Consider the following 144179-nt stretch of genomic DNA (forward strand, 5'->3'; position numbering starts at 1 on the left):
TTTTTTTCATTTGGTGAGAAAGAACCACAAAGCTCCATTGAGCTACTGCAGAAGGCATAGAGTCCATTGGTGTGATTTTAAAGCTTTTTTTTTTTTTCCAATGCTTCTGTTTTTTTATCTAACAGCTGAAATACATTTTTTTTCTATTTATTTAAGATCAGGTTATAAGGAAGTATTATTTTTTAATCACATCGCAGAGAGCTTTATCCCTTAAACACCAGTCCCTTTGCTGAAATGCAATTTAGGCTACCGGTGGAAGGCTAGTGATAAAAAAAAACAGGATTTAACGCGATGCCCATGTCTTTGTCCAGTCACTAATGGGAACTCCAGGGATGAGGAGTTAAGAAGTTTTTCAGAAAAAACAAATCCATCAATTTTTGACACTTTCAGTAGCAAGTGTTATGTACATTTTTCTAATTTTTAAAGTTCCAAACTGCTGATTCCTCATGTTTACGGTGACCTCGAGTTCTTTGTACAGAGTATTTATCTGGATTTAAATTGCCGAATCACCAAATAACCAAACAATTATTAACATTTCTTTCAGCGCTGTTTTTGCAAACAGTTCAAGGATGCTAACAAAATAAAAAGTGCTGAAAGGAAGGTGAGGTTTATTTTATTTCATTTTTCTATTTGTCATTTTATTCCTATCAGTTACAAGAGGTTGTTATTTTTTCTTTTTTCTCCCTTTTTTCACAGTCATTAAATAGCTTTGGATATTTCTTCAGGCTCATCTCCACAGATTTCCGAAAAAAGAAAGAAAAAGTCTGTGGAAAACACCTGGGAAGACAAGTGATCTTTTTTTTTCCCAGCTGGACTTGTTATTTTAAATCTCGAATGCCTTTCAGGTGTTTCAATAGCGACAGTTCAGTTTGACTCTATGATCAATATTGTGCTTCAAGATCATTAAATTTGGTCCGTCGTTATTTGAAGTTACAGAAGGCGACTTTACGGCACAGAATACCTCAATGTCTTTATTGCTGTTCTTGGGTCAAGGGTACAATGTTTAAAACATTCATCCTGCTGGAAAGTTGCACGACATTGGGATTGTTAGAAGGACTACAAAAAGTGTGTTTTGCATAGGCTTAGCGCTACACAAACAACAAGTGTCTGGTTAAATATAGAAATAAAAAGGACATTAAAAAAAAAAGACATAGAGTAGACAATGCGCTGTATTAAAAAACAAAACTTAACCGTAAGAATGTTTTGGTCAAGCCCCCCTGCTCTTTTCAGGAGCCGTGGAATGTGATTGTCTGAATTTTGAGCAGTAATACACCGATTTAATGCCCCGGCAAACCATTTTAATTACGAAATAGCTTGTGCCCCCGCGAAACCTACTGGACAGAGTGGTAATAATACCGCGTCAGTGGTAAACAAACATGACAATCAGGATTTTCGATATCATAAAGGTGTGCTGTGAGGTGATTATAAACACACCTCAACTGTCCTAAGTGTTTCTTTGCAATCATTAGGCCATTGACATATATATATATGTATATATATGTTTATATAGTGGCAAATGTATTGACGCTAAGAGGCTTTAGCAACCTGATTTTACTTTATATATACCAAAAAAATGACAAAGCTACTGCTGAACGTGTGTGTGTGCACCGAAGCTATACGAAAGGCCACTTTGCCGATTTTTCCTGCACGATAAGAAAAACCCTTAAAGTTCTTGTGCAGCGAAGGCGTCTTTTGCACCTGCTTTTAAGAGGAATGTCGGAAGACTGTCTGAAAAGCGACGACAAACGTCTGGAAACACCTTAACACATAAATAAAATGACCCAAGAGGATAATAAGAGGAGTCATAATGGCCTTCTGAATACTCAACAATCTGATTACCTCCAAAATTAACTGAATGTTGGTGAACGGTTTCCTGGATACGATACAAGCAAAATACCTTTTTTTTTTTTTTATGAGTATAAGGAGGGTATATAAGATACAGTATGATAAATCATACTGGGACCATCACATAACATATATTACTCAGACCATCGCTGCACTATTGGTAAAAAATAATAAAAGTGAAATTCAGCTAAATTCTAGAAGTGCTTATATTTCTATCCTGAAGTGGTGAAGGTTGAATAAAATAGCAATATGTGAAGCATTTCCTTTAAATATAAATAAAGAAGAGATGGAGGACGAGCGGTTTCGAGAGAAAAGTGATTGCGTCATCTCTTCGCAACATGGAAACTTTGAAGTCATCTACTCTTGTCTCTCTCTCTCAGGACACACTCTTCAAACAGATATATATCGAAGTTAAAATCTTGATTTGCTTGTTTTTCGGCAGGAATGTAGAAAGTAATTAGTGATAGCGATGACGAACGTCCAAATTTCACAGCATTCGTTTCTTTTAGAAAGCAAATATCATTGTGCAAAGGCACTACTACGTGTGGCGGCCGTACAAAAAAAAAACATGATGCTGTTTCGGTACAGTGCTCGGACAGAGTCCCTCCTGTCCCCTCGTGTTCTTGGGCTCCCGCGTGGGATTGTGGTCATTATTTGGTGCTTAAAAGAAAAAGTCAAAGGAAGAGTCTTGGATTGTCGTTGGTCCTCAGTTTTAGTGGCTCCCTCAAGACATTAGTGCCCCATACCTGGTGGGAGAGGGAGAAGATGCACATCAGTGTCGCACACGCCGGAGCGACGACGGCGGCGACGACGGGTTTGATGATCCGCCAAAAATGGGAGGAAAAATGGGGAGAAAAAAAAAAAAAAAAAAAGAACAAATATATCTTTCACCGTTGTTTCTGAAACTGAATATTTCCAAAATTGTTAAAAAAAAAAATTGAAATTACAATTTAAATTTAAATTTTACTCCCTGCTGGGCAAAACACTACCCGATTCTGAGGAGTTTATTAGGCAGTTGTTAACGCGTTTAAGTGTTTAGACCATAACTGTCATGGTATACCAAACGGTTGCCATGGTTACACCTTTCTTGCATCATCCGCCGGCGTTGCGTCAGCATATCTGGCCTCTTCCAAATTGGCAATACTGGTTTTTGTTTAAGAATTACAGAGAGAAATGAATCCGGTTGTAAGAAATAATAGAAATACTGGCGAGACGGCAACGGTAAAACGGACTCAGCGCCTCAAACAAGTTGCACATTTTTCCGAGTAAGTTTCTTCGTATCTCCTGCCTCTTTTATCAAACCAAACCTAGCGCCGTTATACGCTCTATGAATTATTTTAATTTGAAGAGCGGTCTTTTTCTCCCCTTGAACATTCTCCAGGAAAATGACTCTGGGAACACACGATGGGACGCGTCGAAAGATAAGGGCGGACACTTAGAGATTAAAGGTTTTTCCCACGGAAACGATTTTATCCCTTTATTCGTATCAAACCCGAGTGGTTTAATGCAGCAGGGCATTTGGGAATGCAAGGCCGCCGCCGCCGCCGCACACACACAGACACACGTATGTGGTTTGATACGGTGTCAAATATCTCAGAGGTCCCGCAGTCACCAAACACAGAATCTATTCAAAGCCTCTGTCATCCTCGGGAGTCAGACCGAGATGGTTTGCTAAGCTCCAAAATTCCTGCTGATAATGTGACAAACCGTCCTGGCCGAAGCCCCCGATGCTGCCGAGGGCCGGCCAAAGTGGACGCCTCCGCGAGGAACGGCGGGGGGTGGCGTCGAAGCGGCTGCCGTTCAAAGTTTATAGAGGTGAAAGCGGTTTAGCGTGTGTAGGCGTGGACTCCGCCAAGGCCGAAGCCTTACGGCCGCCCGCCGGGTGAACAAAAGGACGAGGAGGCTGCGCTCGAAGCCGGAGCCAAAATAGCAAGCAATGCTTTAAGCGGCATCCTTAAAACGCCGCGCGGCAAAAGGGCCGAATGACAAACGGAGAAAGAGCGCCGGGGTCGGTCATGACGGGTTGGGTTATTGGCTTTGTGACACATGGTGTCATATAAATCACGCAGCCACTGACGGGCAAGGTGGCACCCTTGACCGACCCGAGGCTCACGGGTTCAAGACAGGAAATATTCACTCACGGCGAATCGCGGGGATCGTGACCTTGTCAATAAAGCGGCAGCGTTGCCGGCTAACCCGCCGAAAGAAACGTTCGTCCACGTTGTTAGACGTTATTGTCGGCGTTTATCTTTTTTTTTTTTTCCGCCTTCGCTCGGAGCGGCTGCTTTCACAGCATGAAGGTCTTTCGCTTCATTCACGTGGTGACCGTTGGCGGTGACGCCAGCGACTGTATACGGTGATTCCGTAAAAAAATGAAATAGAGAAATCAGAAATAAAGGTCTTTTTTGTCTTGTATATAGCATACCTGTACATGCATCTATGGGGACCTTGAAGGCACCTTATTTTAAGTTTGGAAGAACACATGGGGGGTTGAAATATTCAGAAATAAACATAAAGTAATGTGAAAAAAGAACATTTCCTCTACTAATTATCTGATAATCTGTGCCTCTTGATGTAGTACTATGTCACTATTTCCAATTTCATCTGTTTTTTTGGCCAAACATAAAAATGGTCGTCATACCGTCATTTATTTTCTTAAGCTCACAAAATAACGGTGCCAAGCTGTAGCGAATCTGAATAGGTCACTCATACAACTGTTGCAAAACACACACACACGCACACACACACACACCTCTTATACTTAATATAAATCTTAAATAGTTTAAAATTTCCTCTGTTGTCTATATTACCTGGTTGAACTTTTACATTTTGTAAAACCTGGAATAAAAAGGATGTCAGGTTTAATTACTCTTTTATATTTAAGAAAAAATCAAAAGCTAATTTTGAAGGCAAACGTTGAGCAGATTAGCAGAAAAAAAATGACTGATTGAAAATATACACATCCTCGGAACATTAAGAAATAACAGAATTAACAAAATAATATTATTTCCAACTCCCTCTTGGAATTACCTGCGTATAGCCGTGACAGCGGGGACAGAATCGGGTCTAAATATTGTTTCAGCTTTTGGTTTCAAGCCTGCGACGCGTCGGAGGCAGTGAGATTTATGAGTGAAAATACCTTGCATTTGGCAAAATGTGCACATTATCTGTTGGCAGTGCGCTGTGAAGCTCACCTTTCCTCCAGCTCTCTCTCTCTTTGTCTCTGAGTGTCTGACCCCGCAACCCCGGCAGGCGGCTGATTCCCCTCACCTGTCCGATCGCACAAACCCGCCGTCCATCAGACCCATCAACCCGCGGCCCGAATGTTGTCCGACCCTCCGAGGTTTATTTTCGCTCATTGTTGAACGCCTTTGACTTCAACCTGCCGTCCGCTCGCCGTTCAATTTGCCATTTCCCTCATCATCCTCCCCCTCCCCCTCCCCCCACCGCGGCAACGTTCATCCCCATTCCCATCCCACAACCCAGCTGTCTCAACCGCAGCTGTTCTGTTTTTTTATTTTTTTTTTTACAACTCAAGGTTGAATTTATTAAACCGGCACGTAGCTTAAAACCTTGTGACTTCGTGTGAAATCATTTTCTACAGGGTCGGTAAATCACCGCTTTTTTTTTTTTTCTAAGAACCAGAAAGATAAACACTGCGGTCGAGCTTTCGAGGCGGGTGGCTTTATAAAGTTGTCGAAAAAAAGCGGGATTTTCGGAACAACGGTCAAAGTGCCTGTCCGCGTGTTTTCGCGCCTGTCGGGGCGCGGATTTACAAGCTCTGATGTTCAAGACTCACCGTTGGTGACTGATTTGGCCTCCCCTCTGCTCGCCACCTGCAACGATCCAGGAGGGGAAAGTAAACAGAGGCAGAAAAGCACCGAGATCGAGAACTTACATGCACATCGGACCGCTTCGCATCAACTCTTAAAAAACATTTCTGCATCGTCCGTCCTGGTCGGACCGTCTCTGACATTGCAGCACGGTATTCCTTTCCTGCCCAGATCCAGATCTGGCTCGGCTTTCTCTTTCGGCCCCCCTCCCGCCCTCCCGACCCCAAAGCTACAAGGCGTAGCAACCGGGGTTTATGAGAAAAAGTTCCAAATTTATTTTTTCGTGATTCAACTCAGACCAGGCCGGCCTACAAACACGGCTTTATCCGTGTTTAAAAGAAATTTAAACAGGGACCCGCATCTCTGGTCGGGGTTGAGTCGGATGTGTTTGAAAATGCGAGGTGATAACTTTGATTCAGCGAGGCGTCGCGCTCGTAACAAATGCTGTAAACAGTTTCTCCATTAAGGTGATAAAAAAAGGCGAGTACAGTTGAACTGGAACGGTGATTTGCGGCCCCTGGAAGCCAGTGAAAAGATGTGAAGCAGCCGCTGGGTGAAAAGCTCTCAGCCTGCAGTCTGACAAAATAAGCACCTTTAGAGGTTTTATTATGCAGTATTTACACTTAACTCCAATCCTGTTTTTGTTTTGTTTTTTTCGCTCTTTTTTTAGAGCGGGCTCGACAAATTATGGGCATTAACGGCAAAATCCTTAATCCAGTAGATACCTTAACTCTGAACTTTTTCCTTAAGAGCATACACAAGAATGTCATTCCAAAATGTATATATATCACTCAAAAAAAACACTTTATTATCTAAATGTGTATGAAAACAAATATGAATTTTAAATGCTTCCAATTTTTTTTTTCAACTTTTGTCAAATTTTTAGCAGATACCTTAACTCTGAGCCTTTTCCTTAAGAGCATACACAAGAATGTCATTCCAAAATGTATATAAATCACTCAAAAAAAAAACAACACTTTATTATCTAAATGTGTATAAAGACAAATATGAATTTTAAATGCTTCCAATTTTTTTTTTCAATTTTTGTCAAATTTTCACTACCTGAAGGTGGACCTGCTACTGATTTTCAATTATGCATCTTTACAAATTATTATTTATGAATCACTTTTGACCAGGATATGTTTTTGTTTTTTCGTTAATAACGCTTAACATCATAGCATTTGTTTTATTTACTTTTTTTCCTGCCTGTGGTCAATCTGGGATTTAGTGAGCCCCCTGAATCGATGCTTGATGGTTAAATACTCAATAATTAACAGTCTTTATGTATGAGGGACCAAAACAATAAGCAACTGAAAGCCAAGTCATGCAAAACAAAGTGAAAGTTCTCGGTGTGACATCATCACGACGAAGCGATTTCGGGGCGTAGGTTTTCCAGCAAGAGTGAGCGAAGAGTGCGGTCAGCGACAGAAGGGTGCGAGGGCGTCTCGTGATCAGATGTCTGAAGAAAACATTTCACTTTTTACCTCTTCGGGTTTATTCCAGATTTAAGGCCGCGGTCAACTAGCTATGACAGTTCTTTAAAAACAAAGACAAACACATGTGATTATTACACCGTTTTGTATTTCTTTCACGTTACACGATCTCTGGGGGGTGGGGGGGAGGTTGGTTTTCTGATCATCCTCCAAATAGATCTCGCGATACGAGAGCGGACGATATAAATTTAATACCTTGGTCGGAGAGGCGCCTTTGTTTTCCCATAGACTTCTCTTGTTGGTGACGTCAACAGGCTTCAGGTCCTTGCAAGGAGACACAGAGGTCATCATCACACACACACACAAATACGCCCGACATTTGTGGGTCATCACGCCGCCGCGGCGACAGAACAGCCCGACGGACGGGAGCGGACGCTGACGGACAAATATCAAACCCGAAAAAAAAAAAATCTTGATATGAAAAGACGAGTTTCAGACGCTCGGACTGAAACAAGGTGAAAGTCGGGACAGCTAATATTGTACCACTGGAAATTAGAACCGTACGATGTGGAATAAATTAAACATTACAATATTAAGGTGCCCTTTTTCTCTTTTGATTAACTAAATGTGTTTCCAGCATAATGAGGAGGAGTTTAATTGCATTTCTTGCGGGTTTTGCGGTAATTTTCTCGCTGACTTTCAGGTAATGTGTTGCTGATGTTTGGGTAATGTTTTGCTAATTTCTAGTCCTGATTTAATTTTAATTAAGTTACGGAATCAAAAAGGAAAAAGGTCCATGATACAATGTAACAGCGAGGGTGTATTTATATTTTTAGACATTTCATTTGGACCCTCTGCTGAGAGCTGGTGTTTTATTTTTCATCCGTAAACACCGGCCTTTTTCTGATTCCTCTCTGTTTGCCGGTAAAGCTTCTGATAAAATCCCAAAGAGAGACTCTAAATTCCTCGATGCTCTGGGTTTTGCAAAACGTTGGATGTTTCCGTAGCAGCCAGCAGATGGCACCAAGCAAATGATGTGTCGGCGTGAAACAACAATCAGAGCTGTATGATGTAGAAGAATGATTAAAACAAACAAACAAAAAAAAAAAGAAACTTTCTCAATGGTTTCAAAACAAGATGTTCATGTTTTACTGGTGAAAAATGTCTCATACTAGTTGTTATGTATCAAAGATGGACGCATTTCCCTTATCCATCGTGATCATTTTATGTGTATGCTACGACGAATCTATTAAGAATATACTGTCTCATTTCTAGTAAGATCCAAAAGTGACAAGTTTTGAAAAAAGTCACAATCGAGGGATTTAGTGTCACGTGTATCTCTTAGAAGTTTTGCGTAAAAGATTAAGTGACTGATTTTTTCCAGGCGTTGTCATGGCGATATGGCCGATTTCATATGTGAGGGAAACGGTTGCGGTTTATTATGTTTGACGTTGCGAATGTAACACATATACTGTACATTATGACGTGTATTTTAGCATTAAAATAAATATTTAATTAACACTATTGAGATGAGATGAGAACAACTTTATTTATCCCGAAGGAAATTGTTGTTGTTGTGCCAGAGTTTCAAGCAAACACTTAACAATTTGGTTTATTTGGTTTATATTGATAACCTGGATTGGACAATTTTGTTTTGTTGCATATCTTTTTTTTTCCCGCAATTTCTAGCACTATATGTTAAACATATAACTGCTCATCATCAGAATTATATGCATTAGTAGCTGCCAGGCTGGGAGGCCTGGAGGGAGACCGGAGAGGAGATTTATGGATGGAGAGAAAGAGGAAATGAAGTCACTTGCAGCGAGCAAAGAGGATGCAGAGAATAGGGTTGGACGGAGGATGAGCCCCTGGAGGGAGCCGCCGAAGGGAAAAGAAAGAAGTAGTAGTAGTAGTAGTAGTAGTAGTAGTAGTAGTAGTAGTAGTGTAGTACAGTTTGCCATTACTGTAGTAAAATGACAGTATCTTTAGTACAGGTTGAAGATGACCTACCGATGGCCTTCCACCCGGCCCTTTGCCGCTCTCTGGGGTTTTATTCAGCCAGTCGTTGATGCGGCCTGCCACGCCTGTCTTCATAACAGCTGCTTCCTGTTTGGATAAGGTCAAAGGTCACCTGAATGAGGCTTCCATTGACAATGGGCCCGACCAGGAAGCGCCAGTGACTCAGGCTCTTTCCTCCCTCTCTCTCTCTCTCTCTCTCTCTGCTCGACCCACAGCTGCGCCCACAAATAAGACGGTTTCGTCGGAAACGCCGCGACTACCTTGAACGTGTTCCCGCCGCTTCCAGGTGAGCTGAACACGTCGCCTTTCTCCCACATGCTCTTGATGTTACGTATACTGTCGGTGACCATCGGCAGGTCCACCGCTCCAGAGCGAGGAGATCTGGACTCCCTGTTCTCCCTCTGCAACGACACAGTGTTTCGATTTATTTATTTACTCCACAGATACATAAACTTGCACAGAGAAACAGCAGTTATTTTCAACCCCGTCCCCGACAATTTACAGCACTTTCAGAAATATTACTGCCCTACTTCAGGTAGGCAATTTGGAATATAAGAGGAAGTATAAAAGTGGAATTTGGCGGGCCTGGAAACAAATTTTACACACTGTGTTTCTGTGTTTACAGGTCAGGGTGCAGGACACAGACTGGATGCCAATGACCTTTTTTTTTTTTTACTTCAAAATTGCAGCACCGGTCGGATTTTATGCACCTCAAGAGGGAAATTGAACACTTGGTCAAAAAAAAAAAGCAAAATAGGGACGATTTGCAATGTGTCGGGTTTCAGCGGCGAGGACGCCATTGGTCTTCTCATCCAGCTCTTGCTGACAATGAATTTATGAATACAAACCAGGAATTTCAAACCACTAACTAAATGTTTATTCATTAATTCATTTATTTACTTTGCTGCTTATCCTGCACTATCCCCAGCCGTCACTGAAGCGAGGGGCGGCGCTTGCCAGTCGATCGCGTGGCCACACGTAGAAACAAACAAGCATTCACGTTCCCATTAACGTATCAGGGCGAATTATGGTTTCCAACTTTAATTTTCCGACGTTAATTTTTTTTAATGTGATCTATGGGGGACGGGCTAATTGTCCGACATGGAAATAAAAACTACAAAAAAAAAAAGATACTCGAACATCAACCACAGATGTCAAACTTGTGTTTCCTTTTTCACTGCAACAGCCGTAAATGTGTGTGTGTGTGTGTGTGTGCGAGGCGAACCTGGGCGGCTGAGGTGTACTGCTCCAGCCTGTTGTCTATCTTTGACACCACAGGGGAATGAGAAGCCTTTACTGTGCTGCAGGACAAAAAGAAAAATAGTTTGAATCCACGGCAATACTAGAAAACCCTACGTCAGGAACGGGCGAATGCAACCTAAACTTGGAATAAGACCTTCAAGTATTCAGCAAAACAGGACCGTAAAGTTTACAAGCTCCAGTAAAAGCTTTTTTTTTCACTGGCGTCCAACATGAGCGGAGTGATTTTTTTTTTTCGGTACCTTTTCTGTGCTGACTTGTTCAGAAACTCGGCCCGTTCTCCAATCTGCGAAGAAACGTTACGAGAGCAGTGGGTTAATAAATATTGCAGCGATGTTCCACACGTGCGTACTGTACATTACTGCCACACGTTTGCCTTTTTCCCCCCGAGGAGTCTTACAAAGGCCACATTTCCATGTTTCTGTCACTTAGTATGTATTATGTGTCTGAGCAATGTGTGCGCGAAATGCTTTATACCCACAGTTCATATCACTTCTACAAAAATATGTGCCCTATAAATGTAGATACCCAGAACATCAAGAACTATAGTTTGATTGACTGCCATCGTCCGGCAACTGACTTCATCGTAAATGTATTTATAAGAGGTATAGAGAACCAGATGAATATTTACACATCAGCACGCTTGTATACACGTATTATATTGCTTATATGCGTGACGGTTTTCACCTGACACATTCTATCGTTTAAATATTGACACGAGTGTAGAAAAAAAAATTAAGAGCATTCAAAAATGACCTGAAATTGTTCTGTTTTCTTGCGTTTGACTGAAACTTCGATTATCATGGAGTCATATTAAGGTAATACCTTATATGGTAATACCTTAGGAATGAAACCAGTGAAGGAAATGACATCATTAGGGGTTTGGTGACATCAGAAAAACTCATTCATTTAATTTCTAATTTCCATGATGGTGCTTGAATTTCACTGATGTGCTCTATGTATAACTGTATTTGACAATAACGCCATTTTTTCTGTGAATACAGAACTACCTCCTTGCTTCACAGGTAGATTTAGTACCAACAGGGCACTAAGTTGTTGCTCTTACTTGTTTACATGCTCACATTTTGCTTCTGTTTTTCCTTTTTTTTTTCCTATTCTATTTATTTGTTTATGTTTACATACTATGAGGTGTGCTGGTATAACAATAAAAGTCCCTTGAATTCTTGAATCCATGTAATCGGATCAGAGAACACGCAAAGCCCTGTTGGAATTGAACCAGTGATCTCCTTTGGGTCAGTTGAACGAGTAGTTTTTTTTTCTGATCTAATATAATAATAATTGTAATTTATATTTGTTTTGCTTATTTTGTTCCCAGTCTAAGGTCACATCTGCTTCATTTTCAAGTAACTTTCTGTCGTCTCATGCCAATCTTCAGGAAATTCCATGTATTCGTACAGATTTTTTTTTTTTATTCAATTTTTTGGACACAAATTTTCAAGTGATGCATTGTTTAGATAATCCAAGGGGAAATAAATGGTTTAGTTTTAACTTTTAATACAGATTTGGGAACCTTCTGGGTCAAAATTCGGTCAGTTGAGGCAAAGAGTGAAACTTTTTCTGGCATTTATTTTTCAGCCAGATGATACGTGGGACTTTTTTTTAAAAAAAAAAAGGTATACACATGCATATTTTTGCCACCGCAAGTGAGTCTGGAACTACATTTCAGGTTTGGGTGACTGTTTCAGGTAAAAGTTTTGCAGACAATGAAAGATTCAAGCGCTCTGTGTTTTTTTTTTTTTTTTTTTTACACATACATATCTTGGTGTCTATTTTTTACTGGTTAATAATGAATAAATAAAAATCACTGTGGCACAGCAGACTTTTCAAAACACATCTTGATGTAGTTCTCGATGCTTTCAACGGCGCATTGCATACATCCAGTAGGTTGATTTCCCCCTGACCTGCTGCGCACAATGTAACCAATTGTTCCGACCGAGTGCCAAATAGTCTGAGAAACACGCCTGCAACACACACACAGAAAGAAAGAGAGAGAAAAAGAAACGCAGCAAGCATTTTCCTATTCCTGTCACTGGGCTTTGGGACTGTGGGAAGCTCAGAGAATTGTTTATGATATATGGCGAAAGGTTAAAAGGGTTGCAACGCATGCGTCTCTTAGACAAAAAAAAAAAAAAAAAAGGTACAAATTTAATTTACTAGAGACGAAGAAATGGCGGGGGGGAAAGCAAAGCAAAAAAAAAAAAAAAAAAAGTTCTCTCTGTGAAAACAGACCTTGCAGTCGACTGCTACCAAATGTGGGAGTTCCCAAAATACCCCCTCGACAGGAAATTCCCTATTCTCAGACGCGTTTTAAACAGCTGTGGCCATCCGAATGCAGTTACAGTAATCCTGTTAACCCTAATCACTTTCCTGCATCCCTGCAAGCTGCCATTGACTCTGTCCTGCTGTCCTTCTCTCTCTCAAAGAACGCTGCATGTTATCTACAATGTGTAGCAGGGTTCTGCTGGCTCGCGGCTGATAACGCACAGCCGATTCCTGAGACTGTGTAGTCGGCTGGGTGGTGATCGCTGATAGCGAAGCGCATTTCTTTGACTATTTTAACAGTAGCAACAATATTTGTGGAATGAAATCACCAAACGCGAGGGGAGCGACGGGAAATAATGCACGGCTTTCCGCGCGATTCAATACGTGAGGACGGCTTTGAATGAACTGAAGCGGTGGGAAATGAACTCTGCACCTTTAAAAATCCTTCAAAAAACAAACAGTACGAAAAAAAAACATACATTATATATGAAGTTGTGGGCGCCGACAGGATACTGTAAAAGATAACTTGTTGATTTGTGCGATTTTCTCTGTCCAAAAGGCCTTGACCTCATGTTATTGGGTCTCTACCTTTAGATCTGATACAGCGTGAAAAATATCTGCTCCATTGTATACAGTGCAGCTTTAACGTTGTCGCAACAAAATAAAACCTTGTTTACGTGCACTTTTCAAACATACCGGTACAATAAATTCATTATATGAGCTGCGAATGACCGATGTATTATGAACGGCGTAAAAGCATCATCACTCACGTGGGTGATGGGGAGGAATCGCACAGGATCGCATTATAACAAATAAATAAAGAAAATTAGGTCGTTGGATCATCCGTGTAAACCGTTCGCTCCCTGTTTGCATTTTGTATCGTGTGCGGCAAATTAACTGAAACCGTGAAGTTCATTAACATATTAATGCTGAGCTAATTAAACATGTTTAAAAGTCAAACGGTTGCGTGGGTGACGGAGCCGAGCGGAATCCCATAGTTACGCTGCCCCTTGTGGTACATTTTAGCTGCTCGGTATCAACATTTAAACCTCAAGAAAGCTTTTTTTTTAGCACAAGAGGACAGACAATGTTAGAAACTCACTGATTGATTCGTTACACACCGCTTAGCACCTTACAGCAAGAAAATTTAGCTTAGAAAGTGGATTAAAAACAGAAAATAGAGGTTACAAGTGAGAGTGAATATAGGATTGAAGAGGCCATTTGCATCTAGCTCATGGTCAAAACTCGTCAAAATCTTCTTAACATCGCAACTGGACACTATTTTCCTCCCTTTAAGATGCTTTAGGTCTCATCCGAGAAGCTTCTTCAGTACAAATAACATATATAGGACTGTCTCAGAAAATTAGAATATTGTGATAAAGTTCTTTATCTTCTGTAATGCAATTACAAAAACAAAAATGTCATACATTCTGGATTCATTGCAAATCAACTGAAATATTGCAAGCCTTTTATTATTTTTATATTGCTGATTATGGCTTACATCTTAAGCAAACTCAAAAATCCTATCTCAAAATATTAGAATATCACGGAAAAGTAATTTTTGTTTTTTTAATTGCATTACAGAAGATGAAGAACCTTATCACAATACTCTAATTTTCTGAGACAGTCTTGTAGTTCTTTGAGTACTGTCTAAATATATTATACCTAGTAGCAAACTGTCTTATTAAGGGTCTCTTATTTATACTGAGCAAACTTTCATTCATTATATTGCTTTTACACTTGGGGTCATGTGACTGCTGGAGCCCAGCCGTGATTGGACGAAAGGTGGGTTTCATCCAATATAGACATACAACTATTACACGTCATATCATGAGACATGCCGCCGGTCATGCAAACATATTATAATTTAATTTCGTCTCCTCATGAGGTGCTTTTATGAATCCCGATATGTAAAGTTCAAACCGTGCAGATGAGATGAAAAAACACAATTTCAACACCACAAAACACAAAACTTCACACAGAAGTTTGATATTCAGGTCAAGCACACCAAATACAAACACACACACACACACACACACACACAGATAGTTATACCTACAGTGAACATGATGACAAAGTAAAGCTGTGTCGGCCAGCCAGGTGCAGCGAGGCAGAAAATTAGAGATGAACAATATTATTTACTAAACGGACCACACAAAAAAAAAAAAAGAAGAACAAATTCAAATACAATCGGAGCTCAAACACCATTAGAGTGAAGCCTCTAGTCCTGCGTCTCATCGGAACGGGACGGATAGATATTACAGCTAACTGTCACTAATTAGATTTTCTCCCCTGGCTGAAAATCCCCCTCCATCTCCAGTGTGTGGGAGTTGGCTTTTGGCAACACTGGGAACATGTATTCACATCCGAGTGCATTAAGTATTTCCTCACCGTGACAAACATTAATCTTTTGAGTGAGGCGGGCGGGAGGAAAAGAGGGCAGGGGGGTTCATGGACAAACCGTCAGCGTCAGCAAAATTAAAAAAACACGGCCCGTAATGGACGCCGCCTTCATCGCGTCATTTTGTGAAGGGTTTCCGTCTCGGGCGGTTAAAGCGTCACGTGGACGGTTCCGGAGAGGTGACGTGCAGATGCAGGTCATCGCCTCCGAATATTTGAGATAAATAGCTCGGTCCTTGCCTGATGGTCCAATAAATGGGATCTAGAAGCACCGTATGCTGCTGACAAGGCAGAGCAGGAAGCGAATACAAGCGGGGAATACACGAGACGGGCCATTTGATTTATAGTTTCAGTTGTTTCGAGGTAATTAATGGATTATCTGTGGCTGTCTCTTTGCGTTCCTCCCTTCTAACAGGATATTCGTAGCGACACTAGGATCAACACGTACTGGAAGCGCAAGTGCCAGGATGTGGACTCATCTGGCAGCAGAAAAATTGGATCGGAAATGCCGGACAATTTCCACTTTGGCTGCGAAGCCTTTGCGCGGCATTTATATAACGTGAAAATGAGATCACAATACGCTTCCAATTCGTATCCAGAAGGCGTTCTCGGTCCGAACCAGTGAATATGAACTCAGACGGATTTGATAATTTACAAAAACAAGGGCACGAGCAAATGTCAAACAAAGATGTGTATTAATTCAAGGAGTATTCATTAAGAAATCGTATGAAACACAAACATATTAGATTTTAAAATGTAAATGGGTGGCATTTTTTTGGACCGGCTTTAACTGAAAAAAATGTTTTCTTGTTTATTTATGATTCAATCCCATTTGTATAAAACAGGGGTCTCAATATTTTGTGCCCCCCTGTCCCCTGAAATCAAATCTTTGTGTCAGTGTGGCCCGTGCGTTTTGTTCTAACATGCATCTGGGGCTTTTATATAGTGGGTTTAAAAAAAAAACCAAAACAGGTATGGAAAAAAAATGAAAAAGTAACTTAGCAATGTATTTTTTGCTTCAAAATTTGAAAACAAAATGATTTTTTGATGAAAAAAATCTAGTTACATTGTTACAACAATCTTTTCTTTTCATATTTTTATAAAAAACACAAAAACAATAGCAAAAAAAAAAAAAAAAAAAAAAAAACTGGCAAAATTAGAAAGATTGATTTAATAACCAGAATAGCCACCATTAGCCTTGTAAACATTATACCTCCTCTTATATATTCTACCAATATATTTTCTAATAAATTCTAGTGGCAAATTTTCAACAGTGACAACATTTTATCTTTTGACTCAACAACATTTTCAGGTTGTAATTTCATCAACTGTTTTTTTTAATATTAATTTTTAATATTAATTAGCCATGTATTTTTTAGAGGAAAAGTTCTTACATATAAAGATTTACACCTTTACACTAAAACAAAGGAAAAATTTAGACTTCGTGTTACTTCTAGGTAATGATTTTACCGGTCCGGCTCCATTGACACCCCTGGTATAAATCGTTGTTTATTCAAGTATGTATTTTAAAAGACAGAAATAAACGAATTAAAACTGAAAGACAAGTTTGTTCTCCACCTCGGCTCAGAAACTCTGAATGTCCTGCACCACTGGGCAACTTTCAGAACTCCGAGGACGATACAGCAGCTAATCACAACATATGCATATAAAATGGTACGGTCGTGTGCGATGCAGGAACCCACCTTGAGAGAGGAGCCGCGGGGGCTGACGCACTTGAACGGTTTTTCCTCGCCATCCGTGATATCATCCACCTTCTGCCTCTTCTCGGCTGCCTCGGCTCTCCTTCTTTCAATCTCCTCCTTCATCTTCCTCTTCTCCTCCTGACCAAAAAAAAAAAAAAAAAAATGACAAGCGTGTTGAACAAACTCAGCCAGATAAGAAAGAAATAAAGAGATTTTTCTCCTCCACTTTTATTTGTCATTATTTTCCTGGACTTGGATGTTCAACCACTTTTACTTGACACGTTTCTAAAATATAAGGGGTGAAATTCGATGTTTGACACGGACATGATCCCAATATGAAAACATGTAATTTAGAGAGTTCATTGAGGCCTTTCACTATAAATATATCAAAATTATCAGTTTAATCTGAATAACTTGATCATTCATCCTATTTTGCATATATATATATATATATATATATATATATATATATATGTGTGTGTGTGTGTGTATACATAATCTATACGCACATACACATTTATATGTATGTATGTATCATATATTTGTAGATCCATCTCATTCTGTATATATATTAATTATATTTCCAATGCTGAGAGTCTCTCTCTCTATATATATATTATATATATACATATATATACTTATACATATATACATATATACATATATATATACATATTCATACACACACATTTTTACATATATTTGTATATCCATCTCGTATATATATTTATTATATTATATTATTTATTATATTTCCTATGCTGAGACAACTCTTTACATTAGTTCATCTATCTATCTATCTATCTATCTATCTATCTATCTATCTATCTATCTATCTATCTATCTATCTATCTATCTATCTATCTATCTATCCAATGTATATATTACATCCACACAAGCAAACAGAAGTACACAATGAGTTTTATGTATATATACATTTATAACATTTCCAATTATAAAGCTTTCATTGGTGCAACTGTTCACCCTCTCATTCACATCATATAGTAATAAACAACCATTCAGTCTTTCAAAAACAGCAGATTTCAAAACCTGAGAATGGGTGTGTGTAAAAAAATTACCGATCTGAAAATTTTACATATTGGCTTAGCCAACATTTAAACTAATTCGACACATTTCCTTCAAGTTATCTACCCTTGGTTAAACATGTGTGCACGTCACCTGTGAGCAAGAAATTCATTTAAAATAAACAGCGATCGCCAGCGTGGCGTCTGAGCCACCCTTCGACCGATTTACTTAATAAATCCAACAAGGCAGGCCAGAAACAAATTTGATTATTTGAAGTCAATTCTTATCTAAAGTAATTGCTTGCCTCCTTTTGGAAAGCTCGAGACCTCTTTGAAATATACGGACTTTATTTCGACGATTAGCCCGTGAATCGTACTGTATTCAAAAAAAAAAACAAAAAAAAAAAAGCTGTTTTTTGGCAGAGTATCAGCGCTCTCCGGCAGCCTTGTCTTGGTTAATTAGTCTCTCTGTATCTGTGGGCCATCTTTTAATTACAAACCAAAAGGCCTCATTAACATCACACAGGAGGAGAAGAACGGGGGCAGACAGCGAGAGACGGGCGGCCATGTTTTTCGGAGAGCCAAGATCAACAGAGGCGACGGGTCGGTGTAGCGGCGAGGCCTCGGCGTGACGGCCCGGATGTGAAAATGAACCAAAAAAAAAAAAAAGGCCCGGTTGATCGGCGACGTGAGGGAGCAGGAGATCCCGGACACGCGGGGACGTGAGTACAAAACACAACAGGTTTGATAGTAATAACACGACCTGGACGGGGTTTAATGCTCACGCAGGTGTTCCGGCGTGAATGCCAGTGTGAAAAAGCGTTAATATTTTGTATTAAATTACATTACGAGTCCTATAATTGAATCGGCGCGGTAACAGCGGTGGGGGTTTAAAAATGGCTCATAATATCATTACGATCCTTTTCCGCGACACAGGGAACTCCGATCGCACTCTCCGACAAACCCTGAAAGCTGAACACAGCAGTAACTGTGAGTCTCGAGAAACTTTTTGACGTTTTAAAGTAGACGCCGTGTCCACACACGGAAGGAACATGTCCAAGAACAGCGGAGGCATTGCTGTCAACCAGACAGAGTTGAAAATTGAGAGCAGATTTCACAAAATCAATGGAGTAACCCCACTATTAGCTATAATAAAGAGAAATATTGATCATACATAAGGCCTTTAGTGGATTGTAATCTATAAAATTCATTCGCTCATTCATTATCGATGCATTTCACACTGATTGGCCACTTAACATTTACTTAGATCAGATTTGTTTATCGGGGTAAAATTATTGTAAACGTGCATTCATTCATCCATCCATTCACACATCACATAAAAGCATAAAAGCATTCATTCACTCTTTCATATATCTTATAGAAGCATACAACCATTCATTCATTACATTATAGTACATAAGAGCAGATGCTTTTAACCGAAGTGACATACAAAAAGTGCAATTCAGTCACCGAAGATCTGAAGTACCGGAAGTCAGAAGTGCCCACTCAACCAAATAGGCATCTCAGAATCACATACATGCACTCATTTTCTTTTGGGGGGTGGGAGGGGGTGGGGGTTGGGGGCTAAGTGCGATTAGTCGGGTACTGCTTGGTGAAGAGGTATGTTTTCAGCTCATGGCGAAAGGTGGGCAGCGACCCCGCTGTTCGGGAGTTCGTTCCACCACTGAGGAGCCGAGACCGAGAAGAGCCGAGACGGGTTCGATCGGCAGCCGGTGGCTCTGAGCGATGGGGTGGACGGTCGCCCGGAGGTGGCAGATCGGAGGGGACGGGTAGGGACATGTGGCTTGCTGACCCATTCACTGGCCGGTAGGCGAGCGCCAGGGACTTGAACTTGATGCGGGGGGATACCGGGAGCCGGTGTAGGGACATGAGAAGGGGAGCTGTGTTGGAGAATTTGGGACGGTCGAACACCAGGCAGGCTGCTGCTTTCTGAATAAGCTCCAGAGGCCTGATGGTCACCGCCGGGGTACCGGCAGGAAGGGAAATGCAGTAGTTCATTCACTCAGGTCATATGGAGACATACAACAACTCAATCATTCACATGGTATCGACACAACCTTTCACACACACATTCATACATCAGGCGGCGGCGTGAGTCAGGGGATTCGAGCATTTCTGATTTGATTCCCCCCAACACTTGCATTCTCATCATACAGAGGCAACCATTCACCCTCTCATTCACATGTCATATAAAGACATACAACCATTCACTCACTCATTTAAATGCTAAATAGAGACATAAAACCTCACCCTTTCATATTAGGGCGTTGTTGTTGCTCACTCTACTCTCTATTTATTTGTGGATGTTTTTGCTATCTTTTAATTGTTTTTCTATATATAATTAAAATAAGAGCAGATAAGATAAGATAAGATGAGATGAGATAAGACAATTAAGATAAAATAAACTTTATTGATCCCCATAGAAATTTCTTTGTCACAGCAGTGTAACAGTTATAATGACCCAAAAAAAAAAAGGAAATAAATATGAATATAAATATGAGTATTTATACCCATACAACAGATTGATACTGTGACTGTTACGCTGCTGTGACAAAAGACTTTGCCATATGGGGATCAATAAAGTATATCTTATCTTATCTTATCTCATCTTATCTTATCTTATCTTAACTTTGGGTCTCCAATGTATGTTGAAGACACGGGAAGAAAATGGAGACCCCACACAGAAAGGGCCCATGTCGGAGTCCAACTAGGGACCTATTCTGGAGAGAATTCCCACAAAAACATCCAAAAATGATGCACATTCTTCTTTTTCCTTACCTCCTCTCTGGCTTTCCTCTCTGCTTCTTCCTGCTTCTTCTGCCTTTCCTCCTCCTCGATCACCTTCCTCCTCTCCTCCCTCTTCCTCTTCAGCTCCTCCAGCTCGGCCTCGGCCTCGTGCTGCTTCTGCTTCATCCTCTCGAACTCTTCGCTCTCCGCGTCGTCACGGCGACGCTTCAGCTCCTCCAGCTTGCGCTCCGCCTCCAGGCGAGCCGTGTCATCCTGGTCGTCGCCGGCGGACACCTCGGGGGAGCGGACGCTGCCACGACTGACACACACACACACACACACACACACACACATATACACACAGGTCACTTTAAGCTGAGGTGACGCAGACAAACAACTGGTTGATGTAAAGGAAACACTGACATTTGATATGATGTAAATATTTAAACAAACACCTGAAAGATTTCGTCCTTTCACAGATAAGACAATAAATGCACGCAAAGCACTGCGCGTCTCCGATCACCTTTACGGGGATTGCGTTACTGCGTATCTTGAATTTCAGCTGTTTTTTCTCACCAAGGATTTGCTCCGTGGCGCAAGGAAACAAAACACTACGGCCTTTACGGAATGAGAGAACAAACAATCGGATTCAGATACGCCTTTCAATTATTCTGTTTATGCCTCTGGCAATTCTTATAAGCTATACTGAGTCGGACAAAACCACGCAGTTAATAGAAATATACGGAGTTCTGTGTAATTTTCTCAATTTAACCCTGCCTCCGTCATGTCATGGTGTATGTTTGCAAGACACACGACCTGCATCACAAATCACATTTCTATTAAGTTTCTATAAAACTTTTTCATACAAATGGAGAAAAGCATTAATGTATCAACAAACACTTCACCTTCTAAAAGTTCTTTATTTATATTTTTTTACTTTTACCACTTTTAATTTGTTTTTAATTTTTATTATTCTTTTTTAAATCTGCATTTTGTCGATATATTTATGTCTGCAAAGTGATTGTTAAGTGAGGCATCTTCAATAAAATATGTTATTATTATTATGATTCTTATAAAGCAATCTTTTTTCCCTGGATTTATCCTTTGTAACTATTTGTTTTTCAAGATAAGTATTATTTTCTAAAGGTTCTAAATGTTCTTTGTTTATATTTTTTTACTTTTACCACTTTTAATTTGTTTTAATTTTTATTATTATTTTTTAAAATCTGCATTTTGTTGATATATTTATATCTGTAAAGTCAGTGTTAAGTAGGGCACCTTCAATAAAATATGTTATTATTATTATAATTCTTATAAAGCAATATTTTTCCCTGGATTTGTCTTTTGTACCAATTTGTTTTTCAAGATAAGTATCATTTTGTAAAGGTTCTAAAGGTTCTTTATTTATATTTTTTTACTTTTACCACTATTATTGCTGTATTTTTTTTCTTTTTTTTTAAATCTGCATTTTGTCGATATATATATGTCTGTAAAGTGAGTGTTAAGTAAGGCACCTTCAATAAAATATGTTATTACCATTATAATTCTTATAAAGCAATATTTTTTCCCTAGATTTGTCTTTTGTAACTATTTGTTTTTCAAGATAAGTATTATCTATTATTTATAGCGCTCCATCGGTTTAAAAGAAAATAAAAATAAGAGTTTGCACACAATGCAGTTTGTGGGCATGCAAGTCTTCCAAGATAATTAAAATATAGGTTTTAAATGATGACGAATCCGGATCAATCGCTCGCGTTCAAAGACCACGCATTGAGCGTGTGGAGGCTCGGTGTGTGTTACACAGAGAATTGTGTGTGTGTGTGTGTGTACCTGAGTGTCCTCTCAGGTTTCCTGTGTTGGCTGGGAGTGGCCTCCTCGTGCAGCCCTCCGTTCTGCTTCCTCTGCTCCTCCCTGTCCTCCCAGGCCCGGCCTCTCTCGCTCAGCTGCAGCCACATACACAAACAACCAGAGGGACGGTGAACAAACACAGTGATAATGGGTGGGCGGCAGAATGGGTGGTCTCTCCCATGTGACATCCTATGATGTCACATTAGAGAGAGAGAGAGGGAGAAACAAAAAGAAAAAAAAAAACAACAACCCCGGAAATATAGAAACAAAGAATAAGGCCTCCTCTCCGGGCGATGACGTTATTTAACATGTGATAATTCTGGGAGTATCCGCGGTGATACATCTGTTACACATTGTTTTTAAAATGATTGGCTTCGTGACAAAGGACTTATTATGTGCATCATTGCAAAACATACACTACCGGTTGGACTTTTACAGACCATATATGAAGGATATTGTCATATACCAGGTGCGCGGGGTGGATCGACCAACATTTACAGGATTGTCTCAGAAAATTAGAATATTGTGATGAAGTTCTTTATCTTCTGTAATGCAATTACAAAAACAAAAATGTCATACATTCTGGATTTATTGCAAATCAACTGAAATATTGCAAGCCTTTTTATTATTTTATTATTGCTGATTATGGCTTACATCTTAAGAAAACTCAAAAATCATGAAAAAGTAATTTTTGTTTTTTTTGATTGCATTACAGCAGATAAAAGAACTTTATCACAATATTCAAATTTTCTGAGACAGTCCTATGTATAACGACCCCGGTGGATTTATCTCTTTTGCTCGATCGACCTTTACGTTCATTGGTTTCCTTGTAAAATATTCGGTCCTTCCTTGGTTGTCTTGGACAGTGGACAAACAATACCTCAAAAATTAGCATTAAATTACACTGAGATTTGTTGCAGTGACCAGGAATTAAGTAAGAAATGACCTTTGTGGCTCTTTGAATTGAACAGTTTAACAGTTCAAACTCCAAAGGTGTTATTGGTGAATTTGTAAAACATCCAATTTTGATGTTTTGTTGTATCATTTCGTATTAAAGGGATGACAGCGAGTCGCTGTGGCGTGACGGAGCAGCAGCTCCACTCCCAGCTCTGCGCTAATGCATCCCCCGAGGCCATATCTCTGAGGCCAAAGCCCGGCTACCCGACAGAGGAAATTCATCTTGGCTGCTTGATCTCGATCTTTCGGTGATTCCACATCTGTGAGACCACAGATGAAGGGCGGGGAGAAAAAAAAAAAAAAAATCGATGCGTAAGCTGACCGGTCAGCGCGCGGCTTTGCCTTCCAGCATCGGCTGAAGAGGTAAAAGAGCGTCCTTGCTCATTAGTTTGAAACGTGTTGCGCGACACACGGCTCGGAGGCCATCTTGACCTCGGTGGAATGCAAACTCAGACTGTTCGGCCTTGAGAAAAAAAGTCCAATAAGACCATATTACCGTAACTACGAATGGAAAAAAAAAAAGGGAAGCGGCGAATTTATAGGATCAACGACCGAATCTATCGAGGGAAAAGGTTGATAGAAACCTGGACTCTTGCAATTTCTGCAGGAAATGATAAAATACGGCAGGTTTGATGGCGTCACGGCTGAGACGGGAGCTGATTTTAGGTTATCTGTTTGAGAATGTAATGAAAATACCACATTTTTTTGTTCTCCCTGCGCAGCAGATGCATGGTACGGTTATTCTTCCTCACTAATTTAACATTTCGCAACTATGTTCCACCAAGACGAGCAGAAACGTGCGTTCCCTGAGAAAAAAAAAAAACAACCAAACATGAATATTGAAACAGACAAACGTCTCCGATGCTCGGTCTTATGGGTTTACACATGTACCCAAAACTCAAGACTGGTTGTGCGAATACAAGATGTGATGTGAGAACATTTTTACACATTTTTTTTTTTTTTTTTTTAAACGTCGCTACGACGAGTCTGCTGTGCGGATGGGAGTCGGTGTAATGCAGCGTGGCAGCTCACAGAGGTGGAGGTGGGAGAGACATGCAGGGAGAAGCTGTGACTCGTACATTTCAAATCTGGCCCTAACGGGTCTAATAAAACCCTACCGGGTTACCGGCAGGTCTCCAGAGGTGCAAACCACACAGTGATGACACACGCGATGTGGGTAATTTCAGCGTCTGGTTCTCATATTAATCAGAGATTTTTTTATTTTTTAATGTTTTGGAAGTAAGAATTCCTGGTTCAGCGTCATGTCACTGAAATTACCCAGAATATATATATATATTTTTTTATTTGTGCTGTGCATCACACCTCCAGTGATGTTCTTACCACATGTCAGGTACCTCATTTTCCTCTGAGTGCAGTATCTCAGATACCTCAATGTCCGCTTCAACGTCATTTCGCGGTATTACCGCCGTGTTATCTACATAATCATCGTCCGGTACCTCTTCAGCCTCCTCTGTTGCTACGCCATCCTCCTCGGCCACTACATCTACTGACTTAGTTTGATACGAGCTCTCGCTAGCGACTGAATGCGTTTCTTCTTCTTCGAGCTCCTATGGAAGAGGGTCACAGTGGTTCTTTGAAAGATGAACGGGAGATGCGTTCAAGGACGTGCAGTGAAAAAGTCACAAAATCAATCACCGTACCTTGATTTGAATTTTAGGCTCTTCGTCTGGCTCCTACAAAACACCGGTATGTTTTCATTTATGGACAGCTATGTTTGATCAAAAGGTAAAAGCACCCGAAAAAGAAAACGCGCTCACCTGTTCTCTCGAGTAAGACCTTCTCGGCTTCTCCTCCACCCCTTGCACTTTCTCCTCCTCTTCCTCCGCTTCCTCCTGAGCCTCCTCCTCCTCTTCCTCCTCGCCGTCGGGAGCGACCTCCTCTTCATCTTTGGTCTCCTCCCGCTCCCTCTCCTCTCTCCTGGAGCTGTACGACACTATCTTTTCCTCCTCTTCCTCGTTGTCACGGTAACGACCCCGACGCCAGGAGGAGGATCTCTCTTCCTCCGTGTTGTTTTTGACGGCGGCGGCGGCGGCGGCGTTGTCGTCGCCCTCCGCTTCAGGCCCGTCCAGCCGCCTCTGACGCTCCATGGCCTCTTTCATGCGTCTCTGTCGTCTCTCCTCCCGCTTGGCCATGCGGTCCAGCAGGGCTTGGTCTTCGTCGTCTCCGCCGCCGCCGCCGCCGCCATAAGAGCTGCTCACAGACACCGACTCTGTCACACTGGAGGGGAGAAAAAACAAAACACATACATTTGCTCAAGTGTCCCCAATAATGGGCTTATATCTAATCATTTTCACAGTTGTAGACTATGTGGGGTCAAAGTGAAGTCCCAGTTCCCGTCATTTCGGACGTTAAATGTCTTTTTCTGGTTTTGGGCTTATGATTATCCAAAGTGTTTGATATCATCTCAAATCGTCCAGTCTTTACAGTGACGTAACATAATCAACAACCATCATGGCCCCCGTATGACCAAAGTAACAATATCACAACAATATCACAACAATAGCACTTTCACCTTGCAAAATACATATTTTATTGCCTGTTTATATATTGTATAGTACTGCCTATCTGTATATTTTATATATATGTTGTCTATTTTATACAGTTTTATATTTGTATTGTCCAGGACTATAGATGGAAATTAGCTATGAGCTATAATCTGATACAAACATCTCTACCTCTGTGCTTAATGTATTTGTACACTGTCCTATTAAACTTCAAAACAAACAATAAACAAACCAATAGATGAGCACCAATAAAACCAAAAGCAGACAAAACAAACAGGTGTTTACCGCAGGGACGGTATTTGTCGGAAACGAACTATGTGGAGCGTCCGGAGAGAGGAGCGGATGTCGGAGCCGTGAGCAGAACAGACCGGCTTGGACGATGTCAAAACTCCGGCGTATCGCGTTTGAGTGGAGAGGGAAAAGCGATGGACCGAAATAGCAGACGCTATGCTAATACCCGGCGAAAACGTAGCACGTCTGGAAAAAACAAAAAGTTGCTGAGAGAATCTAGTTGTAGCTTTCCAAATCTTTTCAAGGTCTTCAGATGTTTGACGCCAGGCTGAGACTTTACATGTGAGTTGGCGTGAGATGACAGTTTTCGGAATTTTTTCGAAAGCTGGCATTAAACAACTCTGAAAAACTAAGTTTTTACTTAAAGATCTCTCCTGTTGACGGACTGTGAGGTCACTTATCGACTGGGATATTTGTAGATCACAGATCATTTACCACTTTTTGCTTTTTTTTTCGCTGCCGTTTGCACGGACAACCGATAGATGAGCTCCAACAAAACCGAAACAGGAACCCTGGTAGACAAGCAATTGCCAAGAACGGTGTTTGCGGCGGGGAAGATATATGTCGACGGTATGGATGAACGGGAACGGCGAAGGACGTCCCGATCAGGCCGACGGTGGAGCTGTCGGAGGAACAGACCGGCTTGGACGACGTCAACTCTCCGCTGAGCTATGGAGTGAAATAGCAGAGGCAATGAAAACATTGCACGGTGGGAAAAAGTTGCTATAACAATCTAATTGTAGTGTTGTTATGTGCGACCCTGTAAGCTGAACAGCTTTTAAAATCTCAATCTCTTAAAACTCTAAAAAAAGCAGTCTTTATATGTGAGCAGGTGTGAGATGATAGTTTTCCACAAGTCTTTTCCAAATATTTTTAAAGTGTTCGGACATACGGGTGGCATAGGCAAGATGCAAACCGCTAACTTTTCTGTCACCGCGCTGGAGACAGGAATGTACCATCTGAGATGAGATGAGATGAGATGTACCCTAATGATCCCATGCTTGGGAAATTGTTTAGCAGCAGCAGCAGTAAGATATACAAGGACAAGACAGTGACAAGCTAAAAATACAAGTAAAAAAAAAAAAAAAAAAAAAAAAAAGTTAAATAAACTCTGAAGCGCAGAAGTATAGTCAAAAAAAAAAAAAAAAAAAAGGAAATGTCTCTATATTTATCCACAGAGTTGTTCAAACTTATGGTGGAGAATTATAAAACCGATGCTGAATTTGATAATCAGAAGGGAGAAACTACACAAAATTCTGGCGTAAATGGTCAGCCTGTGCAGCTTTATCTCCTAAATATGACGCTTCCTGCCAGACAGGAGTCACAGAGAATGTGCTGTACTTCCAGCCATACCAGACTGTCCGGTATGATCCCAATTATTTAAATCTAATTTCGCAATTGCACGACTCTAATTCTATATCAGTAGGTTTTGTACTTGAATTTCTGCTCCTCTAAAAACATTTTTTTGCATGTCTCTATTTACAGGTGTTTAATTTAACATTTACCACCAGTTTGAATCCTTACATTTTCTATCAAATAACTCACTTTTTTCCACTCATATAATATAAGAGATGAAAAAAATGTATATTATTAATCTGACCTGAAGTAGTATAAAGAGGTGTGAGCTACCGTTCTATGTAGCCGGAGCCTTAAAATTATGTGCTGGGAGTTTTAAGAGGCTTCATTTGCCACCTTATTTTGCAGATTCTTGGGCGCTATGTGGGGAAAATATTCTTGCGGTGAGAATCTTTCAAGCTGGCCGGATTGACATTTAGCTGTATTGCCTGATCCTCACCACAAAAATGTTTTAAAATAAACGATTGGTCAGGAGTTAAAATTCATAAGACATTTGGAAAAGAGAAAAAAAAAAAAAAAAAAGGCAGTTTTTTTTAAACTTTTTTTTTTTTTCTCTATCCTTGACGAATCGCCTCTCACGCTCCCTCGGGCAACAGCTGACCACCTACCGGAGCATAAAGAACAATCAATTCTATTTTATTTCTTTCTTTCACCTCAGCGTGACCCAAACCGTTGTGACAGAAAAGTCTGTCGTATATTATCCTACCATCTACGCGATCAATCAACAATGGCTAGTGAGTTCCAGGTTCTCCTCCTGTACAATCCCCTGGTTGTTTGTTGGGCCCGGGACGCACATCTGAGCTCATACAGGAGAGACATTCATCACGGCGCGGCCGAGTCTGCGCCGCCGCACCACGTCAAGGAAGGACCCGCCGCCTCCGCCGGAGCCAAGACGATTGATCTCTGAGAGTCAGACCGCATAGTTAAATGACATTTCGCCGCTTTGTTCCCATGGCAATCTCTCTGATGGATGACATCACCGGTTGGCTGCCGTACTGACAGCTGCGACTGGTTAGCGAAGTGGATTTGGGTTATTGACTTAGATGTGTAGGGAAATTCATCATTCATCATCTGACAATTTCTTTTAGTCTTCCTGGAATTTAAAGGTTAAAATCTGTTTTGAATTGAGCTATTGTTCCTTTACACGGGCGGAATTGCTGCTTTCACGGCGGCGGTTGTGAATAAAAAAAAAAAAAAAAAAAAAAACGAAAAATCTTTTCAGCCTGACATTATTTTTTGATGGAACAACTTCTCTATCTATCTGCGATGACAGTGACGGCTCTTTTTTCCGCTTCTTTTCCCTCTTCCAAGAAATCCAGAAATATCTCAAACCACTCTCTTCTCATATACAGTGTCCTAGACTGCATGTGTGTGTGTGTGTGTGTGTGTGTGTGTGTGTGTGTGTGTGTGCGTGTGTGTGTCACCTGTGGCTGTTGGTCACGACTAGGTTGTCTTGCTGGCCTCTGGACTCCTCAGCCTCCCTGTTCCACAGCCTCTCCTGGCGTTCCCTGCGCCTCCTCTCCCGAGCCGCCTCTTCTTCGTCATCGTTGTTCCTTGACAACCTGGCGAGGAGAAAAAAAAAACAGAAGAAACAGTGATGAGACAAAATTTTTATGTCGTTCTCCATCCCATTCAGAAAATGCAGAGTAGGTAAATTGGTAGGTGGTAGACAGCGATGTGATGGTCAGGTGAGGCAGGTGAGGTCCTGCCTCACCTGTAAAAATAAAATAAAATCCCAATGATGTCGTAAGATAAATATTCACAACTTGCGCTGCTCTGACTCATAATTGTATTTTCTGTATAATAGTTTAAATGTTCTCAAGAACAAATCGTTGAATTCACACATTTCATGATTAAACGTAATCCAAGGTGCAACAGCCAAGTTCACCTCTGCACACGCAGTCTCAAACAAACTTGGTTGCGTGGCGCGTGATCGTTTCTGTTTCTTGGTATGTTGTCAACAGAATGTTTGTAGACATATTAATTATATTGAATACACCATGACCTTCTACAAGCTGTGTAATGTATTTAGCGTAATTGTATGATGCAATTATTCTCACTGGTTGGAAAATAAACCTTGGAGAAAAGTAATGAGGTGAGGCAGACAGTACTGTGCCTCACCTGAAGGGGGCGTATGTGAGTTGGCAGGTGCTGTTCCTCTAAAAGCAATGTAGGATTAAAAAAGATAAGATCGATAGAAGAAAACAAGGAGGTCTCATGGAGATGTATAATGTATATGCGCGTGGACTTCAAACAAAAATAAAGAAGAGACCACAAATTGTCAGTTTTATAAAAAAAAAATTGAGATGAGACTATTGGGAATAAGAAACTCTTTCTGAGTTCTTTTAATTGTAAATATCGTTCTGAAGGAAGTCAGTGCCTCACCGGCCATGAACCTCACCGCGCGCCACTGGTGGTAGCAGCTCCCATCCATTTGTGGCCACACGCACACACACACACACACACACACACACACACACAGATCTAATGCTTGGTTGCCGGCCCATTTTCGACCTCTAGCCGAGGAATGTTTGAAAGTTGATCTCTGTATGTCGACACTTGTTGGCTGGCTTTTACGACCACACTGATTCTCCTCTACAATTCATCAATATTTCCCCGTGATCCATAAAAAATTTAAAAAAAGAAGGATATATATGTATTTTTGTGTTGTGTGAGACACTGAATAAAAGCGTTCCCGGCTTCTCTTCCAGTTATTGGTGAGCAAATCTGGCGTCTTTGTCCCTTCCTTATCGAACTTTGCTTTTCAAAAACTAACAATTCTAAGTTTTCACATGCTGATAAAAGCTGGCTCTGGATCCACGGCCTGGTCCACAAAAAGAGAGCCAACAAGCACTGGTAACTTATTGGCTCGATAAGTATTTGGATAACGTGTGCGTTTGAGCACTCATTTACTTCTAATTTATATTCTTACCGAGTCATTAAAAGCAAAAATCACATTCTTGTGGAGGAAATAATCTCAAAAGAATAAGCTGATGCGATAAAATTCTTAACCGGACGAAACACCGCTTCCAGCACATTAATAAATATCACCGACAAAAAGGAATAGTTTACTGGATTAGTGCTTTCTGATGCGAGATTAGCGAAGAAAACTGATATTATTGTTATTTTGACCGAAGCTGTAAATCTATCCCTTGTTTTTCACTCACAGAGATCAGATTAATCTAATTAAAAAGTAAATAGTCTAAACTTTTAACGTGCTTAGCAGCTATGCAAGGCGGCTATCTAGGCCAGGGGTCGGCAACCTTTAACACCAAAAGAGCCATTTGGACCCGGTTTCCATGGAAAAGAAAACACTGGGAGCCGCAAATAATTTTTTGACGCCTAAAACAAAGGTACCACTGTATATATTGCTTTTTATTACCTTTACACTTGTATAAACAAGTGTGTAGTGTGTTGCTTATGAAATTATGAAAAGCGCTGTAGAGAATATTAACTTTTATTTATGGAATGAACACATTTTGAGCTTTGGGCGTTCAGAGCGTTAGCATAGCCTTGATCTGAATTTTAAAAATAAATTGGGAAAAAAATCACTTAGTCAGTAAACAATAAAAAATAATAATTTGGAAAATATCTTCAGAAATGTTTATTTTACCTGGACATCTGCTCCTGAACTTCCGCGCACACCATCTGCAAATCATGACTATACCAGCTGGAGTGTGATGTTTATGTTGAGCGTCGAAAAATAATAGATATAATTTTATTTTAATATTTCAAGATCACAATAATCTTCAGACTTAGAACTAAAATTAGAAAAAGGAACTAACACAAATAAAATACACTTCAATTAAATATTCATAATTTATTTTCCCAAGCCACTCGGAGTCGCAGCGTTAGGGTGAAAGAGCCGCGGGTTGGCGACCCCTGAACTAGGCCATGAACGAGGGTGAATCAATGAATGGATATCACTTTACAAGAAAACAACATTATCTATCAAAATTTCATGTGACAAGGACCCCCTAATGCACAGGTTTCAAACTCAAGGCCAGCGGGCCAAATGTGGCCCGCCATGTCATTTTATGTGGCCCGCGAGAACGCCTTAAGAGGCCTAATTGTGTTAAAATAAGTAAGTCAAACATGTGCATTGACCATAAACTATATTTCCCACTTTTCATGTTACCCGCGAAGCGATGGCATCCCACCATTAGATTGCACTGTATTCACATCGATGCAATTTTCAAGTGGAAATGGAAAATAAAAACCATCCCTAAATATCCAGGAAGAGAAAAGTTGATCCAGATGGAAGGCTGTTTTCAGAAAGATGGGAATACATATGTATCATTTTGGATTTGAATGAGTGATACATTCACAGTTTTTTAACATTAAGGAGTAGTTACATTTATTTTACATTACATTTGGTTACATTTACACTGCTACCGTTATGTCTGGCCCTTTGAGGGCAACCATTATGCTGATGTGGCCCTCGGTGAAAATGAGTTTGACACCCCTGCCCTAATGTATAAAAGTCTTGTGTGAAATGCATGAAAATTCATGCATGCATAAGAGGCTAATCTGAATTATAAAGATAATATAAGTTATAAATAAACAATACAGTTGTGCAATTTGTTTATAGATGTTGGATCTTTATGGATGTTTATGCTGCGCTCTCGAATTGCCCCTCAGCGACAAATAAAGTGGTTTTGATTCTGTATATGCATTTTTTTGCACATTTCCTGAAAAGCTAGTAGATAAAAAAGGTGATTTTTACAATTAATGTTATAGAATTTATATTTATAAAATTGAATTTTTTTAAAAAAATCAAAGCAAATTTTTTGAAGAATTGCCAAAGAATTATTCAAAAATAAACATCACGCCGATGAAAGTCGCAGATGACACCCCTATTATCCGCTATCTAATATGCACAACGGAGACGAGGAGAGCGAACGACAAAGATAAATGACAGAGAATATCGTCATTGATTCACCCCTGCGTGTTTTCCTGATCTTTCCGTTAATCTGTCAGCAGGATAAGACAAAACCCCGTGGGTCGATTTTCACCAAGCTCGGTGGAGGTGTGTAACACGGATCAAAACTGCCCCCGGATCCATCTAACCCGGGGCTATTTTACATTGACCCCCGCGGAGTGTTGTGGTGGAAGCCCTTGTAATATTGATCGTTTCATGAGAATGATACTTACTATACAAAGAAGAGCGCGCTGAGAATTAATGAGCTGCCTCTTTGGGCTCGGACCATATTGCTCCGACACAAATGGAAGTAATTCGCTGAAAAAAAAAAGCTTGGGATCTAATAATGGTAATAGCTTTAATAGCCGGCCCTCCAGAGCTGACTTACAGTTGCGGGTAATGCGGATCTTTATTCATCGCCGTGCCCTAAGTAATGGGTGCCGCAGCAATAAACACAACTTCATTGTGTTACCGTCTTGTTTGCGAGCCGGCCGGCGGCTACCGGCTTAAATTTGATTGGTAGCGACGAGTCGAGGCCTTTCGTGGCGGCGGCTGACCAAAAATTGATGGGCTAAGAGCCGCGCGCTAACGGAACGGCGAAAAATACAGTTATTCCGACACAATAACCGCCGTTTGAGTTATCTGCCAAGCATCCCGATGCTGAAATGTTGAACGCGGACCACCTGAAATCAGCTCCGCGCTTGATCCGCGTCGCCCTGCGTGACCTTTCCGACCCCGGCGCTCCGCACATGTCTCGCTAACTGACGTCACGGCGTTTGGCCTTTGAGGTCAGCCGGCGAGGCGTGCCATCGCATGTTAATTCCAACATGTGTGGTGAGCCCGGCCATAGAGATGCCGGGGTTTGTGTGAGTTTCCCTTTCCTTTCTCTTCCCCGAACCCTCCCACCCCCAATTTCGTTCGCTCGGACGAGGAATGTTGTTAAAAAAAAGATGAATGTGTAACATCAGTGACATTTGACAACACTAAACGTGTAAATAATTAACATCTTTAGCAAAGATTTTAACATAACCTGAAGTTTGTGTCTCTAAATTCAATCCGAATTCAATTCATTTCAATCTAATGTCTTCTGGACTTCAAAAGTTCACAAATCCGAGATAAGAAAAAAAAAAAAAGTGATTTTTTTTTCCTTCCTGACGAAAGAAAACACACGCACGCGCGTGCGCCAAGAGAGAAAAAAAAAAAAAACGAAGACAAAACAAAACAATAAAACTTGCAATTTGACTGCCTTAACTCCCGGAGGACTGCAGTGTCCCAGAAAAAGCACAAAATGTCATGAGAAAGAGAAAAAGACAACAGCTAAAAATGGAATAATGTCCTCGGTGGCGGCGACGAGAACGATCTCAGGGTTAAAGATTCCTCAGTAAGAGGGAAGAACAAACTCCTAAAAGCTGAATTAGCATTCCTGTCAATCACAGGCCACACACACTACACACACACACACACACAGAGACACACACACAGAGGCATGGTTTAATATCCTTTTCCTTACCTAGGCCCCAAATTCTATCAGCATACTGACACAGAAATATGGAGAGAGGCAGAGGAGGGGCGAGAGGGAGCAAAAAAAAAAAAAAAAGGAGTGAAATGGGGAGTAGAGAAAAAATGAGAAATGAAAAATGAGAAAGGAAAAGGGCGTGCACGTCGTACAATAATGGAAAAAGGAGTAATCTGCAGATCTGATCGTAGAAAGCACCTTTCCTGCACATTAGGTTGAAGTCATGTACGCACGCACAACAACACTAATGCTCTTTTCTTAAACGGTCGGATCGAATGTTAAAAAAAGGCAAACTAAAGTTTGTTTGTTTTCGAAACAAAGCCCACGAAGAGACTTGACGTTTCAAACCGCACTGTTCATTAAACAACTTTTTTCCAACACCGCTTGTCATTTTTCCTCCTTTAAAAAGATTTTTTTTTTTTTTTTTTCCACGGTCTGGATAGAAATCAGGCCGAAGCCCAATCTACATTCCGCGAAGCGTCGTCGTGCAGCGCGCCTATTCTGAGGGGGGAAGGGGGGGGGGATATATCTAAATATTTTCTTTTGCGGCAAAAACATCTCAGAAATGTCAGTGAAAACAGCTCGGGAAGAGCCCATGAGAAAAGACTTCTTTAGGATGGAGGCAGAGAGAGCGAGAGAGGAGGAGGAGGAGGAGGAGGAGGAGGAGGAAGGGAGACCGGCGAAGGGATGGAGAGGGAAAGAGAGCTTGTGGCTGTCGAAAAACGCTGACCCATTCCCACGCCGGCCTCTCCGAGCCGCGCATTTCCCTTCCGATGGCCGACTAAAAGAAACCAAAACGTACCTCCTCTATCCTTTTTCACCCCCCGCGCCTCGCCGACTCGAATTTCCCATTCTCCCTTCCGACTAATCTCGCAGATTAAGCGGGAGCGTTGCGCCGGCCGTGTCAAACAGTCAATCCGAATCTGTAACATCTCACGTAAAGCAAACAGCGGCTGTAGGAGCGGAAGGAGGGGTGTGTGTGTGTGTGTGTGTGTAACGGCACGGCACAATGGGTGTTTCGAAGGATGGCGTGTTATTTCCTCCACGCTTCCTGGTTGTGCTCAGGTGGAGGGCCGGCGTGGTTGAAAGAGGGGAAAGAAGAGGAAGATGAACCGAAAAAGAGAGAGGGAATGGGAATGTGAGACGGGGTTGTGAACCTAATAGCTGAGGATGAGCGGAAGAATGAGGGGAAGGAGGAGGATTATGGAAGTGTGGAATGTCTCGGGGAAAAAGAGGAGGAAGGGTCTATGAGAGGAAAAAAAGAAAACGGGGGAGGAGGAAGGAGAGCCATGAAATGGAGAAAATGAAGGAAAATAAAGTCCTAGATATTAAATTTCAGTGTATTTGGGCTTCTTCAATTTTATTGGGAGCCATAATTACTTTTGTTGACTGCTGACTACTTGACATGATGATTCATTACCGCAGTTGTGCAGAATGTGGCCTCTAGTGTGTCTGTGTGTGTGTGTGTTTGCATAAATAACCTGAAAACAAATGAAGCGCTCATTTAAACCCAGAGTCTGCATGTTAACTACGCATTCCTTGTATATCAAGTGCGCGCGCGCACACACACACACACACACACACACACACACACACACACATATAAATGATTTGCTTTAGCTGAGATACTCTTTGGTCACTTGATGGTCTGGGGAAATGCCATATCAGTGTTCTCTTCATTTTTGAGCCTGAGCCAGTAATTGCCAAAAAAAAAGTCTTGTTTGATTTGAGGCAAAAACTGTGATCAAACCGTTTGTCGTAAAACCAATAATCACTATTGATTAGGTCCACTGCCCCGTTGGAATCGGCTCAGCCAAAGTCATCCCCCGATTCAAAAAATAGAAACTTCTGAAAACAGGATCGAACAAGATTAAATGTGACTGCTGTTCAAGATACGTGGCAAATGTTTGAATTATACACACACACACACACACACACACACACACACACACACACACACACAAAGATGCAATCATTTATTAATGGTTTGTGAAATCTTATCGTGTTTTACCCTCTGAACCACTGGGGGGCAGCGTGCTCGATCACCGAGCGTGACGAGAAATAATGGATGTTTATCTTTCAAAGCGCCGATCAAAAATATACTCAACGACTCCGTGAATGAGAGGACGCAACAATAAATCCGATCCGAATGAGATTCCTCCTCCGCGTCTGACCACCATCCAATAAACTCTTTATGAATTGGACTGTGAGTCTCACTGGCTCGTCTGGAGTTTTCAAAAATCACATTTCAAGGCACTCTTGGGAAAATATGTAGTATTAGGCCGAAAAACACCCATTCGATTCTGAGTGAGACTTATTCAAGACTCATCCGGGGCGTCGTTGGATCTGTTTCCATCACAAACTCACAGAGAAAATTCATATCAAGGATATTTAATACAATATTATACTATAATCATCCTATACCTCCAGACGATTTTCCCTCTGCGCAACCGCACAGTCTCAACGCACAAGAAAACCTATCCAGCACAGTTAGCGCACTTCAAATGAATTAGATATAACATTTTTTTCTGTATTTTTTTCTGTTTTTTCAGTAACTTTGAGTGACAGGTGTCCAGCCAATCATAGGATACGATGCAATTACGCTACGAAGCCAATCACGGCATTGACAGTACTTGCGCTTGTGCTCCGCCCATACAACCCATACAAGGGGTTAGCATGCTAACATGCTAACCCCTTATCATGGCGAAACGAGCAGGCGGTGAAAAACGCGGTTCTTTTACGTTGGAACGGCTATCGGAGTGCGCGCAAATAGAAGAACAAGCGGTGAAACTGGGTGAGATTTTTTTCTTTTTCGAGTGAAAAATGGTCTGCTCTGCAAAACATGCAGCAAAGCTAAGTATTAGCGAGTTTTCTGATGGAAAAATATGGACTAAATGAAAGCTATGATCCCTGCTATGATACTGGTGTGTGTCCACAGCGTAATGTTGCTCACAGTGGTCCTCAGTGTGCTCAGGGAGGTTGTCTGTATGCAAAGATATGAATAATATAAATAATAAGATAATAATATAATAGAAAATGATATAATAATATAATATGAAAAATTAGAGGGATCATTGCTTCCAGATCACCTTTATTTGCTCTCACTAAGTGTTTACACACAAAGGCTACAGTCTGCATCACTGCAGAGTCAACTGTCATCAAAATAGCTCAAATAGCTCATATTATACAGTAGAACATCGGATTACGATGTAACCCCCTAATCACAAACACATCGGCCTGCGAAACATCGATCAAATGTCGAATCAAACTGCGAACAAGGCCTCGGTGCACGAACGCACAAACAAAGCAATGTTTTGTTTTGTCACAGGCTTTTTGCATTGTGCTGTTTAGCGGCAGCCGTGTGTGATACTCCGTCTTGTTTGCATCGTTCATCTTTCTGTTTTCCTGTTAGAATGCTTTTTTGTGCTTATTTTCGATTAAGTTAGCCCTCATTATGGTTCCCAAAAAAGTTAAAAGTGCTAATGATAGTGGTGTTATGAACAAGCTGAGAAGGAAATAATAGCGAAACGCAGGAGTTCACGTTTCAGATCTTGCTAAGCACCACGACATGGCTGTGTCAATCCAGAAGAACAAAGATGCGCTAAAGACGGCCGATGTGGCAAAAGGGGCGACTATGTGAACTAAGCAAAGGTCTAAAGTCTTACAAAAAGAAGAAAAGTTACTGTTCGTTAAGATGAATGGAAGACAGCTTGCATTCTCAGAGCGTCTCAGATGGGAAAAGGCTTTACTTTTGCTGATTTAGTGAAGGAAATGCCAGGTATAAGCGCTGGCAACAAAAGAAAACACCAGAAAAACAGTAATAATGAAGGTTATCTTAAATTCCTTTCTGTATTTTTTTGCCACAAATAAACCCATAAAAAAGTTTCAAAAAAGTCCGGTATGTTTTGGGGGCCTCAATGGGATTTACATTGATTTCAGTGGAAACAATCGACTCCGTTTGCGAACTTTTCCGTTCACGGGCGGAGTCGAGGACCGAATTAAATTCATAAGCTGAGTTTTTACAGTATTTTAAACATGTTTGACCACGTGCACATCTGGGGTTTGCCAGAAGGTCCATTAGGTGCCTCTTGTGTGCAACACAGTTTGTAAAGCATCAATAAGAACAGATTATTACCAAAGAGATGCAACCCATAATCAACAATAATAATGTTGCAACTTTCACTGACACTGACATAACACGAAACAGGCAAAGGCTTGGTTGATATCCCGGTACACACACACACACACACACACACACACACACACACACACACACAGAAGTGCATGTGTGTTCGGTTGTAGACCAGAAAAGTGAAAGGAACAGCTTGTCAAAGCTACATCACCAGATGCAGCTCCACACACACACACACACACACACACACACACACACACACACACACACACACACACACACATACGGAGTCTCATGTTAAACTGAGTGCAACACACTCGCACTAATTGTACACACATGCAACGATACTGTGCACACTGGCATGCATATGCCGGTCCCCTCGTCTACACCACACACACACACACACATACATAAAAAACACACACACACACACACACACTGTCCCAGCATGAAGGAAACAGCTCAGGGAGACCTGGCCAGTAAACACTTCTAATAGTCAGGAATTTGGCATTCCTACAGCCATTATTCTATGGTCGCGCATTCTCTCCGCGTGCTCTCTATCTCGCTGCGCGTTCTGTGATGGTTGAATGGAAGCGGGCCAACGAGACAACATGTGGTTTCCACTAATCCCACCGAAAAAGGGGGCATGTAAATATTGAGTTTTTCAATATATCGGCAGAAATGGAAACAATGTCGAGATGTAATCTTTTATCAGTAACAGGAGCGGCACGCCCCCCCACCCATTCCCCTCTCCCGCCAACTGGAATTATTGCCGCTCCGACCGAATAAACAGTTGCGAGCGAAACTCCTGCCAAGATGCAAATGTACATTTCCCATCTTCAGAAAAAAAAAAATAGCAGCACGCCGTGCGTGTCTGTGTTTGAGGAATTTACGAAACCTTTGCAAAGGCATTCCTCTTCTCCTCACTTAGCTGTGTGGACCGTCTGAGAAGACCGGCTGCAGATTTAAAGGGATAACTGATAACTAATAAAAAAAAAAAAAAAAAAAATCTCTACCTGATTTTAATCTTACTGGAAATATGTTTAATCTTCTGCAGATATGCAAATACGGGATTCTTCAGGAATTTTCCAGGAAATTGTCAGTGGCAATCTCGTCGGTCTGACAGACTGGCGCCGAGCCCGGACAGCCATACCTTTCTCTCCGGAGGAGTTTTGGTGTTTATTAGTCGTTAAATTATTTTTGCAATCGAGAACTTTAGTTACAATCATGGCAAATATATGAGATTTTTTTTCAGTTAAAAAATTACAAAAAATTTAAAAAAACACACACACACAAAAAAAAAAAAATACATAAACTATGTTCACGGAATTACCTCAAAGTTACTTTGACCTGTCGTAATTCATCGACTGACCTATTCATACATTCACATATTGAGACATGCATTCATTCACCATTACACCCCTTTTTGAAGGAATAACTTAAAAATGTGCAGTATAGTTTACTCTTTTCATTCCTTGTCTTGTCCAGTACTCAAAACTTGGTCAAATTTAAGATAACATATACTTTATTGATCCCCAAAGGGCAAATTCTTTTGTCACAGCAGTACGCCAATGACAATATCAATATAAAAGTATGAATATATTGTATAAATATAATATTTAAGATATTAATATAATCATTGATATAAAATGTAGATAAAAGAGACAAACGACAACAAGGATAAGAATAAATCCCAGAATGCGAAAAAAAAAAGAGGCAGCAAGGGTGAGAATGAACAACAATGAAAAAAATAAACATTATGTGAGAGGAGTGACACCAACAAGGATTTTTTATGAATAAATAAAATAAATGGAATTAGGAAATGACACAAACGAGCGAGGTTAATGTATTCAAAGTAGTTCTAGGAAACCGTGAGTATCTTTACCATTTTTGACTTCATCGTACTTTCACTAGAGGACACTGGATTTTCAAAATAATTTGCAATGATCACAAATTGCATCCTGCTTCGTTTTCAAGCCGTTTGCAACGAGAAAAAAAAAGATAGACGCCAAAATGACGGTCGCCGAAACCAAAGCGTGGCCATGTGAGGAAAAGCGTTGTCCTCGAATTTGTCATGTGACCATAGCCGCGATGCAAAACGGTAACCGGCAGTTGCCGCACGCTCCATTTTCCCCCATTCCGTCGCTATTTCACTTATCTTCGGTGGCCTGCTCGCCGCCGCAGTGCCTCACGGTGTATTTTTCGGTGTCCGAAATACCGTCGGAGAAAAACCCCTCTTAGTATTCCGCGGCGTTGGGACTTGTATGCGGTTGTTTTCCATCAGCGGCGGTAAAAGGCTCTAATAAAACACTACTTAGAGATATATCAAACGGCCAAGTGACCTTGGCTGCTATCTGAATCCACATCAAGCTCATTCTTAATTGGAAGGGCTGCGGCGCTGATGAAGAGAGTTTTCTGTGAAAAGACCCCGTAAATTGGCACGCTGTATCAACCCTCCGCCCCACAATAAAAACCTCTTTTTACTATTTTTGATTACTGCACTTGGCGCGTTACCACTTCATCAATCGTCGAAATGAACTTTGGTTTAATCAATTTCTCCCATTGAGTCGAAGGAAAGCAGCGATACGTGGGAGAGGAAATTGGAAAAGCGAGGGAGGGCCTGATTAAGCATTACCACTTAAAGGTCATCGCATTGCTTATCTTATTGCTTATCAACCTTTTTTCTTCATCTCGGTTGGACGGCGGGGGAGACGATATTTGCTGAGCGGTGGTTTTTAAAGACCCAGAAGAAGCCTTGAGCTATTAAATCGCCACCGGCGCCCTCCTGTTCCCGCTTGGCGTTCGACAACAACCCCGGAGCTTGGTTCCGCCGTCCGGGCCTCGCGGCGAGGGATTCCTCGCTAAACCGTCCGATCTTTAGCGACAGCATCGATGTGTCCTTTGGACTGCGGGTGGTTTCACTACAAGAGGGTTTTAACTGATAAAAAAAAAAAAAACAGCCCGAATCTGCGAACGTCGCCGAGAGACAACCGGTTCGGCCTACCGTTCAGCCTCCAGGCGCATCTCCTCACGCTTCTGTCTCCTCAGCTCCCGGCGTCGCTCAAAGTCCATTTCCTCCATGGTGGTGCTCTGTCAGATGACATCATGAGGCCAGTTAGTCACTTTCAGGAAGGATGGGAAAGATGCAAGAGCGAAAATACGGCGGCTCGCTTCTTAAAAATAGAAAAGTCGATTTAAAATTGATATTTCCGCACAAGGAAACACGCTGTCGTGTCACTTCTCCAATATCGGCTACAACAGGAAGGAACTTTGGCATTGTCGTCGGTGGAAAAGAAAGAAGAATGTCCACAGAGAGATAGGATGGACATGACAACACAGGATCTTAACTCAATCCGCTAAAAGCATTCTCGCTAAAAATACCCCCCACAAGGGGGTACGCGTCTGGCTGTACTCTGAGACCACCCAGAAGCTGCCCAATCCCGCGTCTACGAACCCCCGTTTTAAAACCACCTCCGACATCTACGGCACACTGGAGCAGAGCAAACGTAGACTAATTAAAAACTCGAGGGGGGGGGGCTGAAAAGACAAAAAGTACACGACAGTTCGTGGCTTGGGAATGCGAGACACTTTCAGCTCCGTGTATTCAGTTTTACCGGTTGCATTTCCACCAGGTTGAGAAGAAACAAGCCGGGCGTGAAAAGATGCGTGGTGGAGGTCAGAAGAGAAAGAGGAGGGGGGAAAAAAAAAAAAAACAGACTGCGAGTCTCATACCTTGAATTAGCCTTCAGTGTCTTTTACCTTCACACCATTCCAGCTCCGCACAATGCCGATTCCAAGGACAGACACAATGCAGCTAGTCTGGCCTCAGCTGACAAAAAAAGAAAAAAAAAGCGAACGAATGCCTGCTCCGTCCCCCTTAATGCAAGCCGTCCCTCCGGTGACCTCCTTCCTCCTCTGCCTCGGCCGCACACCCTGACTTCTCAGGCCTATCTTGCGGCTCCGAGTGTGTTTACTGACATGTCAGTACTCGGCTAAAGTCTTTTCTAGCACATGACTCGACTCATCCTGTGTATTTTAGATGTTTTTTTTTTTTTCCCCTCCTTTCCCGCAAACTTTTTTTTTTTTTTTTTTTTTCTCTTCCATCCGCAGACACAGATGAGTGGTCAGAACGGGGCCCCTCGGCACACACACATGTAAGTATGCAACAAAGCGGCGTGCGTTACAGCACACATGCACTTGCCTCCTGTATGTATGTACATGAACGCTTTTTAAAAAAAAACCAAAAAAACTCCCCGCCACAAGTTCGCTCACCCAAATGCATCTTTTCTCTCAGCCACTTCCTGATGAGTCTATCCAGTAAACACAGCCTTGTCGTCCTGTTATTACATAGTTATAAATTTACTCATTTATTCGGTTATTATCATTTCATGAATGCGGGGGGGGAGTAATTAGTACTCAGATATAGCAATGTGGGCCGATTAAAACTACCGTAATTAACACCATCCTGGAGCAACAATTATAAATTAGGAGCCCTCTAAGCGTCGGCGTTTTAATCTCGAGACTTGGAGATACCGACGACACGAATGCTGACCGAAGAGCTAGAAACACAAGAGCTGCAGACTATGAGATAACGCCGCAAGGGCCTGCAAGTTTTATGCAGTAATCGGGCCGTGTTTAGTCTACGGGGACCAAGAATCAAGTATTTGGACGTGAATAAACCAGGCTGGCCTGTCAACAAAAGTCACAGCGGATGGGTTATGAATGAAAAATAAACGTATTGATTCTTGCGCAGCAATTGCTTGCGTTTTGCCTTAAAAGGGGCGCGTGACGCGAAGGGAAACCGTTGTGTACATCAGCGAAAGGACCACCCACACTTTACAAAAGCCAAAAGAGGACGAACGGGATGAGAAAGGAAGAAGCCACTCCAATTGTTGTGCAACTTCGAGTCACAAGTTTGAAACCTTTCCAGCCATTTTTTTTTTTTTTTGTTTCTAAGTCCGTCCCGTCTGCTGTGAATTCCTTCCCGCATCGCGTCTGACCATTAAGTGCAATATTCAGCCGAAACCCGCTCAAACCCCACCCTCTCGTCTTCCAGCGCTACTCTTTGTGTCTCTCTTTCTTTGGACCCCCCCGCCCATTCCCCGTCTGCCACAAGCTTCTCCTGTACAATGGATATAATGACACATTTACCAGTCAAATTACTACCTGTCGAGACTGCCAGACCCTGGCACACAACCCAGCGTCTAAGTTCCGACCTCTTAAAAAGTAAGTTGATATTATCATGACAGACGCTGGGATTACGAAACTTTATAACGCTCTATCTTCTCACGAAGCTCGGAGTTTAAAGGGAGTAACAATAGTCCTCTATTGGCCCCGATGAAGTGAAACGGGGAGAAAATCTGGGAGTAAGACTGGAGAAAAAAAAAAAAACATGGCCAAGCAGCAAATCTATTTTTGGCTTTGGTAAAATGTTCCTAATGCTGGCTTAGCATTCTTTGCGAGGAGGAGACTGTAGTTTGTCGGTCAGATTTGCCTCGGTGATACTCAGAACAACTATCCCCCTGCAACCTTTAGACAAACACATTAATCTCCACATTATGGCTATGGAGCTATGTGAGGAATGCTCTTATTTAACCTCTCATTTTAGCAGAGAGGACTTGAAAGAACCTTCAAATTACTCATCCACATGCCTGTTAAACACAACCGCTCCTTTTAAACATTTCTTTTTTGCAGCGACGGCTTTTCGGTTTCGCGTATTAATGCGAGGCTTATCGGGGAAAGATATAACTTAGCGTACCGCGGCACATTATTTGCTCGCCAGCTGTGAGCTTGGCAAACAATGAAACAATGGTGACTTGTTACAGCCGGTGGTTATGAGGCTGAAACGCTCAAATTCCAGCTTGTATTGGCTTTCTCGGCCAACTTCGTTAACAAACGCGGCCCGTATCGAACCCGCGCGGCTGCACGATTCCACCTGGATCCTACCGTTATAATGTTACCGTAATTACGATACGTTCACGAGAGCCGAAATGCATTTTCACTCCCCGGCATTCTGGGGGTCGGAGTTCGTCTCATAGCGCGACGGTTTGCAGGTATGACACTCTGGCAACAGCGACCGCAGCTTAGATGTCTGCTTTACCCTCCCGCGCACATGTTCACGTAACTATTGAATAAATTCCTGGACTTTTAAAAGATTCGGGAAAATGTCCGTGTCGACATTAATTGGATACACATTCGATGACAACGCCAAACCCTTTTATGCTTTAAAGGCGTCGAATTGCTGCGGTAGCGGGAGCGTGAGAAAACCGACGGAGAGCGTCGGATGTTCAAGTTTTGAAAACGAGTGGGCGGAAGAAAAGCGCGGGGCATCTCACGGTACACGCTCATATCGGACGTTTGAATGAGAAATCTACGTAACAACAAACCTAACGGCCGACTAGACACAAACAATTCATTCAACATTTGCGAAACACGTTGATACATGACTTGGGAAAAGCAATTCTATTTTTCTTTTTTTTTTTATTATTCACTGACACGCACACAATGGCCGTCTGTGCAAAGTGTTGCATTAGCGAAGCATATGATGCGACGGGGTCGACCTTGCGGGGATACGTTTCTATAAAGACGACGTTCTGATGCACTCAAGCTCACCCCGATCGCAACTCCACTTATTATTACTCGCTCGCATAAAGCCCGCCTTGTCAGCCGTAACAACATACACAGTTTATTCCGGGGTCATGTGCTGTGCAACACAAAGCAACCGAGCCTGCAAAGTGCAACTTGAGATACCCCGTGCATCACGTATCTGCTCGCGACGTCAACTCTAACAAGGATAATTTCACTTTAAACCACTGTCAAAACTGTGGGTTCATAGGGAGGGGAAAGGAGGGTGAGCGCAGAATACGGCGCCAAAATTTTTTGACACTTGGGGAAGCGATCGTATAGTTTTTGCAGGGTCTACACACAGTGCTATTTCCAAAGTGAGAAGAAAAGCTGATAAAAAGGGCCGACGATAAACGTGGGGTGCATTTTTTTTTTTTTTTACAATTCTATACCTTTGGATTCGGGTTTGTCTGAAAAGCTGATAGCGAAAAACGCTGCGGCCTGCAGTTAAAATACTATAAAGAAAAATTCCTAGAGTCGAACATATCAACGCCAGGCTGCCGATACCGCCGTTTTCCTGCGGGCCTTCAGAATAACACGACTTTATCTGTCTAGTAACTCTGGAGTCAATGTCGAGCAGGTGTCCAGGTGAATAGCCACATTCCAGTAATGTGAAATGTGAGAGAAGTGCTGGCACACGGCCTGGAATTTCTCGTCTTTTGTAAACGCGGGAAAAATTGTCTACCGACAACAATGGCGGGGTAAGTCACCGCACTCGTGCGCTGCTCCCGGGCTGCGGCTAAAACAGTTTAACTCCACACAAAAGAACAACTAACACAAGACACACATAGACATAAAAAATGCCCAGGATTTATTCCGTTTTTGACATATTTATCTCCGTGTGGTGAAAGATCTTACTAACACGTAAATGTAGTTCTTTACATTGAATTACAATGAATGTTGCAGTGCCTCATCTGTTATCCTAAGAAAACACCGGGAGCCACCCTTTTGATTTTTTTTTTTTCCTTTATGTTATGTATAAACAAAATATGTGTTGCATTTTTTTTTTTAATCAATGAACAAGTGCAAAAAGAAAAATAAATTACATTTCTGCATGCAGCAAAACATTTTGAAAGACGTTGGATTGGAGATTGCTTTGAAGCAAAATATGTCTATTTGAGTCCTTCATGTATTTATGAAAAAAACTTGAATTATCCACCGGCAGCAAATCGAACATGCCTTCCTCTCTCTGCGTTCTGTCAGCCTTTTACTGGGATGTACAGAAAAAGTGAAAAAAATATTTTAACACGTTCCATTCAGATGTTAAAAGATCGCCACAATCTTCAACGTTGACGTTGAAGATAAAAAGAAATACATTTTTTTGATGAGACTTTCGTCCCGTAACTTGTAGCCCCTTGCAAATAAACAATGTCCCATCCAAGGACCTTAATATGAGCGGAGAACTCCAGCTCGGACTTCTCTAGAGCCTAACAGTTATGAGGCTGGTGTTTATGAATACTTAATTTATCGATTTTTTCCTTCACTTCACGCCAATTATCCTCCTCGCAGGGTCGCGGAGGTGTCGGAGCAAATCTGAGCTGAGACGGGGTCAAACAAAGTGGGCGCACCCTGTACCCTGTTGACAAATACTTGATTTTGGATATTAAAATTCAACAAGCAGACGATGAAGTTTGTGTGTGTTTCAGTTTGACACGCCAGGCGGGAGATCAGTATTACTGCTTCAAATATTACCTCTTTTTTTTTTTTTTTTTTTGCATGTTTTAAAGATTTTTTTACAATTATTAGTCACAGGTTCAGAAGCACATGGAATAGTAATTTAAAAATAATGTTGTTTTTTTTTTTTAATTTCTTATTTCTTCGTTTGATTTTATACACCTACTTTTAATGCATTAAAAAAAAAAAAGTTTAAAATCAACTGATGGCAAGAGGGTTTGATTCAAATCGGTGAATGGGCCTTTTTTTTAAAGCCATCAAATGGAAATTTTTTTGAACAAATAGTTGATATTAACACGTGACGCTTAAAAAAAAAAGCGCGTTTTGAGAGCGTGCCGCCTTTTTTTTTTTTAACTGCGGCGCTGCCGCGGCTGCAAAATCCCCCGTCGCCTTATAAAATTTGCAGCAAATGAGAGGAAAGGGAGAATTCGCTAAGTCATGTGTGATGAGAGGAAAACAGATAAACGCTCTGCGGTAAAAAGCGGGGAGGAAAGGAAAAAAGGAAGACGGAGACAGCTGCGGCGCATGCCTGTAGGTAATGCACATTAACAGCTGTTTTGGCTGAGGCTCTGGGGACAATTTGAGTTGAGTAAACCCCAAATTTGCTTTGGGGATAGGAAGCCTCCTGACAGTAGTAGGACAGGTGAGGCTATGGTTGTGTGTGCATGTGTGCGTGCATCTTTCGAAGCCATTTAAGAGAAACCAAAACTTACATTCTTTAATTTGCTTGCATATGTGCAAAAATTGAAATCCTCCACAGATATTTAAGGGATGGGGATACAACAGTGAAGGGAGTGTGATACTGCAATTGTGGAAATACTAAAAAGTGCAGTATGCGTATTTTACGGGTGTATTGGATGTATGTGCACGTGTAATTTCCATCACCGCCGACCGAGCTGGTGTTTGGAAAGCTGGCCTTGCGGTTACGGTTCTCTGCTACGTGTCTCCTCTCGTCGCGAGCCCGGCGGTATTAGCGCGTTTACATTCCCAGGATGCAGAGCGGCGTCAGATGAGTATTCATAAATTCAACAGGGTTTTTTTTTTTTTTTTTGGCACGACGAGCTACCGAGAATTTATCTTGGTCTTTCCGTCTCCTCCCGACCCTCTGGTTCATTTGTCATCGGGAGCGATGCTTTGTCTGCCTTCCTTTAAGAGGCCAAATAATACACCATCGGGGACGACACGTCAGCTGCTTTTACCCTTTATTCACTTGATGCATTGGGATCTGTGTACATCCAGCCAAACACACGGCACTACTAAAGAAATAATTGCTTAAACAAACATTTATTACATGTGGGCACACTGTCAATGCCCTCATCCGTTTAATTTTAGCATCCTTTGAAATTAATATAAGCACAATTCCAGCAGACATTGGAACCTGAAGCCTGGAAAGTGCCACGATGTAATGGTGCCCAAAAGAACATGTTGATCCCTATGTTTACTTGCGAACTCCCTTTGTGAGCAGCTTTCTTTTAACAGCTGTGTGAGCATTAAAAAACACTAATCTCACATTTGGACCATTTCAGATCATTAGTAGTAGCAGCAGTAGAAGTATAAGACTTGTTAAGACTTGTACTGCATCGTGCAATCTGAGCAATGACTGAGATGAGCATACTGATACTGAACACCCATCTGTGAAGTAAAGTATGATGGATGGATGGATGAATGGATGGATAGATAGATAGATAGAAAGATAGGTGGATGGATGGATGGATGGATGGATGGATGGATGGATGGATGGATGGATGGATGGATAGATAGATAGATAGATAGATAGATAGATAGATAGATAGATAGATAGATAGAAAATTTCACAGTTTTCCTTATCAATAAAGCAGTCTTGCTATCTATCCATCCTTTTTTTCAACCATGACAAAATGTCGTCACCAAATATCCCGGTTTTGAGATCAATAAATAACATTAACTCATTCATTCTATCCGTCTCTCTCAATCCATCTATCTAATAGAATTACATTCTCTAGTCATTTGATGTCTTTAAAATGCTTAATATCATTTATATACTTACAAAAAACATTCTTTGGAAACACTTGTTATCGATACGTCTATGCATACGGCTATTGCTATGCTATTGATATGTCTACGAAATCATAAACAACTCGAGTCACAGCACAGAGTGCATCTGTTGAGGATGCAGTTAGCCATAAAAACACATTACCGGCGGACAGAGAAATCCGGTACCTGCCGGACCCCGGCTTCAAATACCAAAGTCTCATTCCCTCTTTCTTCCCCTGGTTTCCCACTGTGTCTTTAACTTTGAACTGCGCTGCAGAAGATAATCTGGCGGCCGCACGCTGCGTTCTTATAAAACGTGAAGACCCCATTACGTACAGGATGATATTCTCTGTAGGGGCTAAATACGTCTAAGACGTCCGCTGCATTCCTTTTTTGCGTCAGCGACATGAATATCAACCACAATAAGCCGGTGTTGTCAAACAGGGGGCTTCTGCTGTACGTCGGCTGGAAGCGGGAGGCGGACGAACGCAACTCGATTTCAATAATATCTGGATTCCGCTCAGACTTCCCCTTCTTCCAAAAGAAAAAAACCGAGAATGTAGCTCGGGCTTTAAAAATACATTTTCACCGAGCCCGAGCAGATGCAACTCTTTCGGTAAACCCGGGAATCTAATGCCACCGCAGCACATCAAAAGACGGTATTTTTCGAAGGCACGGGAAAAGAGAGTTTGGAACTCCCCCTGCCTAAAACGCATTGTCATTAATGACTTCAAATCTGGCGTCCAGACTCTATCCTTCGCAGAACTCACCCCGCAATCTTAAGCTGTCGGGTGGAAGACAAACCAGCGGAAATCTGACATCAGTTGGGGAAAAGACTTTTCAGGTTAAAGATGTGAAGTTTCCATTTGCCGGGGAAAAGGAGGTTTCTGCATTCCCAGACAATGCTTCACATTCTATAACACCTCACTGTGCCATGTGAATTATACACACGGAGAGAAGCCGACTGAAGTTATCTGTTAACTCACACGCACACGCACACACACACACGCACGAAGCCAAGAACATCTCAACTAAATACCTTGAGTGCATTATATTTTTTCAAGATAATGGCAGGCTACATGAAAGATAGCTGTGATTAACAAACCGCTGAATTTATTACTGAATTAGTCACCTGGAAGACGGCATACAAAACCAAACTAGCAATTAAAGGGAAAAAAAAGCAGAAAAAACCCTTATTTTCTTTTTATCTCCCCGTGTCATGAGCTTCCGTAAAGCAAAACAGTACTCAACGTGTTAAATAGAAGTAAAAAAAAAAATGAAAGAAATTTTATTTGATTATGACTGATGGGGTTTTCTCATATTTCCTCCTTGTCAGAGCTTTGGTATGTTAATAAAATACAAAAAACACGTGACGAAACAAATCAGGTGATCTAACTCACTCAATAATCCTCTTTGCTCCGATGCGCTGATTACCAATCGCTAATTGTTGCGTTGACGAAGGCCAATCCGAAAAGTCCTAACGTGGAAACGACATCTGAAGTTCTCCGACTGAGAGCGTTTAAAGTTTACCTTGGCTGAACCTTGTCTCGTTTCCCTTTCAAACATATTCGCTGTCATGGCCGTTTTTGTATCGGCTACAGAAAATAACGGTAAAAATATAATATAACAGCAACCCCTAAAATTCACACGTTAGGTGTATCGCCCGATTGGATCAGAGGCGGGGTCCCCCCTGGATCGATCATCGGGCCTTCCCGCTTTAGGTCACATTTTGGGGTAACTTAGGGTCTCTAATGAACCGCCTCCTTTTTTTGGACCGAGAATCCACGTAGAGAGGCCACGTATCAGGATCCAACCAACGACCTTCGAGTTTGAAGCCACCCCTCGAACAATGAACGCAAAACAAAGCGGAATCCTTGACACACTTGATTCTGCCTCTCTCCCTGATTAAAATAAAGTTCTTGGCAAAACATTTTTCAGTCCTGTTATTTTCCACTGTCAGCCAGATCAGCTTGTTGTCATGTATTTAGACTAAAACTCTCATTATTTAAAATAAATATGTTCTTCTCTGCCGGGCCCAAAGATGGATGGAAGGCTTCGGAGTTCCCCCTCTTTAACTGCACATCACATTTTCATCTAAAGTTACTAAGTACTTTTTTGCAACAGAACCCTGCTGACAGATCTTTTACATTTAAATCGAACACTTAAATCGTATCAAATATTTTCACACGTGACATTAAGTGCGTGTAACTTTGCCTTCTCTTAAAAAGACAGTCATGATGACAAGTCATAATGAGGACTTGAAAGTTTCTGTTTTTCAAAGGAAAAGACCCCCGTAAAATTTAGATTTTTATTCCTCTAACATGCCGTTAATAACCCCATCAGAAGGCAACTTTTTTTTCCCCTCCCTGCATTCTAAATCCCAAATAGCCTGTGTCCATTTTTTAAAAAAAGACGCTGCACCCACAATCAGGCCAAATTGGTGAAAAAGCATTCCAAAAAGTTCAAGTCCCACACAAAGTAGGGATGTTTTTACGGCATCAAAAGGCTACTGCTCCCTGGCTGTGCTCCATATGACCAAATATGGAAGGAAAAAATGCTGCCTGTTCCCGTAACCAAACTGGGAAAAAAGGAAAAAAAAAAAAAAAAAAAAGGGAAGGTTTCCTTGCATGCTGTGTGCACAACGAGATTGAGCTCTCGCACTCACTACACAGTGGCCGCAGAGTTGGAACCCTCTCAGAACGCTATGAAATATGGTGACGGCGGAGCTGCCATGATATCATTTCAGAGATGATATCATGGCGGCAGGGATCATTTCATTTCACAGGTATTTCATTTTTTTCTGAAAAAAACACGCTTTTCTTTCTCTGGCACCCACCAGCCCTGCGCCGTATCTCCACAGAGACCCTCAGAAGCGCATTCCTCTCAACGAAAAAAGCGTCCGTCTCCAACGCCACGGTCCTGCGCCTTAAAGTTAGAAACTTTGAAACTGTTTGTGTATCCCCCCCCCCCCCCCACGCCCCCATATGGAATGGCTGTGACATTCTCCCGACACTGCCGCGCTACGGAAAAAAAAAAAAAAAAAAAAAAGTCTGCGGGCATGTCATTTCACGAGAAAACTTAAATTATCCGGGACATTCTTCACGTCTGTGTGAGCTGCCAGATATGGAGCAAAAGTGCGGGGATGTGGGGAAATGGTGTGCTCAGCACAGAACAAACCATTTAATAAGGGGTCTTCTGTTTTTTAAACTTAAACCGAGGCCCGTTTATTGCATTTTAAAGAACTAAGAACGAGGAGGGCTCTGTTTAGGTCTGGAGACTTTCATGCTTTTTTTCACTTGGGATCAATATTCCAATATCTGTGTCTTATTTGATTGATAGCAGGCGGATGATAGTTGCATCTTAACTCATAACTTATATCATCTGAGGCCAAATGGCTCTACAAAGTCGTCCGGAAGGGGAGAACTTTATCCTGACTCTCAGGACCGAGACACAAAGGACAAAGTTTGACAAAGTTTGCGAGAAACCCGACCACAGAACTTTGAGGTCGGCGGTTTCACGGCGTTTAACGTGAGCATCGAGCCGTTGCGATGAAACGTGCGCTGCTGGGATCGATCTCACTTTATTTTGCCAATTTGTCGCAAACGTTTCGCGATCAGACGCTCTCCATGCAGGCATTTGCGTGTCTTTGTATGCCTAACTAGATGTACTGCATGGATTTTCACAATATATACGTGTATATTAGAGTGGGCCCATTGCACTCCTAATTTCCGACCAATCAAACGGTAATCCCTTTACATCCGGCGAGAAAAAAAAAAAATTCTGTTCAGATGATATGTCGACAACAAGCTGCAAGGACCTCCCGAAAGAGGGCTGTCAGAACAGGATGATATCATAATGTTCTTGAAGCCTTAATGGAAAGCTAGTTTCCACCCTTAATGCTGAGATTTCCAGCCTTTGCGCTAAGCTAGTCTCCAGTATGTACACTAAGCTAGGTGCTAGCCTTTATGTTAAGGTTTCCAGCCTTTACACTAATGTTTGCAGCTTTTACGCTATGCTAGTTTACAGCCATTATGCTCATGTTTCCATCCTTTCTGCTAGTTTTAGTTTTAACTAGTTTCCAGTCTTCACAATAAGCTGGTTTCCAGACCTTATGCCGATGCTTCTAGCCTCTATGTTCAGGTTCCTATCTTTTACACTAAATGAGTTTCCTAGCCTTTATGCTAAGCTGGTTTCCAGACTTTATGCTAGTGCTTCTAGCCTCTATGTCAGGTTCCAATCTTTTACACTAAATTAGTTTCCTAGCCTTTATGCTAAGCTGGTTTCCAGACTTTATGCTAGTGCTTCTAGCCTCTATGTCAGGTTCCAATCTTTTACACTAAATTAGTTTCCTAGCCTTTATGCTAAGCTGGTTTCCAGACTTTATGCTAGTGCTTCTAGCCTCTATGTCAGGTTCCAATCTTTTACACTAAATTAGTTTCCTAGCCTTTATGCTAAGCTGGTTTCCAGACTTTATGCTAGTGCTTCTAGCCTCTATGTCAGGTTCCAATCTTTTACACTAAATTAGTTTCCTAGCCTTTATGCTAAGCTGGTTTCCAGACTTTATGCTAGTGCTTCTAGCCTCTATGTCAGGTTCCAATCTTTTACACTAAATTAGTTTCCTAGCCTTTATGCTAAGCTGGTTTCCAGACTTTATGCTAGTGCTTCTAGCCTCTATGTTCAGGTTCCCATCTTTTACACTAAACTAGTTTTCTGGCCTTTACACTAAGCTAGTTTCCTGTCATTATGCTGCTGTTTCCAGTGATGCTAAGCCAGAATTTGGTCTCGGCTAAGCTAATTGCTAGCCTTTGCACTAGTGCTTCTAGACTTTACAACCAGGTTTTCAGCCTTAACGTTAAGCTGTTTTTCCGGCCTTTATGCTAGGCTAGCTGACGGCTGCTAACAGGACAACGTCTGTCTCATCTCTAGTCGGTGAAGCACCTGTTCCAAAGTTCAGAGTGTAGACTTGGGCCTTTTAGAATTTGCTGTTTGTGTTTTTGATGTGCTAAACGCCAAGCATACAACCTAGGCCTATCTTGAACCGCGATCGTGGCGTCACTTTTTTCTGAATCAAATACCATTTTAGTAGCAACTCTGTTTTATTGAGCTGGCATCTACAAAAGCTAAACTTCCCAAAACATTTCTGAATATCAAACCCAGCTGATTTTTTTTCTCCCCTTCCATCTTCTCCCGTTTGCTTGGGATCCAAGCGGTGTTAGCGCTTAGCGCAACGCTGGCTCGCAGCGACATCGGGAGGCGGTCGGGGTCGGGGGTGCCGAGAGAAACAATGATGTCATATTACATGCTGCTCAAATCTGATATTTTCGTATTCATTTGACCGGCCAAGAGCATTTCCCCCTGTAGTTTTAGAGTATTTTACACTTCAAAAGCCTGGAAACATGAACGCTAATGTGCTCCACTGAACCGAACAACCACAGGGACCGAAATCTTGATAATTCTGAATGTCTGAAGACGATGTCTGGCTCTAAAAGTCAACTGCGCGCTGTTTGAGATGTATGTCACGCAACCAGAGCTGTGACAGGAGAGAACAATTTGGTAAACGATACAAATGGCACAACCAGTGAGATGGGAGATTAAGAGACAGTCTGAATATGAAATATTGTAATGAAGACGAACATGAGCACGAATGCTGGCAGGAAACACATTTGCCAGGATCAAGCAAACATGAGGCGTCTCGCTTACTGGCCACTAATATTCCTCATGTGCCTCGTGTTTATCGGATTACATAGAAAAGGTACTTAATATCCTGAAATGAAATGTCAAATGTCCTCAAATAAATAACAAAAAGGTTGGCGTAAAAAATTGATTTTTTTTTTTATCCATTCATTAGGGATACCTTTCAGCCTCACCTGCATCCCTGCCAGACTCTTATGCAACCACCTGCTCATGATTTCAGCAGCCATGAAAACCTGCACCTGTAATATTAACACTGTCTCGCGTGTCTCCACTCGGTATTCTTCTTCTTTTTTTTTTAATCCAACACCGATCCAGCACAAAATCTCCAGTGCCTAACTCAACGTACATTGTAAATGAATCACTGTTCTTGCAAAGACAAAGGCGCGGTGATGACGAGGTGATGAAAGTGAATTTTACCGTGGAGCTAAAAAGATGATAATTTTAAAAACTTTGTGAAAAACTTAAGGGAAATTAAGGCAGGGGAACTATCATTATATACAAGTGTATAGTGTAACTTATTTTTATAAAAAAAAAACACTACATTAAATTAACTGTCTAGGATCATTGTTGTGGATAAAACCTTTTTCTTTTCCCCCTTATTTTAAGTATTTACGAGTTTATTTCATTTATATATACAGTATACCCTTGTTTTTCGCGGAGGTTACGTTCCAAAAAGAACCCGTGATAGGCAAAATCCGTGAAGTAGAAACCTTTTTTTTTTTTTACAATTATCATACAAGTGAATACTCTATTATACATTGCTGCTGTCCTCCTTATGTTTTTTTCTTCCTTCTTTATGGAACGAACGAAGATTCATGAATACCGTAATGGCGACCTACAGCCGCATTGCTTTTACCTTCCCTTAGCATGTCCAGAAGTTTAACTTTATCTGCGATAGATAGCATCCTCCGCTGCCTTTTGGGCCCTGCAAGGTGCTTTTGTCGGTCCAGAGCGTTTTGTCAACATTATGGGTTTTAGAGAAACTCGAAACTGCAAGAGAATTTGCGCGTACGTAATGTAAATTTGGCAAGCTGTTTTACGCACGTGTACATATTAAACTGCAACGTTATTGACGCACAGGTAGAGAAGAAGCGGAGTGACTTTTTAGCCAATCGGAATGCAGAACACAATGCACGATGCAAATCCGTGAAGTAGCGAAACCGTGAAAAATAAACCGCGTCATAGCGAGGGGTCACTGTATTCTATTTATTTATTTATTTATTATATATTTACATTTTATTTTATGAATACATTCAAAGTTCTCAAGTTCAGAAGCAATGAGTAAGAAATGAATAGAACCTGTGCAAAAAAAAAATAAAATAAAACAAAATAAAATAAAATAAAGTTGCTGATCAAATGTTTGACATCTGAATATAATTAGATTGTCATTTTTATGTTTTTTCCAGTCCTAATGTTTCACACAACAGCACCTTCTCACTTAGTGAGACACTTTTCCAGAGGAAATGCAGCCTCGAGGACAGAACCTTCTGACACCGGCTTTCTGTCGGCGTAAACAAAGCCGGGGCAGGAGTCTGCGTCTCCTCAACAGGACATTAATCTGCTACCAGTGAGTTGACCAGAAGACCGGTGGAACCCAAATCCTGATATATGGTGGATTTCAGTGTAAGCTCTGCTACTGCCGACGCTGCAGCCAGGGAACAGTTTATCCGGCTGATGACAAAAAGCAGGATCGAATGGAAACGGAGCAGAAATGACCTCCGCCGGAGACTTTTTTTTTTCTTCTTTCCAATCCGCGAGAGGAACTCTTCTCGTAACGAAACAATTTCGAGATGACAGTTTTAATCAGCGCGTCTGGCCGAATCGCCCCGAGGCCCCGATTCAGAACTCGTAGTGTATTAATGACCGTAAGCCACTCAGGATGGGAACTTAAGTGCGATAGCCGCGAATGTAAACGTATACACGATTCGCATGATCAACGGCAGCCTGTGGCCTGTTCGGGCAATTCCATGACATGCTGGAAACATTAAGTGGAACATAAAAATGTATTTCTCATAAGGCCTGAGAGAGGTTCTGATGTGTTGCTCTAAGTCTAAAAAAAAATTGGAAAAGAAAATGGATCCGCTTCCTCTAAAAAGCCACATTTTGGTCATGGCGGGCGTGTGGCTCATAATAGCCGGAGATAAATTAAACGTAGGTGAAAGGAGAAGAGAAAACCATTAGTATGAAAATAAGAATACAAACAGCGGAGTGATTTATGTGGCTGACTCAAACCGCAGCGCGAGAGAACATCTTCCCATCATACCTTACATGGAAACACACATGCGAGTGCGAGTGCGGCCGAAAAGCATGATGCAATGCCCCCGCACACTGACACACTATTGAAAACATGACAGCTGAATGCAAACCAGGACGAAAGCTAGCTTTTTTTTTTTTTTTTCTCCTCACATCTCCTCTCGAGCCCTATCAAGGAAACATACAAAACAATCATTCGCTCGGAGGGGTTTATTTATCTAAATCCCTCCAAAATGTCGTAAATCTTTCTTGCCTTGTTTGAACATACAAGTTAGTAAATCACGCGGTGGAATGCCAATCTTTTTAGGTGTGCTGTGAGGCTTTTCAAGGGTATTACGTGACAAGGTATTTTTCAAAATAAGGGGCTGCATTCCTGCAGAGAGATAGGAGGAGATTAAGGAGCGGGTGGGTTGTGGGTGGGGTGGCAGGCGAGGAAGATGACTTGACCAACAGGGGCCATTACTCACCGTGGATGTAGAAAGTGATCCCGTGACAGTGCTTTTAGTTTGGTTGTATTGCAGGGCGGGGGGGGGGGAAATATGAGGACTCCCCCCAGAGAGGGAACAAACAAGACACACGCCGCATACAGAGGGAGCGGGACGAGTATAATATAGTGGGTTTCGGCCGAGAAAGCAGTTGTTTTAATCGTCCCCGTCTCCGAGCGCTCCCGCGGCCCTGACATGCTCTCGGTGAATTGATGCGGGCCCCGGGCTGTTTAACGGCGAATGAGCGGGGACTCCTTCACCGGCCGCGGGATCCCACAAGACGTCCCTGAGCGGCCGACAGTTGATGAATGGGCTTCGGTGGCCATGACAGTGACCGAGGAAGGATAATTGGTATTTTTAGGGTAAAAGGCATCGGCTGGGTTGAAGCAACATGGCGCGGCGGTATATATTACAGGGATCTGTGGAAGGTTTCCCTTTGAACAAACGCATTTATGTTGGCGTTCGGAGTCTCCGGCCTGCACGCTTCTTCTTTTTACGGAAGACTAATGTTTTCATTCCTATCGAGATCACGGTGGTCGAACCTCTAAAATATCCTTGATGAATAACATTTCCTTTGCTGATCTCATTACTTTGATTACTGTGCGTCCTTTAATAACAGTATCAAGCAAAAAGGCCTTCTCGTCATTGAAATCTGATTTTAATTAGTTTTCATGCTGATTAGTTAAAAACCCCGAAGCCTTTCCAAAGACACTCCTGGAATAGCGCTGTGCGGCGGCGATGGAGTTTCACAGACTTTTACGACATATAAATCCGGAGTTTTTTTGTGTTATCCCATTAAACATCATTAAGTTTAGCAATTACCATTCGCTACAATGACTGAAACCAACAGAAACATCGTGCAATATTCCTGACTGTGCGATATGCATGAGTACTTAGCTCCTGAATACAAGATGAACATCGCAATAGGAGAAAGTCAAATTAAATGTGTCACATTTTCAAATAGGAGTTGAGCCACGAGCGACGATGACTCATCTGTTAATAGCGAGGTTAATATACTTTCACTTGTCCATGGATTAAATGCAACTGTATTCATCTAATGCAGTATGACACAGCTTTTACTAAATCCATATGAGAGGGACACCCTTTTATCTGCCGCTCATTTTAGAAGCCTTCATCTGCAAAAAGAGAGTTATTTAGAAGTGTTCCATCCCAACACGTTGTCAAATCTAATTCATAGAAATCGGATAGAGGAAATATCGGGAACCCGATCAACCTCCTAACCCATCTTACCATCCAATCGAATTGAATACAAGTCCTTAAAACTGCTGTGTAAAGACCTCGAAACAAATCTAATTTCATTTAAATTTGAGGCGCAGCCCAAATGTTGGCGGTACATCAACATCAACCAACACTTGATCGTATTCACTCCAGTCAGCTTGTTAGCAAATCGGCTGTTAGGTAGAGAAGCGAAAGAAGCCGTATTTGTGATTGTTGCCATCAGTCCTGGATTTAAAACCAATGTCAGCATATCGTTGGATCAAATTTGTCAAAGCAAATAGTCTGGCGTTCCTCTTTTTCCGATTTCAGATCTCCACTGGACTCTGAAAACAGGCACGGACTAAACAACTTCGTGGACAAAACCGACGAAATCTACAGCTTGTCAGTCCGAAGGAACAGGTAACCAACCGACCGAGAGGTCGAACGTGAGGTTGGACGGGAGCCCACTAACAGAAGGCAGGACGTCACGGCGACGATGTAAACGGACAACGCGCCGCTACAAGAGGCCGTCCCGAGGCTGGCAAATTACAAGTAAATAAATCGTCCAAGTCCTTCGATCCACTTTGCAGCCGCACCGTTTTTAAAAAATACCTCGGTGAGTGCCTGGTGCCGTTTTCAGGCATTCTGAGAGTTCCCGGGTAGCTATTGACCCGTCTTTGCACAAAATCCGCGGCTCGAGATAACTGTTTTTGACCCGGTGTCCTCAAACCAGCAGAAATCTGGCTGAATCGCAGGGGGCCGCATATCGGGGAGGTCTGCATATTTAAATGAAACCGAGATTAATAGACTCACCCTCACCTGGGCAGGAAGAATTTATAGAAAAAAAAAGTTCAAGTCGTTTTCTGATTTTACCACTTGAATATGCACGTTCCGTGTTTCAAGGATAATTTGATAATTTTTGCAGAACTCAAAACGGGAACAGTTATGTTGAATTAAGCCATTAGCTTTGACATTTGAGAAATTGTTATCTGCTTCATTAACTTCAGTATCTGCGCGGAGCCAGAATGTCACAATCTACGAATCTGTAACATAGATTCTTTGTAAGACACTAAACGCTCATAGAGCTTCAAGACTTAAGAGCCACGTTGCTCGAGTACGTCAAATTATGGATGCAAACGATCCCGGAGAGACAATACTTAAGTTTCAAGAAGAAAAAGGGGGATTGTAATAGAGAAAGCCAGAGCATAGCTCTTGACAGAAAGGACTGCAGAAGTCAGCAGAAAATTCAGTGCAGTAAACCGTTCCCTAATCCCGGTCTACCCACACTGATTGACAGATACGGTGCCAGAAATAAGAAAAATTGAACTTTTTCTTTGAGACAAAGATGAACTCCAAACAAACACATCCTGGCCTTTTTTTTTTTTTTTTTTTTTTTTTTTTTTTTTTTTTTTTTTGCAAATGTAGCTTTAAAATGAGACCGCATCAGCGTTACTTCTGAGTGCCACGTGATCCCGGTGACAGCGGGGCTCAACTCCCCATCCAAAACACCGCATTCCTCTCTTCTCATATCTGGAATAGTTTCGGGGTTCTAAAGGGCGAAGGTTTTAGCTTAACCGGGTCTCGTTTTTTTGTGCCCCGGCTTTGTGGGCCGTTATTATTAGAATGGCAGGCTGCCAGCGAGCGTCTCCGAAGGGTACGGTTCCCTCGTAATCCCTCCCCGAGTGGAAAGGCCCAAGTTAGGGTCTTTAAATTGTTAGTATACGGACGGTAATGAGTGCCACCTTCCACCCTGAGCACGTCGCAGGTGTGTTTGCGCGGTTTCTGTCTCGCCGTTGCGAGTACCGCGGATCTTCACATGTGTATCGGAGTTGATGGGCGGCTACTGTTCGCGAGAGAGCCCCGAATCGCGTCTTATAGGAGCGTCACCCCGGGTTCGTCTCTTGTTCGGCGCTTATGTGACTTCGGAGTCCGTTGCCAAAAATTCCAGGAAACCCTAGAGCTTCATGAGACATAACAAAGCTGTCTCTCTTCCTCTGTCTTTGTGTCATTCCCTGTAGATTATAGTGCTTTTCTCTGTCTGACTTTTGCAGACCTGCAAGCCTCGCAGCCCATTAAGTAAAAAGTAATTTTAGCCAGGGGCAGACAGACTCACATCATATTATTTCAAATAGGGTAGTTTCTTACTTTTAATGCCTGTGCTAATTGAAGACCACAGACTATTAAGACCATGGTAGACCCGATCATCATTGAATGCCATTAGCATGATGTGGTATTTACCAGTAAATTGAGGATAAAATTCAGCTTTAGAGGTTAATATATGTGTGGTATTTAAGCCTCCTAATTCCTAAATTTATTAGAATAACACATATCTCAGACAACCATGAAATTGTAAATAATTGAGCAGTGCTCTTAGGAGGCTGCTCCGGTTGCTCCGCCGAGGTTGCTTCAAGCTTTTTTTTTTCGCTGATGGCATAACTGGAAATGAGATTTGGTTCACAAAGCGGCAGAGCAAAATGGGAATAAATCCAAAACCACAGCTATCTATCCCCCACAGCTCTAATCTGCCCGTAGGGGTTCGCCCATCTCCTCGTCCTCCAAAATGTCACCTCCACCTAGGTCAACTCTGCCCCCGAACGTCGGGCGCATGTCTGCGCTGCCTCATACACTTATGCCGGCACCTAAATACATACCTATTCACCCACAACCACCACCCACCTTGTGTTTATGTTGAGAGCTTGAGTGACTGGTATTTTATTTCGGCCTGCCCGAAGCCCTTTTACACAGTTTGGTTTGGCCGGTGTACCATTACCAGTCATTAAGTTTAACCTGAACTAATAGGGCCTCATTTTCCAAGGTGGTCTCCCAGGTGGCTGTCACCGGAGTGAGTGGCACCGTGGGGGCTCGCAGCTGGAATCAAGCACACTTAAGACCCGGGGGGGGAAAAAAACAAAAACAAAACGCTGGCATGCAAGCCAGACTCAGTCAAAGTGGGTGCAAAGACTTGTTGCTAACGGGATGCCATCGCTCTAAGCTGGCGGGGGGCGGGTTGTTTGCCATCACGACATCAGCCAGAATGTAGCATCCCGCGCGCTAGTCTGTAAGTATACTTTCACAATAACAAATATCAGGAATTTCAAAATGATGCACCGAACGAAACGTCAAAAAGTCAGCTTTATCGTCAATTTCTCCGCACGTACTGGACGTACCGAGGAACCAAAAAGGCGTTTCTTTATCGAGTGCAAATTAACAGTAAAGTTACATTAAACCGGGGGTGGGCAAAGTACGGCCCGCGGGCCACATCCGGCCCGTTGGTCTTTTTAATCCGGCCCGCCAAAGATTGGTACATGATTGAATGATTGGATCAATGAATGTTGGAGCTCAAACAGGAGATTATTTCATTTTTGGAGCTACTTGAGAACACTTGAGAATTTTCCTGAGCTGACTGACACATTGGCACGGATTTAGCCTTTACTGTGGACATACTGACACATGAATGAGCTGGATGTGAAACTACCAGGGAAAAAACGGTTTGTGCATGAAATGCAAGCAAATGTTAGAGCCTTCAAAACCAAGCTGGTTTTATTTTCAAAGCAAATGTCAGATGAGTCTGATATGTACTATTCACAAATCCTTTTTTTTTTTTTTTTTTCTTATATATACATGTATCGTATCTTGCAGTGACCCGGCCCGTCAGTCAAATCTTAAAAGTCAATGCGGCCCCTGAGCCAAAAAGTTTGCCCACCCCTGCATTAAACGGTCATCTATGTGTTGAGTCCATTGAACAGCTTACAGTGTCAGGAAACCAAGAAATTGATCGAACCCGACTGACAGGCTCACTTTCTCAGTTGCACAACAATGCACGCTCGCTGTGAACGGCGACCCGCTCTCTCACATCAACTTTCATCACTTTCGATCGTATATTTACCTTTGTGTTAAGCTAACAGCTATCATAAGCTACACTTCGGTTTCAGCATTCAGATATTTGGTGCATCCCAAAGACCGGTAGCCAGAGTCAATATTGTGAACGTGCACAGAATATGCATTGGTTCTCTGCTAATGCACAGAACACTTCCTCTAAAACTGGTTTAACCATGGTCATTTGTTTTCGACTTCAGTTTATGAATTTCAACGTAGACGAATTTTAGCGGGATCGGAAAAAAACATACATCGCTGAGTTAATAATAGCGCCAGGAGCTAAACTGAAACATTTGCAAGTATATATTTTGTTCTTTATTGCAGATTCAATTAGCAATATTTTGGCCGCATTGAGATCATTTTAAAAGAATAAGTTTATCCACCAGAGACCACTTTCTAATTTATTGTTTCAAACTCTTCGGCCAAGTACACAAATTGAATAAGACTCTGTTTAAACTGAATTTTTAGAAACGTTCGTGGTCCAAACTTTGTAACGTTTATGTTCCCAGATATCATAAACGGTTCTCTTTGTATCGTGACATTTCGCCAGGACAGAGAGCACTTAGTAACTAAAGAGTTGGAAATTCAATCTGGAAATAAAGTGTTGTATCATGATCCTCCAATGTTTGATTTTACCATTAGGCAGCGCTTTTGTTCTCTGCAATCTCCTTCATTTGACTCAAGTCATCATTAATCAGAAGAGAATAGCCCATTAGTCCATAATGTTGGGGTAATTAATCATTCCTCACACTCCATGAGACGCCGTGCTTAGTTTGTACTGGGTAAATAACCAGCGTTTCAACTCTGCTTTTTTTTCCCCCTACATGGCACCTCAGTCGGTCTCCTTGCCTGGCACGTTAGCGACCGCGATGCTATCTTCACATCGATAAATAAGTGATTTCCGTAGTAGAACCGATAGTACCTTATGAATAAACGTCGACATAAAACCTCTCTGAAGACTTCTATTTAGATTTTAATGGGATGATAATGGTATGCATGGTGTCACAATCATAGGGAATGGGCCTGGGCACCGGAATTAAAGCTGTAGCAGAAGCCTCCAACAAGGTTAAACTACAGTAGGGCATATAGTGTGAATCAGCCTTTACTTTAATAAGTAGCATTTGGCTGTCACCTCGGTGGCTATAGGGCTGCTCTATTACAGTAAAGCCCCTCTGGTACAGAGCTAGGGTTATTCAATAAAAAAAAAATAAAAGACCCGACTGAGTGTTTCGTCCAATCACCACCGGCAGAAGTCTGATGAGGTAAAAACCTCTCCGATGCCAGCCTCCGTCCCTATGGGCCGGTGTCTGATTAAAATGGGTTTCTAAGGCCATATTTTTGTTCCCCTTGTCTCCTTGCCAAACCTGAGATCGAGAACAGAAGGGGTAAAAAAAAAAAAAAAAAAAAAAAAAAAAAAATCGACAAATTACCAAATACATACTGAAACGAATCCAAGGAATCAGATTTAATCTTTCAAAGCATCCGATAGGGAGATAGATGATGGCATCGGGTTTCTCTGTTTTTGAGAAATCGTTGGTATCCATGTCTCAAAGGAACAGGAAGGGGAAAGCTGGAAATATGCCTAAACATTCTCTACATTTGTTTTGGGTGTTGAGGGAGGAATGGCTCTGCTTTTGATCTTCAGACTTAATCACTTGCACCTACCACCTCAACAGGGCAGCGACATGTGAAGTGGAAAGTAATGGCAATAGCGGGGTGAGCTAACAGCATTCTTACTCTCCCCTTCTCTCGCCTTGCTTGTAATGTACTCCTGAGCAATCCTTGGTGGCTTATATGCAAATACCTGAGTATGCTTCTCATTAGGAGGCACAAAGAGAGCACTCTATAAATATACTCAAACAATTACCCCGACTCCCAACCGCAGCCTGACGGAGCCCCCGGCCTGCGCTGCGGCTTGACTCGCTTACATCGGCGGGTCGGCTGAATGCAGGCATCGTAGACGGGTTTCCAAGCGTGAGCCCGTCTGGAGCGAACATGCCCGGAATCTGACTTCGGATCAAGAAGCGTCCGAGAAACGTGTCTTGAAACAGACGCTCTGCTGAAATTGCATTAATTGGACAAAACAACTCTTTATGGACTAGTTCTTAGGAGGACCAGTCGCTTTCAGTAATGCACTTTATCCTTCGGGGTTTGATGTTTACTGGAACAGTGCGCTTTGCTGCTAATTTGCACTGTAGTATTATTATTTTGTTCCTCTGTATGTCCAGTGCATGCGGAGAAATTGACAATAAAGCTGACTTTGACTTTGAGTATAGATTCCTGCCTTAAATCACCAACAATCGATTTGTATTTTTACATTTCTCAATCGCCCTCGACCATACCTGAAAGCGACATCTACTCACGGTCAACTAATTTACCGACTGGTTGTAAAAGTTACAGAAAATAGTTAGTTAACCAATTTCGTGCTTTTCAAAATGGGGGCCGAACCGTTGCGAGCGCGACGTCCCAAGGAGGCTTAGCAAAGGCAAAGGAGTATAAACAAGAGCAACTGCTTACCCTAACAAATGACAACATTTCCATCTGTTATACTAATCTAAGGGGATGTCCGTGCAATTTAAGCAACTGCTACTTTAATGATAACATCATGGGCTCTGCGCTCCGGCAGGCTGCGGACTGCACGACGAGCGTTTTTTTAGCGAACCTCGGTGCTGTGACGGCGAAGTACTATCAGGATACCCCGCGTCATATTTTACCTCCTGTCTCACTTGTTCCGTCTACTTTGTGATCTTCCGGTAACCGTAAAGGAGAGAGCCTATATGGCACCGTGGGGCAAAAGGAAGCTAGTGCATTGTTCATTGCTCCATTAGACGTCAAGCAGGGAAATCTCAGGACGGTACTTCAAAAGATGTACAAGGGTGTGGATTTTACACCAAGGAGAAATGACACCCTCAATATGCATATACATAAATATTAAGTATTCCCAGAGAGACGTTTCATCCCCACACATGGGCAACTCTTAACACCTTCTTGTCATGTTAACTTCTGTTCAAACTTTTCCTGCAAACGTACCTCCGATTTTAAAGTTTCTCCAATGAAATAAAGACAATTACAGTCTGAATCCAGTGGATACCCTTTTAAGGATACGACGATTGTTTTTTTGTGTGTATGAGGTCAGCGCTCGCTTCCATTATTATCACGCACGAGCCTGATCTCACTCTCACAGTGGCCCGTGTCCAACGTGGACTCTCGGAGCTGTCCATCGCAATCATCGCGCACGATTCAACACGCGCGGCGCCCGGATCGAGCGGGTCTACAAAATTAATTACTTTTAAGACTCCAAATGGAGACAGCGAGGACCGGCCATGAAACCACAGTCAAATTGCCCAACGTAAACATCATTTTAATTTGATTTTATACCGATTGTGACTAAAATAAGCTAGTTTGACTCGTTTTCAAATCTCATTTGAAATCCCACACACATGCACACCGTTTTTGTCATGTGACCCCCAAAAATCCCGCAACTCCCTGTTCGTTGCCGTATCTGACCCGCACACTGCCCTGTCTGTTTTCCCCCCGTGTGGTTCATAGGGTGGTTAACCTTGCAAACTGTGTAAACACATGATCTCACCGGCGTATTTACACTGCGTGATACTTTTTGCGCACACCTCCGGGATTTACATCACCTTATTACCTCCACGTTCTCCTAAATTGTCCATTACCCTAAAACCGGGGACTTTTAAAAGTCGATTTGACAGGCGCTTGATTAGCCGTGTTTGTTTAGTTTCGGGACGCCGTGGGGGGAAAGACAAGAGGCCGAGCGGAGGCGAGGGGAGGTGAGGAGACGACGGGGGGGGGGGGGGGGCGACGTGCAGAACGGGGAAGCGGGAGGCAGAAGGCCGAACCCGAAAGTTATGGTATCCATTTCTTTTTCGGAGGAAGCGGGTATTAAAAGGGGGCAGGGTGGTATTAAAGAAAAGGGATGAGGCGATGGGAAAGTCGGTGCAGCTGTTAGGATCAAGACGTGTAAGGTGGTTTGACATGCTGTGCACGTCTGAGGTCCCGTTGGGAGGACGCAAGAGGAAAACACAAGGCCAATCAGCTAACAGAAACATTTCCTGTGCTTGTTTTATCTGATGAAAAGAAGCCCAAAGGCTAAAAGTCCCTCTTGACAATACTGTACGGTTCTCCCAATAAGCCGCTTTGGGAAATGAAGCGGCGAACATGCATCTTTGCAAGATGACATCAGAAGTGCCGTTGCGGGGCAATGACCTCACTCTCGCATAATCAATCATTCACAAAAAACCCCATGAAATGCGGGCCGCGTTGGTAAGAAAAGAGATAAAGAGCTGCATTGTCTCGCACAGAATACAATAATCGCTGACTAAAAACCTATGTCTGGGGGGATACAATACCATTTTTTTTCGTCGCGGCTGTGACACTTGTGACGTAATTTGGCATCTGGCAACTAACAGATGGCGAACCAATATGCCAATTACCTAGACCGACATACCATGCTGCCTATTAGGCAATCTGGGGCTGAGTGAAAGCAATTTAAAGTCGGAAAATAACACGAGCGAGAGGTTGATCTAACAAGCCTCGCTCATCTGATTCGGCCCAGAGAAATTCACACATAAGTCTATCATGCCCACATAATTGGTTCAGTCAGGAGACTTTAAGTTTGGGGGCGAGTATGAAACGAAAAGGAAGCAGAGATGCACTGATTACAATCTCCTTGGCTGATTCTGATTTCTTGAGAGTCTGACCTGTCGCTTCGGATTGTGACTGATGCCGCTTTGGCTTTCTTTCCAATAAGTGTAACTGACAGCATAAAGAAATTCGTGTTTACTGGAACATCTTATCTAACTCTCAATAAAACAGATCTTAGAGTGAAGGGCCCCGGGGTACGGGACCGAATTGTATTGTATTAAACTGGAAATTTGAGGTATATCCCGCTTTTTGGCCCAAAAAGCCATTTACAGACTCGGCACTCTTGTTAGCAAAAGCTGGAGCCCATTCGCCTGTGCCTGTTTTTCAGATAGCGCCCATTTGGAAGGGGGATGGTAAAGGTCACGATAAAATTCAGCTTTTAGACGTGATCCATAGCTTAGCTTGCGTCTGAAAATTGCATTACAAATTGGGAAATCCGTGTCCTCCTCACTGCGTTTGTGTGTGTGTGTGTGAATTTTAACTTTATGAGTGTATCGGCGAGAGGCCGACTACACACCTAATACTTGAACTCCGGGTGCCAGAATCGATTTATTATTACTCACACGTCGGTGCATCTTTAGAAAAAAGTAACAGGTCTTGAAAGGACAATGTAAAAACAAAAATATTAATAAATTGAATGAAAAAATAGCAACGTTAGTGTGGTCAGATTTCACAAGGCTTAGGCTACCTTTACCAGATCGAGTGAATCGAGTCCATCTTTTTCCTGGAAAAATGGCGGAAAAATTTGTCCCGCTCGCATTTGTTTCAGGCCTGCGAATGTCTTTCATTTGGATTTTAACAATGTGAATGCACATTGCGTTCTGTCGGTGTTTTGTTTGCACGCACACCAACAAAAGTTGTGCACACTTCTGAACAACTTTTCAATCTTATCCGTATCCATTACAAACGGGCGAGGCTCCGCGTTTACTCTTATGTGTGTCGATGTTACGATAGTGTGAATGCAAATCCCGGAGTTACCGGGATTTATACACGCAAAAAGTCGGATTTCGGGCGCTTATACCTGTAAATACGGCCTCAGTGTATCCGTTATAAACCAGGGTGCGCGTACACTAAGAGGGAAAAATTAGAGTCAGCATTCCCCGTCACCCGGGAGACGACCAGAACGTAATTATGCAGTGCAAACACCAGATCATCCCAGAGCACTGTGGATATTCCTCAACACAACTGTTCCATGTCAGCTTGGCTCATAGGGCCGAACAACAAGCAGAATATAAGGCTAAATTACACAGTGGGAAATTTCATGGCAAAAAAAAAAAAAAAAAAGCTTCTCCTTTTAAAAATGTCAAATAATAGGAATTTCGAGTTTATATATCACATCTGCAAAACTCCTACTTCAGATTTTCCGGGACCAAACCAAACATCATCTAATATTTCTTGTCCTCGTGTGACTTCGCAAGCAATTAAGCGGCGCTGCACCGGTCCTGCCCACCTCGTTTCCACAGCAAAAACGCATGAAACCTTTTCCAACGACGAGATTCGCATGTTCCTCCAAACCCTCCATATTATACAATGCCGTGTGCGGTTCTCGACGTAGAGCATTCAAATTACACGCTATCCGATTCGGGAGGGGACGGAGCGAGTACGCTGCAGGCTTTAAAATCCAGCGCCACGGTCCCATAAGCTCGACGTCAATCTCGATCAATTCAAAATGAGCCCGACCGGGTCCTTCCATTGATGTTCTCCAGAAGATACAAACCCTAAAACCATAGCTAAGTCTCTTGCTAATTAGGAGGAAAGGATCTGAAGAAACAACCCGAAAGAAAAAGTGCTTATTTGGTTGTGTTCCTGCAGGCACGCGGGGGGGCGGCGTCCGCTGAACAAACAAATATGGATACAACCTATAAGCGTTAAAAACCTAGCGCGCTAGAAAGGCGCTTTGGTTGCACTTTTGTCAGAAGAAAGAAGAAACTCGCTCTGGCACCTGCTGTGCAGAAACAATGTATGTTTGAGCCGATATGTCAGCGTGCAGCCGCCGGAGCCTCGACCGCATTTGAAAACAGAAGAAGATAGCGTAGGTAAACATCCATTTTTAAAAAAGAACAGAGCGGTCAGATACTTTGTGTTAGAAATTTGCATCTGCCAGTTTTCCACTCTGTTCAGATTCAGTTTGCCACTTAGCTGGCCGCCTCGACTCGGCGGTGGTAAGAAACTATTGCCTCGCAAGGAAACTCTGGATTCTTGCTTTGGAACTCGATACGCCGCTGGATTATGAGTATCTAGGATCAAACTATATCCAAGCATCCGCGCTGCGTGCACGTCGACGCACAACTGTACAAGCATACCCGCGCGGGCAACACGCTGATTATGATTATGATTTATGGGCTGAGGTGATCACCTGATCCAACGTTTAGCACTAATCACAGAAAAGGTGAGGGGGGGGGAAGGATTTTGGGAGCGGGAGAGAAAAAGCAAGCATACAGTAACTAGAAGCCTTTCACCGCACTGTGTGCAGTCCAGAGCCAGACTCCGGAAATGCATGGCAATGTTCCCTACATCCTGCCCGCCCAGCCCAAGCCCTGGCCCTGGCTCTCTCCTCGCGCTGCCAAATCCCTGTTATCACTCTCTGCAATTACCTCCAGATTCCTCTGCACCCATATCATATCGTGCCAATTATAAAATCCCCCCCCCTCACCACCACCACCACCACCGCCACCAACGCGCACTCTCAAGCACGCTACGAAGCGCCGCATGCATTTCGGGCGTAAAGCACTTTTTTTTTTTTTTTTTCCGTGCGAACGTCCCGCGTGGATGCATAGCCGTCACTCAAAAGGCCTAGCGTTTACGCCCGCTACGCCGGCGGTCGCCACCCGAGCGGTTCGCAGCGATGCCGAAAACGTTGGAGCGATTCTTCAAAAGCGGGGGGATATATGCAAAAGCCGACTTAAAACCGGTGATTTTATCCGTTTACCACACAGATTGGATAATTTATTCATATAATGAATAAAAAAAACAAATGACTGACACTGTTTACATCGAGTAATGAATTCACGACAGAAAACGTTTACTAGCAGTCTGGAATGGAGGAGTTGTACGCCAGTGATGAAGCTTGTAGTTTCCAAAAAGGCGGAAAGATCTAAAATATCACTTTTTTTTTGGTTCAGTATTTTATCTTTAGAAACCTCTGACAGCTTATCAGTACGAGAATCGGCAGCAGTCCAATAGAAACGGTGATAGATTACATTCGGGGCCGACTCCAGCGCGATCTAGAGGTCATCTCGCCGGGAGATCACGCCAGCGGCCGACATTCCACGGGAACTGACGCCGATCTGTGAACTCTGCTTTTTGGGGCTTTACGCTCAAAGATGCGCGCCTGCAAAATACAGAATGGCATCGGGGAAAGGAGAAGCCGGGGGACCGATCCGACCGAAAAGCGTCAGGCGGCGCATTCCAGCCGTCTGTCGCCGGGTCGGATCAGCACTTTTTAGGAAACGGGCGGGTGGAGAGGAGGATGGGGGGGGGGGGGGGGGTCGCCCACGTTTTTCCAAACACGGCGCCGTTTATCTGATTTAGTTTCATTTACAATGACCGGGGCCGTCCTAAGAGAACTGGGGAAAGAAAGGGATCCACAGACGCCCTCCCTCGCTCCCTCCCTCCCTCTGTTCGATTTGATTTTCCATGCTCCCATTTCACAGATACGACTACGTCGCAAAGCCGACTTCAAAAGGCCGGTCGGCCGAGTCAGGCACAATGAAAAGCTGCGGAGTCTTTTTCGCCCCCGGGGTGGCGGCGAGATCACCAAAAATGCGATACCTTGAAACGTTTAGAGGCGGCGTCCTTCTCGCGGGAGCGCCCCGCCGCTTTTGGGGTTTTTCGCAGAGATGCTGCATGTGTTTAAAATTCACCCCGCCGAGGGACGACTGCGGTTCGAACCTCGGCGTGATCTCATGGTCAAATTTGATTTTCGGAAAAGGAGAGAGGAGGGGGTGTGTGGGAGGAGCCCGGCGGCCACATGGGTCCCATCATCACTTAACTTTACACACTTTTGTCACTTTTTTGTATTTTTTTCAAACCCTTTCCCGGTGAGGCGACCCGCGGCTTCCAGACTGTTCCAGGGTGCAGGATGTGCCGTTTCTGAGGCCATGAGAAAGTTGGCCCGGGGTTAAGAAACAACCCACCCACCCCCACCGCCCTACTTTGCTCGACAAGAATCCGAAAGAGTGAGAGCGCATTGCAGGAGTGCACATTTGCAGGATTTTTTTTTTTTTTTTTTTCGTCCCCCTCCCCTTCCCTCCCTCCCTCCCTTTTGTGTGGATGGACGCTTTACGCACGTCTGGAGAGACTCGACGGAAAAGAAAGTTACGCAAAGCGCACAAAAGAAGGGAGCGGACGAACTTTTGACGATGTTAAAACAAACAAAAAACAAATTTGAAAACTAATGTTAAAAAAAAAACAAAAAAAAAACGTCGCGCGATGATTCGCTGACGGCCGCTGCTGTCATCCGAAGGACGCGGAAGTGCGGGCGGATGCGGGACGGACGCGTTACGCGGTTTGTTGTTGTTGTTGTTGTTGTTGTTGTTGGTGGTGGTGTTTTTTTCTTTTCGTGCTTACCTGTGGATCGCGATGGGTCGACGGCTGCGGGATCGAGTGTGAGGAGAGAAGAGAGGAGGAGGAGGAGGAGAGCCGGTCTGCGGACGGTCCTCCCAACTTTGCTGGGTTGTGATGAAGCCGAAGCGGAGGCCGTCCAAGCTCCTCCCCCGGAGACACGCTGTGCGCTCCGGCCACAGAAAAAAAAACCCTCTCACCCCTTAAAACAACTGTTTGCAAAAGTACCGAATATTCCCTCTCATGCACAATACAATACAACAACTTATTCTTGTTGGCGTCATTCTGTTTTATATATTTATCATTGTTATTGTCTTTGTCCTGGTAATTGTCTTCTATTTGTTTAGTCTTCTAACTGTCCCTCTATTTCATTCTTTTTTTTTTTTTGACACTAAAACTGTTGTGGTGCTGTGACAAAAGAATTGCCCCTCTGGGAATTAATAAAGTTTATCTCATCTTATACTTATATTCAGATTTGTCAGTGACTAAGTCAGGGGAAGGGAGGGGGGGGCAGGAGAGACCTCTCTCACTTGCCAATTTTAGAGAGAAAAAAAATGTTAAATGAAAAAATAATGAAATGGTTATATTTTTCAGTGATTCATTTAACTTCACCAGTTTTAGATTTTTTTTTTAATTTATAATCGCTGGATTTTCACACGCACTGTTCAAAATCTGTGAAGATATTTGCGGTGAGGCTGCGGACTGTTGAGCCTCAATGCAGATTGCATAATGACGAATGACTGCTGGCATGCTCTGCACTAAGACGGAAATGCTGTCTCTCTTTGTCACTATTTATATGGTTAAACACTTTTGCTATATGAACTACATTTCCAATGTCCAGAATTTTTTTTTTGTCAATAACCATATGTGTGTTACTAGTTTCTTGAGCTGAGCGATGATAAAACAGCTGCGAAGAGACACAAAGTGAGGCACGCAGTTCTCGTGCCTCATGGTAGGGGGCGCTCCTGTTTCCAGGGATTCTTTTGGCGACTCTTCGGCCGGAGAATACAGCAGCGGCAAGCAAGAATTAGCAAGTAAAGTGCAGCAATCCAATTTTTTTTCTTCTTTTCACTTTCAAAATGGAGGATTACGTATAAAAAACTTGAACAATTTTCTAAATTGGTCTTTATAGCGAAGCAGGATGTAATAATTAAAGGAAGACCAATGCCAGAGCAAAGGGTTTGCGGCCGACGACGGGACAGAAGACTCGCTCTTTTCAAACGGAGTGGTACAAACGAAAAAGGGAGTCTGTGTGGGTGTCTAGCAAGAAACTGCCTTTTCTGCGGGGACGACTTTCTTCCCCGGCAGTAATCTCCACTGAGACAAAAAGACTTTTAAAACTGAAGGACAAGGACAACTTCTATAATCAGGTTATCGATGCTTTTGTTCCGAGGGATCGGCTCATGGACTTCATTTATAAGTTAAACCATAATGACATTTTTTAGAATTACAATAAATTTTTTTAATTAAAAGTTTTAAATTACAGTATGTATGTACGAAGAAAGCTGATATAAGATTTTAAACATAACCTGTTAACTGCTGCCAAATGGTGAATAAGCTACTCCGTAGGGTTGATATGTTCGTAAATCTGATCCTGATGAAATCGGCGCCTCACCAGTCGTGAACCTCAGCGCGCGTCACTGATATTTATTTTTCTTGTTTTGCTGCTGTGACAAACGAATTCCCCCTATGGGGATCAATAAAGTATTATCTTATCTTCCTACATTTCAGTTTTTATGCCTTTAAATCTCTTCACATCTTGGCACCTCAGTAAATTGTATCTGTGGTCACTTCATGATTTAATGTTTATTGTGTCATGTGGAGTTTCCAATTATTATTTAGTTCATTTCACAACCCTGTGGAATCATGAGAAAACATCTTCTCGATTCCTCTATATCTGGTGCGCGTCAAGAAATTGACAATAAAACTGACTTTGACTTCCTAATATTCCAAATCATAATATGCATGAGTATATATGTATGACTTTATATATGTTTTTTTGTTTTCTTTAACCGCTTTTTCATTGTTACATTCGGATTTGTATTCGGTGTCTGCACGGTGTCCTTGACTGTTAGATATGTTGCGTTAAATAAAATTCATTACTATTTTTAATAGTTTTAGCGGATTTCAAGGAGATATTGTACCTCCTCCACTCCCTCCATGATGACAATCTGTCAAAATAATATCACATAGGAATTCCCATTCTGCTTCTCTCATGGTGTTAAACACCTACCAATATTACCTTACTTTAATATTTAACTTCACTAACAGCTGGAGCCAAACAGAAGCTAAGCATTTTTGTTCTAAAGTGACATCTAAAAAAGGGTAAATGTTGTTTATTTTTTCCCATTTTACAGTTGAATATAACATAGTGCAACAATATTACATACATTGTAATCATGCAATTTTTTTTGCATTGTATGACTTATCATATGTGCATTTCTACGTGTAAATGATATCCATAGTTCCTGTCTATAGTGTATTACATTTAATGCACATATCCATTTGTATCATTTGTACGTTAGCCACAGCATTCACCATTTGCATACTGTTAAATTTATTATTATATCTTCACCCGCCGTCTCTGGTTAGATGCTAAACGACATTTCCTAGCACCGTACTTCTACAAGTGCAATGACAATAAAGTTGAACCGAATCAAAATCTAATCTAATCTTAAAATGCACACTAAGCAGTTAAACTCAATCCCTCAAAGTCTGAACTTTGAGTACTTATGAGTCCATTTATGGTGTACATTAAAAAAAGCAACAAAAAACTCCAAGGTCAGTCCTGAGTATAACATCTGCTGAGAAAGGCCAAAATGTGTAATACAATGTCACATATTGATACACCAGTTTAACATGTGTATTTACAGCGGTCTGTAAACACATACAGATGCACTAACATTGTCTTGGTCAGCTGGCGGGGAGCCACCAAACTGTATCTCTTTGTTTCACACCGAACGTGTTACACTCCCGAGTGATGGTGTAATAACCGCCTGTCACCGCGCTCTAACCGTAATTTGTGGCTGTCGCGACCGAGCGAAATCATTCATTCACAGGCGTTGTTGGAAGGATCGGGGAAGCGCTAAACTAGAGGTTTGGTTATCGGGAAAGTGACGCTTTAGGTCTTTCTGCCATCGGACAGATGCGAATTCAAGTAAAAGTGAAAACCAAACCTGTGCCACATTCACTACTTTCTGCAAAAGCAACTGTAGAACACGTGTTGTCCATTTGTTCACCCGATGCCACGTCTCAGGTGCGCATTGCGGGGAAATAAAACTTAAAAAAAAAAAAAAAAAAAAAAATGCTTAAGTTGGTACGCCTCCCCCCATTAGTTAGGTAACTCACAAGTACTCGCGGCCTCCTATCCATTCCCGAGCCAAACGAGCTGCAAATCCCTAAAACATATCCCTAATGTTGGACGTGCCAAGAAAATCCGCGAACGCAAGTCACCTAAGAGGCATCTCGATCAGACGTCTGAACTCCCCCGTCGCCCCCTCCGCTTTTTCTCCTTTCCACATGAAGGAACGGTGATTCATCTCAGCGTCTCTAAGTCTGATCGCCTCACCCTGTTGGAAGTAGGCCTGTCTTCTTCACCCAATTTATTCACACTGTTGTTGTTGCGGTTGCTATCTTGAGACCGGGTGTAAATCCACTAGTGGACACGTCCAATCACGGGCCTACCTTGCTGAAGTAGCACCAGTTCAACCACTTAACACTCCATCTTTCCCTTCCTTGTAAACAACAACGCATCATACTTGAACTACTTCCAATGGCAGCAGCACTCTGGAAGTCACCTTGCAGTGAAATGTAGTCCCAAATCCAGACGTTCTACCCGACCGCTCCAGACTCACAAATCTCCCCTTCACCTGTTGGACACCGGTTTGACAAGGCTACATTCTCCAAAAGGCCTAAACGGTAATGCATTGCTAATTTGTGCGGACGCCCCACGTCTTGCTGACTTCCCCTTAAATCTCTTCTGTGAATATCACAAGCCGATTGGTTGGTGGCAGCCGAGCACAACACCCTCAGGAGTTTGTGTCAAAAGTACAGACGGAAACATCAAATAATGAGGATCGGGTGGCGACGTACAATCGGTCCCGGCGGCCTCCGTCTAAGCAAAGCATTTCGGATAAAAGACAGACGGCTGTGTGTCTTCTTTACGTTTAAAAAGAAGACACCATCAAAGTTCTGCTGACCTCCTGCAAGTGTCAGCGGCCAATCCCCCCCGGATTCACGAGACGCAGGTTCCTCATGAGACAAATTATTACCCGATCCTGCCGCTTCCCTCTGGTTCAAAAAGCTTTATAATAGGTACTATTAGGGTTGAAATTTCATTTGAAATTGAAGACGCCGAATGTGGCAGGGTCTTCGGCTCCTCGCTAAACCCCATCCCTCAAAAAAAAAAAAAAAAAAAAAAAAAAGAAAGTTAACACATCGGTATTCACTGTGTCCCGGCGTCTTTGTGCGTCATCACCACACGCATTTCACGATTACGGCTTACTCCGAGGGAAAAGATTATGACAGAAAACCATATTTTTTGCCCCACCAGATGCCACCATGTTATTTGTGACCTTTTATCCGTCAGTCATTTTTTTAGAGGATGCGGGGATTTAGGAGGCGAACACAATAGACGCAGTGTTCTACTTTCTACACATGAAACAGCAGCGCGGAGACAACTGCCCCGCTTTTTTTTCCTTTCCGCTTAATACAATGATGCGGCGAACAAAGAGCCAACTTAAGAGCATTATGCCACTGGTGCAGAAATGAGCGCCATATGTGCTGGTGATCTTTTGTACGTGTGTTTCTTTTTAAGATAAAAGAAAAATAAATGCGATATCCTGATTGCGTGTATAGTAAATGCCATTGTGCATAGGTGTGCGCTGGGCCTTTGCCTATTGTAAAAAGACCGCATTTCTAGATAAAAATGTCACCCTTTATTTCTGTTTTAGTCTTTCATTCCAGATCCTGATTGCACATAACAACTTGGCACCCCAAAACCCCCACATGCCCCGATGCCAAATCACTTGCCGGATACGAATGCCAAAAATGATGCTAAGGGTCTGGTATGTTTTGAGGTAATGTAATGCCTACATACTGAAGCCTTTCATGTTTTAGGTATATATAAATGTTTTATTTTTTCATGCGCTATTTAAAGTGATGCTTTGTTACAATGTAATGAAAACGGAAGTCACCTGAAGACACTTATGTGTGTCCTTTGTGAGTTATCACCAACTGCTGGCGTGCTAGAGCAAGAAGTCTGCAGGACTGAACTGGCAAACCCAACACCGGGAAAATTCAGGTAAACGCACCTTCGGAGGAATTTGTCCCGCACCCTGGGAGAGATCAGGGAATCCTGGAGGTAAAGACACAACTTCATCTGTGTTTGTCAACACTGCGTCAACATGGGAGCCTGTCGTGGAAGAAAGCTATCGAGCACACGACTCTTACCGGCCAGAGGTGCATCTGTGCTACCACGACCTCGCTACCTCACTCATTTGCGCGTGTCGTGACCTAACGCCGTTGTCTATTTTTATCCTTGTTGGTGTCACTCCAATCGCATCCTGTTTATTTTTGTCATTTTTATTGTCACCGTTTCTGTTCCTGTCCTTGTTGTTGTCGTTTTGATTGTCTTTTCTCACCCTTGCTGTCTTTTTTTTTTTTTTTTATTATGTTGTCTATTCTTATCCTTGTTGTTGTTCACCCTACTGTCTATTTACTTGTGGATGTCTTTTGCTATCTTTTAATTGCCTCTTATTTATACTCATATTTATTGATATTGTCATTGTTGCAATGCTGCGACAATAAAGGGGAATCAATAAAGTATATCTTATCTTATCTTATCTTATCTTATCTTTCGGGTCTCCTGAAGCTGCAGACGAGTACTGAAGAGTCAGAGGGGCCGCAGTTTTTGTGGTTGGAGAAGCGAAAACAGGGGCGTGGTAAATGTTTGGAGAGTCTAAAGAAAGAGTGTTGTTACTTGACATGCGGTGACAAGACTGTCCACCGCAGGGACTGATAAAGTCTCCACTGTTTGATTTATATTCCCACGAGCGACCCCATATTTGGTGGCTGGATGAGTCGTAAATTGCTAGTTTTCATGCAGCTTACAGCAGGAGTACATTCATATGTGGACACCAAAGTGGGGTAAAATACTGGGAGGTGTGAAATTCAAAACAATCGATCATGAGATTATGATTTTTCTGCGGCTAATCAGAATCTACAAAAAGTGGAAGCAAACACAGACGACTTTAAAATAATCCAAACTCACTCTTTTGTCATAACAAATTGAACGTGAATATTGTGTAATGAAAACCGAAACACTAATTCAAAGTTCCAATAGAGCAAAGTCGGAAAGTATGCATTCTCACTGCACTGTGTTTTATTTATTTATGTTGAAACGTTCCAAAATCTGTCTGGAAAATTGTATTCACATGTATTTCTGCACACATCGTGTTTATGCTCTGGCCTCAGGGTCATTTCTTATTATTGATTTTTTTTTTTTTTTTTTGAAACACAGAGCAAACACCTTGTCTGCACCAGTTATCAAGGGGAAATTTGATTCTTGTGTAAAAGGGATAATATGTTGAGGACCTCGGTTCTGTCTGTTTCTCTCTGTCTGATGATGGTGCTTCCCGATTTGGGTAAAAGAACCGGCCGGGGGGCCGGTCCCAGATGGGCCGCGCACATGTGTGCACGTCAGAATAAGGGATTTTGGAGTGTAGTGTAAACTAAGCTCATAAGATGTTTTCTTTTTTCTTTCCTTTAACACATTAATAGCAAAAAAACAAAACAAAACAAAAACCCTTGCACACTACGTCAGATTATTGTAATACAAGATCAAGGTAGAACATTGTAGCATTGACTGTTACATGTGAAATTTGAGCTTCCTCTGGTAATGCGTAGAATGAAAACAGCATTCAATTCCTTTCCATTGCGCTAAGCCGTTCGACTGCTTTCACGTGTAATTTTCGTGATGTAAAATGATTTATTGTGATCACTTCTATGTGGTGTGCACAGGGCTTAAGCGAAGATTAAATGCCTAACTCTTGACATGTTCAGGGGCCCCGGGATGGTTCCCTGGGGGACTCCGTCATACCAGTTTCAAATCCAACCAAAGCAAACACAGAATCCCTTGTTTGTTGACATTAATGAAATGCTAAATCTAGCGAGGATAATATGAGACCGCGTGGTTCAATATATTTATGTTACAAATGTGGTTTCAAAGGTAAAAACTGATTCCAATTTCATCACCGAATTTGTTACTTTGAACTCGGATTCTGTTATGTCGGCATGTGTATGTCGTTATGAAGAGTAAAGTATTTCACACCTAAAACGATGAAGCGGACTGCTTTCTTCACATTATCTTTTAATTAGAAGAGAGTTGAAGTGGTAAAATTGTAATTGAAAAAAAAAGGAGAAATCACCCCGCCTTTGAAAAAAAAAACAAAAAACAACAAACAAAAATTCTTGTTCACATTTTTGGGAACCCAAACCCCATATGAACTGTAGCTGAAAGAAAGACAGAAGAAATAATGGCTCGCTTGTGTTTCTTTCTTAAGTTTGCATTAACTGACTGCGCGTCAAATCTGTCCGAGTTCAAGCAGCTGCCAAGAACTTTCATGACCAAATATCCACTTCTGGCAGCCAGCAAATATCCATAAATGGATCTTTGCCATTTTCTCACTTACAAGGGCATTCTGTCTTTATAATAGCACATTTCAGGTCTTGAAGTATATACGACAAAAGATATACTTTTATATACTGCATCAACAGAAGCCATTTAGTGTATATAGGAGGCGGTGACTGCACCGTAAGTGTGTCATGTGAGAAACTACTTTGCGTCCGTAGAACCATGGATCGAAAAAAAAAAGCCACATTAGAGAAGGAAGGGTGAGTAAGACAACGGCTGTCACTGATGTTATTAAATAGGCACCTCCCATCGCAGATGTTTAACTGAATCACTCCCATGACACTTCTGCAAGGCCTCGCTTAATCGCAGCAACGCCACATCAACAAAAGCAAAGGATAAATATCTCTTAAGATTTCACGGGATGGATTTCACAGTCAGAACTCGTGTTTGATACATGAGTAGCAATCCGTTGCTTCCCGACTTCATTCCGCGTCAAGCAACTTCGACGCGAATATTAGCCGTTTGCGGCTTATTTCTTGCTTGTTTCGGTATTGTGACGCATAAGACGGCAGCGCGCGCTAAACCTCTGAAATTATTTCTGCATGTGAGTCAAAGCCGGGGCAAATACAATATTGTAAGGAATGTTTGATATTGCCATGAAAACCCCATCTGTGTCCAATCACAACAAGGCCATCTGTTCAGCATGAAAAAAATGACATGACATGAGCAAGATTATATGAGATGGGGACAAAATGTTTTGAATTAATGTATACGTTTTTTTATGGTTCTTGTACGACCCACTGAAACAGTATCTGCCCACTCATAGTTGCCGTGGATAAGAATATAATTTAAATATAATCGCGAACAGTCTTACTTTATTATTAGACATATGCATTGTATTTCCTGCGAGGGGCAGCCAGTTTTATTTATCCAGGCGGACAAAGTGCGATATCCCCGCCGATCTGCTGTCACTCATCAATGTCCCTTTCAGCACAGAATGAAGGGATGAATGCAGGGTGACGCTTGGACAGCCCCTGGTGGAGAGTACATAAAGTGAAGATTGAAAGTGGGAGACGGATGCCTAATTTATTATGTCGGCATTTTGACCTACAGCAACAGCAGCCACGAGGAACGAAGGCACGGTCCTCTTTAAACACACATAAAACTTGTGCAGCGGTACCGCCGCGGCTAAAAGTAATAGCAATGATCACAATGGCAAGGGGGTTTTCGGATACCACTGCGTCACTGGAGATCTCCGCAGATCTACTCGCGGGATCATTTTATCACAACGCGTCTTTTGGGCGAAAGGACGAAAATATTAAAGCTGCGAAGACGTGCCGAGCGCCCGTTCTGGTGTCACACGGACTGCTTTTACACCGCAAATCACAAATCCCGTGAGCTCTCAGGAACAATTAATAGGACTGCAGCATCTAACCCAATTTCAAGGATATTAATCCACTTTATTAATAAAGAGTCATTGTAGTATGTAAATCCCAAGCTAATGCGTCCTCACATGTGGTACATCGAGGGTTGATTGATTTCCACTCCCTCAGAGGTATGTGCTGCGCACGTGTGTTTCTGAACGTGCGTCCGGTCGGCGTTAGTCGTCGGGAGGCCATTTAGGAGTGACGGATCGCCAGAAACGCATGGAATGAAAGGAACGTCCGACGGTGATAAAATATCGATTTCTTGCTATGGTATTCTTTATTGTGCGCTTTCATTTATATAGATAGGTTTGCTTTGTGGAGAGGCATCTAGAAATGGGATGTACTCATGGAATTTTGAAGGGCATTCCTCAGATCGGATACAAGAAGATTCGTTTCTAGCCGCCGACCAAACAGCATAACAGAGGTTGTAACAGAAATCCTGTGTCTAATCTGAGAATGACGTACTACCGGCAGTCGGACGTTTGCTAGTTTTACAAAGAAAAGGCACTTTGGAGTTGAATTACAGATCGCTGTTTTGGTATCCTATCCTATCAGGGTGTGAAATGTTCACCGTGACCTATGAAATCTAGCCGGAGATACAGCGATAAATTAGAACTGTTATGAAGATTTAATTAATGTTCGCAACATTTAGTACATTGTTAAGCGGTGTTGTATAAATCCCAGCCGGCGTTGACCCACATAGCCCATTTGTCATTATCCAGGGATCCATGCGGGTGCACACAGACGATCTTGGGTTATGAGACTCTAATGCACATATTTAAGATTGTAATTTCCACGGCCGGGGATCATTAATTGGCCACGGACGCCGGTGAGTTTATCATCGCTAACATTTTGAGCGGCGGTCTCAGCCAAGAGTAGGACGCCCCGACGGTTTAGCACATAACATTTAGTTAGCTAAAGTGCAGGACAGAACAGAGTATGGATGAACCAGCAGGTCGGTGGAGGTTCTCAGTCATCCGGGTCATGGTGAATTCTTGTCAAAACCTTCTTGTCATGGCAACTGGACTTGAAGACGTTACAAGACGTCGCTTGAGGGAGCAACTTTTGGGAATAACCCCGAATGGAATGTGTGTGGGTTCACATTCCAATCCAGGTAACCCCAAAAGTTGCTCCTTTGTCCCCAGCGAACGACCCTTCCAATAGCATAAAAAAAACCTTTAGCATTGTTTCTGCCGATCAACTCTTCCGTTTACAAGCCACCAAAACCAAGACCTGCCCAAAACCCCTGGGTTATATTCGGAAATTACAACCGAAGAAGCCTCCCGGATGAGGGCTGAGACGTCTTCAAGTGAAGACATTCGAGTCCAGTCACCACGACAAGAAGATTTCAAGAATGTACCACCAAATACATGCAGACTAACAGGCTGCAAATTAACTTGAGGTCTACTTCCTCCAGCCATCTGTTAGCTTTAAGGCTTATCTGCGACTCAAGGTGTTGCAGGAACCCATCCCAGCCGTCGGTGGGCAAGAGGCAGAGTCCAACCTGGACCCCAGAGCTACATGTAGAGACCATTTACTCTCTCATTCATACATCTGAGCAATTTAAACTCTACAACTGACCTGTTTATTGTTTTTGGGCCCAAGGACAACACGCAAACTCAAAGGAAGGCCCCCTGTTGGAATCAAACCTCGGACCTTCTTGCGGTGAGGCAGGAGTGCCATCGAGAGTTGAGTCATTCCACACACAACTGGATAGTTCGTCGCCAAAACGCAGTTTTGAGAGGCGCTTGGGTCTATCGCTGTAGACAAACACGACCTTACGTTAAATGTTAGCGTGTCAAATGTAAGGAAATAGAAAAAAAAAAACGTGTCGGGTTTATTTCGTGTGGTTGCTTTTGGACCTCCTGTCCCAGGGACATCCCCGAAAACATCTGCACATGACGGTCAGCAACAGAAAATCCGGTGATTACGATACTTTGAGTAAATCCTTCTATTTTTCTGTCCCGGAGACACTCGCAACACCGATTCATGAACGAGATAGAAATCTTGGTATTAACGTTTGTGATCTGACAACCAAATCAAGATAATAATTTCACTTTGGTATAGCCAGAGATGTAAATAGATCTAATTTTGGACGGAATTGAGATGAGATTTCTAGGTGTTTGATCTTCAAAGGAAGCAGGTTATCTCAGGTTAGGAACAATGTCTGGTCGGTTTCCATAAAAACGCTGACACGGTTTATGTTCGTTTCCATTACAAAGACGAGCGGCCGCGTCTCGTACTTGGCTACTTTTACCTCGGTATCCTCGCGCCGATCATCACGGATGTCAATCTTTCACCGAGCTCCTGTGAGGAGAACAGATGTAGACATCTTTAAAACCACCATGGAATACTGAAGAAAAGAGAGAAAATGGATAGAGACAGAAACAAATGAATGATTCATCATTAAATGGCACGTTAAAGCAAAAAATGCAGCTTTAACATTTCGCGCAGCCATAAACCTGACAGGTTTCATAAAAAATACAGTGAGAGACGGTGTTTTCCTGAGAAACACATGCAAACAGTTGTTGGCCACAAAGTGTATTTAATATATCAACAAGGATTTATTGAAATAGCGCAACTATGGACTTAATGGACCAAATGTCTGGCTGGCCAGTCGGTGTTTTACTTCAGCTGTCATCTTTTAACGATGGTGAAATGCAGATTCACAGCGATACGAAATTGCTGGCGCAAAAACATAAATAAATAAATATCTATATATGTATATATAGAAAGCACTCAGCTAAGACAGAAGATGGATGTTAATTGCAAAAAACAAAACAAACAAAAAAAAAAACCCTTGAATCAGGTTTTGTTTGCAAGAAATTACTCAAACGCACCTCTAATATGCAGCATAAAAGTGCTCTCAAAGGAAATGGGAAGATCCTGTTGAATTGTTTTTATTAAAGACAGCTGTTTAAAACTCCAATTAAGACATCTGCAACAAATGAATTCTGGTAATTTGTTTTCTGAGAGCTCGCGATATGACACAAATCAACGTCGGGCCAGATCTGGAAGCGTCGTTGTAAAGTTTCGGGGGCATTCGCGACTCACGATATAGAGCTATTTCTTTGTTTTCGAAGGTAGGCGAATGACTTGCAGAGCCAAATATTATTATTCCATCTCCAACTTAAAACCGGGTGTTACCTCAGACTACTTTTGCGTTTGTTCGGAGCGGTTTCGAAAGCTTTCCAGCCGTGGCCTCCCTCTGGTCTAAACTCCCGAGCCCCTTGTCCTTTCTCAAACGCTGAACATTCCCCGGCTTTTCCGGTCGTGAGAAGGCAAAGGGTTTTCATCGCATTTGAATGTATAACGGCGAGATAAATAAATAGTCCAATTTTCTCTCAAGATCCTCATACCGACATCCAGACAGTGTTCCTGTGGCTTTACATCGACCGGGCGAGAAACCACTTACGACGGATAACTGCCAGCCACTCGCGGGGTAATTTGAAAGCCGACAGGTGAATATCCAGTTTGAGTAATCATGACCACGACTGCCTTCTTTGCGGTTTTATAATTCCGAGCCGCCGAAAAACCGCGGCCTATTAAATAACACAGAATACGAACCCCGCTTTCCCGGGTCGAAGTTCTCCTTTTTTTTTTTTTTTCCCCGATTTTGACGACGGCGTTACAATGAAAATAACTCGCGGGGGATCAGCAGACATCACCCGCTGTCCAAAAATACAATCACCGGAATGTGCCAGAAATAAAAAATCTCCCACCGCATGAGTAATAAGTGCGAAAAAAAAAAAAAGAAAATCAGTTTAAAGTGCACCAGATGTTTGAATGTATTCAGTCATCCTTTTAACGTGTTTCTCCTGCTGCGACTTGTACATACGACCTCCTCTTTGGATTCAACCTTCACCCTCTGGGAGGCTGAAAGCGTGAACTTATCACCGCCTCGACAGTTTTGGCTTTCCGCTTCACGACTGACTTTGTTGCCCGCCACCTTTGCCATTTCCTGTTAGGCAAGGGGCGAGTTCGGTAGCTCGCCGCGCGCGGAGCGAAGCGCGTTCGTGCGGCTCACGGCGCATCGCACTTTGGTTTCAAAAACATAAACATCCATTAGAATCATGGCACGCACGGCAGATTGCCCTTCAGCGGTAGTCAGCGGGGATGCACCGGCGCAGATAGCTTATTTAGATATGAACAGATAATGCACTCAAAACAGGCATCTGGGCGGGAGATGGATCTTTTTATTTATTTTTTTTCTCAGCGTGAAACTGTCACAACACAGCAAATAATTACAAGGCGGTATTGCTTTGGACTTTTGTTGCTGGGAGGTTTTCGGTTTATTCCGAAAAAAAAAAAAAACCTACGCGGCAAAAGGCGCCGTGTCACAACCTATTGGCAGACCTCTTAATGGCGGATGCGTGAACACACACACAACACACACACACACACACACATGCACTTACATCTCAGCTCTTAACAATATGAATGCTTATTTCTGTCTGTAAATTGGTTAAAAAATACATGTATACATAATTACTTATTCCCTCCTGCATATTTCCATTCTTCTTCTTTTCCTTTGGGCCTTTTTCCCTTCAGGGGTCACCGAAGTGAATCAACCTTCTCCATCTAACCTCTCTCACACCGACAAATCCCTTCTGCATATTATCTATATTGTTTGTAAATCAGAAAGAACCATTTTTATTTCTGTAGTAACACATGGTGGTTCCATTCATTCATTCATTCATTTATTTGTTTCCTGCACTCTAGGGGGGGGGGGTCATGTAATTAATTTGCAAGCAGATCCCAGGGTCACATATAGTAACATGGTTCCATTCACAGGACAACTTGGGGTCTCCAATTGGGATTTTGGATTGCGGGAGGAAGCCGAAACCCATGCAGATGTTCAAGAACATACACAGAATGGCAGAATTAAACCAGGGACCTTCTTGCTGTGAGGCTATAACAGGGGTGTGCAAACTTTTTGGCTCAGGGGCGGCATTGACATTTAAAATTTGACAGACGGGTCGGGTCAGCACAAGATACGATACGTAGAAAAAAAAAAAAAAAACGCATTTGCTTTGAAAATAAAACCAGCTCGGTTTTGAAAGCTCTGACGTTTGCTTGCGTTTCATTCACAAACCAGTTTTTCCTCTTGTAGTTTCACATCCAGCTCATTCATGTGTGTCAGTATGTCCCCAGTAAAGGCTAAATCGCAAAGCCAATCTGTGTCATTCAGCTCAAGAAAATTGTCAAGTAGCTCCAAAAATAAAATAATTTCCTGTTTGAGCTCCCACATTCATTGATTCGATCATCCAATCATTCACATCAAGTATGAATTCTGTACTAATCCTCGGTAGGCTAGATTAAGAAGACCAATGGGCCGGATGTGGCCCGCGGGCCGTAGTTTGCCCACCGCTGAGCTATAACCACTGGCCACATCATGTTTTACTGATATTAACCTGACTTTGAAATGGAATTATATCTTTACTGTGCTTCTGTAATATAAAAATATAGGAATGATATACTCTCATATAGGTCTTAATTTAAAATGTAATCAAATTACCAAATGTAAAGTTGGTTGTTCCCTCAGCAAATATGTGCTTTTACTTTACTAGTACTTGATGAACCTTTTGTTCTTCCATTAGGTGAATTTAATGTTTTTATGATGATATATTTCTCAAAGTTCATTTAGCCAAATGCCATTTTTTTACTGATGATACATTTACGCTTGATCCATTTGTTAGGTTTCGGATTTAGCGATACTCCGATGAATAATCCATTAGCTATAGGATTGAAAACATCCACGTTGAACAAGCAAACAACCGATTTTTCCCTTTTTGAGAAATCATTTCTAATTTATAATTTTTTGTGCTTTTGCATCCGGGGTCTTAGAGTAATGCTATTTCAATGCTCTGCTATATTGACAATAAAGTTGACCGACTTGACTTTTGAAAAATAAAAAATAAATAAAAAGTAAAAAATAAATTAAAAAACAAAAATAAGAAAAGATGATTAATAAGCATTATAATAGTAATAAATAATTAATGGGACCTTTTCACCTTAAGAGATGGTGCTTTGAACGACTGTGTGATAGAGATTATGCTAAACATTAGCATAGCTGGTTGCAGGATGTTGAAGTACTGATGTTAGCACTTAACTTGGAGCACGCAGAACGCTTATTAGGCCTGCAGATATTTGGTAATCTAAGTGCACACGGTGCCGTGGAGTGCTGATGCTTTCATTCTGGATATTAAAAGTGAAAGTCTTATCAGTGAACCACTTCAGCGGTGGAGACAGCCATTTTACCGACACCAGATCTGTGGAATAATCCTGGAAATTCAAGATGCTCTGGGATCAAACAGTCGAAAGCGGTTAACGGTTAACAAGAGAAACATCGTCCGGATCCCCGCCAACAAAAACAACCAATCGAGACCGATAATTGTCCTTACATGACTGGTGTCAAACCAGCGCAAACAAACACATCAACGGCAAGGGAATCATTTTGCAGAGTTCAATCAATAAAAACAACATTACTGATGACGGATTGAAATGCACAGCGGTGTCACGGCGGACAAATTGTCTCGCTGAGAGCCAAACAGCGAGATAAACAATCACAGCGCGACCCGCGTTTACAGCTGGCGCACGCTACAGAAAAACAGCACGCCGCATTTACAACCTCGCAAAATTAGACGTGTTACGTCCCCAGATTTCTACTCTGCGATAAAATCGGAAAAAAAACCTTTAACATCGAGGGTCCAATATGCTAACGGAATGCTAATACTGTAAGTAATGCAGCGACCTATTTTTCATTAGCGGCGCCGTAACACATTGATCTTCAGACATGCTCGTAGCGAGCAGCCGATATCAATACATGTTCGACCCATAAACGTTACAGGCCGGTTTAATTTAACATGCATCACATTGATCGAGGAGCCGTCGGCCGAGGCTGCGCTGATTATCAGGATGTAATTGTGTTAAAGTCCCAGGGCCACGGTCCCCTCCTCTGTACACCGACCCTGACCCCGGCCGTATCTCGTCCCATAATTTCTCCCGAAATTGCGATCTCCGCCGTCGTCGCCGCCTCCCCGGAGAACGGGAGGTGCCGGCAGGGTTTTTTTTTCGCGGTTCAGCTCGGGAAGAGAACGGATGACCTCGTCTCCCTAATCAGGGTTCCCCGAAAGAGGGGATGCTGCGGGTTAATAGGGCCGGTAGATGAAATCCCGTGTATGATATTAAAAAAGAAAAAAGAAAAAAAGAAACCCTGAAGGTTACGTCGATGTTTTCAAAAACATCCTTTGATTTTCCCCGCTCTTTGATTCAGCTTCACTTTCCTCCTTGTGTGGCCGATTGCCCTTCAGATGTTTTGAAGGGGGGGGGGACCGGTAACTTGTGGGAGATAAGATTTCATGCTATAATTGAGGCTCTGGAACATAATAGTGTTCCAGCCATGCTGTCCGCTGGAGCAAAGACCAGCATGAGTAAAGAGGCCGTCTGCCGTAATGTCAGCAGTGTGACATTACACACTGGGATTGAACTTGTGACCTTCATTGTGACACATCGCTGTGCTGGTCTGGTAGCCTTATTAGCTTCCCTCGGCTACAGCACGGTAACGACCCCCACACACATACACACACACACACACACGTGCGCACTTAACCAACACACACATACGTGGCGTGTATCGTATGCTACAATGTCATGGTGAAAGATGTGACAGCGCAGCACACACACACATATACATACACACAACCTCTTGACAGGCTTTCTTTTCTGTTTTTTTCACATAAAGACACACACACATGCACGGACGGTGAAAGCATGTAGTTTTGCAAATGAATAAGATTCAGCAGGACAGGAGGGGGAATGAAAGCAATGCACCATTTTACAGGCAAACGATCTGACACCAATAAAATGCAGCTTTATTGGGAGAATCTTACTTAAAATATGAGAGAGGATATGAGCTGTGACCTGCAGGAATAAAGAGAGGTGCTTGCTGATGCCTGCCTCATGTTCTCACAAACACACACACACACACACACGCAGAAAAAAAACGCAATTAAGCAAGTATGGAGGTCTGACCTATTTGTATTCATTATCACTTATATATGTTATTGCAAGCGATACCCACTAGACAATTAACACAAAACAATATCAGCCAAATTACGTCTGACTTTGATTATTATGGAGCCTCTTGAAATATGAAAACAAGACTCTCCGAGAATAATTGTGCCTAGTTTAATAACAGTTCATTACTCCTTAAGTTACTGCGGAGAGGCAGCTCGGTGCTCGGGGAAGAATTAAACAGTGAAGTCAACAACGGAAGCAACGGGGATATTTATTATATTTGGTCCAGTGATTTATGGGCAGATGGTGTCCACCATTTAGAAAAGCTTCAGAAGAGTTCACACCAAGGAGAAACAAGGCACTTAAACTTTCCGGCTCGGGATTGGGGGAGCTACCTTTGTGGCACATTAGAGCTAGCTTTGTTATTTCGAAGATTTATAACATGGCATTGTCTGCGTGCCACGTGTAATTCCCGGTGGTCGGAGCAATTAGGGATCTCGTCTCATTCCTTTGTTTTAGTCTTTGTATATATTATATAATGACTTCGGTGTGGTTTGGTCCTTAATGTTGATAAAATCTCAAACAAAGACGGAAAAAACGCAAATGTGGGATCGTATAGTAGTGGTAGCAATATTTCAGCTGACTAATTAGCGAAATGTATTATGTCGGAGTTGTCAAACTCTTATTAGCTCATGCTAAGGAAGTTAGCATTTCTCTGATCACTTGCAGAACGGATGGAGAGCCCGGCCTTTCTCGTCATACGATGCCTATTTTGATTTTGCCAGTGAAAAATAGATCCGTGGGATGCATCCTAGAATAAATCTTTCACATGGTGCACTACACCGTGCTAAGTTTGCAAAAATAAAACTTAAACCCCACTGGAGTTTAATACAGGGACAGCCTTTTTTGAATGGTTCCAGAAAGAGATATCTTTGGCAAGCTCATCAACTTGTGAGGTGGTGTTAATTTTAACTATGTCTTCTTATTCGCAGGAGCCAACTATGCTATAACACAATGTCTGTCAATTAATTTAGCATTTTCTGTAAATTACAGGTCAGCAAAACAAATTAAAAAAATAATTGCACAATATGTAAAATAAATTTATTTTATTTTTGGAGCTCTTTTGGTGTGCAGAATTTTTTCAACCGTCTATATGATGTGACGTACTGATGTTTTAGCTTCCATATCAGTACATATGTGAAAAAGTATCAGTTTCAAGGGTCTGGTCTCGAAAAATGGTGAAGATGACCCAGCTGGTATCAGACACGCCGCCTATTTGAGGCTCAGCTTTGGAGTGAAGTGTCAGCATGACATTGCTCCAAATTAGATCCTCCGTTCAAAACAAGTTTGGAAACATAAGAGAGAGCGAGTGTCGATCAACACAATTTTCATCCCCGGCTCCGAACCCGTCCAAATAAAAGCCTGTCACTCCTACGTACGTGGTGCAGCTGTAAAGTCTCATAATTGTTTAATAGTGCATTTTATGAGAGTGCAGTGCAGCCTTAAGGCCCTGAATTCCAGACCATACAATGTTGGGGTTCGGCAATACAAGGTTAATCACGAGCGGATATTGGGTCACGGTGGGCTGTGGGCTGCAACCGAAGGTGTGTGAAGCCCTGGGGGAAAGGAAGCGACGTATCCACAGCTTTTTTGCCCTCTCCGTCTGAACCAGAACAGCCCTTGAGTTAGAGGTCAGACATTGGGAATAAGGCCGTTTATTTGCAAAAAAAATATACTGCTCAAAAAAATAAAGGGGACGCTTAACAACACAATGGAACTCCAAGTCAATCACACTTGTGCGAAATCAAACTGTCCATTTAGGAAGCAAAATGGATTCATTCGGACTTATTTTAAGGACATTACATCAACGTTGGATCAGCCTGTGTTGCGGTTTTCCACTTTCATTTTGAGTGTGACTCCAAATCCAGACCTCCATGGGTTCATACACTTGCTTTTGACGGATAATTCTTGTGTGATTTTGTTGTCAGCACATTCAACTACGTAAAGAAGAAAGTATTTTAATAAGAATATTTCATTCATTCAGATCTAGGATGTGTTATTTTAGTGTTCCCTTTATTTTTTTGAGCAGTGTATTTGATATGGAAACCGGAAGGACAACACTGCCTTTTTTTAAATGCATACAGTCTTGTATTTGTGAAGAAAATGACAAAATGAAAACACAACGCTGAGATGGATAAAAGGACAGACTGTATGGAAACCATTGATATTCCAAGACAAGTTGGTACACGGACAAACCCGCAGGTCCTGATGATCAATAGATCATCAATAGATCATTTGGAAAAGGATTTTTTTTGACTTCCAGTCAAAAAAAAATTGCGACGATGATGACATAATATTAAAATATTAATATGACATGATAAATATAACAAGAGACCCCACCCAAAAAATTGAGGTAATCAATTGCATGATTATTTCCTTTACAAATGGCGCCACAATAACATGTTTGTTAATCCTTATCTCTGGTAAGCATCTGAAGAGCCAAAGTTTGCTCGAAATGTTATACGAGAATACATTTTTTGTACTACATGAAGAATAAATAATCTTTGTTTTTGGAGCACTTTTGGTGTGCAGAATTTTTTTTAAACCTCTGCATGGTGTGTCATACGAATGTTTTAGTTACCATATCTGCACATATGTGAAAAAAGTATCAGTTTCTATGTTCTGATCATAAAAAATTGTGAAGATAATGATATAATGTTAAAATGTTAATATGACATGATATATGTAACAAGAGGTGCAAAAAAAAGAAAAAAAAATGGAGGGCATCAATGAATCACATGATCAATCACATGATCATTCCCTTTAAAAATGGTGCCGAAATGTCATGCGAGAATAAGCTTTTTGTACCACATGCAGAATAAATTAATTTTGAAGCACTTTTAGTGTGCAGATTTTCTCTGACCTGTCTGGTGAGTCGTATGCAAACGACCCCCAGACATCTGGACGCCTCCACGTAGGACGTAAAACATCCACAACATTAGTGGAAGCTTTTCCGATTTCAAAAGACAAAGAAAAAAAATTAATTCTTAACAGTGTTAGCGGCTGCAGCAATTTCACCAACTTCTCCCGAATGGCCGAAGCACATTTTGTCATTGCATAGACAAATGAGGAATATTCATTTCATAGGATGAATAATAATATTAGAATAAGCTCACCCTTGGAATAAATGTTAGGAATGCCGACATCTCCGGAATGAACGCTGTGGTCGTAACTCCTGAAATCTCTGGTTTATCCGCACGCACGGTTTCGAGATTAACACACACCATTATAGTTTTCATGGCCTTTTACTGCCATGGGATTTCAAAGCTTTTTATGTACTTCTATAAACCTTTTTCTATTTCTACAAGTTCTGGTTTACTCATAATGTAAATCAGTCACTCCCCTCAGGTTGGCAGTTCATTAAACTGGATCTTAATGTAATAATATGGATCCATGAATAATGGAGGTTTTACCATTCCTAGTTATTTACATTGAGCTCCTTCTGCTGTTGAATGGTGAGATCTTCCAATGTCAACAATGCCATTTCTCATACAAAACTGACATTATCCATCATTCTTACACAAGGAAGAAATACAACATATGAGATGTGATTTCATGTTCTGCCACACATGTTATCCATCAAATAACCATGTTGGTTAGCGTACATTGGAATTGCTGAAACTCATTAGCAATCAGTGTACATACTGGGAACACCGATCCTACAAAATTTAAATGAGGATTTTGATATTAGACCTTGTATATAGAGACGTTCTTTTGTCTATTTTGGTTGTACCTTGCCTTGTTCTTGTCTAGTTCCTCCCCTGTAGATAATCTGTATATATATCTCATATGTCCAAATCCTCTGATCAATAATGTTCATTTCTATCTGAGTACAGATATTCAGAGTATCTGTCTTTTGTGCCCGTTCTAGAAACAAATTGAAGATAAAGTTAATCATGTTAAAATGAAAATACATATCTAATAAGAGGCGCCTTTTGTGAAGAAAAAGAGGGAATCACATGATCATTTCCTTTAAAATTGGCACCACAATAACATGTTTGTTAAACATATTTTGTAAGCATCTGATCAAGAGCAGATTGTGGCTTGAAACGTCATGCTTAAATAAATTATTTTTCCTTTTGGAGTCTTCTTGTTGACCGGATTTTTTCAAATCTTTATTTAGTTCATATTTTTGATCGAGAAACCATCCCTAACTGGGCAGCGGATGTGTGTGTTTTTCTTTTTTCTCAAGCTCTTCGGTAAGGATGACACACCAATCGGTGAGGTCTTTTTACACACCGTGTGTGTGTGTGTGTGTGTGTGTGTGTGTGTATGTGTGTGTGTGTGCTGAAATCACTGAAAATCATGGTGTGCCATTGACGTTGAAGCTTAGGTTGAAAATAAGTTATACGCAATAACAAATCAAAACCAAACTTGATAATTACAGTGCTTGCTGCTGGACAGGAGTCAGTAAGAGGGCAGGTAATCCATATTCATGGAAGCATCATCTGACTATTTTTCCAATTAAAGCATTCAGATAAAAAGCAGTTTTGGATTCTGGGTCTCATAAATATGATTATAAACAAATACATCAGCATTTTCGGGGAGATGAAGATGCGGGGGGGAAAACATTCTGACCGGAAAAACACAAACACGGGGAGATGTGACAGAGAGTGGATTAAATCTGTACTGCTTCATAATTACTATGAATTAACTTGGGATTGAAAACAACAAGGAAAAAACAATCGCAACTTTTTTTTTTTTCTTCAAATCCCCACTTAAAAGCACACGATTTCCAAAATCCTAACCAGCTCCTACCTTGTTTGTTAAAAGAAACAAACAAAAAAAAAAAACACCATTTCCATATTTATATTGCTATCCCATGTAGGACCTGGGACTGTAATCCCATCTGCACATGTAGACCTGCGGCTTTGTGGGGAATCTCCAGCGCTGCAAGGCCAAATCACATCAAATCCAGTCAGTTTTATTCTTGCGGTCCATAATCATAAACCTCCGCGGGGTCTTGCTGTCCGGGCAAAATACGTTACTGGGGTTAGACCTGGGGTCAGGAACCTATTTGACTGGGGGAGCCATAAAAAACAAATATTTCTAAATATATTTCATAAAGAGCCATATAGTATTTTTAACGTATAATAAATTAAATATGTCTTACTTTTAATGCGACCTCTGGTACTGCGTGGATTTGTCCTTATATTTGACCGTTTCATCGATGCAATTTTATCATATTAGACATACCGCAGATCCCAAATGTAAATTCCTCTGTCCACACAGCCTGGAATGCACGGTAATGATCGTCTTTTTTTCTGTTCGCCATCTTTTCCGTTACAAGGGTTGAAGCGAATAAACTAGTTGGCTATCTGATATAATTGATTTCTTCACCTTTACAATGACACAGTATTATGAAGATATAGTTTATATATATATCTATATATATATATATATATATATATATATTTAGATATATATACACTGCTCAAAAAAATAGAGGGAACACTTAAAAAACACATCCTAGATCTAAATGAATGAAATATTCTTATGAAATACTTTGCTCTTTACACAGTTGAATGTGCTGACAACAAAATCCCACAAAAATGATCAATGGAAATCAATTGTATCAACCCATGGAGGTCTGGATTAGGAATCACACTCAAAATTACAGTGTAAAAACAAACTCCAGGCTGATCCAACTTTGATGTAATGTCCTTAAAACAAGTCAAAATGAATCTGTGTTGCTTCCTGAGTGGACACTATGATTTCACAGAAGTGTGATTGACTTGGAGGTACATTGTGTTGTTCAAGTGTTCCCTTTATTTTTTTTTGAGCAGTATATATCATGTCTAAAATATCATATCTAAATATTTTAAATGCAGTTCCAAACAGATTTTTTTTTCCAACTTAAAATGCCGTCACTGGCTCGCGAGCCATAGGTTCCCGATCGTTGAGTTGGTCAGACCGTCGACTCGATTAAGCGAATACAGAATCTCTCCTTTTAGTCGCGTCTTGATAGTTAAGAGATCTCAACAGAGGATGAACCGTCTCGAATAATAGCTGGATGAGCGGGTGAACGGTTTTATGCCAAAATATGACGTGCGAATGAGAGAGTGAATGGGTGTATGTCTCGATATGAATCCAGATCCAACAGGTTTTACTGAACAACATCCCCGTTACCATAACAACCTCCTTTAACCTCATTTCTGCCAATCAACTCGCCCATTTACATAGCAAGCCACCATAACCTCGACCCGCTTGAAACCAATATTCGTAAACTCCCCACAGGTCATTGGAACTGAAGAAGCCTCTCGGATGAAGGGCGAGACGTCTTCAAGTGAAGAAACTCAAGTCCAGTTGCCATGACGAGAGGATTTCGACAAGAAGTCTAGATATGACGTGTGAATGAGAGAGTGAATGGCTGCCGTCTCTGTGCAAATGAAGGCGTGAATGGTTGTATGTCTACATGACACGTGAATGATGGAGTGAGTGGTTGTACGTCTCAATATGCGTCCCTGTGATTGGTCCGGGGTGAACCCGGCCTCTCGCCCGATGAGCGCTGGGATCGAACGAAGGAATGGTAATCATCGTCTTTTTTTCTTTATGTCATCTCTTCCGTTACAAGGGTTGAAGCGGATAAACCAGTTGGCGATCTGATAAAATTAATTTCTTCACCTTTACAATGACCCGGACGTGCTCGGAAGCCATTGGTTCCCGGCCAGACCGACGGGTGACCCGTGAAATTTATCTTCAAAACTAATTTCTGTTTCCTTTAAAATGGCACAGTATCATGAAGAAATATCACAAGTATTTTAAAATCAATTCCAAACATTTTTTTTTTCAACTCAAAATTGTCTGAGACCCGTATGCTGTCACCGGAAGAGCCATATACGGTCCCCGACTGCCGGATTAGACCGTCGACTCGAGTAAGCGAATACAGAATCTCTCCTTTTAAGCGGCGTCTTGATAGTTACGACACCTCAACAGAGGATGAACCGTCTCGAATAATAGGGATCCTCGCTGACGGTTTACAAATTTGCAGGTAAAACCAACGCGGAAAAATAAACACGAAAGCAATTTGTTAAGGGCCATGCTGGTGCAATGTTTGAATCAACCATCTGGTTTCTTTTTACCGAGTGCATAATATGGTCTCCTCAAAAATCTGAATTACAGATTAGTAACGATCATGGTTGGGAATACATTTCATGTGCGGCGCACATCTCGGGCAGCCATCGCGTAATCTCACGTGAGGCCCCGGAATATACCGATGCATTTGGCGAGATGGATTAAATTAAAAGGTGTCCCCCCTGTGGGTCGTCTTTACGCACATGGCCTGTGTGTGTGTGTTTTTGTGTGTGAGTGCTGCGTCGGTTTGCAAGATTTAAACCTCTGTATAAAAGACTGCAATCCTGGTAACCGGAATCCTGCAGCTCCGCTCTCACGTATATCAGCAATTAGGCTAATCCTGACTGCGAGGTAAGGGAGGCGGAGTTGGGGAATGTGTATGTGTGTGTGTGTGTGTGTGTGTGTGTGTTAATGCGTCATCTCATTCGCAACCCTGCTTATGAACATTGAGTTCCGGTCAAAATTACACAGCGCTGATAATATCGTGGCCATTTTGGTCAGCCGAGACACTTGTCAGGGGAATTAACATTACTCTCCCTAATCCCCGGAGGTTATGTAATTAAAACTAAAGTGAGTTTAGCCGTGGTGGGAAAGAATCTTGCGAGATGAGATGACTTTGGATGAAATAATTCATCGTCCTGTGCAATAACCCTGAATTTAAACATAAATACTACATGCAATCATATACCTGTACTTGAAAATACACATGTTTACATGTTACATACATTTTTACATCCCATTAACTTTATTTTTCTTTATTTCTTCTGATCTTTACCGTTTTTCATTTTATTTTTATCATTCGCTATTATATTCTTTATTGTTATATAGAGTTCTATTTTGGGGATCCACAAAGTATTCTGATGCCGATGACGGTGTTTTGTTTGGATTAGCGGCGGCGCAGCGGTTAGCGCTTCTACCACACGGAGAACCCTGGTTCGTCCTTTCTGCGTGGAGTTTGCGTGTTCTCCCCACCGTCTCCGTGGGTTTCCTCCTGCAGTCCAATAACATGCAGCAGGTTCACCGGGAAAAAAATTGAAAAAGTTGCAGAAATTGGGAATTATGTGGCCTTGCCATTGACTGGCGATGCGTCACCCGGCCTGGGATGGGCTGCAGCGACACGGAGTGCAGGATAAGAGGCAGACGATGGATGGATGGATGGATGGATAAACTCAAGCAGATAGGAGTGTGAGGAGGGACGGAACATGGCGGCGACTTGGGTTATGCAAATGAGGCGCTGTAATAATATGTATTAACGTCCCATCTCCCCCATCCATACCTTAGTCTTGACGAGTATGGATCTAATTTTAATTAGACTGGATTTACATAACGATTTCCTATTAACAGGTTTCCCCCACGAGCCCTCCGTGACGACGCCGACCGGTTCCCTAATCTCGGGCGAGCGCCCGCTTCAATACGCACGGACGTGCGTGTCTGCGTGCACGCGTAACACACACACTCGCTCACACACACACTCACGCTGCATTACTTAGCGGTTTATAGGCAATGTGACTACTTAGCGGGAGTGTACTATTAACATGCTGAACGAGTTTGATAGAAATCACTGTGTAAAACTGTTATCAAGAAATTAAAAGTCATCAAGTTGAGATGATGCGTTTGCAGCGAACAGCGCATGTGTTAATTTTAACGGCGACCTCGTAAGGATGTGCCCTGCGCCACTGGTTACATCAGTGACTCCGTTGGCAGAAGGCGGATGCTAAAAAGAACTGAACTGGATAGAAAAGCTGAGACAAACGGCAGAGGAGAGACTTTTTATAAAAAGTAAACAAGTCCCACTGCCGCCACAAACAACCAGATGCATTTAAAGACATAATTTGAGAAATAAAACATTATTTTCAATATGATCTAAAACAGGTAGCGCAGCAGTTAGCGCTTCCACCTCAAAGCGGGAAGGTCCCAGTTTCGATTTTGCATGGAGTCTCCGTGTTCTCCACGTGTTCTCCACGTGTTCTCCACGTGTTCCCCACGTGTTCTCCACGTGTTCCCCACGTGTTCTCCACGTGTTCTCTGGTTTCTTCCAACAGCCCAATAACATGCAGGCCTGGATGAGCAGGTGAACGGTTGTATGTCTAGAAATGACGTGCGAATGAGAGTGTGAATGGGTGTATGTGTCAATATGAATCCAGATCCAACAGGTTTCCCTGAACAACACCCCCGTTACCATAACAACACCCCCTTTGACCTCATTTCTGCCGATCAACTCGCCCATTAAATAGCAAGCCACCATAACCTCGATGCGCACAAAGCCCATATTCGTAAACTCCCCACAGGTCATTAGAACTGAAGAAGCCTCTCGGACGGAGGGTGAGTCGTCAAATAGCGCGCTATACATTAAAATGTAAACACAAACTTTTGAGGTATTCACTTCAATGCAAAAAATGCACCGTAAACTATTGCTGCAACTGCCTTTTCATACTGCCATCACTTTTCTTTCTTTTACTTTCTTACAACTGCACCTTAGCACTTAACCTTATCTACCCCTGCATAACTCATCATTGTTTGTTGTTCTCCGTGACAAATTCTGAATAATTTTTTTTGCACCGCAGGTCTTAGAGTTATGCTATTTTAGTGCTCTGTATGTGCGACTATATGGTAGTATTGACAATAAAGTTGACTTTATGTAGAGTCTTTTAAATTATTTTTAAACTTTATTAATCCCTTGCAGGAAATATCTCTGCATTTCACCCATCATGGATGAGCCATGAGCGGTGGGCAGCCGTCTAGCGGTGCAGTTACGACTTCAGTGTTTTGCTCAGCGACACTTCGACACGCTCAGAAAAGCCGGAAATCGAACAAGAAATGTCTGGTTCCACGGACGACCGGTCTACTACCTGCGCCACGTCGCACCTTTATGCTCTATTGTCACGGCCTCAAATTTAAAACACAAACCGTAACATCTTGAGTTCTGGATTATCCAGACGGCGATTAACTTATAAACATAGTTAAAGGCCGTGAATCAAATATCCGCCCAATGGGAAGAAAGGAAGTGTCACGGGGTTTCCTCCGCTATCTCCTGACAAACTTCAACATCTGCTCCAGAGAAGTATTCCTCTGAACCGGAGCGGATTTCAAACAATTCACCTCCACCTATCACATCCCGTCCTTTGCTCGGCGGGAGGGAGCGAACGGAGCGAGGAGAGAAAAGATGAAGACGGCGCCGGTCCAGAAGCCGCCCTAAAAAAAGAACTCCTCGCGGATGTTTCTTCACGTCTCAAGACGCAAATATTTTCTGAAAAAGCCGCGCGCCCTATCGCCGCGCACGGGGTTGTAGAGCGTTAAAAAAAAAAAAAAAAAAAAAAAAAAAGTCTTTGAAAATGATCCAAAGGCCTGAGTGCAGCGGTGTATCGCAGCTCCCTTTCATACCGGTCTTTAAACGGCGATGTGGTGGAAAAAGGGAAAAAAGAAACACCCCTTTTCTTTCCAGCTTGCCCTCAATTCAGCTGAGTGATTATATGGGCCAGTATGGAGTCTTCCAGTGTGACGGATGCTCGCCGTAATTCTTTCACTGCTTTGGGATCATGAGAGAACATTTGCATATGTATGATCACTCCGCGCAATAAGTAATCTTGCCGCCACATGCATGGATTCACTACACACCAGTGACTTAAGCCCTCAAACCCAATTTCACATCCTCCTCACAATTAAGGTGTTTTTTTTTTTTTTCTCCATGTTTCGCTACATTGGATTACTCAGCATATGAGAAAGTGCAAAGCTAAAAAGGCGACTCCCTGAGACCATATCATTCATATAGATATGAGTGAATACACTCAGTGGTGTGCAACAAAGCTTTTTTTTTTTTTTTTTTCTCCCCCTTCTTCTTCGTTGGCACTGAGCAAACAGTCGCTCTCCGGCTGGCGACGCGTTGCATTTGGCGAGCCGGCCACTAGGGGGTAGAGGCCCTCCGCTGTGAGTGGAGGTGTTGCAGGGAGAAGAAGGGGAGGGGGGGGGAGAAAAAAAAAAATGATGCCATGATTTCAAATGAGCAGCCTTGTAAACATGCCACAGACAATTGTTAAAGATGGTAATGAAAACAGGGTGCCAGAGAGCACAGAACAATGAATCCATTTTCCAATATGCATGAGAGGAACGCGGCGGAAGGGCAGCAAGAGGAGGTGAAAAATTAGATTTTACACCGTCAAGTAGCCTTTACAACGTCGCAGTCTTATATCCCTCAACCCCCGGTGAAAGCGTAATTGCCTCACTTGCTTCATGTAGGTAATTATTATGTTTTTAATTGCACTGTTGCGGAGCGCGGCATCCCCGTCAGTCAATCGCGTCCGCCGTGTTTGCACGGCAGGCGTTGCTGTCACTCAGACCTGCCAGGTGTGTGTTTTGGGATGTAGCATTCTCTTTCTACTTGAGTGACAGTGACATATCCCAACAACTTGTGCGCGTAGGTGACAGTGTCGAGGAGGCGACGACGGCGGGGGAGGTATATTTGCCCTTTTTATTGGCGAGACGGTCGTCAAGCGAAGACCGCGTGTCGTCCGCACAGTCAAAATATGGATCATCTCTGCCCCCCGCCGGCCTTCACGGTGGTGAAGCAGCCCGGCCGACCGGGCTCGGCTCACCCACCCCGATAACGTCCTGTGTGCTGTCACAAGAAGCGATCCGGGCAAGAGGCCACCGCCGGCTACCCCGAGGGCACCGCGGAGGAGGCGGGGAGGAGGGTGTCGCTGTCGGTATCCGCCTGCACGTCCGTCACAGATCTGAACTCTGGAGAACCCCGTCCCTGCGCTGTGCCCGAAAATACACACAAATATAAAGCGTACATACAGCCTGCCCCCCGGGCGAGCCGGCCGCAGATAGCGGATGGAATGTAGACGGAAGGCTGAGGGAAAAGCTGGGAAAGATGAGGGAAGAAGAATGGAGAGAAAAAGTGAAAGGGAGGGGGCCGGACAGTTAGGGAACGGAAAATAGGACTGCAGGGAGAAGTGGAGGAAGTTGATGGATAGAGATGGAGCAGAGATAGGCAGCTGGAGAGAAGGATGAATTGGATCAAGAGAGATAATTTCACATGACATGATAAGGAGAAGGAAGCTCTCGTGGACGGAGGACAACAGGGACGAGGACCGGAGGCGATGGCTGTCTGCACGGAGGAGAAAAAAGGGAAAAGATGCGCCATGATGGAGTTGACCAAGTAAACAAAAGAACAGAAGGAAAAGTCAGAGAAATTGTTTTTTTTTTTTTTTTTGTTTTTTTAGCTCTGGGAGTCGGATGAGACCGATAACATGCCGGCACCTCTAACGCTTTCAGGGACAAAAGCCAGTGAGGTCTTTTTCATCTGGAACCGGCTGGAGTTTAGTCTCACTTTATACAACCTCTGAATTTGAATAAGTCCACAAACACATCTTATGGCATGTATCCGTCTGCAAGGGTAAATCAGTGTATACATTTGCGGTCAATATGCAAAGTACATCACACATTTTGGGATGGTTTCCAAAAGGCACGCATCTGGCGTTAAGCTATGAGCTCATTCATTCATCCGTTCATTGTCTCGACTGCCTATCCCTGCTGCCGTTGGGCATCCGACGGGGTTCAGCGGCCACCGGTCGATCGCAGGGCCACGTAGAGACGTACAGTCGAGCCTCGGCTTACGTAGTGAATTTGTTCTTTTTTTCCGTTTTTTCCCATTGAAATCAATGTAAGTCCCATTGATCCGTTCTCCAGACACCCAAAACATACCGTGCTCTTTTGTCTATGGAGGTTCTCAGTCACCCAGGTCACGGTGAATTCTTGTCGAAATCTTCTTGTCTTGGCAACTGGACTTGAGTTTCTTCATTTGAAGACGTTTCACCCCTCATCCATCATTATTATAACAAGCCCCTCACACCTGGTTTCTGCAGATCAACTCACCCATTTACACAACAAGCCACCATAAGCGAGACGCGTCCAAAACCGTGGCAGTTATATTCAGAAACTCCCCATAGATCATTAGAACTGAAGAAGCCTCTGGGATGAAGGGTGAAACGTCTTCAAGTGAAGAAACTCAAGTCCAGTTGCCAAGACAAGAAGATTTCGACACTGTGCTCTTTTGAAACGTTTTTTTATGATAACCTTAATTACGAGGTTTCTGGTGTTCTTTCTCCTCTCGCCAGCACTTGTACTTGGCATTTCCTTCACTAAATCAGCAAAAGTAAATCCTTCTCCCATCTGAGACCCTCGCTAACGCTATCTCCAAGCTGTCTTTCAGTAATCCAAACTAACAATAGCTTTTCTACTTCTTCTGAGACTTGAGACCTTGGCTTCGTTAAGGTAGTCGCCCCTTTAGCCACATTAGCTGTCTTTAGTACATCGTTTTACTTCAGGTTTGTACAGAAGGTGGAATTAGCATGCCATTGTGCTTGGCGAGATCTGTAACACGAACACTTCTAGCTATTATATCCTTCTTTAGATCGACTGTAATTCTCAACACCACTAGCTATAGCGCTTAATAATGGCGAACTGAAAAAAGGGTTAGAACAGGAGAATACAACATTAAACGATGTAAACAACACAGAATACCACGCATGACTGCACCTGCATTATAACACAGAAAGCCTGTGAGTTTATTTGTGTGTGTGTTCGTGCTTGTTCAAAAGCCCTGTTCATAAGCCAATTAGTTTGTGATTTGGGGCGCTCGTAAGTTGGGTTTCTACCCCACAATGGTTCACAATGGCCATATCGAGACATACAAACATCCACTCGTTCAAATGTCATCTAGGGACATAGAAACATACAACGATTCACTCTCTCATAAACACCTCCCATACTTTAGACCAGGGGTGTCAAACTCATTTTGGTCCGGGGGCCACATACGGCCTAATTTGATGTCAAGGGGGCAGACCGGTAAAATCCTTACCTGGAAGTAACACTAAGTCCAAATTTTTCCTTTGTTTTAGTGTAAAGGAGGTGAGCAGGTAAATTATAAAAATCTTTATATGTAATGAACTGTTCCTCTAAAAAAATACATGACGAATAAATATTAAAAATGAATATCAAAAAAAGCATTAATGAAATTGCATCCTAAAAATATTAAATAGAAAATCTTGTCACTTTGGGAATATTGGCGACTAGAATTTATAATAATAAGGAGGTATAATATTTACAAGGCTAATGATGGCTATTCTGGTTATTGAATTTTTTTAATTTTGCACTTTTTTTTTTTTTGCTATCGTTTTTTTTTTATTTTATTTTTTTTTATGGAAATAAGAAAAGAAAATATTGTTTTAACGATGTCACTAAATGATTTTTCATCAAAAAATGATTTTGTTTTCAAATTTTGAAGCAAATAATACATTGCAAAGTTCCTTTACATTTTTTCCTTGCCCATTTTTTTTTTTTTTTTTAAACCCACTATAAAACCCCCAGATGCATGTGAGAAAAAATGTGCGGGCTGCACGAACACAAAGATTTGATTTCAGGGGACAGGGGGCCACAAAAGATTTTTCCAAGGGCCGCAATTGGCCCGAGATTCTGAGACCCCTGCTTTAGACATACAAACATTCACCATAGAAACATACAGCCATTCACTCTGTCATTAAACACTCGCAAAAGCAATGATGATTCTTGTCAAACTCTTTTCAGGGCAACTGGACTTGGACAGGGTATCGGGGACGCTGGAGCCTATTCCAGCTGTCATTGGGCGAGAGGCATGGTTCACCCTGAAATGGATGCCAATCAATCACAGGGCCACGTAAGAAGCATACAAGTATCGATCCTCTTGTTCACATGTCAAAGAGACCCACAACCGCTCACTCTCTCATTCACACAGGGCTTCCAATGACTCTCCTGTACAGAAGCATACAACTATTGACCTTCTTGTTCACCAGCATAAAGAGACATACAACTGTACGCTCTCTCATTCAGTCTCCAATGGACCAATTGCTTATTTTTGGACTGTGGGAGGAAACTCATACAGAAACGGGTGGGGGGAACATAGAGACTCGACACAGAAAGGCTGCCCGTTGGAATCGAACCCGGGACCGTCTTGCTGTGAGGCAGAGGCGCTTATCACTGCGGCACCGTGGCGCCGGCGGCAGCTGGAAGCTGTTTAGTGAGAATATTCTTTTCATTGTTAAGTTTGTTCCCTGAACAATTGTTTGACCTACCAGCCATTACCGGATGGAGCACGGAGCTGCAATGGCAATCATTTCTGAATTTGCTTCCAGAATAATAACATTTAAAAAAAAAAAAAAAAAAAAAAGCTTCAAGCTCAAGGCTCCAATTCACAAACAAACTCTAAGAAGTTGTATTCCAAACACTTACAGCAGTATAACATCATTTCTACAGACTTGTTTGGAATGTCAAGGTGAGGAAAATATTTTAGCTTACACAATCATGGGGTGAACCTGGTGGAAGTCACCCAATCAAAATCATGGTTCCTTCCCAGACAAAAGAACAGTAACCGCCTCTCCAAATGTGTCAAACAAACAAATAAATATCATTGTTTCCAAACTGTAAGCCGCTACTTTTTTCACATGCCTAGACGACCGCGGCTTAAACAATGAATCTTTGCAACAAAAGTTAACACCCTGTCATTGGATGAACACACTTAAGGGTGCAATGTGAAACATATACCATTTATGGGGATATTAACTTGAGATTTAGCCCAAGTTTTGAAAAGCTGTTCAAATTTGAAAAGCTGTTCAAATTATCACTGATCAATTTAGAATGAAATAGGACTGGAATATATTTATTTATTATCAGTCTTTCTGACTTAAAAAAAAAAAAAAAAATCATAGATAGTGTTTCCTTGGAAACATAATCCAAATGAAAGATATTGCAATAACGCAAAAATAGGTGGATACATTAAAAAATACAAAAAAATACATTAAAATATGTATAAAATGAATAAATAAATCCATGAATTATATGAAATTCAAGTCTAGAGACAACTCCGGACAGAGGTAAAGATATGGGATTGTTTACAGAAGCTAATTCATCCAGAACCATCACATATCATTCATTTAGTGCGAGTTCAAGCAAAACAAAACATGCAAGTGTGTGTCAGCAAACATTTGAAAGGACTGATTTTTGGCTCTGAAGAATCAATATAGTATATTATTTTATTATTGCTCAAAACCAAAAATGGTTTACTATCGCTTAAAATAAGGGATTGAGTTCTGATGAATATGAAATGTATTTAAACACTAAATATGAATTTAGTGGGCTGGCTATTTCGCTTGTTTTCTGTTTTTGGCCGAGTTTTCCGACTAGATTGGTGTTAACGTGTTCACCGAAAGCTTCATATCAACAAAACTGTTGTTAAATTATGCAAAAATCTTTAAACCCATTTCAATTTGTGAGCTGTCCGTTGTTTCCATCCCATCAAGGGAAGACCATGTCGCTCCCCATTTACCGTTGCCTACATTTCACCTGAAATCGCAAATTGAAATAATTGCATTCAAGAGTTCATTCATTGAACCCTTGCTACTTCCTTGAATCGGGAAATGAAGCGAGCATATTTACAAAACTCCAAAGCGCATATAGTTTGTAATTAGAAAAAAACAGCTCATAATCTCACGCTGACGGAAACCAAAAATCCATCCCGAAATACCGGAGTTTCACATGAGAACAAAACACGTTGTGCCGGCTAATTAACTTATAACCCTGAAACAAATTGCTTTCTGTCTCCTCCAGATCCGCCAGATTGAAATTACCGCTTTTATTGAAATAAAATGGACACTGAAGCGTAGGGGGCATCAACACCAACGATGAGCCTTATCAATCCACGCACACATAGTCCATTAGTGGACGCAAAGACTTTTGAGCTGATTAATTGATTTTTAATTGGATGTGTGCGGGGTGTTTGCCAACCCCTGGACTTTGTTATCTTCTGGGCAGACATACACAAACACACACAGCGGTCTCTGCCCATTCACCCCACCCCACCGTGGGACTGTTAATTGAGAGGTACCGGCTCCATGCTCCTCATGCCAAGCAGCACTCGGGGAACAGGATAATCATCGGGCCTGAGCGTCGGCTCCAACTCCTTGCACCCTGCCCCTCTCCAGGGGTTTGCCGGGGTCAGGAACCCATTTCGTCCCTCGGCCCTGCTCTGATAGAACAGCCTATTAAACTCGCCTTTATCATACAGAGTCCCGACACACACTAAAATATAAGTCCGGCGAGACAATCTGCGATGCTTCTGATTTCATCTCCCCCATTATCACATGCAGTCTGTGTGATATCTTGAGAAGAAAAACACATTATTATGATCTAAATATCACACGTCTGGAAAGTTGCACAATAGGCGCCCACTGATGAACGGGAACAATATGGGTACTTTTTAAAGATTACAATTTCCGCATCATTTTGAAAACGCTTACCTTCCCAGTCCAATTTGAATCTTCCCTTCCGAAAATTGGGTATTTTGTTGCGAGAGCGGCGGAATGACTTATTTCTGGGTGCAGCTCGCGACCTGATATCCCCGTCTCTTTACAACGAGAGGTAGCAATAACACTTTGAGTCAGAGGTAGAATGGATTTCATGGAGTCTCTGGTAAACATGGATTTGATTCTTTTCACTCGAGGGATGATTCGCTGATTTGACAAGGGCGGGGGTTAACAGGCAGCTTTCAAGACATGCAAAAGCAATGGTGATTCTTGTCAAAATGTTTGGGGCAACTCGACTTGACCGGTCAATCGCAGGGTCTCCTACAGAAGCATACAAGTATTGATCCTCTTGTTCACATGTCAAGGAGACCCACAACCGTTCACTCTCTCATTCACACAGGGCTTCCGATGACTCTCCTGTACAGAAGCATACAACTACTGACCCTCTTGTTCACCAGCATAAAGAGACATAAAACCGTACACTCTCTCATTCACAAAGGGTCTCCAATGGACCTATTGCTTGTTTTAGGACTACGGGACGAAATGGAGAACCCGGAGGAAACCCTCGCAGACACAGTAAGAGCATGACGACTCCACACAGAGAGGCCAGAATCGAACCAATGACCTTCTTTCTAACCACTTCAGCTCTGTGCCGCTCCATTAAATTTATATCGTCTGGAGAAATCTCATCGCACTGGGACTCAGTGTCTCACATGACAAGATGATTCATATTTTCCTCGCGTCTCAAATTCTATATTTACATGCCAATTACCTTCTAACGGTCTGATGGCTCCTTTTCTTGACCTTTGTGCGTTTTCAAGGCGCTCTAATGAAACTACCCGTGCCGAGGAGACGAGCTGTATTTGCTCGTGTCTGCTTGCAAACAAACTGACAAGTTTTTTTCTCGTCTAGTCAAATAAAGTATACGAATTAATGAAAAAAGTTTCTCACTCACATTGACTTGTTTCTGCAATGTCTCTGCTGATAAGATGTCATAAAATTTCGCCTTGCATGCCAAAATTTCGAGTCGGTGTTCTGACATCAGTGGGTGTGCGGAGAGTCTTCAACCACTCCAATTATTCTGACAACAAATGAATGGCGTCTGCGATCAAGCGAGCACTGGACGCTCCACAGGTATGGGAGTCCAACAACATCCATCACCATTGGCGGCCACCAAAAGTAATGTCCGAGTAAATTTGTACTCTTTTGAGGTGTTTCGCAGTTATTCGTGAACAATCGCGAAGCTTCGGTTGCGATGTCAAGTTGTTCCTGAAAGAGGCTCGGGTTACCAAGGCAACAAGCTCCCGACTGGCAACGAGCCCTCTCACGGTGCCTCTGGAATTCTACGCGAGGCTATGAACGTGCAAACAAGTATGCAGCACGATACTTTCGATATTCTATTTTTGATTCCCCCCTCAATCGATAATTACCCCTCCCCAGATGCTGAGCTTAGGTGCTTCTGGACGAGCGGTAAAACCACCGGGAGGATCCGACACCTATCACAGCATCTCTCCGGTTCCAAAAAGCTTTGCAAGAGAGGAGAATTTCACAGTTGCGATAAAGTGACCCAGGCGACGTAAATTGCTGCGGTCAATAATGCTGACTTGATGGGGCGATTTAGAGTCCTCTGAAATACCTGCTCCAACACGCTGGTTTTTTTTGTCTTCAATTTCATGTGAAACCCTGGAGGGTGTTAAAATCACGCATATTTCTCACTGTAGACTCTTTGCTCCCATCAGGAGTCTGTCTTTTCCGCTAGATCCTACCAGAAAGAGCTTTCTGATCCCCAAGGAGAGCTATATTTAGCACGCATTCTCATTTGCTGCCTTTAATTGTAATCTGATGTGAGGCCGCCGCTGACACCAAGACACGCCGCACCAACAAAGTGCCTTAAGATCTTGAACTTCTCGCGTGTCTAGTTGCCGGCGTGCAACTCCATCGCATCTGAAGAGAAACACCAGCAGACGTGTGTTGCTTTCAACTCCGTCTTTTCTACATTTCTCCAGCTCCTGCAATCAGTATCTTTGGCACTGGCCTGATTTTCATCTTGGGCTGGGTGAGTGGCTGCGGCATTAATTTTGTTTTTTTTTTTTTCCGACGGTGAATGTGCATCGGAATTAATCTCAGACGATACAAAATTTCCAAGTTTAATTTTGCCCACTGAAATCTCAGCTGCGCAGCACGGCGATGTGTTTCCCACTCAGCAATATTTGCGGTAAAATAATTATATGTCTGATGAAAAGCTCAGATGATATCGGAGTGATTCCAGCGTTTTTAAAAGTCAAATCGTCAAAATTTGTCAAATGGTAAGAAATGTATTGTTTTGTCTTTGGGAGTGATGATTTACCCAGTGAAGTCTGTCCTCAACATCACACACACACACACACACACACACACACACACACAAAACTCATCTATTTCAGCTAATTCATCTCCAGACTGGCATATCAATTGAAGGTAATGAGGAAAATGGGAATTCCAGACACCCAATTTTCAGAAACACACAGGACTGAATCTTGTTGCTGCTCCAAACCAAATTTTTTGCGTCTTCCTTCTCCTTGGTTTGTGCATCTTCACTGTGTCCTATCAATTATCTGAGACATGGAAATATATGTTTTCACATGAAGTCGGTGCAAAAGCCTTGTAAAACCGATCGCTGACATTGTTCTGTTACACAGCAGATGACGGTTGCCACGGCGGCGCCCGAACTCTGAAGCTCGTCGTGATCCTGAGACTCGGTTTGAAATGGGATGGACTCACATGCGAACCGGATAATTTACTCAAAATGTGCAAGAACATGCATCGATGCACAGCAGACACATTGTGTGTAAGAAATAAGTAACATAATTTATACAGGGGCTTACTGTATCTTTAATTTGCCATATCAGTTATCTACTTTAAATATATCAAAACTGCTACAGCTTGCACTGCCCGCACCGTGGCCTATCAGTCCTCTTCCTGGCCATCACGTGGGCTAAATCTGTGCTGTGATTGGCTGAGAGCAGAGGAGATGTCTGCAAATCCTATGGCTGGCTGTGGAGTGAAAACTAAAATACATTTAAAGTCAAAGTCAGCTTTATTATCAAGATATTATAACTTGACAATGAATTATAAGTCAGCTGAATTTCTCTACATGTACTGGACATACTGAGGAATCGAGAAGATGTTTCTCAAAATCCCACTGTGACATGAAATTAACCAAATAGTGCACTGTTACATTAAACAGTAAACTTTAAGGCAGAGAATGCACTGTAAAACTGTTGATGCAACTGCACTTTCATACTGCAATCACTTTTTTTTTCTTGCCACTGCACCTTAGCACTCCTGTCACTTTAAAAATAAAACCTAACCGTATCTACCCCGGCATAACACATCATTGTTTGTTGTTCTCTGTGACAAATTATTGATAATTTTTCTGTACTTCTGCAGCGAAGGTCTGCAGAAGTAAATCTATTTCAATGCTCTTTATGTGTGAATGTATGGCAGTATTGACAATAAAGTTGATTTTGACTTTGTATGAAGCAATAAGTGCACGCAGATACAGACTGATAGTTGATGGCATGGGAAAATAGCTGAAGATTTTTTTTTTTTTTGAGTACAGTTTTTGTCAAAAAAGAAAACAAAACATGACAATTATCTTAAATAACACATACTTATTGAAACACTTATGAAGAGACAACAAAACGCCTTTTATACAAGTATACCCTCACTATGAGACTTATGAGAGGGAGAATGGCTGTAAAGGTGTGTCTAATTTAATGTGTAAATGAAAAAGTTAATGTTTTTTTGTCTTCATATATGGGCCCGTGATCGCTCCAGGTTGAACCCCACCTCTCGTACAATAAAAGCTGGAATAGGCTTCAGCCTTCCCGTGACCCTGACTTCGGGATAAGCGATATAGATAATCAATGAATAAATAAATTAACAAACGCATACAAAAACAGCTCTCAGACACTTTCATAATGGCAAGAAAAAAAGTCTACTTGGGCCAAAATGAGTGAAAAGAAAACACTTAACATTGACTGAGGGAGGAAAAAAAAAATCAAAGTTGCCTTGTTAAACTTTGAAAATACAAAACCTTCATCGCAGATCTCTATCGAAATTCTGGTGCAGAGCCTTCGCTGCCAGCATGAAGCCTGAGAGAAGATGTTTACCTCAAGAGGCGGCTGGCAGGAAAATTAGAGATTTGTGTGTCTGTTTAAGTGGATAGAACTTCAATAAAACTATAGATTCCCTGATAACATCTTTGTTTTAATTAAATGGTAGCATTTATAATTAAGTTGATTACTTTTTTTTTTCAAGACTCATCTCCGAGACGGTGACATAGAAAAGTATTCGGATTCAGTTGTCAATTTGATTTATAAAAAAAAAAAAGACAACTCAAAAACTGATTTTTAATTTTTTTTTCTTGTTTTCGCCGTGGGATCGTCTCTGCGGAGGTCGTCAAAAAGAATTTCATTTTCATTAAATGCAGAAGCAGTAGCTTTTGCCGGAAATGGGGGAAGAAGAAAAAAACTACGCGAAAAAGAAATAAGAGACCTGGCATTAGCTTTTTTCATTTCTGCCTGGACAAAACAACTCCAGTCATTGTGTCGGATTTAATTTACATGCCATCGAAGCACAACAGGTTATGAGCTGCGTGACAGCTTTCGCTAAATATTTACAAGCAATAGCCTTTATTAGCACGTGCCTCCTTTGAGAATAAACCGTTCTAAGAATTTATTTTAATAAAACATGCATGTTAATTTTTAATATACTGAATGCAGCCCATATTCTGGCATAGATAACTATCTTTATCTTCGGAACAAAGAGCAAATCTCTCGGGTGGCGGCATCTCAGAAATGGAAGTCACGTGACCAGTGGCGGCTCCTGAAGAAATTATCGGGGGGTCGGATTTTGCAATGATGGCTAAGGTGACCCATTAAATTAACAGGTGACTAAACAATTGTCCGGCCCTTCTCAAAAGGCCTGGTTCCAGATGCGATTCCGGGTCAGGGAAGATGTCCTGCCCCAAGTGGAGGAGTTCAAGTCATCTTGTCACAGATGGTTAGCAAGATAAACAAAAAAATGTTCCCTCTGGCGACATAAGCTACAAGCGAGATACTTCTAGGTGTGTCACAAGTAGTCCCCTGTTGATGGCGGGGCTTACGCTCTTGAACCGAAAATCCACAAAGCAGCAACAATACTTAATTTTATTATTTACTATAATGTCTGGACTATTGGGTGCACCTGAATATAAGCTGCACGGGGTAAAAATAACAAAATAAATAAATAGGTACATCCATGAGTCGCAGGCATCCACTTTGTGATATGAGATATTGACACAGAAAGATGTTACACAGAAACATTTTTTTAACTTTTAATTAAATGCATACCGGTAACACAAATATGTACTGGATTTTTTTTTTTTTTTTCCGAACAGTGCCACGGCTGATGAAAGGGATGAATAATAATAAAAAATAATAAAAGTAAAATAATAATTAATAATTATGATTAGTCACTGCTCCGGGTGCTGCCCCCGTGGGAGAAGATGGATGGAATAATAATTTAAAAAATTTAATTTCGCCCCAAAAAAGTGGTGGTTCCCCACCGAGCGGCACGGCACGCCAAACAAATCAGAACTGCTATAACAGCAATAACATTTTTAAAAAATTCCCTCCTTTTCTGCGCTTTTGGTGGTTAGGGTTAGGGTTAGGGTTACCCCTTATGAAGTTCACCCTTATGAACAATCCACCCCTGCAATAATGTGCAAAAAAATCACTTGTAGTTTCTGTAGGATTATAATTTTGTTCATGTTGCATGACTCCTCTGCAGCCCCCCTATCCATATGTTGTGTTTTTTGTATGTTGTAGCTTCAGACTTTTGACTCTTGTCATTCAGCATGCAAAGTACAGGACTGTCTAAAAAAATAGAATATTGTGATAGAGTTCTTTATCTTCTCGTAATGCAATTAAAAAACAAAAATTACTTTTTCATGATATTCTAATATTTTGAGATAGGATTTTTTAGTTTTCTTAAGATGTAAGCCATAATCGGCAGTTTTAAAATAATTAAAGGCTTGCAATATTTCAGTTGATTTGTAATGACTCCAGAATGTATGACATTTTTGTTTTCGTAATTGCATTACAGAAGATAAAGAACTTCACGCAATATTCAAATTTTCCGAGACAGTCCTGTATACATCGAACTGAATTTCGTTGCAAGTGGCTTGACACAGAATTAAATATAGAGCACATAGAAAAATATCCAAAATGCACATAGCAACAAAATATTATGAAATGTAGTGAGAGTTAACGGTGCAATGAGTGTTTGTATAACTACCAAGTAATTGAAACGGCATGTAAGAGTGCAGAGATGTTTAGTATGACATCATGTGATATCCAATAGAGGAAGATGGTATCAAGGATTTGCAGCATGTTTCATTTAGAGTTCAGCTGTGTGAAGACCTGCAGAGGAATCGCTGGAGACGTTAAGATGTTTACAGACGCAAAAAAACCTGCCGCGAAAATGTTTTTTTCGCCGTTAAGACCCGGACGTTAAACTCTTCCGTCATCGGCGCACATTGTGTCGAGTCTTTGCCAGGTTTGCACATTTTTGACCTTTTTCCTGTTGAGTACGTTACTTAAATACACAGCCAGAGCGAGGAAGAGAGAGATCATTTAAATTCTTCAAAAAAAAAAAAAAAAGCTAAAGTAGACGCTTATTTAGTTGCTAGTTGGAGGAACATCTGAGAAAACCGTCAGATAGTTGACAGCAAAAAGGCGTTTTTTTTTTTGTTTTTTTTTTCCCTCACTCTTTTGTGGTATGTAAAACGTTCCTATTTCCTTGAAGTGGTTTTAAAATTGAGCAGCAGTGTAGCTTCGCCGTCTCGGCTGCCGTCTTCCTTCTCCTTGTTCACAGGTGTATGTGCCACAGAATGATAATAGTGTAGCGTCATCATCAGGATATTGTGCCCAGAGACAGGAAGTGGCGGCAGCTGAGTCGTTTGAATCATCTCCCCTCAGATTATAAGCTTATTCAAATGATATTTCTCTCTAATAAACAAGGTGAGCGCCACATCCCCTACAGGAAAATCCGGGTAAGAAGCTTTGAGTCTATAAGAGCCCAAATTAAAGCCTGAGTGAGCGACATCTTGTTTGTGAAATGAGTGCCTAAAGACATAAATGGATTATAAATCATTCTTGAAAAACAAATGTGGTAATTGTTTGTGTGATCTGATATTGACTTCGATGAATTATTTTGTTACCGTTGGGGGTGAAAAAAGAGGACCCCTTCCGACTCCGCGCCGTAACTCACAAACAAATCTAGCCTCGGACATTTCTAAACATCGTTTGGGAAAACATAAATAAAATCAATGTGGATGCCATTTTCCCAGAATACCAAATCTTTCAAAATGACATTTCCCAGGCACGGCCGACAATCAGGTTTGTCACGCAGTGGAAAAAAAAAAGAAAAAGGCAACAGTCGGATCAAAATCACAGCAGTATTGCATCAAGAATGGTGTATATACAACATCTTTGATCACTCCATTTGTAGCCAACCGAGCTCTTGCCTCGGCTAAAAGAATAAATAATAAGTTCTTCCCTTGGAAAAGCTTGGATCTTTACAACAGTAAAGGGATGTACTGCACCACTTCTGCTCCCTGCAGCTCCTGGCAGCTTGGCAGACCCAACACTTTGCATATTCATGTATAGCAACGCCTGATGATGACGAAACCGCAGAGACCTGACACCTTGTTACAAACACAGTGGGGAAGCGGTGACATGGGGGCTCTCAGTGAACGAGCGCAGAGGTTTTTCCTTGACAGCTGCGGCGGATCTTTGACGAAAACACATTTATGGGACGGGGAATCTGAGGCTACCATATACCGACAGTCTTTAGTGATGAATATCAAGCAGAATAGTACATCAGGACGGTTTGGAGGCAGCGATTGTTCTGGTGATGTGAAGAAAGGTGTCATCCCATGAGCAACCGGTGACAAGTCGCGCATCAAACCCTGCTGGATTTTTTGCTACCGTACTTGTATGCTTGGTATGTTTCTGAATTCAAAACAACCGTATTTATGGTATATGTAACATTTGTAATCAGCCGTGACATCGTGACCACCCACCCCACCTTGTCCTGGATTTCACGATGCCTCTGAAGGTATGCTGCGGTATCTAGCTTGCGAGGTGGAGCCTCCATGTCTGACTTCATCATCCAGAACATGCCGCGTATGCTCGGCTGGGAGGACAACGAAAATACACGGAGGCCGAACCGCCACCTTGAACTCATTGTAATTCCGCTCAATTTCTAGATCACAGTTGCAGTGTGGCAGGGGCCCATTATGCTGCGGAGAGATGCCGGTGGCATTTGGGGATACCGTTTCATTATGGGATCTGCAACAATCTTTGGGAGGTGGCCCGTGTCAAAATAACATTTGTATGAATGGGAGCATCGCGCTGTCTCTGTTGGCTTGCCACTTTTCCATTGCGAATCCCACGTCACGTCCTCGACAGATAAGCAGCTTTGCAACCCAGACAGGAGAAACCGCGACGCACGGAGTTGCGAACCTTTCTATCCGAAACACAATTTCACTTGAACTCGAGGAATACGACACAGAGCCCAGCCTTCTGTCCCCAGGCACTATAACAAGCCTCGGCTGTTCATGACCATGACTCGATTGCCTGCTCACCAGTCTTCTCTCCAATTTTGCAGAATGGGAACTCCAGACAAGAGCTGCAATTCTGGAGATCCTCCCAGCCAGTTATCTAGTCCTCAAAGTCGGTCACTTATCAAAGACCTTCCACATTGCCACAATTCTCCATTGTTCTTGCTTCCAGCACAAGCCTTTTTTAGGGGCCATGGTGACAAAATGTTACCTTATGGGCCGACGTCTGTACATTTATGTACGGGGAGGTGCAAAGTGGTCAGGATAAGTACTCGGTATACAGCACCGCACCAGAAAAATTACCTCACGAAATTTCACTTTGCAAAGATTGCATTTGATTGTCGATTACATAATTGACATAGGGTTCAAAAATTGATCCCGTCTTTTCACGTCGTCCAAAGAAAAAAATCCGAAAAACACATCTGTGTTTTCGTCCTGCACAAAGTATATTTGTTCTCATAATACCACAGTAATTTTCCATATTACAGCCAGGCTCTATTCAGATCCATCTAAATGTACCGCTGAGCAATTACTATCCCTGCTATGTTGCGCATTCACGTGCGCGGTCTCTGCAAGTCAAGCGGCGATGTCATATTGCATTATGAAGAATGACCTCTGTCTTTGCTGTATCGCAAGCCTGGAGTCTGTACTTAATCAAAGATAATTAGCTCAATTTACCAAGTCTGTTCAGTAATGGGAGCACAGAGGAGCGGCGGCACTGGGGAGAGGTCAAACTGAGCAGAATTCGCCCCCCTCTGTCAGCTGAATGACATCTGTGGGTAAACATTCACCGTGGCTCAGCGGGGTAGGATGCATAGGATGCACGCCGTCTAGGTTTAAACATTTCTTTCCCTTTTTTTTCAATGCTACGACGTTCATCTGTTTTATACAAATGGCCAACTGAGACCGCATTACTGAAAATATATGCAATTGCGCATTGAAAGGACACCGAAAACCCGAGACACTCGATTTTTGGTCTTCGGTATGAGCTTGCGTTGGTTGACCAAAGTTTGTTTCCTATTTTGTTCAATATTGTAAATTCTGGACTAGTGAGCGCAGCGATATATTGGCCCCACCTTCTAATTTTTAAAAGAAATAATTGTACATAAATAAGCCCCACTTGTCTGAAAGCTGCAGATGTCCTTGTTGAAAAATGAGATTAACGCAGCAAGATGTTACAGGACACTTCTTTCTAAAAGTTAATTAAAAAAATCTACAATCATCTACAACTACCGGTTGCAGTAAATGCTTTTTCACAACAGATGACAGACTTTCGTGCAGCAGCTCTATTTTTTTCTTCGACAGCCGTAAGCTGCATCAAATGCATTTCTGCGTGTCTTTTTCATGTGAATGTGTGTGTGAGTGTGTGTGCAAAAAGCTCAAAATGGCTGATTTAAAGAAATATCGTAACTGCGAGTGGGTTTGCCCAAACAGTTTCATTTGTCCACTGTGACGGCGTTGGCGGAAGGAAGCTACCGTAATTACTTGATAACAATTCATGAATTAGCCGCATTGTTGTAAAAGTTCACAAAGAGTGTGAAAAAAATAGCAGCTTATATGCCAGAATTCATGGTATGTAATTAGTTCCACGGCCGAATCCTTAAACGTGACGATGCAATTTTTAGGGGCTCAAAATCCAACTTGCATCCGTGCTTTTTCATTGTTCAGCGCACATTTAGATGAAACTTTACTTTTTGTAACAAGATATCGGTGTGATGGGGAGGTTATCGATCCCCTGGATGATGACTTTATATGACAGAAATAACAAATGCGTTACTCATTCTGTATGTTTTGTGTATGTTCTGTGTCTTCTGTCTTTCACTTGTTAAGCGTCATTGAGTACCATGAAAAGCGCTATACAAATCCTAGGTATTATTATTATTATTATTATTATTATTGTTATTATCATTATGACCGTGACTGAAGTGAAGATGTCCGTCTACAACAAGCACCATTATAACTGATCACTGGAAATGCGTTTTCAGGCAGTTTGGTCGCTGCCGGATGCCAAAACAGTACAAATTGAATGCTAACTAGTGTAAAGCACTCTAACATTAAATAATGCTAAAACAAGGTACTCATGAGAGAGAGTGTAGTATGCTTTCATCCTTAACTTTTAACCCTCATATTATGTTAAGGGTCAATTTGACCCATTTCACCCATTGACCCAATGGGTCAAATTGACCCCTAACATAATATGAGGGTTAAAGAAATACATTTAATAAGTTATGTTTCCTGTACTTTCAGCTGTGCAGCTCGCAACCATTGTTGCCTTGAGAAGCCCAAGGAGCGTGAGCGTTGCAAAAAAAAAAAGAGACTCTTACTCGCCAGGTCGCTCAAAGATACAATGAAAACTATGGTTATCTAAGCAGATTATTGTCCAGAACCAATAAGTCAGCTCCTAATTTTATGTGTTTCGTGTTATAAAGTTTAACTGAAGCAGAACGCCGTCATTAAACGGGAGTTTTGCGTGTGCCTGCACGCGAGGCTATGCGATTTTTCGCTCCCTTCAGACTCGTGGGTCCATTTGGAAGCGCCCGCCGTCAGACCAAGAGGCGTCTTTGTGATATGTGACCGCATGTGGACATCTTGCGCCGCATTGTCCGACGTGACAGCCGCTGATAGCGCGCACGCAAATGTTTCTGCATCGTGAAAATGTCGAAAGTGAAATCCCGCGTTCTGCCTTTTCCCTACGACTGACATGTATGGAGCACATAAGACTTTCAGATATTCGTGAAAGAAATACAACATGTGCTGTCATTACTCTCCGCCATGCCTTTTTACTTTCAAAACCTGATGTGCTGAGAGATTTTTTTTTTTTTTTTGTAGAATAGCAACGACCGTCTAATTTGTTAACTGAAAAAGTTGCTCAAGTGTACGATGCAAGAGCCTTGCCCTGGGCGTCGGCTTCCTCTGCCAATTAAATAAAAACTAATTGGGGCATTCAAAGCGAAATGAGAAAAAAAATCCGACACAGGTTGGCACAGGTTGTGCGCTGAGAGTGTGTGTGTGTGTGTGTTTTTCCCCTGACATGAACAAATGAAGATACTTTTATAAACCTAACTGTGATGTGTCTTTGCCTGTATTATTCAAAGTCAATTACAAGCAGAATGAGCGTGAGGAGACGCGCCGTATCCGAAGGCTTTTGCCGCGTCATGACAGTTTCGTGCCACGCTGATCAAAGCGAGCGCAAAGCGGTGACGGGAAGAAGCCGTCGGCTGGACACGGGAAGGAAAACCAGCAAAAAAAATTGACACTGTGAGTTAACTGCCGCCCCAACCGCAGCCTGGGTCAACTAAAAGAGTTTCTTTGTTTCACACAATCTACGCATTGGCCTTGCAATTACTGGGTCAGATCGGTGCGTCCCCGAAATTCATGCATGTGTTTCTCGAACGGCAGAACGATCAACACAACAATCCCAAATATTTGACAGTGACGGCAAACAGTTTGGCGGTCCTCTCAAAGGTGCAAAGCTCAAACTGAAGAATTTCCTACATATTTCCAACATATTCCTGGGAAACATCCCCATTGTTAAATAAACGGAATATCTCACTTTCCATTCATTTCTGCTTTAATGCAAAAAGCACCGTGGAAATTCAGTCACATGCTTTTTATCTAGCATAAGGTCAAATGTCTATTAATTTAGAATCTGTGATTTAATTAATTTTGTTTTTGCACACCATGCATAGACGCCGGCCTCATTTAACGGCGTGCATTGTTTGGAAGACGGGACTGTCAGTTGAATATAAATATACAAGATTACATCGACCAATGTGGTTGTTGTTTTCTTGCGGGGGAGGTTGGTGTTAATCTGCGGCGGTGCATAAATACTTCAAGGGTAAGCGATTTATTAGCGGTTCACCAGGGTTGAGTTGTACCTCAGAAACTGTCCTTTGTTTGTCTCCCCCTGTTATGTTGAGACACACACCTTTCAACGCCAAAACAGACGACGCAAATCCTACCCCGATGGGATCCACGAGGCCGGGACCCTGCGTCGGTGGTGAAGATTTCTTCCAAGAGCAAGAATGCAAATGTCCTATTTCGACTTGTCTCGGAAAACTCGTGCAATTTGTTGTTCCGTCTCACGGCTTTTGACGCGTCACAATCCACAATAAGGCGCTCGGTGCGATGCTGCAGGTGCCCGTCAATAATGATGCGATCCGAGGACAAAAGAAAGACCGGCACGGCACATTTATAATTGAAAGTAGGTGCAACGTATCGCTGTTATACTCTCTATTTCATTCCCGCTGAAGCAACAAAATGATGAAATGAAGGAGAACATTGTTTTTTCGTGGCCTTGCTAGCTAGTGATTTAAAACGGTGTTTCCCAACCTTTTATGAGCCATATTTGACATACACACCACCAAACATACATATTAGTTCACTACCTGTTGCCATCTAGTGGAAGAGCATTTAATTGTTTTTCTTGTCAAGTGTTCTGCATGCTTCCCGCATAGATAGACGTACAAAAACACATTATTTGTGTGCTATAAATCATTTTTGGACCAATCGGGTGTAAAATGGGCATTTTTCAACGACACACTTGATGATCTTTGGTGTGAGTCGCAGCCCAAGCTGCACTCAAACGTCTTATTGCACTGCCAATTTTTTATTGCAATGTTCACGTTATTTAGAATTATATTTATAATAATCTTTACACTCTTCCGACCAGCACATATCCCAATGCGCTGTGGACAGCAAAGTAGGAATTTCACTGTACAGGGAAACATGTTTCTACACTGTCTCAGAAAATTAGAATATTAAAAATTAGAAAATTACAAAAAAACAAAAATGTCATCCATTCTGGATTCATTACAAATCAACTGAAATATTGCAAGCCTTTTATTATTTCAATATTGCTGATTATGGCTTACATCTTAAGAAAACTAAAAAATCCTATCTCAAAATATTAAAATATCATGAAAAAGTATTTTTGTTTTTTTTAAATCAACTGAAATATTGCAAGCCTTTTATTATTTCAATATTGCTGATTATGGCTTACATCTTAAAAAAACTCAAAAATCCCATCTCAAAATATTAGAATATCATGAAAAAGTAATTTTTGTTTTTTTAATTGCATGCATTACAGAAGATAAAGAACTTTATCACAATATTCAAATTTTCTGAGACAGTCCTGTACATGTGATAATAAACACTTTGAATCTTGAATCTCAAAAGAACCAAGAAATTGACCAAAAATGGGAAAAGTAAAATGTTTTGACAATGCAGGGCCGGGGCTGTGGACACACTGATCTCTCTGTCTGCACCAAACTTTCTATCATTCATTTATTCCGTTCCTAACAGGAACATTACAAAACCCTCGACTATAAACAATTTTAATCCGTAAAGATGACAGCTACATCAAAATACTACAAACTCCTGCAAAAAAAAAATCAATTGTTTTCTGCTGTTTCAATTTTGGATTTATAACTAAATCCTATTTTCAAACGCTCAAAAAGGCGGTTACTTTTAGTCGATATTTATTCCATTATCAGGAAAAAAAAAAGATTCTCGGCTGACCTTAAACAGGCTCCTGCCTGATGGACTGGACCGAGGCCGCCGTGAAAAATGCTCATTAATAAAATGGGAGAAAAAAAAAAAAACATAGCAGAGGAAAAAAGGAAGAAGAATGAAAAAGATCTAGGCCGAGACAGCCTGCTAGTTCCAGCACAGCGGATGCTCCGGCTCGCTATCAAATCTGAGCTGTATGAGAATGCATTAATACCTATTGAAAATATCCTCCCTGCTTGATGGAATCCCATAGGAGATATGAACACTCTTACTTCAATATCAGCTTCTGATCTAATTTGACAAATGGATACCTATTATACAATTTTCTATGATAGGCGCCAGGCTGCAGAGTGCGGGGTGCTGCCACTTTGAATTTAGAAATAGAACATCCTCCTCTCCAGTACCTGAATCTCCAGATCTGACTGGATTTATCTTTAGGCTGTATTGTGATTGAATTCACAGGATTGCTGGATATACTTAAAAAAAAAAAAAAAAAAAAACACGTTATCTCGCTCTCCATATATCTTCATTAAGGCAAAATGAAAGTTAGCAAATGACGCACGGTTGGTTCCCTCCTTTGATCGCCGTGTTTGACCTTTTTCCGCACTTGACGTAACCACGGCGGTGCAAATTTTAAACGGCGTGGACGGACGCAACGCGAGTTAACCCTTCACGGCCTTCGATGTGCAGACACGTATGTGTCTTCCATATCTCTGTCAAACCGGCAGCGCTGTGACTTTGGCGTCTGGAGCGGTGTCACGCGTGTGACAGGATGGAGACGGCGTGAGAATAACTCCCACCCCCCTCAAAACCTCTTTCTCTGTCTTCAGATGTGATTTTTCCCTCTCCGAAACCTAATTAATCAGCAAATGGGTGACATTTTACTCACGAAGGTAGCGAGGTGTGAAAGGGGCTCATTAGAATCGCGAAGCAAATTATCTTATTCCCTGACAAACTGCAAAAGCAGAGTGACATGAATTACGGCCGCGGATTTTTTTTTTTTTCCAAACTATGATCACATATGATATGATATGTAAAGCTTTATTGTTCCTAAAGTACGGACTCAACAGAAATAATGAAAACCTGAAAAAAAATGCAATTATATAAGATTTTTTTGGCAAGCATTTGATGGTGAATGTCCTCTAAATGTTGCTACAGACCTGAAAATGGCAGGTTCAAGAGTTTGCCTCGCCTTCAGCTATTTAAACTAAAATCAGACCGCAGTTTCCTCCACTACACAACCGTGCATCCAACGTGGAGAATTCTGGCCCTGACACACTTTCCACGCGGACTGGAAGCGGCTCTAATTCTTTCCGGCATCAAAATTCCTGCAAAATCGCCAATTTAACTATCTTAATTTGACCCCTTCGGTCCATTAACATTTGGAAAGTCAAAAAAACAGTTGCATTAAAGTACTTTCACTCCGAGTCGAGCTAATACCCTCAAGTTGGCAAGCTTGGCTGGCAGAGGTCTGCGGCGCTCTTGCTCAATAGGTCACTCGGTGACGATGATAAAAAACCAGAAGGGAAAAAAAAAAGTTTTCTCTGCTTTAAGTGCAACTGAGGAGGTTTCAAAGACGTTCGCGTCGCCGACCTCCAACTTTCTCTGCAGTTTCTGCATTTAGCGTTTAAAACAATGATGCACTTTCAGTTATTTTCCCAAACTGTCATGAATATTTCTGGATCACTAGAGAGTTGTGATGTTTTTGTTTTACGTAACTGTAAATCGTACACGCCGAATGTCCGAAACCGCTCCCCCGAATAAAGATCCGCCCCAACGCTGTTGGCCAGGTCTTTCAAGATCGGCCGTCCTGACATTTAATCGCCATCTTGTTCAAAACAATGAATATTATTTCTTTCTATCAATTGGAAGATAAAGGGTATCGCCATTTAACGGGACTTCGGCCAAGCGCCCCTTTTTTGTTCCAGTCAATCCTATTACTCGATATGGAGCCTCATCCAAGACCAAGGTCACCTTGAATGTGGTCTCGTGAGGCTGCAACATTCGGTTTCTCTTTGTGTTCTGTCTCGCCTCTTGTTGCGTCCTTGCAAATGTCCTTCATTGAAAGGAAAAAAGTTCGATCGGTGTATTTGAAAACGGTTTCCGCATAACACCCGAACGCGTTCGTCACCTCGCCGACGTTTCGGCGGCGTTCGGAAGCACTTAGTTAGAGCGAGTTGTCAGCAAATGACTTGTGTTCATATAAGCGCAGCAATCATCGAATGACTTAAACAACTTTGCCTTGGGGTTTATTTAATTTCAAGCCCGCCTCCACACCACCGCGACAGGACAACTTTATTTATGTCCAATTATTTCAATTTATTATCTGATGTAATAGGACATGGAGAGTTGCTATATTGCTGAAAATGTGCCACCTGTCTTCATCCAGAGTTGTTTAAGCCAGTTAATAATCATTTATGTGTTTTACATTATTTTATTTTCAACCTGTGACTCAAATCAAACACACCCCCTTCATTTCATCACCTTATTCATGCTCAGTTATATAAAGGCATTATGTCACTGGATTTTCACACTTTACCTCATTATTTCATAATGGTACCTTCATCTCAGACCACTCCTCTGTGGGTGGCATATTACTGTATTTATAATATTGTAATTTTGGAATAGTTTGTTATTCATCCTTTTGATTTCGGGGGTTCTTTTTTTTTTTTTAAGTAATCTAAGACCAAAGGTATCTTTTGCAAAAAGAGCCATTGGAGTAACCCCTGTTGCTGTTGAATGACTTATAATTATTATTATTTTTGTTTTCTCTTCCTCATCGTGAATATGCTGCCGAGAAAATAGGACGTAAGTATTCAGCGTGGACCGGACAGGTCATTACAGAGGCGTAAAAGCCTGTGGTGGGAAACAGCCGGAGAAAACCGGCACATCATGGATTTATCATTAAAAAATGCTGTTGACAGAAAAAGGCGGCACAACCGCTCATTTTCCAGGGCCACGTTCAGTGTCACCGATATAACCGGTAATTTCAGACACATTTCAGACGACAGAGCGAAAAAAAAAAACTGAGATGGAAATAGTAGGTCAGAAAATTCAACAACGGAGGGCAAATCATGACATTCGGCGATATTGAAAAACACAAATAGCTACGCAGACGGATTATCAGCAATGCAAAGCCCGGTAACTGAATAACACGTGAAATCATATTGCATGTATCTTGTTCAGATGCCGCAATAACCGAGCAGAAACGCAAGCTGCCAGAATTCAGAAATGGATCTATGGAAGGAGGGAATTGCACCAAAAAGCATCCATGCAGCAGGTGAGACAGTGGAATCCATTTTGGGGGCGACATGAGAAAATAAGGTATTTTAAGAAGAATCAAGATATTTAATTGGAATTGTGCAGGCAAAGTGAAATCTTACAAATGTCACATCACAATTGCAAGCATTTTCATCATCCTCATTGTTTCCCGTCACGAAACTAGATAAGAATTTATCATGTTAAGACGTGTGGCTAATGGTCGACGCGTCTCCACGGGTCGGGTAGGATGAGTGTAACTGCTGTCACGTGCTCCTGATTTCATGAAAGTCCAAATCTTGATATTTAAAAAGGAGACAGAGGAAGCGAATTAAGCTGATATTCTGAAATAAACGGCGCCTGCACACCTGTGAGCATCAGTGTCAGGCGATGACACTGATTGTGACTTCTGCTGACAAATAAACGTTCGATTCTGACTCGCTGTTCCTCGTTGATATTTTTTGTACTGACGGAACACAAACGTGACGAATGTGAAAATAAAGACTACGGAGACAATGAGAAGTTCTTCATGTCAGATTTACCATCAGATAACCTACAAAAGACATCATTAGACAAATTGAGGAGTACTAATAAAACTTTGGCAGGAAGAGCATTGGTACCATTGTTTTTGTAGTACCATAGTAAATACATACATTCTGTATACACACACACACACACACACACACACACACACACACACACACACACACACACACACACACATGTATAATAGGAAGCATTTAGAGCATGTGTATGTATATATATGCAATATATCTATACAGATACAAGGATATATATGTACATACACACAAGCATGTATGTATGAATAAAATAGAAAGCACTTAGAGAATATATATATATATTACATTATATTGCATTTGCCAGACGCTTTTATCCAAAGCGACTTACAATAGATATATATATATATATGTACAAATAAAATAGAATGCACTTATATATATATTTACATACAAACACTCAAACATATGTATATATATGTATGGGAAGCACTTTGATAGAGCAGGTGTATGCGTACACACACACACACACACACACACACACACACACAAACACACACACACACATATATATATTTATATTCTACATTTTATTTGTGTCTTTGCACAACCTCACTGTCCAATATCCCCTTATGGGATATTATTTAGTTAGTCCACTACATTACACTAAGCACTTTGTATTTTATATTGTGCATGATGTTCTTTTGTCCCATCGTTGTTTACTTTCATTTCGGTCCAAGGTGTAACTGTAAACCAGAGTCAATTTCCTTATATGTGCAAACATACTCGGCCAATAAAAGACGATCTCGATCCTGATTGTGATGAAATACGAATCTCGGTCCACGGCGGGTCCCGTTGCAGCTCATTCAGGGCCCGTCAAACGGACATTTATTGGTCGTTTATTTCAACCTACACGCCGGCAGGGCGGACCGAGGTGCAATTGCTGACGTCCTCCAGTCGTGTGTTGAAAACAGACCCTGCTGTTATGAACAAACACACTTTGCATCATTAAACTCCAAAGGGTCAGTTTTGAAGAGCTGGGAATTGTGTTATTTCTTTTTTCTTCGTTGATTTTAAGAAAAAAAAAAAACAACCTTGATTTTGAAGATGTTACTTATCATGGGCTAATAAAAGTACATGCCTCTTTTTTTTTCAGATTCTCTCAAGTATGGTTAAATTAAGTCAAAAAAATCCATAATAAGTCACAACCCGGAAGGACGACTTTTATGACCCGATGTTAACGTTTCAAGACTTGTGCATTAAATGTCTAACAGTGAAAAATCATAGCTATATGAGGCACATCAGACAGCAATCGATACACTCATTTGACTTAAATGATCCTTAGAACATGTGTCCTACTTGTGCTTTGGAGAAACTGCGCTTTAACTAGCTGTGCTGTTGTGTTGCGCTCTCGCTCACTAAAGGTAGCTCTCTGTCGGTGTGTGTGTGTGTCTCTGATTATATGTCTGTGTGTGTGTGTGTGTGTGCACACAGGCGCCCATTTGAGCAACGTGGGAATAATTATTGTTTTCTCTTCTACCTGGTTACTATCAGTTTGGTTTTAAAATGAGGAGACTCTCGCTGTTCGAACAAAGCCTTAACCCTCATCGGCTTTCCCAGTTGCTGTTTTCAATATTTTCTCGGGCAGACCTGGAACACTAGCCTTCACGGCATGGCAGAAATGGTGGACCAATACAATCAAAATCACGTAGCGAAAATGACTCCGAGACAATCAGAAGGACTAATTCTTTGCCACCGTCTATTATTTCACAAAGGGAATCTTTTTTCGTCAAATTTCCTCTTCCATCTCGACTGATGATGTCTCTCCGCCTTGATTATGATTATAAATAAAAACATGCGTCGCTGATGGATGCGAAAACAAATTCCTAGTAATCTACAAACACAAAAGCATAAAACGTCTCAAAGAAATACTAAATAAATGATGAGCCTCCTGCTCAGACTCCAATAAGACAGACTATTTCAAAGACTTGGCACCCAGACGGCAAACACTGAAGTCTTAAATAGTGATTTTGAAAAATCTAAAGGAGTCCTGGCAGCGGATCTGAAACTTCTATTGACTCAGATGGAGGTTAAAAAGTCCGCAACACAGCTTTGGGCAAACCCAATCGAGTTGTAAAGGCTTTGGATCACGAAAACCAAAAACTAAATTTACTTACGACCACGAAAGGCACGTTTTTTTTTTGCGACGGAGCAGAATTCTACGGGCTTTCCAACAGCCTCACCTCCATGGTTGGAGCTAGGGTTTGGCTTAGGGCTCTTGTAAATGTGAAGCTCTGGTAAGGTGGCTCAAAGTGGCACAAAATCATTTATCTCAAGAACAATATGCGATAGCGTGATGGGAAATTGGACCTTCCCTCACATTGTCATGGGTAGGTTTTCCAACGACACCACTCCAACGCTTGTCCGACTTTCAGCTGGAGAGTTAGGGTTAGAGTTAATAAGGCTGGAGCTAGAAGGTTGGGATCAGAAGTGGGGTCTGGCAAATGTGGGCCTCCCATTGGTAACTGTACCAAGTTTTCCTACATTAACTAAATGTTTGACTCTAGTTTCAAAATAACAGAAAAGAAAAATCGCAGGTGAAGCTCAGGTGAGGGGTTATAACCAACATCACAAAGTGACGATTCTAAAGATCATTTTTCAAAAGAATGCTATGAATTAGGGCGATGGTACATACTCCCATATTGTTTTGAGTAGGTTTTCCAACGCACCCACCCAAAGCATGTCCAAATTTCAGTTGGAGTCAGGTTTACAGTTAGGGTTCGGGATAAGGGTGGCGCTCAGGTTAGGATCAAGGTAAATGTGGACTTCCCATTGGTACCTGTACCAAGTTTTTGCTACATTAACCGACATCACAAAGTGGTGATTCTTGAAATTGTTTTTCGAAAGAACGATAGGAATTAGAGTGATGAGAAATTGGACCGACCCCCACATTGTATTGGGTAGGTTTTCCAATGCCCCCAAGATAAAGCTTGTCCAAATTTCATTTGCAGAGTTAGGTTTAGAGTGAGGGGGCTGTAACCAGCATTACAAAGTGTCGTTTCTCAAAATCCGTTATCTTGAGAAGGATATGAGAAAGAGCGATGGAAATAGCACATACACCCACATTGTCTTGGGTAGGTTTTCCAACGGCACTGGGCTTCCCATTGGTGCTTGTACCAAGTTTGTGCTCCACTAACTAGATGAATAACACTAGTTTTAAAGGATTTCGTGAAAAAAGAAAAATCATGGTCATTCGGGTTAAGGTTCAGGACGGGGGTTATAACCACCACCACAAACGGACAATCCTACAAACCACTTATCTGCAGAAGTGTATGAGACAGAATGATGGACAGTGGACCTACCGCCACATTGTCTTGGGTGGACGTTTTGACGGCACCAAGCTTGTATGACTTACGGTTGAAGTAAAGTTTAGAGATAGGGTAAGGATTAAAACTGAAGCCAGTGTTAGGGTTAAGGGTACGGTCTGGTATAGATGGGCCTTTCATTCGCACCGGAGCCAAGTTGGTGCTCCATTCACCAGAGCAGGGGTCGGAAACCTTTTTGACTGGGGGAGCCATAAAAGCCAAATATTTCTAAAAGTATTTAATCGAGAGCCACATAGTATTTTTAACATCTAATAAATTAAATATACCTTACTTTTAATGCGACCTCTGGTACTGCATGGATTTGTTCATTTTTTATCATAGCATATTAGACATACCACAGATCCAAATGCAAATTTCTCTGTCCACATAGCCTGGAATGCACGATAATCATCGTCTTTTTTTTCCTTTCGCAATCTTTTCCGTTACCTGGGTTGACGCGGATAAACTAGTTGGCTATCTGATAGAATTAATTTATTCACCTTTACAATGACCCGGACGTGCTCGGAAGCCAATGGTTTCCGACCCGACCGACGGGTGACCCGTGAAATGTATCTTCAAAGCTAATTTCTGTTCACATTAAAATGACACAGTATTATGAAGAAATATCACAAGTGTTTTAAAATCAGTTACAAACTGATTTTTACTTTTTCAATCCAAAATTGTCTGGGAGCCATATGCCGTCACCGGAAGAGCCATATGTGGCTCGCGAGCCATGGTTTCCCTACCGCTGCACCAGAGGATTGGCACTAGTTTTGAAGGATTTGACAAATCATGACAAAGAAAAACCATGACAATTAGGGTTAAGCTTAGGGAAGGGGGTTAGAACCACCATCACAAAGTAGCAATCCTCAAAATCATCTATTGCAAGTGGAGCTGCTGCTGCTACAAAAAAGACTCAGTTTGATGGCCAGGAAAAAGTACGTTTTTGACATAACTCACCCCTAAAAACGGCCTTCTGAATGTAGCTTTTCTTAAAGCGACTAATCCGAATAGTCTCTACTTACGCTGATAAATTCCTCGCGACATGCAGCGTTCTCATTCATCAGCATGATAAGGGATTGATGAGTCCATGGCGCGGGGGGCCAGCTGATGGATTCATGCGCTTCATGATCGTCCCCCAGCCTCGCCGCATTTCTCATTGCATTTCATTACAAGAAACTCTGACGAATGCAGCAAGATTATCACTGCTTTAATGTAAGGAGTTGAACTCACACTAAATCTTGACAATGGCGACAAGCCAATAAAAATCGTCTGCAGCGATGTTTGCTGTTTGTTCGCCACGTTTTTCTGCAAACAGGTGAAAAAAAAAAAAAAAATCTCCCGCCCCCTTAAAACTTCAATAACGAGAAAAGAAATGGACTGCTTACTGCCACTCATTTAGCCAAACTATAACAGGTGTAATAAAAATAAATTCCCTTAGAATACGAGTCTTGGGCTTATTGTCTGCTGAGTAAATGCCATCCGGTCCCTTGGAAAGTGACCGAGTGGAACTACACATCGAGGTCACTGAAAGGTGAACTTTTCCAATGAAATTACAGTAGATTCCTGGTTAGATTGAGGGCCTCAACAGCAGCCTGACTGCAGGAGTGTTGGTTTAAAGCCCAGCGATACTTAGCCCTCAAAAAAACAAAAACGACAGACTCCTCCGGCACGTAATGACCTCTTGCTGTACATGGACGGCCAAATGTATGCATGCTGTGCTTGCCGAGAAATTGAAACGCGAGGCCAGATCACAGAAAGTACAAGGTGTCGCCTCTGGGTTTTGCACCGAGGGAATAAACCTTGAACGTGTCACCAACCATCACTCTATTGTTCAGCGGGCACAACTAAAACCAACCAACTGCCATTGTTGGACAGAACAGCCACAACAGCATTATATGCAGCAAATTACCACAGTGAAAGAGAGGCCACGGGACAAAATGAAACCTTCTTTCCGCCTGGGCCAACAGCAAACCCGGTGCTACACTGTGCTACATCCGCTGTTAGTGAAATTTTCTTTTTGTAATTCAGTCCGTGTTATAGCTTTTAAAAAAAAAAAAGATATTGATGTAAAGCAAACCCACAAGCAAACCCACTTTTCTCTTGTTATCCCATCAAAGCATTTGGTGCATTTTGTGTTTTTGAGAATCATTCGGCCACGGCGTACATAAATCACAGGCGACTGCCGGCTGACGATGCAGCTCTAGATGCTTTCCCGATGAATCGACATTAGTCTTTTATTCAAAAAGGGACTTTTATGTTCACAAGTCCGTTCATTTCTTATAGAGATAAGGGGCAAAGCATCATGTAATGAAGTATTTACACCAACACATACATTCACTCTTTCATTCCCATGTTTGGGCAATTTAGGGTCTCCCGTGATCCTGCTGAGTGTTTTTGGACCATCAGAGGCCGAAACAGGGACAACATGAAAGCATCATAATGGATGTGCAAGTAGTAACTTGCTTGTTCAGGTGATATCAAACCAATGCTGATCTCAACATTATTCATCTTTTTCTTCTTCTTCTCATTTTTTCTTTTCCCTTCAGGAGTCGCTACAGCGAATCAACCGTCTCCATCTAACCCTATTCTCCGTATCCTCCTCTCTCACACCAACTACCTTCGTATGCTCTCTCACTACGTCCATAAATCTTCTCTTCGGTCTTCCTCGAGACCTCCTGCCTGGCAGCTCCAATTCCAGCATCCGTCTATCAATACATTCACTCTCCTTCCTCTGTACATGACCGAACCATCTTGGTCTGGCTTCTCTGACCTTCTCTCCTAAATATCTAACATGTGCTGTTCCTCTGATAGACTCATTCTGGATCCTATCCATCCTGGTCACTCCCAAAAACAACCTTAGCATCTTCATCTTTGCGACCTCAAGCTCTGCCTCCTGCCTTTCAATGTAACTGATTCTAGTCCCTACAGCATTGCTGGTCTCACCAATGGTCGTGTCCACCTTTCCTTGAATTCTGGCTGACAGTCTTTTATCACATAGTACCCCTGACACTTTTGCCCACCCATTCCTACCTGCTTGAACCCGTCTCTTCACCTCTTTTCCACACTCTCTGTTGCTCTGGACTGTTGAGCCCACGTACCTGAAATCCTCCAATTTCTTGATCTCCACTCCCTGTCCCTCCCATTCACACACATATATTCTGTCTTGCTGCGACCAACTTTCATTCCTCTCCTTTCCAGAGCATACCTCCACTTCTTTAGATTTTCCTCAGCCCGTTCTAGGCTGTCACTACAGATCACAATGTTATCTGCAAACATCATGGTCCATGGAGATTCCTGTCTAACCTCATCTGTCAGCCTGTCCATCACCTCTGCAAACAAGAAGGGGCTCTCAGCTGATCCTTGATGTAGTCCCACCTCCACTTTGAACTTCTCTGTTACCCGTACAGCACACCGCACCACTGTCTCATAGCTAGCATACATGTCCTGCACCAATCTAACATACTTCTCTGCCACTCCAGATTTCCACATACAATACCAGATCTCCTCTCTTGGCACCCTGTCATATTCTTTCTCTAGGTCTACAAAAACACAGTGCAGCTCCCTTTGGCCTTCTCTGTACTTCTCTATTAGCATTCTCAAAGCAAATACTGCATCTGTAGTACTCTCACCTCAACATTATTCATAAAAGTACAAAATCCGAATGGTATTAAATGTAGACGCCAGAAAAACTATACTGAAGGGTAGTTTAGTGGCGCTATTATTTTTTCCCAACATGAACTTGTATGTATATTTGTAGAACCAAACCCTGTGCTCTTAAAGTGGGCCAACAATGGACCCAAAGAAAAGCTACTCCATTCCCTTTGCATTTACCTTGTTCCTGAGTACAGCAGAACCTCGACTTCGGAATACCCCTAAATGCGAACAAATCAGTATCTTAACAGAGTTTCAATCAAATTTTGAAACAACCTGCAAACAAACTCAGAGGCTTTCTGTGTTGTATTTCAGCTGCAGTTGTGCATGGTACGACACTTTGTTTACATCGTACATTGTTGTGTTCTGTTTTTTTGTGCTTTTTCAGTAAGCTAGCCCTCATTGAGACTCCCAAAAAAAGGGAAAATTGCTAGAGATAGCGATAGTGGTGTTAAGAAGAAGCTGAGAATTACAGTCAATCTGAGGAAGGAAACAAAAGCCAATCAAGAGTGTTGTATTTGTGTTAGGGTTTCACCAAGCGCTACAATACAGCTAAGTGAACCATCGAACAATCCTGAAGAACAAAGATGGTCAAAAGACGGCCGATGTGGCTAAAGGGGTGATCATGTTAACGAAGCAAAGGTCTCAAGTCTTAGAAGAAGTAGAAAAGTGATCGTTAGTTTGGATTAATGAAAGACAGCTTGCTGGAGATAGTGCTAGCGAGGGTCTCAGATGGGAAAGGGCTTTACTCTTGCATGCTGATTTAGTGAAGAAACTGCAGAGTGCAAGTGCTGGCAAGAAGAGAAAGAACAACAGAAACACAGCAATAATTAAGGTTATCTTTCATTCCTATCTGTAATTTTTTGCCACAAATGAACCCATAAAAAAAGTTTCAAAATCAATGGCGTTTACATTGATTTCAATGGGAGAAATTTGGTTCCCGATCAGTCAAAGAATGAATTAAATTGGTTAGACGAGGTTTGAGCGGATACTGAAAGGAGGATTCGGGAGGACCAAAGAGAGGATTTATGGATATAGTAAGAGAGGACATTAAGTTAGTGGGTGTGAGAAAAGAGGATACAGAGAATAGGGTTAGATGAAGGAGGTTGATTCGCTGCGGCGACCCCTGAAGGGAGTAGCCGAAAGGAAAAAAAGAAGATTAAAAGAAGAACTCCGCACTCCTCATTTTTCCACATCTGCTCTGATCAGAGCTTCACTCCTCTTTCCAAAAAAGAAAAGAACCTTGAAGAATTCATTTTCACAACTGACAGATCACCGAACTGAAATGTGGACCTCAGCCGAACCGAGCGAAGGTCGCCTCATCATGAGGTTCAAGCCTCAGAGGAAGCTGAATTACCTTGGACTGTTTTAATATATATTAACATACACATACATATATATTTAAAATACCCCAAGGTAGTTCAGCCCCCTCTGAAGCTTTTATATATATATATATATAAATATAAATATAAATACTGCTAACCATGGCACCACAGTGCCGCTCAATGTAAACATCTACAGATAGATAGATAGATAGATAGATAGATAGATAGATAGATAGATAGATAGATAGATAGATAGATAGATAAGGGCTTAAGAGGGGGCTGAACTACCTTGGAGTGTTTTAAATACATATATATATATTTAAAAACAAAATTTATGTATATATATTTAAAACTTTTCAAGGTAACTCAGCCCCCTCTGAAGTTTTTATATATACATGTAAATATATATGAAAAAGCTTCAATTACCTTCGACTGTTTAAAAAAAAAAAAAAAAAAAATAAATATATATATATATATATATATATGTTTGTGTGTGTGTGGTTTAAAAATATATATATATATAGGAACTATATGTATTTAACAAACAGCTCCCTCTCAAGCTTTTATATGTATATATATATGTCAGCAGATTCCGACAGGAGTCTTCTCACTGTGGTGTTTGCATGTTCTCCCCGTGTCTGTGTGGGTTTTCTGCAGTTTTCTCCCACATATAGAAAACATGTGTCTGCAGCAGCAGCCGGGACAGGCTCCAGCATCCCCCACGACCCTGAGCAGGATAAGCGGTAGACAATAGATGGATGTATATGCTGTAAATGCAAAAACTCTAAACTCATTGCACTTTGTTCTATTTGAGAGTCACTGAGTCAACATCCTTGATGTTAAGAGGAAGAATAAAAGATATTGTGGCTGAAGGCCATAAAAAAGGACAATCTCTCAGATAAAAACATGACATTTATAAGAATTATATATATAATTCCGGTCCAATTCTTGTCCATCGAGCTACCACCTGACATATCTGACTTTGCTTTTGCTATAATTACTATGCCGCCAGAAGGTGCCCGTCCCTTAAATAAATATATGTAATTTGGGAGTGCTGATGGCCTGTACCTCCATTTCGTTAGGGGGGGGGACGGTCTCCAAATGATGTCATTCATCTTGCAGCGCGAGGAAGTTGCCAAAACTTTCCATCTGGCTCGCTTAGAAAAACATGGTGGAATAATTGGTCGGTTGGCTTGTGTCAGAAGCCTGCAGGGAACCGAAATAAGTTCACCTGCCAGTCAGATACAGTGTCTGAATTAAATGTCGCCGTTGCCTGTACAGTGAATCGATGACAGTTGGAGGTAGCGGAGCGCGATGCAACAAGATTCATTTCTAACGTATGGCTAGGCTAAATTAACTTGCTTGGGATTTTACCGTGATGGACATTATGGCACTTTTAGATCATTTTTTTAACAAAAAGCTGCTGTTCTTCCTGTGATTGGGTTCTAACGGACTCCAGTGAAAACAAATTCTCATCTCTTATATGATTTTTTTTGGGGTGGGGAAATGTGCGATCGTATGAGCTCCATCTGGTTTCACAAATCCGTCACCAGGACCGCTCCTTTAGGTTCGCAAAAACTTCCCAACTTGTGAACTCGGTGAACCGACAAGTACCATCCTGACCAACGTTGAGGTTGAAAAGTATAAACACCACTTAAAACCCGGCTTAGCCGACCCTTGGGTGCCTCCTTCTGCGGCAAAGCCAAAATGTATCAGATGTATGGGTTGATTAAATAAAAAAAGTGAGGAGCTTCATGTTTCCAGAAACATCTGCCGGCACTGCAAATGAGCACACGCCGTTCAGTGTTGCGTCGAGAACATGTGCCTTCACAAACTCCTCTCAACCCAAACGCTGAAATATCGCGATTTACTTAATTCACTTTAACAAACGCTAGGCTGAGGTTTAAACAATACCCGTGGCGTAATCTTCACCTGTGGCTTCAGATTATTCTGTATTTTGGATTATTTTGTATTTGTCAACCCATGTGGGTGGGCTGCAGAACATTTTGCTTGAAAGGTTTTTTTTTTAAACCCCCCACGTTTTTCTCATAGCAATCATTCCTAAAGGAAAGAAAGATTACAAGGAGAAAAGAGATGGTTGGATGGATGGATGGACGGATTGATGGATTGATCAATTTGATCAAATAATTGATGATAGATTGATGGGTGGATGGATTTATTTGATCAAATGATTGGTGGGTGGATGGATGGATGGATGGATGGATGGATGGATGGATGGATGGATGGATGGATGGATGGATAGATAGATAGATAGATAGATAGATAGATAGATAGATAGATAGATAGATAGATAGATAGATAGATAGATAGAAACTAGTATTGGATGATATTTTTCTTTATACCCTTGGATAGTTTGATCATTGATTGATGGAGTAATTTGGGTTTCCTAACCTGACAATATAAAGGATTTCTGTTATGACAGAGCATCTATTAAACATATTATTTTTATATCTATACAAAATCAATATGTAACAATTTGGATTTGAATGAGTAATACATTCAGAGTTATTTAACATAAAGGACTAGTTACATTTATGTTACATTTATGCTGTTACCGTTACACGTGGCTCTTTATTTGTATATGTACACCCATATTTATTTCTGTAAAACATTCACAAAAAAATATTTTGTCAAAATGTAGCTGTCTCTACAGTAAATACAAAAGCAACGGTTATTAGGCCCGAGTGGAGCCTGGCGACGTTTTGCTGCCTAACCTTTCCTCACAAGCCTCATGAAAAGAAGCAATTATAGATTGGAACTGCACACCAAAGAAAGAAAGCCATCACCGCTCTGCAATTTGCAGGGGTTTTTTTTTCCCTTTTTTTTCCAAAAATGGACGTAGATAATACTGTCAAAAGTGAAATGCACGACAATTCAGAGGTCAATCTCTCAGACAGGCAACAATTGGCAACCGTTTTACCGGAGAGACGAGTGGAGGGAAAAGTGTCAGCGCCGTTTTTCCAATATCTCATCTTCCAATATCTCAAACATGTTCCAAAAATGTTGCATCTTGGGAAGAAAAAAAACCCTAAAACAAACAAAATAGTTTATTATTCTTCCCAAAAAATATTTGTAGCCTTTCGAGCAATGCAGAGATTTAAAAGTCATCACAACCCTGGCCTCAACTTTGAAACAATGAATCGCAAGATGGTGACTTTTCTTGCCGTCGTTATTTTTCCTCGGAAATAATTCATGAACCCGCGGGATTCGCTAGCAAAGCGAGGTATCAACAATCTTTTGGTGAGACGAGAGCAGGAAAAAAAAAAGAAATAAATACATCCTTTCGCTCTGATTTATAATTGTGATGGAGAGTAGAATGGATTTAAGGCTGGGACCCCCCCTTCTGCTTTGCTGCAGGACAGAAACACAGGAGCCATCTGCGCCCGAATCTGTTCTTATCATTTGAAATTAGCAATAATAGAAGGCCTAGATTTTATATAATCTGTGATCGTAAACACGACATGCATAATAAAGAGCCCAGTATGCACAGCACTTTATTTGCAGGAGTAGAAAATCTACCCCGGGTAGTGATTTTGGTTTTAATTATTTTCTGGAACTATATTTCATGATGGATTTGCCCCGTTTCAAGATTCCGCTCGCGATCGGCGTATCGGCACATTCATTTCAAATATAAGCGTTATTTGCAAATCAGGACCTTTCGCGAAGCTGATCCAACTGCAAGAAGCTCCCGCTGTTTCATATTTAGAATAATCATTTCCCGGGAATCAAATGTCAGTTCTCTTCTTTGAAAAACTAATCATATCTGTTCTGCCTCCTCCGCCGGACCTTGGGGTCTTTGACAAATGTCTCATATTTGAACAGCTGCCAGACATCACTCCCAGATTCTGCCCTGAGCTCCAAAAATTGCAGGAACAAAAGCGTATTGGAGATAAGTTGGACAGGACCTGCAAAACATACCGAAAAAAAAAAAAAAAAAAAAAAGTTGCAACAAACCCACAAATGATTATTTCAGCGATTTCTATCAGTACGAGATGGAAATATAGATGGGCAAAGGGATAAATCCCTTTTCCATCAAGGAACTTTTCCGGTGATGTTATTGCTAGATAGCTTGGACTTCTTGAGCCAGAAGTCAGTGCCACGCACGAGTCCAGCAACGCAAAGGATGCTTTTGGAGTTCAGCCAATGAAAAAGTTCATATTTCCGAAATGGGTTCGGGATAGAGGAGGCCGCGGGATGGCAAAGAGGCGGAAAAAAACTTCAGAGCTGCACATCAGGCCATCCCTGGATTGTGGGATCCACCCTGCATGGATGACTCACATTTTGGGACGCAATTACCAGCGTGACATTTCCTTTTAATTGGGTTACCGATGACTCTTTTCTAAAGCAAAGGTCATTTTCTGGCACGAGTCAAATCCCTCCCCCTCCAAATTTCAAAGGAGAATTGATGAAGAACGTGTCTGTGAATGGCAAAATATAACTTTTGCCGAGAGGCATATTTACATACAATTAACACACTCTTTGATAAGTACTGTTGGGGGATCGGGTCGTGCCGTTTATAGCGACTAATGGAAACACCAACAGCCTTTATGAAATATTGCGGCCGGTAAAGGTGAGATCATGCAAAAAACACGCATGACATACAAAGCTGTAAATATAGCTACTCTCTCCACGCGGGTGACATTGCGAGGCGAAGCAGAGACATTAACTCTGGGAAAACAAGTTGAATTTAAAGTTCATTTGAATGCAAAAATGAACGCCGTCATTTCTTTTTTCCACGACTACACTGCTCATCCTGCACACGAGCTCATTGGTTGACCCGGAGCTCATCCCAGCTGTCATTGGTCGGGTTCACTCCGGGTGGATTGCCGGTCGATCTCAAGGTCACATAGTTTCAAACAGCCTTTCGCTGGTTAGTTCACGTCTACGGGGACTTTTAGATTATTTACCCATGTTTGAAAAGCCGGTCTCCTTTGAAACCTTTAAACTCGAATCCACGCAAATAACACTCGTGATTCTGTTTCAGCAATAAAACACTTTCTTGAGAGGAGGTGTGAATTGTTCGGGGGGGGGATTCACTACTTGTTCACTTTTAATCACTTTACCGATCAGGTGAGATGCCGGCCCCGAGCTGTTTCCTAGCAACCAGCCCACAGTGTTTACATTTTCCAGCGTGTGGGAAGGTTACCACCGCAGTAAAGGTGTCCCTTAGCCATTCCTTTCGATGCGGCTGGCATGTCCTGTCTTTTGCTTGAGCAAACACACTCTTATTAAAAGAAGTGTGGGATCCTGTGTTATAAACAAAAACCGATCCGTGCACGGATGCATTATTGCGGGGAAAAAAAAAAAAAAAGACATGGAGGGAGGAGGAGGATTGCTGGGGTGCTTATGACATCCTGTCATTAAAAAAAAAAAAAAAAAAAAAAGATCAACATTACGAACGTCAGCTTGTCGTCATCCAGACCGTCCAAAACTCAAAATTAAATTAGGTAAACAAATGTCACGCTGTGTCAATAAGCCGCCCCGCGCGAGTGAATTTCGATCGGCCGCAGATTAACGGACAATAAATGGACTGTATTTTGATTCATAGGCCAAATATGGTCGTGTGTGGCCGCAGGACGGCAGGTTTGCAATTCACAACGCTATCTGACGGACTTCCTGCGTCCACCTATGTTTTTCAAACCATAATGACCCACAAACAGGTGGACACGGACCATATTTGACGTGCTTGTTCTCTAAACGGGAGAAGGATGGCCTTTTCTTTTTTTTTTGTTTTCAACTTCTCCGAATCGAGAGCGTAACAGCGTTCCACGTACAACACGCCATAAACAACAGAAAACACTGTCAGCCTCCGTGTTAGCTAATGTAAATCTCACAAATTCAAAACACGATCCTGACTTGAAACAAAACTCCGCTTTGATCAAAACTCAGTCACCCCAAGAGCAAGCCGATTCTTTGTCTTCGTCATGACGAAACAATCCCACCCGTCGCTGTGGTTGTGTGTGTGTGTGTGTGTGTGTGTGTGTGTGTGTGCGACACTGTGGTCTGAATGTGTCTTTAAGTGTGTGTTTGTTTCTGAGGAAGGCAGTAGGTGGGAAGATATGAGGCTTTACTTGTTGATGTGTGTGAACTGACAATTTGAAATCTTGAATCTCCCTGTTGCCACATTCAGTGTGTGTGTGTGTGTGTGTGCGTGTGTGTGTGTGTGCCTGCCTCTTGATTAAAGCTGTTGCAGTGAGAATAATTTAAACTTTTATGTTTCCTCTTTCTCCTTGGCTTCCTCTTACCTCTGCACACGCTCGTATTCCCTGACATACGTATATGTTGCCGTTACTACTTCCTTCCCTCGGCAGCACGAGGCTTTCACAGCACATGAAACAAAAACAAGGCGGTGAAGGCAAATCATTATAATTCTGTCAAGAACCTGTCAATATCTTCAACCTTTCTGTTCATCCATCTTCATGCAAATGCGGTTTTATGTCTCAATGTGACTTGTGAGAAAGTCAATGACGGTATGTTAAGGACTGTCTCAGAAAATTAGAATATTGTGATAAAGTTCTTTATCTTCTGTAATGCAATTACAAAAACAAAAATGTCATACATTCTGGAATCACTACAAATCAACTAAAATACTGCAAGCCTTTTATCATTTTAATATTGCTGATTATGGCTTACATCTTAAAAAAAAACTCAAAAATCCTATCTAAAATATTAGATTCTAATATTTTAGATAGGATTTTTGAAAAAAAAAACTTTTTCATGATACTCTAATAATTAGAATATCATGAAAAAGTAATTTTTGTTTTTTTTAATTGCATTTCAGAAGATAAAGAACTTTATCACAATATTCTAATTTTTCTGAGACAGTCCTGTACTTTGTATGCTGAATGTAATGAATCCAGAATGTATGAAATTTTTGTTTTTGAAATTGCATTACAGAAGATAAAGAACTTTATCACATCATTCTAATTTTCTGAGACAGTCCTGTATGTATGAGGTGTGAATGAGAGGGTGAATGGTTCGATGCCTTGATATGAAGTGTGAATGAAAGTGAATGTTTGCATGAATGATCTCAAGAAGCCAGTAAAATGCAGACAGGAGAGGCAGGAGAGGCCGTGCCTCACTTGCCAATCTTGGAAAGACAAACATGTAAAATGAAAAAAAAAAAAATTAAATGGTTATATTTACATTTATCATTTATTTTTCATTTAACTTCATCAGTTTTAGATTTTTTTTGATTCAAAATCTCTGGATTTTCACATTTACCGCTCAAATACAGAGAAGAGACATGCGGTGAGGCCACGGACTGTTGAGCCTCCACGTGGACTGTGAAATGATGGCTGATTGCTGGCGTGCTTTACACTAAGACCAAAATGGTGTCTCTGTTTGTCACTAATAATATGGTTAAACACTTTTGCTATATGAACTACATTTCCAGTGTCAAGGATTTTCTTTGTCAATAACCATATGTGTGTTACTAGTTTCTTGTGCTGAGCGAACATAAAACAGCGGCGAAGAGCCAGTAAGTGAGGCATCTGGTTCTTCTGCCTCATGGTAGGGGGCACTTGTGTAATTCCAGGGATTCCTCTTGCAAGTCTTCAGCTGCAGTATACAGTGACAGCAAGTGAGAGTTAGCAAGTCAAGTAAGGATTTATTTCTTCTTTTCACTTTCAAATTGAGGATTATGTATAAAAATGGATGACTACATATAAAAAAAATGTTATAGCGAAGCTGGAGGTAATAATTAAATGAAGACCAATGCCAGAGCTAAAGGGTTTACTGCAGACTACGGGACAGAAGACTCTCTCTTTTCAAATGGAGTGGTACAAACGAAAAAGCTGGCAGTGTAGGTATCTAACGGCTGCAAAGAGCCACCAAGTGAGGCATGCAGTTCTCCTGCCTCATGGAAGTCAGTGCTGGGCACGGCACTGCAAGAATCCTCACGGATGAGGGGTGAGACGTCTTCAAGGGAAGAAATTCAAGTCCGGTTGCCACGACAGGACAAGTTTGGCAAGAATGTACCAGCAAATACATGCAGGCTAACAGGCTGCAAATGAACTTGAGGGCTATCTCCTCCTAACACTTATCCGGGACCCGAGGTCGCTGGGGATTGCTGGAACCCATCCCAGCCACCATTGGAAAAGAGGCAGAGTCCAACCTGGACCCTAAGACTACATATAGAGACCACTTACTCTCTCGGTCATACATCTGGGCGATTTAGACTCTACGGAGAACATGCAAACTCGCAGGTCGGGCCCCCATTGGAATCAAAGCAAGGACCTTCTTGCGGTGAGTTGGAAGTGCCATTGAGATTTGAGTCATTCTGCACACAACAGGACAGTTCGTCCCTGAAACGCAGGTTTGAAAGGTGCTTGGGTCTATCGCTGACGACAAACACGACCTTACATTCAACGTGTCATCGGCTATCGCAAATATAAGGAAATATAAAAAAAGCGTGTTTGGTTTACTTCGGTACGGTTGCTTATGGACCTCCTGTCCCAGGGACATCCCTGAAAACAGCTACAAAAGTTGCTCCTTCAAGCAACGCCTTGAAACATCTTCAAGCGGAGAAATGTAAGTCCAGTTGTTGCCACGACAACAAGATTTCAAGAAGAATTTTGAGGACTTCCACAGATTGGTTTAATTGTAGTTTGTTTATATTGTGCGGATGAGAGCATGAATGGTTGTATATCGTCATTCAGACAATGAAAAATTTAATGAATGGAAGCGCAAGCATATTGGGTGCTGCTCAGTCTCTTTTTTTCCCCCTTTCCCTCACATTTCATTATTTTCTGCTGTAATGTACTTTTTTTTCGCCAGATCATTTGCACTTATTATTCAATTATATACATTTTTTTACATTTTCAATGCTTTACTGTGTGTTGTCTTGTAGCGCCCCGGCTTAATTGAGCAATTTTACAACATTTGATGGGAACATTTTGATTAAAAAGCAATCAGAGGCTAAACACGTTGGGTTTCACGTGCGGTGATTGAATTAACAATATGAGCCGAGCCTCGTGTTGTTGTGTAATCATGCTCATTATTATTTAAATAATCCTATTGGACCTCTAGATTAAAATCAAGTTCCCCTTTGATCAGTGAGAAAATCAAAGTGGGATTACTTCAGCTCTATCGTGGATTTCTAAGAAGATTAAGGGCTGAAAGACTCATTTAGAATAATCTAAGAATATCATTATTTTCTAGATTGATTGTTGATAAAGATGGATTCTTTTTTTTCCTCGCAGTAAAAGATATCAAAGAGTCAGGGCAATTATACGAGATCCAACCGGGCGCCTGTCTGCTGATTTGATTTGTGGCATCGGGGGCCTTCGTGCAGCGGTGTCCATGGCAACAAAACCTTGCGTGTGATGCGCCCAAAACGTGGCAGCTGATTGGTGTGAGCGTTGGGATTTCACGGTCCGGTCGCGGAACGACGGACGGTCAACTTTATTGGCGGTCGGATTTAAAGCGATTACGTCCCGTTTGACATATTTTAGGGAGAGGAGGAGAAAAATGGCAGTAAAGTGAATCTATATTGGCTCCTGTTACATAATTGAGTTTCCATTCCTGGGTCAAGGACACACAAGTACTGGTTTGCAAAATGATTAAGTGATAATTTTTTCATCTAGACTCATTGGACAAAGCGAAACAGAAGAATATTTCACACAAATGTGATCTATCTAACAAATATAATAATTCAGGGAGGCATGATCCCTACAGGAGTTCTCTCTGTCGGGAGTTTGCATGCTCTCCGCTTTCCTCCTGCAATCCAAAAACATGCAGATTCTATGGAAATCCTAAATTTTCCAGAAGTGTGAATGAATGAACAGTTGCATGTCTCTACATGATGTGCAAATGAGAGAGTGAATCAGTGAAGTACAGTGAGGCACTGACTTTATCTCAATCAGATTTATAAACATATTAGTCCTAAAGAGTAGCATATTGACCATTTGATTGACAGCTTTCTTCACACATACAAAAAACACATTTACATTGAAAAGCTATTATGGTCTCACCTTCACTTAGATCCAATTAAGAACATTTTTTTATATGTAATCCTCCAATTTGAAAAAGAGAGAATGAAAAAAGAAAAAGAGAAGAAAAAAATAAATGGATGGCTGCACTTGACTTGCTAACTCTCGCTTGGTGTCACTGTATTCTGCAGATGGAGAGTTGCAAGAAGAATCTCTTGAATCATGAGCGCCCCCTACCATGAGGCAGGAGAACTGCGTGCCTCACTTACTGGCTCTTTGCAGCTATTTTATAATTGCTCAGCACTAGAAACTAGTAACACACATACAGTTGTTGCCAAAAAATTCCTGTAGATTAGAAATGTAGTTCATGTAGCAAAAGTGCTTAAACATTTTAATAGTGACATACAGAGAGACAGCAATACAGTCTTAGTGCAGAGCCTGCCAGCAGTCAGCCGTCACTGTGCAGTCCACAGCCTCCCACACCTATTTTCACAGTAAATGTGAAAATCCAGTGATTTTGAAATTTAAAAAAACAGCAACCCAAAACTGGTGAAGTTAAATGAAAAATACCTGATAAATATAACCATTTAATTTTTTTTTCCAAGATCGGTGAGATTTCTATCTATCTATCTATCTATCTATCTATCTATCTATCTATCTATCTATCTATCTATCTATCTATCTATCTATCTATCTATCTATCTATCTATCTATCTATCTATCTATCTATCTATCTATCTATCTATCTAGATACAGTATATACATATATTGCAATTTCTGGACTATTGAGCACACCTTACTATAAGCTACATTGGCTAACATAATAAATATATGTACATATATGTGCATATATAGGGTGTATTTGTCTATGAGCAGCAGGTGTCCATGTTGAAACATAAAATATTTACACAGTAAGATGTTACACAGAAACATTTTCTTTTACTTTTAATTAAATACATACCGGTAACATCCACGAATATATACTGGAAATGTTTTTTTCTGAACAGTGCCTGTAACAGTGCTGATGAAAAAGATTAATAATAAATAACACATGGAAAATTCCATCCATCCATCCATTTTCTATCCCCGCTTTGTCCTACTCCAGCTGATCGCTATCTTCGTCTTCTTCCTGCGCGCTAAAAACCATTAAAGTCGTCTTCCTCAGTGTCAGAATTGAACAGACGCAGCATTTCACGGTAATGTCATTGGTCTGATGTGACGAGACTAAATGTTTTCATGGCATGAAGCTCATTAGCCGCAAAAAAATCCATAAAGGAGCTGCATCATTGTTTAAACTGCAGTGTTCGAAGTGCGTGAAAAAAGTAGCAGCTTATAGTCTGGAAATTAGTCTTTTATTATTTTTTAATATATATATTTTTTATTATTAATTTATCTAATTATTGTTATTTATATATTTACATTTTTATTTCTCTCTCTATATAACATATATGTTCTTCTCATGCATATGCAGGTGTTTTCACGAAATGTACATCCTGATGAAACCCCAGGAGCCATCTTTCAGACCCATTTAATCCGCAAAAGCTCGAGAAATCTGTGCGGAAAATCCTGCGGCATGTGGAAGACGCGCTTTCAAACCGGCAATTAATCATGTGGAAATTAAAGTAAAAGAAAAGGTTTGACCTCGTCCTCTGAGAGCTAGCCCCTGTCCGGAGCACACCACTATTTTTACATTATTTTCAATTATCCTTTGAAACACATGCGCACCCCTGAGGAAGGTAGCCTCATTTTTTTTTTTTTTGCCAAGCAGCTGTCACTGAGTCTTATTAAATTCTTTATATAGCAGAGCCACGGAAACACATTTTAAAACCCCCTCACTTCTATATTTTCTTTCCGTCATGGACTCGGCGCGACAGGGATGTTGGATTCTGCAGGCCGCTGGCGCAGAATCAACAACAACTGCATTCAACCGATGGAATAATTTAAACGCAACGGCTTTGCGGCTTCATTTACAGTTACAGTTACTTGACAGGTACATTTATTGTAGATCATTGCATTTGCAGAGAGTGCGAATAACATCGCTGGAAAATGTTGTTAAGAATATCGCTTGAGTAATAACGCTAGACCATTTTGCTACTCTAGCGGTGTCCAGGATAATGACTTTAGAGATACTGTCTTGTTATGCACCAAATACTTCGTTTAGTATGACAGCATCCTAATTAATACACACTCCGGGGGTGCTGGAGTGGAATGGGTGCCTGTGGTGATTGGCAGATA

General features: G+C 41.8%; 1 protein-coding gene across 1 annotated transcript; it reads right to left on the reverse strand.

Moving 5' to 3' along the window:
• Positions 1–944: 944 nt before the first annotated feature.
• On the reverse strand, positions 945–71316 carry cald1a (caldesmon 1a). The gene is made up of 16 exons (XM_086147061.1): positions 71170–71316; positions 41100–41185; positions 28951–29088; positions 25133–25592; positions 25016–25048; positions 24710–24922; positions 22380–22492; positions 20601–20868; positions 16777–16914; positions 10633–10676; positions 10356–10431; positions 9391–9531; positions 9122–9217; positions 7367–7435; positions 5645–5681; positions 945–2591 (listed from the first exon to the last, which is right to left on the reverse strand). Exons 2-16 carry the CDS (start codon positions 41174–41176, stop codon positions 2578–2580), a joined length of 1917 nt encoding a protein of 638 aa, XP_086003187.1. The 5' UTR covers positions 41177–41185; positions 71170–71316; the 3' UTR covers positions 945–2577.
• Positions 71317–144179: the final 72863 nt, after the last annotated feature.

Source organism: Fistularia commersonii, chromosome 5, assembly GCF_037954325.1.
Source record: "Fistularia commersonii isolate RoL2024-O1a breed Wild chromosome 5, RoL_Fcom_v1.0, whole genome shotgun sequence".
Classification (NCBI taxonomy): Eukaryota; Metazoa; Chordata; class Actinopteri; order Syngnathiformes; family Fistulariidae; genus Fistularia; species Fistularia commersonii.

Coding starts and splice junctions, on each gene's coding strand:
- cald1a (XM_086147061.1), bottom strand. CDS start 41,176: ATGGAGGAAATGGACTTTGAGCGACGCCGGGAGCTGAGGAGACAGAAG. Junction 25,593..28,950: donor GTCGTGACCAACAGCCACAG/GTGACACACACA, acceptor TCTCCCCTCCAG/TGTGACAGAGTCGGTGTCTG. Junction 22,493..24,709: donor TGCACTCAGAGGAAAATGAG/GTACCTGACATG, acceptor ATGTGGCTGCAG/CTGAGCGAGAGAGGCCGGGC.